The 132,500-nt window shown below is 40.0% G+C and overlaps 12 protein-coding genes, 1 long non-coding RNA gene and 2 other non-coding genes across 26 annotated transcripts in view; 7 read left to right on the top strand and 8 right to left on the bottom strand.

The window, feature by feature from the left end:
* LOC115022901 (potassium/sodium hyperpolarization-activated cyclic nucleotide-gated channel 2-like) overlaps positions 1–12,551 on the bottom strand; it is a 31,384-nt gene extending 18,833 nt beyond the window's left edge. The window contains 4 exon segments of the mRNA XM_029454011.1: positions 3,945–4,106; positions 8,598–9,021; positions 11,358–12,352; positions 12,354–12,551. Coding sequence (XP_029309871.1) covers positions 3,945–4,106; positions 8,598–9,021; positions 11,358–12,352; positions 12,354–12,551 — 1,779 coding nt within the window.
* Positions 12,552–15,973: 3,422 nt separating this feature from the next.
* On the bottom strand, positions 15,974–21,015 carry rnf126 (ring finger protein 126). The gene is made up of 9 exons (XM_029454274.1): positions 20,864–21,015; positions 19,628–19,686; positions 19,465–19,525; positions 19,140–19,378; positions 18,716–18,784; positions 18,549–18,618; positions 18,063–18,156; positions 17,206–17,321; positions 15,974–16,803 (listed from the first exon to the last, which is right to left on the bottom strand). The coding sequence occupies exons 1-9, from the start codon at positions 20,936–20,938 to the stop codon at positions 16,651–16,653; spliced, it is 936 nt and encodes a 311-aa protein (XP_029310134.1). The 5' UTR covers positions 20,939–21,015; the 3' UTR covers positions 15,974–16,650.
* A 1,244-nt stretch (positions 21,016–22,259) lies between these two features.
* sugp1 (SURP and G patch domain containing 1) lies at positions 22,260–29,665 on the top strand. The gene is made up of 14 exons (XM_029454197.1): positions 22,260–22,409; positions 22,882–23,050; positions 23,251–23,348; positions 23,764–24,012; positions 24,141–24,264; positions 24,359–24,459; positions 25,577–25,700; positions 25,808–26,115; positions 26,426–26,532; positions 26,764–26,941; positions 27,072–27,178; positions 28,066–28,211; positions 28,791–28,920; positions 29,121–29,665. Exons 1-14 carry the CDS (start codon positions 22,391–22,393, stop codon positions 29,145–29,147), a joined length of 1,887 nt encoding a protein of 628 aa, XP_029310057.1. The 5' UTR covers positions 22,260–22,390; the 3' UTR covers positions 29,148–29,665.
* A 1,110-nt stretch (positions 29,666–30,775) lies between these two features.
* stk11 (serine/threonine kinase 11) lies at positions 30,776–47,606 on the top strand. The gene is made up of 11 exons (XM_029452987.1): positions 30,776–30,995; positions 31,800–32,757; positions 38,095–38,178; positions 38,380–38,469; positions 38,789–38,921; positions 39,169–39,305; positions 39,658–39,785; positions 41,471–41,528; positions 41,698–41,888; positions 43,704–43,943; positions 45,806–47,606. Exons 2-10 carry the CDS (start codon positions 32,474–32,476, stop codon positions 43,904–43,906), a joined length of 1,308 nt encoding a protein of 435 aa, XP_029308847.1. The 5' UTR covers positions 30,776–30,995; positions 31,800–32,473; the 3' UTR covers positions 43,907–43,943; positions 45,806–47,606.
* Positions 47,607–48,268: 662 nt separating this feature from the next.
* On the bottom strand, positions 48,269–60,923 carry cbarpa (CACN subunit beta associated regulatory protein a). Its single transcript, XM_029452986.1, has 11 exons — positions 60,855–60,923; positions 60,422–60,605; positions 57,887–57,958; positions 54,962–55,107; positions 52,608–52,669; positions 52,335–52,497; positions 52,070–52,250; positions 51,887–51,988; positions 51,156–51,354; positions 50,823–51,027; positions 48,269–50,739 (listed from the first exon to the last, which is right to left on the bottom strand). Exons 3-11 carry the CDS (start codon positions 57,932–57,934, stop codon positions 48,927–48,929), a joined length of 2,919 nt encoding a protein of 972 aa, XP_029308846.1. The 5' UTR covers positions 57,935–57,958; positions 60,422–60,605; positions 60,855–60,923; the 3' UTR covers positions 48,269–48,926.
* Positions 60,924–65,468: 4,545 nt separating this feature from the next.
* Positions 65,469–71,570, top strand: LOC115023059 (midnolin-like). The gene is made up of 7 exons (XM_029454198.1): positions 65,469–65,941; positions 66,034–66,121; positions 66,807–66,869; positions 68,272–68,796; positions 69,317–69,422; positions 69,674–69,922; positions 70,914–71,570. Exons 1-7 carry the CDS (start codon positions 65,715–65,717, stop codon positions 71,075–71,077), a joined length of 1,422 nt encoding a protein of 473 aa, XP_029310058.1. The 5' UTR covers positions 65,469–65,714; the 3' UTR covers positions 71,078–71,570.
* A 960-nt stretch (positions 71,571–72,530) lies between these two features.
* cirbpa (cold inducible RNA binding protein a) lies at positions 72,531–77,360 on the top strand. Of its 5 annotated transcripts, XM_029453083.1 has the most exons (9): positions 72,531–72,662; positions 73,341–73,451; positions 73,565–73,671; positions 73,876–74,011; positions 74,101–74,257; positions 74,369–74,427; positions 74,982–76,420; positions 76,524–76,988; positions 77,075–77,360. In XM_029453083.1, the coding sequence occupies exons 2-7, from the start codon at positions 73,352–73,354 to the stop codon at positions 74,993–74,995; spliced, it is 573 nt and encodes a 190-aa protein (XP_029308943.1). In that variant the 5' UTR covers positions 72,531–72,662; positions 73,341–73,351; the 3' UTR covers positions 74,996–76,420; positions 76,524–76,988; positions 77,075–77,360. The 5 variants fall into 5 exon arrangements, with proteins under 5 accessions (XP_029308943.1, XP_029308946.1, XP_029308945.1 ...); XM_029453086.1 differs by having other exon boundaries at positions 73,876–73,984; positions 74,982–76,988; XM_029453085.1 differs by lacking the exon at positions 74,982–76,420 and having other exon boundaries at positions 76,897–76,988.
* A 605-nt stretch (positions 77,361–77,965) lies between these two features.
* On the bottom strand, positions 77,966–78,076 carry LOC115023181 (U5 spliceosomal RNA). Its single transcript, XR_003833994.1, has one exon. It is a non-coding gene; the product is annotated as a U5 spliceosomal RNA (small nuclear RNA).
* Positions 78,077–78,885: 809 nt separating this feature from the next.
* On the bottom strand, positions 78,886–82,548 carry LOC115022388 (NADH dehydrogenase [ubiquinone] 1 alpha subcomplex subunit 13-like; the record flags this gene model as incomplete). The annotated part of the gene is made up of 5 exons (XM_029453368.1): positions 78,886–79,107; positions 80,061–80,130; positions 80,253–80,324; positions 80,425–80,503; positions 82,500–82,548. Coding segments are annotated over 5 exons (390 nt in total), but the record flags the coding sequence as incomplete, so codon positions are not given.
* A 1-nt stretch (position 82,549) lies between these two features.
* On the top strand, positions 82,550–83,437 carry LOC115022175 (uncharacterized). Its single transcript, XR_003833840.1, has 2 exons — positions 82,550–83,065; positions 83,152–83,437. It is a non-coding gene; the product is annotated as an uncharacterized LOC115022175 (long non-coding RNA).
* Positions 83,438–84,057: 620 nt separating this feature from the next.
* LOC115023182 (U5 spliceosomal RNA) lies at positions 84,058–84,168 on the bottom strand. Its single transcript, XR_003833995.1, has one exon. It is a non-coding gene; the product is annotated as a U5 spliceosomal RNA (small nuclear RNA).
* Positions 84,169–84,980: 812 nt separating this feature from the next.
* Positions 84,981–88,821, bottom strand: ndufa13 (NADH:ubiquinone oxidoreductase subunit A13). Its single transcript, XM_029453552.1, has 5 exons — positions 88,657–88,821; positions 86,538–86,616; positions 86,366–86,437; positions 86,174–86,243; positions 84,981–85,202 (listed from the first exon to the last, which is right to left on the bottom strand). Exons 1-5 carry the CDS (start codon positions 88,748–88,750, stop codon positions 85,083–85,085), a joined length of 435 nt encoding a protein of 144 aa, XP_029309412.1. The 5' UTR covers positions 88,751–88,821; the 3' UTR covers positions 84,981–85,082.
* A 1,277-nt stretch (positions 88,822–90,098) lies between these two features.
* On the bottom strand, positions 90,099–106,099 carry LOC115022964 (transcriptional repressor p66 alpha-like). Of its 5 annotated transcripts, none has more exons than XM_029454088.1 (11): positions 105,936–106,099; positions 98,321–98,856; positions 95,972–96,104; positions 95,338–95,466; positions 95,139–95,216; positions 94,916–95,035; positions 94,453–94,635; positions 93,053–93,314; positions 92,113–92,525; positions 91,761–92,019; positions 90,099–91,295 (listed from the first exon to the last, which is right to left on the bottom strand). In XM_029454088.1, the coding sequence occupies exons 2-11, from the start codon at positions 98,851–98,853 to the stop codon at positions 91,156–91,158; spliced, it is 2,250 nt and encodes a 749-aa protein (XP_029309948.1). In that variant the 5' UTR covers positions 98,854–98,856; positions 105,936–106,099; the 3' UTR covers positions 90,099–91,155. The 5 variants fall into 5 exon arrangements, with proteins under 5 accessions (XP_029309948.1, XP_029309949.1, XP_029309946.1 ...); XM_029454089.1 differs by lacking the exon at positions 105,936–106,099 and adding an exon at positions 105,647–105,793; XM_029454086.1 differs by lacking the exon at positions 105,936–106,099 and adding an exon at positions 105,533–105,657.
* Positions 106,100–116,699: 10,600 nt separating this feature from the next.
* Positions 116,700–119,919, top strand: armc6 (armadillo repeat containing 6). Its single transcript, XM_029453199.1, is given in 8 exon segments — positions 116,700–117,415; positions 117,727–117,812; positions 117,888–118,458; positions 118,559–118,704; positions 118,803–118,934; positions 119,081–119,218; positions 119,320–119,394; positions 119,396–119,919. Coding segments are annotated over 8 exon segments (1,407 nt in total). The 5' UTR covers positions 116,700–117,294; the 3' UTR covers positions 119,534–119,919.
* A 232-nt stretch (positions 119,920–120,151) lies between these two features.
* On the top strand, positions 120,152–129,376 carry slc25a42 (solute carrier family 25 member 42). 4 transcript variants are annotated; one of them, XM_029453203.1, is made up of 9 exons: positions 120,152–120,918; positions 121,588–121,732; positions 123,088–123,253; positions 123,717–123,828; positions 124,043–124,068; positions 124,355–124,521; positions 124,710–124,826; positions 125,577–125,728; positions 125,849–129,376. In XM_029453203.1, the coding sequence occupies exons 3-9, from the start codon at positions 123,173–123,175 to the stop codon at positions 126,172–126,174; spliced, it is 981 nt and encodes a 326-aa protein (XP_029309063.1). In that variant the 5' UTR covers positions 120,152–120,918; positions 121,588–121,732; positions 123,088–123,172; the 3' UTR covers positions 126,175–129,376. The 4 variants fall into 4 exon arrangements, with proteins under 4 accessions (XP_029309063.1, XP_029309060.1, XP_029309062.1 ...); XM_029453200.1 differs by having other exon boundaries at positions 123,088–123,265; XM_029453202.1 differs by lacking the exon at positions 121,588–121,732 and having other exon boundaries at positions 120,152–120,788; positions 123,088–123,265.
* Positions 129,377–132,500: the final 3,124 nt, after the last annotated feature.

Raw genomic sequence — 132,500 nt, 5'->3', positions numbered from 1 at the left:
TGTATGTGTGTGAAGTCTGTGAAGATTTTTGATGAATACAGCTGCATTTGGAAAGGCTATAATAACTATTAAGCCTCCAGTTCTGTTGTTGTGGCACAGTCTGGAAAATGAACCATTGAGTTTGCTTTGAACGTCTTCTTAAGTATCTCATAACTGCAGAGGGCTTGGTTGTCAGACTGTATTCATTTTGAAATGATCTCAATCAGGACGCCAATTTTATGGTGACCATATGTAACACAGTAACTGCCTTTAAAAGAGCAACATTTGCACTTCTGCTTGAGTAGTGTCCAACACAATAAGTAATGGTTAAGTACAGTAACTGTACTTCTTCTTGAGTAGGATATTGTAGCACTGCTTGTCCTCAGCACAATGAGAACATCTGAGTTCCTCTGGGACTGAGATAATCGCATCCTTTTCTCTCCTCGCCCAGAAAACAAACACCACCTATTACAGAGGTTAGACAGCAGCTTTCACTTTTCATGTTTATATTCTGTTACAGGCCTAGTCACTAATCCAATTTGCAATGTCCAGCTGCAGACCTGTAATACCGTTTGGTCAAACTAGATGCGGGGAGTAAATAAAGTGATTTAACACCAGACTCAGTAATTACCGGCTTATCTTCTCCGAGGGAGAAGACCACTGTACTGAAAAAGCCACCTCCTGCTGATGGCAGTGAGGGATAATAAGAAGGAGATGTCTCTGTGATGTGGATACAGTAAGGGATGGATACACACACAGTTGTAATTGCAGAGTTGAAACTATACACCCTGTGTCTGTCAGTTAGCGCTGCTGTCACTATTATTATCCAGTCGCTTCCACTGATGCAGCAATGCTCACAAACCACTCCACTATTAAGATTAACTATGTGGCTGTGTAAAGCTAATACTAATGCTAAATATAAACTAAATGAAATTAATGGATGGTAGTTGGGGTGCACTGCAGAATCAACCTATGCTCCCTGAGGTATTAAAAGTTTGACTGAATCCAATTACTGGTTGGTGGATGTCATCCAGCGTTACAGAGTGTTCTCAACACTCTCCATGGGTCCTGCCTCGGGGCCCACACCATAAGAGCCACTGCAGGGTGCGAGGCGTGATGGATGGCCTGGCTGCAACACAATGGCTAATGTTACAAGTTGTCAGCCACTCAATAGGGGGGTGGTCTCAGGTGGCTGTAGGCAGCCTGTACCATGCCAGAGCGTTCCCTTATTTTGAGAGTAACGGCTCTCTGGAGACCGACTGTCTTTGAGCACACAGAGATAGAGAGCAGTTGCCTGTTGGCAACGAACTTCATCATCCTGGACTTCAAACTCTTTTTTTGATGAATCCGACTGCCATTGGAACACAGCACAAGGTTGTCCTCTTGTGAGTCATGTAAGTTTATAAAAGCAGAAATATTCAAATTGTCTTGAAGTTAAGGTTGTGCTTGCAGTGCTTTATAGGTCAGCACTGTTTATGTAATTGTTACACTCCATACATGAAATAAAAGACCATAATAATAGTTGAAAGTATAGCTGCATATCAGAATATTGATATTTATTATAATTGTATATATGTATTATATTTTCCATTGATTGATTCATTGTTTAAAGTACAAAAAGTCAAAAATAATTGTGAAGAATTGCACAATTTCTCAGAGCCCAAGATGAGGTCTTCAGTTTGCTTATTTTGTCCCAAACTGAAAAGTATATTATAAGCTCAAACAGAAAAAAGCAGCAAATGATCAGGGAGAGCAGGAACTAGGGAATGGCTGAAACAATTAATCGAAAACAATTAATCGATTATCAAAACAGTTGACGATTGACTTTCTGTCGATCAACTAATCGACTAAATGTTTCAGCTCTAATAACATCAACATATCTCTCAGCCTTACCGTTTAGTTTTATTTAGCTTATAATATTACTTTTTCTTTTTAAGAAAATACATTGATAGAAGAATTCAGTATGTCCTTTGCTTTGTTACATTTAGAGTTGTTTGTGTGGGTTTATTTCAGTGGAGGGCAACCATCAATGACTTGGTGTGGATATGGTTGAGAGTCTCAGGGGATGTGGACACACCTACTCTGCCTAAAATCTCTCAATGTCTGCATCCTGGTTCTTGTGACGTGGAGGTACATGAAGTTTAAATGTATTTTTCATTATCGTAGAGATTATACTGCAGAAATGTGAATGGACTCTTTGTGGAACTTTTAACTGAGTAATATAAATAGCAGATGCCTCGACCTGTTCTGTCATCATAGTACATATTTCTTTCTGAGATAATTTCACATGAGAGCAACGCTTCATCAAACCCAAAATATCCCCTCATTATTGATACTGAGATCCTGAGTCAATATAGTAATATATGGTTTTGTCAACACTGTCCAGCCCTACAAAACAGTGCCAGTAAAACTGCAGTATGTCTGTGATTGACATGAAAGAGAGGACATTCATCGTCCTCACCACATTAACTTGTTCTAATAGGAATTTGTTTTGTACAGCAATAAAAAACCAGAGCCACGGCTGCCATCCAGGAAATACTTCAAATCGGAAATTTACAAGTTGTCGTGTCAGGCCGTGAAAGTGTCGGGGAGCGGGACCCAATCTTTTTAAAAACCCATTTGGACCAGTGCCTCATGTCTGGGTTAGTTTGGTCTCCCCTCACTCAGCAAAAGGCTGGGCTCACAGACAGGACCTATAAACAACCATCTTTTATCTCTCTGAGAGAGACATGGCAACAAAGAGCCCAGCTGCCAGGCCTATATCCCCCCATCCCTCTGTTTTCCTCTTTTATCTTTCCTGTCATCACCCCACCATACTGAAGAGGAGGCACAGAGGGATCTAGAGGTGTGCTTAAATCTCTCTGCTTTGCTTTTCACAGCTTCTTTATTAGCATCAGACCGGCGGCTGACGTCATTTTCCTGATTTGTTGAAAATAAATGCTGACTTTTCCTCCTGAATCAGTAATAGCTTAATTGCAAAAAACATTACTTAGGATAATAATAGTTCCCTGAATAATGCAGTTCACTGTTTTCAAAGTGGATCATATTGATCCACTTTACAGTGTAGTTAACTATCGCCGCTAACCAAGAGGAACCTTCATTTTAGTCAGCAGCATGGCTCTAGGAATGAAATGTGGGTCCACCACATTTCACCACTTTGGTTCAGACTGAATAAAATGAAGGAATATCTTAACTACTTTTGCATTGATTGCCATGCAATTGTGTGCAGACATTCATGGCCCCGAGAGGATGAGGCGTACTGACTTTGATGTTCCCATGACCTTTCATGTAGCACCATCGTCAGGTCACAATTTAATGTGTCCAAGGTTTTGGTTTATACCCAAGGACCATAATAACTAATGAGGTTTAGAGCTAAATAGGAAATGTTAGCATGCTAACACCCCAAACTAAGATAGGGAACAGGGTAGACATTATACCTGATAAACATCAGCATGTTAGCATTATCATTGTGAGCATGATGACGTTAGCATTTAGCCCAAAGCACCGCTGTGCCTAAGCCTCACAGAGCTGTTAGTGTGGCTTCAGACTCTTAGTCTTGCTTCAGTCACCACAACCTCTTTTTTACTGCTCATCCTTGTAAAGGAAAACTACGTTTACAGTCAAATATTCAGAAACTAAACTAACAACAGATTTAATTTTGGAGCAAAAAAAGAGTTGACAGGGAAAGAAATCCATCTTTCTGGTGCAAAAGTTCACACGCAAATTTGAGACTTTCCTCCAGAGAGCACTAGGGTTCATGTTTAAGTAAAGACCAGAAACAGTTTATCATGGTCACAAAATATTGATTGACATTCAGCCAATATTTTCTGATGGCGGTCAGAAACTTCCATCAATATTATGTGACCACTGTTAGCTCTTTCCCAATCAACTCAAAATAAAAGATGTAAATCCAATTCCGGCTGATGTGCAACTTGGTATGCGCAGACAGATTCCCTGTCACATACCTCCATCTTGTTGAGGGACACCCAGCAGTCTGAGGGGAAGTCCTGCAGCATGGGAACCAGGAATTGTAGGCAGCCATCCCAGTGACACAGCAGCAGCATCATACCAATCAGGTTAAAGATCCGCATCACCGCACTGGCCAGGTCATAAGTCATATGGAAGATCTGAAACGAGACAAGACAGGGAGCGAGGTTGAACAGGGGGATGGGACATGTGGAGATAGAGAATAGCAAAAAAGAAGAAATGTGCAAGGCACTCTTCAAAAAGTTAAAGAGCCTTTAGTCGGGTGGCTATTTCATGGTGAAATTATAAAAAATAGCCAATTCTTGTAAATGCGAAGCAGCACAAAGAGCTAACTTTTTACCAGAAGAGTGTTTTTGGAGATAGGGAATATGTTAGATTTTGGCATATGAATTTAGGGAATATGGCTTTCATAACTTTGTCAATGGCTTCCCACTAAGCTCCACAGTCTCCTTTGGATTATACCAAGTTTGATTAATGAGTAGGGGAGACAGCTTCCCATCACTCCCACATCAAACACAGCAGGAGCATTTGTTACACAGAGACACATGACATCAATCAGAGGCTCAAACATGCACACAGAGTCCAGTCACACACACAAAACACTCACGCAAGCCCGCAGGCGCACTGATACACTAACAACACAGACAGACATGCCAACACGTACACATACACATATTCAACACACCGAGTGATGGACAGGGACCATCATGATCTTTAACAACTGATTGTCTAGGTCGTCTCACACATCAATCATTCTGAGTCACTGGACAGTCACTTAGGCCAATCACCTGACTGACCTCGAGAAACCACCCTTTGTTAGTTCTCAATGGCTGCATTTAATACCACAATAATCTCTAAAGCTGTAGAAATTACAAAACTTTTCATAGTAAGTATGTCTGTTAAATGGGTCATTTCTCACTCAGTGCAGCTGAGGGAGGAGTGATACTCTGTGATGGGAGTGATGAGGAATGAGACTGGGCATGAATCACATGTGCTGATCTTTCTAAATGTCAATTTAACCTTTATAGGGTTTTCCCTGTCAGTTTTTATCAATCAGTAACTGACAACATAAGAGTAATTTGTCATATAATTTTCACTGAGGATGAATGAGAGTGACTGTACGTCGTGTTGTGCTGGCTAATGGAGATGCTCAGCACCATAGACAGCTCCAAGAAAGTTACAGGAACTAAAAGAAGCTTAGGGCTGAGATTCTTGAATTTTCAAAATAAACTATGAAAGATAATGTTAAATCAAATCAAATCAAATCAAATCAAATTTATTTGTATAGCCCAATATCACAAATTATACATTTGTCTCAGTGTGCTTTACAGACTGTACAGGTTACGACATCCTCTGTCCTTAGACCCTCACATCGCACAAGGAAAAACTTCCTAAAAGAAACTCCAAAATTAAAGGGGAAAAAATGGAAGAAACCTCAGGGAGAGCAACTGAGGAGGGATCCCTCTCCCAGGACGGACAGACGTGCAATAGATGTCGTGTGTACAGGATAAACAACATAGTACAAATACAACATTTGACAGAAATGATGTTGTGTTGGAAAAAAAAGAAATAGAAAGTTTGGATGAATCCAGGAAAATGTCAATAAGGCTTCCCGGTGTCCAGCAGGACCAGGTCAGCAGGCGCTGTCACGATTCATGATCCTGACGTAAACTTTATCAGTGGACAACCTGCCACATGAGAGACAGACACTCCGGGGTATACCCCGGATGGTGAGTTAGTAACATACATTTACATAAATGCATACAGATAGAGAGGGAGAAGAAGAGAGAGGGAGAGAAGGAAGAGAGCAGGGAGGTGTCCCCCGGCAGTCTAAGCCTATAGCAGCATAACTAGGGGCTGATCCAGGGCAAACCTGAGCCAGCCCTAACTATAAGCTTTATCAAAAAGGAAAGTCTTTATCCTACTCTTAAATGTGGAGAGTGTGTCTGCCTTCCGAACACAAACTGGAAGCTGGTTCCACTGGAGAGGAGCTTGATAGCTGAAGGCTCTGGCTCCCATTGTACTCTTAGAGACTCTAGGAACCACAAGTAACCCTGCAGTCTGGGAGCGTAATGCTCTAGTTGGTTTATAAGGTACTATGAGATCTTTAAGATATGCTGGAGCCTGACCATTAATTGATTTGTAAGTCAGGAGAAGGATTTTGAATTGTATTCTGTATTTTACCGGGAGCCAGTGCAGAGCAGCTAATACAGGAGTAATATGATCCCGTTTCCTTGTTCTAGTCAATACACGTGCCGCTGCATTTTGAATCAACTGAAGAGTCTTAAGCGACTTTTTGGGACAACCTGATAACAATGAGTTGCAGTAATCCAGCCTTGAAGTAACAAATGCATGGACTAGTTTTTCTGCATCATTTTGAGACAGGATGTGTCTTATTTTTGCAATGTTACGTAGATGAAAGAAGGCAGTCCTTGAGATTTGTTTTATGTGGGAGTTAAACGACAGATCTTGATCAAAGATGACGCCAAGATTCCTTACAGTGGTGCTGGAGGCCAAGTTAATGCCATCCAGAGCTTCTATGTCATTAGAAAATGCGTTTCGGAGGCGTTTAGGGCCAAGTATAATAACTTCAGTTTTGTCTGTGTTTAACATCAAAAAGTTGCTAGACATCCAAGTTTTTATGTCCTTAAGGCATGCTTGAAGTTTAGCCAATTGATTGGTTTCATCTGGTTTAATTGATAGATATAATTGGGTATCATCCGCATAACAATGAAAGTTTATAGAGTGGTTCCTTATAATATTGCCCAAAGGAAGCATATATAAGGTGAATAGAATCGGTCCAAGTACAGAACCCTGCGGAACTCCAAGACTGACTTTGGCTGTCATGGAGGATTTATCGTTAACAAGTACAAATTGAGATCGCTCAGATAAATAGGACTTGAACCAGCTTAATGTGGTTCCTTTTATGCCAACATAATGTTCCAGTCTCTGTAGTAGAATGTCATGATCAACAGTGTCGAAAGCAGCACTGAGGTCTAACAAGACAAGAACAGAGACAAGTACTTTGTCTGATGCCAATAGAAGGTCATTGGTAACTTTCACCAGTGCCGTCTCTGTGCTATGATGAACTCCAAATCCAGATTGAAAAACCTCAAATAAACTATTATTATGTAAAAAGTCACACAACTGTTTTGCGACTGCTTTCTCAAGGATTTAGCGAGAAAGGGAAGGTTAGATATCGGCCTATAGTTGGCTAAAACCTCTGGATCAAGACCAGGCTTTTTAAGAAGTGGTTTTATTACAGCTACTTTAAAGGATTTTGGTACGTAGCCAGATAATAGAGACAGGTTGATCATATTTAATAACGAAGTGTTAATTAAGGGTAAAACTTCTTTAAACAGTTTAGTTGGAATCGGGTCCAAAAGACAGGTTGATGGTTTAGACGATGAGATTGTTGAAGTTAGTTGGTTAAGGTTGATTGGAGTAAAACAGTCTAGATATATTTCAGGAGTTACAGATGTTTTTAAAATTCCAACAGTTGAAGTTAAGTCATTACCAATTGAGGTCAGGAGGAGATTAATTTTGTCTCTAATAATTATAATTTTATCGTTAAATAGACTGGGCCCTATAAATTGGGCATTTCCTGTTTGTCAATGTATCATTCTCCACCACATCTCTGCTCTCATTCTCCATGCATGCCAAGTATCACTTCCCATCATGCACCACTGTGTGTGTGTGTGTGTGTGTGTGTGTATGTGTGCGTATCACATCATATCTTCAGAAATCCAATTATCCAAAGGTCAAGTTTGCAGCCGAGCCCCGCTGCACTGCTCACCACTGCAAAATGCCAACACAAGGCTGCCAATACTGGCATAAACTTAAAGTCCAGTGATCTTGTGACATTGTCCGACCTTCTGTCTCTCAGGATGCTCTCCTTCATTTAAGTAAAGAGTCCGATGAAGAAGCTGGAACAGGGACCTGACAAAGTGTATCGCTCACAGAGTAAATAAAAGCTGAGTAGCCAGGCAGGGCAGGACTGGGTTGTTGAGTTCAGTCTACTAGAAGTGAGGACTACCTAGCAACAGCACCCATCTTCACATCCAGAATTAGTCAGGCCTCTGAGGAAATGCCAGCTTACCTAACCTCTCCGATCCTTTTAAATGAACAATTACTGACATACATAATCGCATTCAACATCCCCTTAGTGCTGCATATTATCATCACCCTCTACCCCACCTGCTCTTCCTCTGGCACCCTAATTGATTAACTGTGTTTGCCCTGGTAATAGGTTGCTTATTAGACCTCCTGGTGCCGCCTGTGGGAATACCAGGTCAGACAGGGAGACAGAAGGGTAGGGGGGCTTGTGTGACAATAACAGTAATTAGAATGCAAAGTTTGTTAAAGCTCAAACATCCTGCTGACATTATACATTTCTCACTAGGTGGCAGGTGAAAACATTAATATGGAGCCTCCAGGTGGAGGAGAGCAGGCTGCTTGGAGCAGACAGAGAGGCAGATTGTTGCTTTGATCACAAGCCAATATATTGGAGGCAAATCAGCGACCTTTTATCATAGACTACATTGGGTGTTTCTTCCTCTGTGGCTCAGAGTTGTGTGATTAGAGTTAACATAATGTTTACTGAGGGACAGTCATGAAAGGTATGTTCTTACCTCTTCCCATTGGTGAATGTAGCGTATTAATCTGGAGAGCCTCAACAGCCTCAGAAGACTTAGGATCTTGGTAAAGCGGACGATCCGCAGGGCCCGAGCAGTCTTGTACACCTCCGAGTCGATCCCTTTCTCCACTATGAGGAATATGTAATCCACTGGGATGGAGGAGACAAAATCTACAATGAACCACGTTTTTAAGTACTTCTTCTTAATGGTTTCAGGGTCCAAAATGATGTCCGAGTTGTCCTCAATGATGATTCCAGTGCGAAAGTTGAGCACCAGGTCCATGAGGAAGAAGGTGTCGGACACCACGTTGAAGATGATCCAGGGCGTCGTGGTCTCGTCCTTGAAGAAGGTGATGCCCACGGGTATGATGATCAAGTTGCCCACCATAAACAGCAGCATTGTGAAATCCCAGTAGAACCTAGCAGGTGTGTGTAGTTGTGTCGTGTGTGTAGAGTAAAGGAGGGGGGATGGGGGGAGAGAAAAAGACAAAAATAGAATCAGATAAGAAAAGGGAGTTGCTGTGGAAAGCCGATAGGCACAAGAGACTTCCTAACTCAAGATGGAAAAGTGTAAATGAAGTGCAAGAGCTTCACTTTGCCTGCCTGAACATGCTGAGAATAATAAGATGCGGAATTTACTTTTTCCAAGCTTCACATATTATAATAATTTGTTATAAGCTATTTCTCCATGCATTCTATATTTTTATAATCTGATTATGTTACTGTTTATTTCTGTACTGTGGCAGGTTTTCTGTGACTGGCTGCATTTTTGAAGGTTTAAGTGAACTCAACTTTCAACCTCCTTTCTTATCTTTTCTGTTGTGTTGACGTTGGCCTGACTTACACTTGGCCCACTAGTGTATGTGTGAAAACAATTACTGGGAACTATAGCTGCAAAATGTTTTACAATTTAGTGTGTCTTTCTTTGTCATTTCTTCTGACCTTATCAAAACTCAATATGTAGTATTGAAGGATCATTTTTCTCTTTTCCACAGACTGAGCTTGCACACTTGATGAAGGTGACAAAATACACAAATGACAATGAAACATTGAAATATTCCATGTTTTCAATGATGTATGGGCATATTGTCCTCCATCGTTACTTATATGTGGGGTGAATTAGACCTTGTATGAACAAACTATTGTAAAACTCCAATACGATCCAAGAAGCTGCATGAAAGGTACTCTAAATACCAATCATAGATATTATGTTTAACCCTGTTTCACAGCCAGGGTCTCTCTGATCCCAAACAAGTCATTTTCTGACATTTTCGGTAGCAGACTAAATTAGGTCACTCTTAAACTAAGAAAAGACGTATTAAGCTGATGAAAACATATGTTTATTGAGCTGTTAAAGAGGGCTCAGTGTCTAGTATGGATACCAAGACAGCGACTGTCTGAACATTTACTTCCAGTGGTGATGTGGCAGTTTGGCAAATGGGACAGACAAAGTAAGAGTAGTGATGTTTGAGCCCGTCACAGGAAGCTCTGCAGGTGCAGCGCTGAGTCATTACACTGCGACTTACGCAACAAGCTCTGACTCCTCCACTTCACGACAATTACAATAACCGCCCCGATTATAATGTTTGAAGCAACTTTAACTATTCATTCATCAGTAAGAGAATCACGGAGCGGTCAGCTACAGATTCACACCGTGAAGGTAAAGAAGGCATTTAAAGAAATGTCTACCTGTCAAATAACATCTCTGCTGTTAAAGTCATGTCGGAAGTTTATGCTTTAGTAGTCTACTGAGTCGGCGTTATGTGATACAAATAGGCCAAACATGAATGGCGCTGCGAAGAGGGGGGCGGCGCGAGACGTCTCCAAATTAGACGGGAGCTGTCCGCTCCTTGTGGTGCTGAAATCAAGCACCGCAGCCGAGATGAAAACCTACTGATTTTCAGAACTTAATTCAATTTAGCGGGGGGAAAAGCCTATATGCTCATTTATCAAGCCGAGTCACGAAGAGCCTTCTTGGCTCGTAGATTTCTCTAAATATTTGTATGACAATATAGCTGCTGGGTGTCCAGCTGGGTTATCGGTTTTTGAGCCATGATAAACCGAGCGCATCACTCATTAAAATGCAGGATCCGGAATCGTACATGCGGGTATGTCTCCAGTAAGCATGCTTGAGGTTTTCGCACACTTGGCTCAAGGTGACATTCCATTACTGAGTGCATCGCACACACACACACACACACACACACACACACACACACACACACACACACGCAGACACACGCACACACACGCACACATAGCCTACATCCTGTCAGCACGGCTCTTGTCGCAGAGCATTGCTCATTATACTACAACGATTATTAACAACATCTTTGAAAAAAATAATAGCATTTTAAATTAGCCCGAATTAGCGCTGTCCTCTTTGTTAAATGTGAGCGTGCTTTGACGAAAGGTCGAGATGTGTTAGCAGGCCGGGCTTGTTGAGCATCTCAGACATGCTACTGTACATGCAGACTGGAATAGGATTTGTTTACAACCTTGAGAGGACACTCTTTGCTCAAGTCCATTTGCCTGGCAACAGGTTGTTTGGGGATTAATGGAAGCAGGTTGATGCATTGATTCAAATCTTAAGGGATGAAATGGAATTTCAGCAGCCTTGTACAATACCCATGCATGTTTTCTCCCATGGAGGCACAGTGGAGATTCACTATAAAGTAAGTTGTAGGTGACAATGAGTACCCATACGGCCCCTCATGACTTTCAACGTGCAACCAATGGCAGCCCCAGCTCTTACCTGAAATCGCTGTAAGGGTGGATAATCCAATTTCCAGCTGATTTTACCCTCTCCTGTTCTCTCTCCACTGCTTTTTGACTACCATACATGCGTAAGGAGAATTTGTTAACTCCAGGCTGCAGCATACTACTAAACTGCCGCTGCATGAAGTTTGCTTGGCTGCCCTCAGGCTCAGCATCCTCTGCGGGCACAATTGGCGGTCCATCCTCCGGCTTCTGGAAAGTGACAGAGTTCCTGGGCTGCTGGTTCTGAGTCTGAGTCGGGCCGTGCAGCGAGGACGAGGCTTTCCGGCTTGGCGCGTTAGAGAAGGACACCTTTGAGTCCCTTTTCTCGGGGAAACCGCTAGACACGGGGGTAGTGCCAGGGTTTGTGCTCTCTCCTCCGTGCCCCCCGGTCAGGGAACCGCCTGGTGTAATTGAGCCGTCCATGCTGGCGGTGGTCGAGTTACGGGCTCCTCGCTTGGCGCTCCCTCCGTCCTCGGCCCTCCCCGACCCTCCTGTCTGCTTCTCCTGCTTGGAGATGATTGAGCGCAGGCTCCCGGTACCCGAGTCCCTCCTGCATTCTCCGTTTTTGTTGCATTTCATGCTGGAAATTGGAGCGACGCTTCTGCAACCATCACCCGCTGTCGCGTTTAAAAACTCTACCACGACCGTTGAAGCCGACGCCTCCGCCCCAGATGCTCTGCTGGTCTCGCTGCGCTGGGCAGCATCGCCTGGAAAGGGTGTCTGGGTCTCGGTAGCTCTGGAGGCAGCAGTGGGCCGTGGAGCAGCAGGAGCGTCCTCTGTGTGCGTATGGCAGGGCTCCTTGTTTGAATTTCTCCTGGAACCCGAGGACGCGGCTCCCCCTCCTGGCGTAAAGTTCTTCATCCTGATACTGCCGCCTCCTCCTCCTCCACCTCCGCCGCTGCCGCTCCCCCCGGCTCGGCGCAATCGCGGATGCTGAAACTTGGACTCCTCTTCTCCGTCCTCCGTCTCGTCCATCACGACGTTGTTGGCCTGCACCGGGCTGCTTACCGCTCGGTGCACCGGGAGAACCGGAGTCCAGGCAGTTCTGGGTGCTGTTACTTCTCGTGCATTTGGACGCAGCAGCCTTTGGTGCGCTGATGTGGCTACATCCATTGCCACTCACCGCCTTCTTTTTCATGGTGGCAGCAGACGCCGGTGAAACCTCATTCCGGTCCATGACATTGAGCATATCAAAATGTGCCTCCAATTATCTTTGGAGAAAACCAATCAGAGATAGAGGGGAGATGGAGAGAATACGTAGAGAGAGGGAGTGAGAAAGGAGAAAGGGACAGAGGGAGGGGTGGACGTGACTTCTTTGCAAACTACTGCGCTTTTACTTTCACTAGTCATTGTGTCAAAGATGCTCAAGCATCAAACTAACTGAACCCTTTGACTGCGTGTCAAATATCATTAAATGAAATTAGCTTATCCTAATGCTAATTCCGGCCTCTCAGTCATGATGACCTAAAGCTTGATTTAGTAGCTCTTTCCAAATAACCACACAGATATAGATGCTTAATATGTTGTCAAACACAGTAGGCCTACATACTAACATCACCAGTATTTAATTTCCACGTGTTAATGAAAACTCAAATGATGTCATATGTTTTAGAAGGTGCTTTCAATGACAACCTCCCTGAACTGATGTTACTTATAATTGGTGTTTAGCGTGCCCTAGCGGCCACATAAGGGGGGCACAGGGGATGGAGGACACATTTTCGATGCTATGTGACTGACACAACGAAATGAAATGACACATTTTGAAGGAAGAGAAACAGGAACAAGTAGTCTGTAAAGTGTAGGTCTTTTTTATTTTATTCGTTTTTACACAATGGTAAGTTATTGTCCGACATGTCGCCTCAAAGGTGCCTGATCCTTGTGGTGCTTGTGGGTGGGTTTAATGCCCCCGAGGGAACATACTGTACCTTCCACTTCTCACACTTTTTTGATTTCTGCCCCCTGTAGACTGATCCTGTTAGTTCAGAGACACACATGACAAGAATCCAAATCTTTTTTTGTGCATTGAAAGCACACGATTCAAGCAACAACAATGTGTACTGTAGTGGTACTGTCTTTTTGGTCCCTATTTTCTATAAACGTGTGAGTATGCGAAGCATTGAGGAATAATCAATTCGTTATTCATGTCAGCTTCTGCATAATCCGTGCAGATACTACCTGTAACAAAGGTCAACAAGTACAGCACAGGTATTCATGTAGTGCACACACTGACAGAAGGATGCTGCAGCAGTCAGATGAAGGTTTAGTGCTCTGGTTTAAACTGCATGGTGTGAGCATAAAATTGGCTTGTTCCATATGTATAATGCAGTAATTACATTTCTATTTGCATTCTCTGTCGGGAGGAATTACACTAGTATATAAGAATGTATGTTTGTGCTAATGGCCAAAGCTACAGATCTGCTCAGCATTACCCCCAACACATTTGGGATATGGGCCATGATAATCGAGTGCTTTGTCACTTGAGAAGAGATTAAATAGTTAGCCTATTTTCTTTGTTCTAGTTTTGGTTGAGTCTAATTTTGGTCACTTACACCCGATTACTCACATAGGCTTGCTTAACAAAAGAAACATGATTATATAACTGGTGCCTATCACTGAATTTACACATCATCCATGCTACAAATAAAAATTTAAGTTAGTGTAGAATTTTCTTCCTGCATGTTTCTTACCTTTTGACATCATTGCTAGGAACTCATACATGTCATCATTCTCTCCCCCTCCCCTCTTCTTTCTCTCTGTCTCCCTCTCTCTGCCATCCTCCCTCCACTTCATTAGACAATGCTGCAGCAAACGCCAAGGTTCACTTTAATTTCCTGGTGGGGCGACGCAGCGGTGTGACGCTTTTAAACAGATTTCAACAAATGACAGAGACAGAGATGACGCAGAGATTTGCTGAAATGGCAATACAAATAAAAAGTGTTAAACAAACTCCAGACAAGAAGGCAAGTGGTGATGACAGGCCCAGAAACATGTTACAGCACTACACAGGAGCGAGAAGGGTTTCATCCATTCAAAATGAAGAGTGTAAACCCATGTAGGGAAGATTAAGTGATGATCCTATTGATGTGGAACAAAAGACACACAACTGTTCCTGAACTAGTAAAGACAAAAGGAAAGAAAAATGATCTCTTTTCCATTTCTCAACCAGAGCCTCTGTTCTTTCAGGGTCATGTAAATAATCCAACAAACCTTACAGCTATTATTTATTTGAAGTGGATGGCACTTACGTAACTTTGAGACCATCAGGAATACGAGTTTAATTTGTTATTCACATTTATATGTGCATGAACACCTCTGGTCTGGTGACTCAGACACCACCCGTTAGTTATTTATGCTAAAAAACATTCTTGGGCTCGCTGTGAATGTCTGACAAATGCGATTGGCACGCTGCCTAGTTCTATGGAGGTACTTGAAGACTTTTGAGTCATTTTTATCAACATTCATTTTACATGTTTGTCAACGACATAGCTATAAAGGACGGACAGTGTATAAAACGTATTCACCCCCTGTGGAAGTCCATGTTTTGTCATGACTTGGTTATCCGTCTCGACTTTGTGTTTTTAAGAGTTGCTTGCCGTGTTCCTTTGTCATCATGGTGTAGGTTTAGTCTTGATACTGACTCACCAAACTTTAGACTTTCTAGCTACGAGTGTACTGAACTACAATCAATTGAAACCTACCGACTTGAGGACATGTGGTGCTTTAGGTGCGTCCTTTAAAGGGGGTGAATACAATTATCTTGCATGTAATATTTGTAACATAGGTAACTGTGTAGACACTTGCTTTCACTTTGACATTTAAGGGGATTTTTCTGTTGAAAGTGTCGAAAAAAAACTACTTTAAACTTACTTTGTTACAATGTGTTAAGTCAATATAACATGAAAACCTCTGAGGGTTACCCTTGTATAAGACACATACATTTGTGTTATTGGCAATAAAGTCAAATTTGGGACCCGACAGAAAACAATGCTTACAAGAAGCAGCATCATGATGAATTATTAAAAATCACTTTACTATGTAATCAGTAAAAGTAGACAAGCTTCCAATAAACACTTTGAAATATCACAAGGTTAATTTGTAAAAACATAGTTAATGTTTATTAATGTTCTAATGACATTAAAGTAAAGTAGGCAACAAAAATAATTAAATTGTTGACTTCCTAGGCAAGTAAATGATTGAGGTTTGATTGATATTGATATTAAATGTGTAAAATTAAACTTCCTTAAGCAACAGCACCAGTAACATTGTGAAACTATTCAGTATCAGCAGAAACTCCAAATATGTTTGTTTTAGCACTTTATTGTGACTGTACGAAAAATCAGTAAATAAAATAATTAACATTTGTTTTGTGAAACACATTTGGCCAGTTTCATAGAGGTAAGACGTTCCCATGCCTTTTTTATGTCTTTTGTTTTCTTTTTACTTTGCTCAACGTGTTTCTTAGGCAAGGGATCAATAAATAAGTAGGTTTGTGATTTTTTCACTTGAATAATAAAAAGGTTTCCACCGTTAAGCTGCGAGGATCTTTACCTTGTCAAGATGCACTAAAAACACTGAATCAACCTCTAATAAAAAGAGAATCTAAAAAACAAGTCCTCAAAGACTTATTTAATGCAAAGAACTTTTTTTGTTTGTTCAGTAGTTTACCCAAATTCACATTTTTAGCCTCAGACACAATTTTGTGCAGAATAAAAAAACAAAAAGGTGCAAATAAATAAAAATCTGATGCATACACTCTCCACAAGGTTTTAGTTTGATCTACTAGCTGTACAGTGGCTGACCATTCAAAATGAATTCTCTATCTACACATCTATGGACTCTGCACCACCACAGGCTATGTTTAAAAAAAGAAAGAAAAAAAGAGCATTCTGTCGTTAATATAAAATGTGCCAAAGCCTCGTAGCAAAGACATGTCTCCATCAAAAAGCAGTTCACTCCGGCATAAACTCTGCTCCAGTTCTGGTCACAATCCCACTTATTATTATTATTATTATTATTATAATTATTATTCACAGCCTAGCTGGATCCTCTATCGACACTGCCCAGTCCCACCCTTTCAAATACTCGGCTTAGTAGCAGCAGGAGCTGGACCGGGTGTCCGTTCAGCACAGGGGGAGGAATGGTGACTGAAAATCTGCAACAGATTCAGAGTTCGACTCATATCGTCCCCTAGAATTGAGACAGACTACCGCCCTGGTCTCAGCTCGGAGCCGTTGGGTCTCGTTTGACGTATGTTGTGAGGTTTTCAGATGCGAGGCGACGGTGAAAATCTAAGAGTTTCTGGCAGCATTCTCATTGCTAGGTGAGCTGGGGGAGGAAGAGGACGAGGACGAGGGAGAGAAGTTCATTCCTGATAACCCCGGTGGGTCCGTGGCTGTGTTCTGTCCGCTTAGACTCTTCCTGCACACAGGACACGTATCGTGCTGCAGGAAACAAAATTAAACGAGACTCCTGTAAAAACTCTCAGTATTTTCAATGCATAACAAATTGTATCCAATTTAGCTACAGATGTAAAAACAAAAGAGGAAAATACATCGTGCATCCAAGCTTTCCTTTACTGTTCTCCTAAAATATTATTATAGTGTCATAGAGTAAAACAGTCAAACATTTAGAAGCCTTTAAAATGTACTTTGTCAACCTACAACAGCCCCAGAGGTATATTTAAAACAAAAAGCAGGCTGCTGTTTATTTGTGTTGTTAATGGGTTATAATAAACACATTATCAGAGACAAATCTGGCTTTATATAGCTATACATCTTGGTGTAGCCGATACCAAACAAATTATATCATATGGTGTCCGATATCAATGTTGCAGATCTACGTACCTGTTCCAGCCACGGTATTATACAGTCATTGTGAAACAAATGATTGCATGGAAGTTGTCTAACATTCTCTTCAACGCTGTAGTCTTCTTTGCACACAGGGCACTCTAAACCAGCACCTGAAACATAACAGAAAAGGACATGTCATCCGTGTGTCCGTGTGTGAGAGACCCACGGTCACATGTTTCAGCTGCATGAAGAACAGTAATCACACCAATTCTGTTTATTTGAGTTTAGGCAGTGTTGCACAGTGTACGATTAAACTCAAGCGCTTCACTTCACCACCAGTAACAAGAAGAAATGCATTTATGCATTTACAGGAATCTTTCCGCATTAGTGCGTCTGTGATGATATTAAACTAAAAACAGGAAACTGTTAAAGACAACATTTACAGAGGGGGATATAGATCAAATACTGTTATTGAATTGTCTTAAAGACCTACACAAACATTTTAATGTGGCATTCTCGTGACATGTTTGTCTGTATGAAACCAGCACAAAGAACAACACTGATCAAAAGGAGAACTGTTGGTGTGAGACAATTGCTGTGTCTTAATTCGGATACCTGCGTGTGTGCACTTCATGTAGTACACTGATTACACTTAATTGCGTACTGCGTGAATTTTGACCGGGTGGCGTCGTCTTAAATCGAACCCGGCTGTCGTGTACGTACCGGAAATGATGATCACAACTTTTGACCGCTTCTTTTCTTTTTAAATAGCAAATATCTGCCGGCTTGTTTGCTCACTTGACAAATCGACAAACTTGGGAAAGTAGTTATGCACGTTTAAGTACGGAAAAAAGAGAATTGAGACACAGCAAACGAGTGTTTAAGTATAAGTGTGAGAGACGTGGACTTACCCACATGTTCCTCTGTGATGTTAACGGTGGGTAAACTCTTTATCCTTTCTCTGTCTGCAGGAGGTGGACCAGTGTTTTCAAACTGGTTCAATAACTACAAGTGAAAAAGAGCAGAATCCCCAAAAAATGACCGTGATATCATCTGCATGTCAACAAAGCTGTTCTGTAAATGACTTTTAGACATTCACTGTCCATATCTAGCTAAAATACTGTACCAGTCTGATTTGAAAGACAAATTCTTCACAAAGTTTAAAGTGCTCTTTGTTTATTGCCAGCAGAGTACCACCCGTATATACTCCATTCTAAAATGTAGAAATCACTTTCAGGACTTTGGATTCTATTGATATAAAATAATACTATACAAATATACTATGAATCATGATTATTGACTATGACATTATAAATAGCACTATTTCTATTGGAAAGGTTCTTGGGACACGGTGGTCGCCTAATTGATATGCAGTTTTATCTCCACTGTCTTTATACCTGTGTAATAATAGCATCAAGACCGTTGGCACCCCACGCGTAGTCCATTGGATTGGAATGTAGCATACCCCTGCAAGACAAGAAGGCAGTCAACACTTTGTATTGTTTATTTTACTCAATGATATAAAACAAGTAATCAAACATGCGTCACAGTTTCTTACACTCACCATGGTCCCACCCCGATATTTGGCATGGCTGTAGGTGCTATTATGCCATTTACTAGCTGCTGGATAATTCTGTAACCGGAAGAAAAACACAACACTTAAAGAAATTCAACTTGTCTTCTCATCTTAATTGTACACATGGAAAATATATTAATAGTTTACGGTCATAAAAATATATTTAGACTCATTGCAAATGGTATTACTAGATATCTGCTGTTTGGTATGTATAGGAATATTAACTCTTGGTTATTAAAATTGGAATCGTGGATATTTTGTGTTTTATACCTTTAGAAGGAGGTAATATGATTATACAGTACTAAGAGGCATAACAGATCCCTTCAGTTAAGTTAAGTTCTTCATGTTTAGACGTGTCTAAAACACATCATGTCACCATGTCCAACTCACTCTACTGCTGAAAATGTCTCACCCCTCTAGTGTGGGCACTCCTTCATGGCGTGTACCCTGTCTTCGAGGAACATGTCGACCCCGAGGTTGCCGTGCACTGTATCGTTGCCGCGATGCCATTTCCCTTTCTCTCCTGTTTTCTGTCTCTCGGTTGTCCTCTGAGGGTAGCCGCGTTCGAAGGTCAAAGTTCTCGTCAAAAATCCCGAGGGCGAACGGACCGTACCCAGAGGGAAATGTGAACAAGTGTTGGTGATCCATGCTCTAGTAGAAAAGACAGAGGTAATGTCAAGTTATTGTACAGGGTGCTAATATATCCTGGACGGGCTGATTTAACAAGTCACACTGACCTCAAAGGCTGGGCGGTTCTGATCACTGGTGGAGGACGTGGATGCGGACCCATTTTCAGTACTGCACAAACACAAGAGAGAGGAAAGTGAAAAGCTAAGACTCAGAAACAAACTTAAACACCAAATATATCAAATGAATGACATGTAAAATAATCCTCCATACCTTCTTTCCTCAGACAGTTCCTCAATGAAACCAGATTCACAGCGTGGACAGGTGTAGTCCTACAGGGAAAATATACATTTGAATATCCAGTATATATACATTATAACTAACGTATACACAGTTATGTTTATTATGTACACCAAGCTAAAACTAATGCACTCTAATTCAGCAGCTCAGCAAAAAATGCTACCCTCATGAAGGTACTGAAAGGTGTTATTTAGTTCACCATCACTGATATAAATGGGGTTTACAAAATAGTAGAAATGCCTCTCAGTAATGAAGTAGTAATGCAATAAAATTCAACAACACCACAAACTGTTGCCACCAAAATGGCCAAACATGTTCAACAAAAAACTGAATATTATAAGATCAAGTAGGATTTGTTGAAGGGCTCTTGTATTAGACTGCATTAGTTTTAGCTACACATACCCGGAAACTGATTATATGATGTATAATAACAGAAAATATATACTTTCCTATAAACATGTGCCTCCGAAGTGCAGACTATACCAATGTTCATGTAGATCACAATCAATCCCAGATGTCTTACTGACAATACATTAAGTTACATGCTGTAAATAACACATTGTGAGCACTTCCAATCAGTACATATAATCTCCTGACAGTATGCTGACACACAGGTAAGCAGCTGGCTGAATGTCAATAAAGTAACTGTTACTGTAACATTCAAGAAGCTTCCCATGAATGGCTGTTACTACAACAGCAACATTTACTGACTGACAAGTTGTACTTATTTGTGTGGTTCAACCACAATAAGCTAACAGCAAGCCTTATGGAAAATACATTTACATGAAGAATTTTTCTATTACCAGAGAACTGGGAATCTTTAAATTGAAACCAAAACGTGCTGTAAAATCTGATTTAGTAAGTGATTTCTTCTGATAACGTTAGCTAGCTTGCTGACGTTAAACGTCACCTATATGAGACCTGTCAAGCTGTTAAGATGGGCGCTATCTAGCTGCTATTCATTTTACCACGATATAGCTGAAATTATATGTCTAAAAACACAAGATCGTGACGCGAGTGTACTCGCCAACTTAATTACTACCACTTCACTGTCACTCCGGACCGTTGTTGTCTATAGGGCTAGCTAACTAGCGTAACTAAACAGCAGCAATGGGACTACGTGACTGGGTGTGCGCCACATACACATACAACCACACAAACACAATTTATCATTCTTTAAGTAGGTAAAATTGTATCTTGGGTCCTTACCGGTAAACGCGGACTAATCTCTGCTGAACACCGGTGACAAAAAAACCGGCAGGGTCGTGGGGGAGCTTCAGCCATTTCTAAGCAGGAGGCCAGTGCGATACGGACGGGTAGCAACAAGGGACAACAAAACCTGACTTTGCATCGGAAAAGACGTAATGTTGCCATGGCCGCTAGAAAGATTTACCAAGAGGAAGACTTCCTCTTTGATATTTACCTTCAAAAATAAAAACGATTAAGTGAAAATACTCTTCAAGCCTTCTATACAATAAATACAGTAGGGGGTCCCTGCTCCATGCTACACCAGTTTGGGGGTCCTTGGCCTGAAAAACGTTGATGACCCCTGGTCTAAAGGTTACAATCGTATACATTCATTTATCCACAGAGGTAGAATGTAATTAAGTTAATTTACTCAAGTACAGTACAGTTTTACTTTACTTTAACTTCAAATGTGTATTTCCATTTTATGTAACTCTTTACTTTTACTCCACTACTTTTCAGAAGCAAATATTGTACTTTTTACTTCACTTATGTAACAGCTTTATTTACTTGTTACTTTGCAGAATAAGATTTTACGTACAAAACACATGATGTACTTATAAAACTTGATAGCAATGCACCATGTTTTATAAGTTCATCATGTGTTCATAAGATATATTATAAAATACTTTTATATCAGCTCCACCTTGACAAAAAAAAAAGCAGGATTTTCACTTGCAATTGAGTATTTTTTTTACTGTGTATTAGTATATTTACTTAATACTTCCTCTAACACTGCTGAGCACAAGTAATATAGAATATAACATACATCGGACGCTTTACAGTCTTTCTGTCATTGCTCTTCCGTAGGATGTCAGCACTTTCCATAAGACTTGCACTTATTAAAACACTAAAATATAATCCCCAGGCTTTGTCCAAGAATCATGGCAGGCCCTTATTTTCAGATATTCATACTATAGATCTTGAGAATACAATACATGCACATAGAGTTTCTGAAGAATGTGCTTATTGTGGTGCGAAAGTACATTTGTCGAGAGTGTTTTGATATTATTAGGTAGACCTGTAAATTCCCAAGCAATAAATTATACACTTGTGAAATGTGTCATTCTATATGTTTTGTCTGTACTGTGTGCTTAAGTACAATTTTGAGGTTCTTGTACTCTACTTTCTATTTCCTGCTATTTTATACTTCGACCTAACCCAGTATAGTTTGGGGAAAGTATTGAGGGGGACACTGTACACTGTACAGTATACAGTATGCATGGTTTCTAAAACTGTTCCTTTGGGACTTTCATTATAGAAAAGACTGAGGTCTGATGGTGCAACTGTATCAAAGTAGTCAGTAGTTTGTAGAGATCTCTATTGGAAGAGATAAGGCTTTTATTCTGGAAAGAAATACGACCGGAAGTCGCGTTCTTGTATTTGTCAGTAGACTGAACTTTACAAACCAGCTATTACTGTAGCAGCAAAGGCCCTTTTTTTAGTCCGTGAGTGTCGTTTTCGAAATATATTTTCCCTCCTGCTACGAGCATGGAACCTAATGATGCAGGTAAATGTGTGAATTTGACTGTGATGCTAATGCTAACTATGTAGCAGCTGCCCATAGTAAACACTTACGTTAGCCAGGTTAGCTGTTAGCTGCAGCCGTAAGAGAGCTCGCTTTCTGGCGTAATAATGTCGCTTTCCCCCAGGTCATAGCAGTTTTTAAAGTTGTTTGTTTTGTTGTTAGATGTAGAGAAGTAATACAATAAAGTAAAATATAATCCACCATAAAAAAATGTCCTTTTTTGTTATTTTCTTGTGTATCATAAAGGGACAACTTGCATTTGTTTGTGAAACCCTGTGTTGATAAATTATAATAAACGCACAATGACCCTTGATCCTTAATTGGGGCAAATTTCATTGGATGCAGATCAGAAAATGTCACTGATACAATTGCTACCTCAAATGCCAGATCCACAGTTGTATAACATGCTTATAGTTGTGTGATATATTGTATTTTCCATTTTTATCTTTTTTAGGCCGAGGAGGATGGAGGTCCAAGCCTATCCAGCCACAGAAAAACAAGATGAACATGAATATTCTCCGTCAAGAGAAGCTGATCGCTCAAAAGAAGAAGGAGATTGAGGCCAGAATGGCAGAGCAGGCAAAAATGACTGTACAAACCCCAAGCAAACCCCTTCCTCCGAGGTAACAATATACTTAGGGACGTGCTAAAATGGCACAGATATGTTAACGTGTGGAGATATTTTCATTTTTTAAGTAGAGTGTGTATGTCTGGTGTTGCAAGTCAGTATTATTATGTGTAACGTTTTCTTCAACTCCCAACTTTTGCCTAAAATGATAACAAAGTATATTTAAACATGTTTTATCCCTTCTAATCCCAATAGTTTCCCCAGTCTTCAAGGACCTTCTTCAAACAAGTTTTTAAATGATGGAAGCTTCTTACAGCAGTTCATTAGGATGCAGAAGGACAAACCCAACAATGGTCAGTCACATGTTTTCATCACGTCCTTATTACAAGTAATGTATTACTGTGATGTTGCATAGTGAAATTTAACACAGAAACAGGAATGCTGTGACACAGAATAATAGCCATAACCTTGTCATTTTGGCTAATGCAAAACACAGATAAAGAGGCTTCAGACTGTCTACTATAAGTCCTTGACAGCTGTACTGTACAGTTTGTGGGAGGTTTTTAAAGAGGGCATTCTGACCCAATGAAAGTAGTTTAGAATAGGGACCAGGAACATTACCTTACGTTACTTACTTGTGTTGGTAATCTGCCAAATGTTCTGGTTGATGAACAACTCTTACCATCTAAAGCAGAAAGAATAATACTCTTTACATGAAGGCTTGTACTAGATTCTTTTAAAATGTGTCCTGTTTCATACTCTTTCTAGGTTCCACCAGTGAAACCAAAACTCCCACAACCTCAGCTTCATCACCAGGAGGAAACGCACTGCAGAAAAAGAGCATTCTGGTTGGCAAGCGGCCTGGCCTTGGAGTCAGTAGCATGCTTAGTCAGTTCAAAAACTACTCCCACTCCAAGAAGAATCCTGTTCTCAGCCAGAGGCCGAGTGTATTTTGTTCTCCAGATGAGGAAGATGAGGAAGAAGAGGATGATTACTCCAGATTCTTAGAAATGAAAGGTAATTCAAGGCCTCTGTTTTTCAGTGTATCTCTGGACATCTCCGTTGTTTCAATGTATCTTCTGCATACTCCAGTGCCTTGTGGTATAGGTGCCCTTAGAGTAAATGTACTCATAGCCTGCTTAAAGTCTCTCCCCCAGAGGATTCAGACACCAGACTCATTATCGACAAGATGGCCTCTTTTGTGGCGGAGGGAGGAGCTGAGCTGGAGAGAAAGGCCAAGGAGGACTACAAGGACAATCCTGTTTTCTCGTACGTTTGAAGGACAGTGTAGCTCATCCAGATGCATTTTCTTATACAGTATTTTCAAACTAATCTGATTGGAAATGTTATCCTTGCCTTTCAGATTTTTATATGATAAGAGCAGCATGGAGTATCTCTACTTCAAAAACAGAGTTGCCGAATTGAGAAAGAATTTGCCAAGATCTGAGAACACATCAGATAATGGTAAGATTACACTCTGTCTTCTGTTTTCTTAGTCTCATCTTTCCTCTCAGAAATACTCTAATTTAATTGCAAAAGGGATGGTCAATATAGCATCGTCAGTCAGTTTCCATTATAGTTACCAGTTATCACAAAAGGACTTTATGACACATTGTGATGCATTATACTAGCCTTACATGTAAGTGTATGAATTCACATCCATGTCAATGCACATAACTTCACACCCCTCCCTCACAGATACAGTAGATTGTGTCCTGCATGGTTACTGTAATATCTTCCCTTACGTACCGATCAGTTGAGGTGAACTTGAATATCAGAACCAATTCAGACTTTCACCTGATTGCATGGGGAGAAGAATCCCTTATTGTCTTGACCTAAATGTTATCACATATTCTTCTTCTCTAACTTGAGTGATCAATAACTGTTATTGTAGCAACTATTTAGTTGCATACAAATAAGAAATAAACATCTGCATGCTGACTTTCAAGACCACACCATACAAAAATAACTTCTAGTCAAGGTACTAATCTGGTTCACCATGAAGCTGCTTCTTGCTTTAGGCTGTGCATATGCAGGCAGGGTGCAACATTATTATTGTGTTGTCTACCAGCCAAATGGTTAGTGAATGTTCAGATTACCATTGTTTTTTTGGCTGGTGAGGGATAAAAATCTACTAGCTACGTTTTTTGATTGGACTTTGAAAGCAGCAAATGGGTCGCTACACTTTGGCCAGTAAATGGTTATAAACATTGTTTTGGCCATGTTGCTTACCCCTATGTTGAACCTAAGGATTTAAAGATGGACTACATGTTCTAGTCTAAAACTGTGTACAACATTATAAGTGCAGATACAAGTTTCACAATGTAGGCATGGTGTATTTAGTGGAGTCTTTAGTGGGCTTCACATGGTCTTCATTTGTTACAGTAAAACCTCACAACTATACAGTAAAACCTCACAACTATACAGTTCCCCATTCACCACCCCTGTCCCCCTTGCTCCTCCTCCCTCCTTCCTCTTCTTATCCCCTATTGACTCTAGACTGCTGGTGTGTGAGGGCCAGTTGAGTACGGTACAGTAGTAGAGTGTGAATTGAGTCCCAGTACTGATAGGCTGCTTAAAGTCTCCCCCCCAGTGGACGCGGAAACCCAGCAGTTGGCTGAGAAGCTGGCCAGGTTTGTGGCGGAGGGTGGCCCCGAGGTGGAAGCCATCGCTGCTGAGCGTAACCGAGAAAACCCTGCTTTCAGGTCAGTCAATGTATACGTGTCACTGTGGGGGTTTTTTTTACACTTTGCGTTTAGTTTAGTTTTTTAAGCCTGATTTTTACACAAAATATCTACTGTCCCTCCCTCAGTTTTTTATATGACCACCAAAGTCCAGCCCACCGCCTCTACAAAGAGAAACTACAGGAGTATCGCGCTGCAGCATCCCAGAGCTCTTCACTTCCAGCAGCAGAGTCGGGGACAGATCCTCAGCGATCAGCTGCTCCACCAATATCAGGAATCCCACAACCCCACAATCGGGAGGCAGAAACGCCACCTGTGAAACGGAAGAGAAAGAGTAGATGGGGGTCTGAGGATGACAAAGTCGAGTTGCCCATTCTTCCCATCATTATTCCTCAGGAGCTTAATGTTCCGGACCCTCACACACCCTCTCTCTCTGGTACATGAACTTGTTTTTTACACACTGTAAATACTGTATGTGTGTACACACATTTTGTTTTTGTGGAGAATGAAAGTAATTAACATAAAACTGAAACTTTGTGCAACCTTTTAGAAGGCAGTGTTTTATATGTTTTCATATATGTAATGTAATGTAATTATTGTCAACTGCTGCTATCATTATACGTATTGATAAAACGGCACCAAGCATTGTTTTTGAAATCACATTTTAATTTGCTATTTTGGCCACACCAGGCCAATCCAGGAATTAATTTTCTGAATATATAAGTCTGTGGTAACGTCTGTTTCAGCCCAGGAGCTGAGAGGTCTCGGTTATAAGAAGGGGAAGCCTCTTGGTCTGGTAGGAGTGACAGAACTATCTGAGGACCAGAAGAAACAGCTCAAAGAACAACAAGAGGTAATGTATTAAGTGAAAATTACACCGCTGCATTTTTAACTATACCTCCACACATGCAAACAATATTTTATACAATCTTTGTTTTATTGTTTTTAATCTAAACTGTCTTTTAGAATAGTCAAAAGGCACGTTGATGGTTGATCTGGTTGATCACACCAATAATGCAGGACTATTAGGCCCTGTAATATATTCACTGTGGCTGTGTGTGTGATGTTTTCTCACACATTGTAGATGCAAGAGCTGTATGAAATGATCATGAAGCACAAGCGTGCGATGGCAGAGATGCAGATAATGTGGGAGAAGGCCATCAGAGACCACCAACATGAATACGACAGTGATGAAGAAGTGGACCAGCAGTCGGGCACCTGGGAGCATAATCTCCGACACATGGAAATGGAGAAGACCCGCGGTAAGGCTCACCATCAGTCATGGTCTTGTCTCTGCATCACAAGTAGCTGTCAGTGTTTGATAATCAGTTCTTGTTAAGGTGAAAAGATCAACTGTTGCTGTAAAAAACACTTTTCTTTGTACTTTTCCAGAGTGGGCAGAATCTCTGACAGAAATGGGTAAAGGGAAACATTTTATTGGTGACTTCCTGCCTCCTGAGGAGCTGGATAAGTTCATGGAGACTTTCAAGGCACTGAAGGTTAGTTTGCCTCTGATTTCACGTGTTCTCTAGCCTTATAGGGAAGGATTTCGCTGTTGTACTACTGACTACTTGCCCTTATCCAATCATTTCGGTTTTAGAGGTAAATAGAGATAAATCGTTCTTTGCACCACACTAATGTAAATAATTGTTTTTCAGGCATCACACAGGTCATTACATGTTTTAAATATCTACTTTTAAGAGGGGTTTTGTGTACAGAGAAAATAAACAATTTCTCATATTGTCTTTAGGATCTCTTCAGAGTACTGTAAAACATATGTCATACATATTTTAACTCGTCGGAGCTATTAGCCATTTAATCAGAAAGGCCATACACAGTTAGTAGGGCCAGAGTCAGTTGGAAATGTCTGTAAACAGGATTGTAATCATTCATCCATGCCTCTGTTTTCAAGCTGCTTATCCAGGTCATGGGCACTGTGGTAACACCCAGACGTGCCTTTTCCCTGCACTTTTTAAGTGCAAAACAGTGTGTCAATAGAGATTTTCATGGAAAGTTATTAGAAAGTCAGCAGTCCCTTAAGACCCAGAATGTAATTGTTAAATGCCACACGGCACAGCATTTGAGTGTAACGACAACTGAAAACAAAGAGAAAAGCCTTTCTGGGAAAGATATCATTAGTACTCAAGTCTTAGTTAGTGAAGACCACCAGTGGGGAGCAACCCTGCTGTACTGAACAGACTCGGATGACAGGCAGTGTTCATTCTTTTCCAGTTAAATCAACTAAATAATAGAGGATTTTGCCATACAAACGCTAAATTAGTAATCACTCCTCCCTCCCTTTTTTTATTTTTAGAAAGAGACAAAATGGTGTAACACTTCAGTGTGTATGGCGTGAATGAACAACTTTATTCTTCTTGACTTGCAGGATGGCCGAGACCCAGACTACTCAGAATACAAAGAGTTCAAGTTGACGGTGGAGAATCTCGGTTTCCGGATGCTTATGAAGATGGGCTGGAAGGAAGGCGACGGCCTGGGCAGTGACGGACAGGGCATTAGGGCTCCTGTTAACAAGTGAGTATTCATCTTCAGTACATTTGCCTTTCATCGCATTTCTTTATCAATCCGGTATGAATAATACTTTTTCTAGTTCCCTAAAATAATGACACTCAACAAGACAAAGTGCACAGTAGAGTACACAACATAAACGGTACGAGTGTTTATTTCCTCTAACAGTTTTTTTTATTTTTTCTATTCTAGCTGTGCAACTGTGTGTGTCATTGTGCATCTTTTGTTGCCATTTACACTTGAACAGAGATTTTTCACAGCAAACATTTTTGGGCGCCGGTGTTATTAATGACATTAACAACGGCTCCGATCTATTCAAGTGTCCCAGTAAGCCATGACATTGGGGCAGTGAGTCAGCATGTACATTACCAGGACCCTAGAACTAAATTGGATTCAGCCTTTCATTTAGTTTATTATTTACACCTATGCTTTTTCCACTGTGACATGGTAAAATGTCTTGTGAAAAGGCCTATATTTGAATTGTTTTGCTTTATCCAGATAGACGTATGGATACAAATATTGTGTTGGGTCTCAAACTACCAGACATGAAAAGAGAAATTAATGTCTCTCTTTGTCCCACACTAGGGGAATTACCGCTATGAACGGAGCCGGGTTTGGAGTTGACCGTCCCGCTGAACTCTCAAAAAATGACGATGAGTATGATGCTTTTAGAAAGCGGATGATGCTTGCTTACCGCTTCAGGCCAAACCCACTGGTAACTTTTTTATTATTTTCTGTTTGTTGTAACAATATTCTGTGAATTTGCATTGAATTTAATGTGAAATCCTTCCTTGTTTTTTTAATAGTATAATTAGCTTTAGAAACATTACACTTTCTTAGTTCTTCATTTACTGGTCAAGTGTCCTTTGCTATAATATTTGAAATTAATCTGATGTTTCTTTTTTGTTTCCACAGAATAATCCACGGAGACCATATTACTGATGTAGAGGACTGTTTTTGTTTATACTTGTTCTTGTTTATCATAACTTAAAAGCTGTTTTCTGCAGCTGCCACAGCTCTGCTTGCTTGTGAAATGGAAATTTTTAAATTTGAAGTGTGTGACAAGTAGAAATATTGGTAGATTCTCTATGTTTGAGGTTTGAGGATTTCGGTTATAAAAAAACAAAATCTAAAATGTTTTCTTTAAATAATTGCTCATTTTTGTTACATTTCAATTTAATATCGCAACAACTTAAAATATGTAGACTTACATCGCCTCACTTCTGGAATTAATTTCACTCTTCAGTTTGTGTTACCATTTTGTTCACTTTAAGAGCTTGACTTGACTTTGCATTCCCAACTATATAACACGGTTCTGTATTAGTACACAATATTTTGTATTAATTTTACATTGAGTTATTTCTCGCACTGTGCTATAACTAATTTCTGATTCCTGTCATGCATCAGTGTTCACAATAAAGAAAAATGGTCACTTACTGAAACGTGGAGTTGTCACAGATATGTCTAACTGTACTTATCTTTTTATTCACTGTTTTTTTAGGAAATAAGTCAGAGCTCAGATATACTCCCTTCAGTTTATGGTACATTTGTGGGTGCTAAGTGCAGGTATCTATCCAATTATGTTGATAACTGCTGTCAGTATTCATTGATGTTTGGCCCTGGACAACAGTGAGCCTTTGAGTAGAGTTGACCAGGCTCAAGCAGCCAGTAGTGAGGAGGGTGACGGATCTGTGAAATCAGACCTTCAGTTTGCCATTCCCCAAGGGGGTTTACACGAGATAAATATAACTCCGAAATCCCAGCTAAGCAAGAGCCACTCTGGTGTTGGCCACAGCATCAATCAGAGGCAACTTAAGCCATATTAAAAGGTAACCCAAGGCTTTGGTTGGTTTGTGTCATGGAGAAGTTTTACTTGAATATAAGGGTGTAGCTAACTATTATTTTCATTGCCCATTAATAGTATTGTTTATAACATGTCCAGAAAATTGGGGGAAATGTTTCCTAAGCCCAAGGTGATATAATGAAACTGCTTTTTACGTCTGCAACTTCATCTGAAATCTATTATATCATTATTTTACTACCTTATAAGATGACAAATGGCAGCAAATCCTCACATTTGAGAAGCTGGAACCCAGAGAGCATTGGGCATTTTTACTGGTAAAATAATGATTATCTAAATGATTAAAATAAAATATTTATTTTTCGGCTCCGGATCATATACAACATAAAGATATGTGTACAGCTTATAGGCTACATTATATGCTATTGTTTGTACACTTTATATAGAGTCTATGATCCTGAGCTACTCACAGTACAGTTGAAAGTGGAGTAGGTGGTCATAAAGGGAATGAAAGTATGAAACAAGCACAAACAAATGTATGTTCATCTCATTTTAGTACCGGTTCATAAAAATAAACACCTTGTTGAAGAACTAACGTTACTGCCAGTTGTCAAGTGTTATGGTCTGTACCCTCATGGGGATATCCATCGTAAATTCCCAGAAATACCAATGTGATCAGAATATTTAATTAAATGTTAAAGGCTGGTTAAATTACTATGTTAAATATTCATTGTCAATACTGATTGACATTCTTCTGGTTCCTCCTCAATGTGTGGGAGGAAGAAACTTTGATTTGACGCATTAACGTACAGGCTGTCAGTGCGAGTCGGGGGGAGGTAAACAAGATGGCGACAACCTGAGTAGCAAGAGTAACACGAAGAGTCAGAAAATTTAACTGATATACCCAAGTGAAACATTTGCTTCACCCAGAACGGACAAACAGAGGCAAAATAAAACCTGCGACGCCAACAAGATTCATATGGAACTAGGTAAGACCCGGTACCAGGAGTTAACTAGTTGGTTTGTTAACTAGCTAGCTAGCTAGCTAGCTAGCAAGCAATTTACATTACATCTGAACGTTTTGCTAGGCAACGCAGCCCCGGTTAGCTTGCGTTAGCTAGATGTATTTTGATTGTTTCTCCGATGTAACGTTAGGAGCTGGTCGGGATGTTAGAGCTGATGTTAATTTAGCTATTCGACGAGCATAATGCAGTACAGTTAGAACAATTTCCTATATTGCCGTTGCTCCACCGGCAAATGAGGTGAAGTTGGCTAGCGCTAATCTTAACGTCGGCAGACCACCGTTAGCTACAGTTGTGTGACGACGTTTCGGTTATCCTCCCCAGTTGTCCATCGTTAGTCTTCATCCACATTCAATTAATTGCCGCTGTTTTTAAGCAGTATTCTTAGTTAAACATTGCAATGGTCGCTAAAGGTGTATATATCGACGAAACCCAAAGCGAGACTATGCTGGTAAGCTAGTTCATTCAAGTAGCCGTGCTATGTTAGCTTACCGGCTAGCTAATAGTTAACACTTAATTATTTTATTTGTTCAACTGATTGACTTAAGTGTCAACTGTTATTCACGTACTACTCTTTAATTAAAGTGTGGTGCTAAATATGTACTTGCATAAATTATAATCCCTTCGTGTCTGATGTGAAACCCAGTAAGATTAACCGGTCAAGTGTTGCTGTCTGGACCGATTGTTTACCAAAGAGGGCTAACTTAGTTCATAAGCGAGCGAAAGCCATGTGTGCGTTTTCAATAATGCTTAAATGACACTTGTTTTCAGGCACCAGGCAGTAGGAACCGTGGAGGCATGGAGGACACCTGAGGACGGTTGGATTCATTGGATGGCTCAGTCGACCTCCAGGAGCCGGACTGATACCAGAGATTGGGTTGATACTGCTGCATGAGTTTGGCTGCAGATCTGTTCTTGGATCCAGTCCAGCTGTGCACACTTATGTACCCTGAGGAAACCTATGCCATGAAGCATGGACCTTTGACAGAAATGCTGTGCTGCATGGCCTTGAAGCAGGACTGTTTTCCCTTACCTAAGGCTATATGGTAATAAATTAATATAGAGGTGACTTAGAGTTAAACAGATTTTTCCTCATTTCTGTTCAACTGCACATGTCACATATGTAGTACAAAATGCACAGTACAAAGCACTAACTTAGTACTGGACCCAACAGGTTCTTCACCTCTGTTCGCACCTCTTGAGAGAATAGAGCCCTCATGTTTACAAATTGGGATTGATCCCCCCACCTCCTCCCTCACCTCTCAGGCCTATTCTCTCTCCCATATTCAGTATTTTGTAGTTTATCTGTATTCCATTTTTTGGGATTAAAACATTCAGCTCAGTGCTGAAAGGTTACCAGTGGATTTAGTCTCTCACAGCAATCATAGCTATTTGCAAACGTTTTTGCACAGGAGGCTTAAGTAGTCACTGCCGAACTGTCAGTCATGAGTACCGGCGAGCTGCATCATCTTGACTATCTAAATGACAATGAACTGATGGAGATGGATACTTTCATTCACCGCATTGACTCTACTGAGGTGATCTACCAGCCACGAAGGAAGAGGGCAAAGCTGATAGGAAAGTACTTGATGGGGGATCTGCTAGGGGAGGGATCTTATGGCAAAGTGAAAGAGATGCTGGACTCAGAGACACTTTGTCGCAGGGCTGTCAAAATACTGAAGAAGAAGAAGCTGAGGAGGATTCCCAACGGAGAAGCCAATGTGAAAAAGTGAGTGTTTGTCAACCTGTTTCGTTTGACCCTTTATCTCCCTCTTTTCTCTGCCCTCTGACAGTTAAGTCGTAGCACCAGTGTTACTGACTCCTCACAGTACAGAGTGATTTATGTATGTGGAGGTACAGGGCCTTTTTTTTAGTTAGGAATAGTCCTGAGGTACAGCATTGGCTTGACTGTAATACTTTATCTTAATATGAGTTAATTCATTTGAATCACACTACTGAAAATTTAATGACAGTCAACTGGGTTTCTTATGACTGAGCCGCAATAAGTAAGGCCCTTCATACCTGTCAACCATCACTCCCTGTGTGCAGTTCTTAACTTGCAATTAAAATAGTAAAATAATCCTTGAAACCCCCACTACCATAGTTTCAATAATACTTTTTTGATGATTTACTTAGCTTTTTTTTTTTTTACAAAAACCCTTTTCTCTTTTAATTAAATAAGCCAAACTTGTCAAATGCATCAATATTTTAAAGAATAATCTTTACAGCATTTATTTTCTGACCTCTTCTAGTTGAAGGTTTCATGTGTTTCACACCTTGGACAAGCATCACTGTTGAGTGTGGTAAGAAGCGTGCTCTATTTAACCTGTAACTACACCCAACCGTGATGTGAAGTTGCACTCTGCACACCCTAAATAGACTTCTGCATCAGCGTGAGAACTTCAGTCACTGAATGCCAACAAAAAGCTCCTTTTTAACTTGTGCTTCTCAAACTTTGTCTAAATAATAATAAAAAAAAAAATCATCTTTCAACACTCTTTGAAGCAGATGCCATTCAGTAAGTACTCAAAAGCATCGCGGTTCAGTACTTTTTCATACAAAGAAGATCATTTGTATGGCTAAATACTTAATATGACAACATGCAGAGTCTTAGCTTTTAAACGCACAAACGTAGAGCTGTATTAGCATTTTAACGTAGAACAGTCATCATCTGACACAGAGCAGGACTGCAAAAATCAGAACAGTTCCAGAGTATACATTTATATAGTAAAGGAGAGAATACAGTATATACCTCTGCTTCATACAGTGATGCACTTAAGTAAATGGGTCAACTTTGCATAACCCAGTTTTGTAAACATCGCATAGACAAGAAATATGGTTGCTGTAATCGAGGTGAAGGAGTAAGAGAAACTTGGTTAACACAGCGAGACCTTTTCTAGAGAAAGGGTCATGTCTGTATGTTGACAGCATGTTGCTGTAACCAGATTTCTCAAGTTGGTTTATTGTTGTTATTATTTTTCAGTGCAACCAAAAATCTTCTTTTAAATTTATGCAACTCAAAAATGTATTTTACTACATTTAAAAGCATAGTTTATACATTTAATAAAGACTTAGGTTTTTGGTGCCAGTGCATCTTGAAACTTCAAAGAAATATATCACTTAATTGCCTATTTGTTCTACCTAGAAGATGACATCATATTGACTACAACATAGAAACAGTTTCTTAGTTTTTTCTTAGTTGCATGGCTAGTAATACATATACAAAATCCAGCTGTTGTCTAATAAAATATCTTAAATTGAATATATATATATATATGCCTCTGAGAGTTGGTTGTCATCTCTGCATATTTAAACTTTTTTTTTGCTTCCCCCTGTTTCCTGATGAGTATCAGAGGTTTTAATCACACAGTAGTTTATTAAATATTACTCCAGCCTTTCGCTGCGGGCCTCTGCTAATTATAGAGGGAGCTTTAGAAAACTGTCAAAATGAGTTCACAGAGAGAGAATTTGAAGAGCTGCAAGATGGCGTATTTTAAGGCCGCAGTCAAAACGGCAGCAGAGAAATGATGAAAAGCCTGTGACAGCTCAGCAGGAATCATTTTTGTTGGGATTATTGTAGCTTGTATTTACCTGGTATCCAGTCTAACTTTACGGAAGTATATCCCAGAATATTGTGTTAAGAATTCTAAGATGGACAACTTTAAAGCTAAGAAATACAATTTTTCCCCTTCTCGGTCTCCAGTTAGTTGAGACTGAAAGCTGCCTGTCAGCAGCTGCAGTTCTCCATCAGTGTCTGCACGGGATCCTTTCAGCCATAGTATTGCCTTCCACTCAGAAGTGTCACACATTAGCTGTTTGACATGCAAGCTATTATGCCAGTATATGCCAAGTATTGCATTGAATAAAACTGAAGTGTATCTTTCTTGAGATGGACGACTCAATGATGTAGCTGTAACAAGAAGTTGACCAGAGATGCATTGATTCAAAGTGTCACTAGTGATTCTTGGTTAAATACACTTGCATATGCAAAGTCCAAATCGCTGGTGTCGATATCCTTGTAAAAACCACACCATGGTTTTTATTATGTAAAGAAGAATTCATATTTCCAGCACATCTGTTTTGTTACGTGAAAGTACCAATAAGGAGAAGCATACAAGGACATTATCAAGACAGTCAGTAAGGTCAGACATTATAAAGTCCTCGTGAGAAGGTTGACACTGCATGCTACGGTTGTCTGAGTTGAGAAAATTCTCACATGACATTGAATGAATGGTAAAAAAAACTTTCATGTTGTGTGAGATGAGTGATTTCAAATGTAAAAAATATAAATACAAAATTAACTATTTTAAGAGGGTGGATACTAGGCATTGTACTGCAGATGGAAAGCTACTTAAATTAAAACAATGGGTCCCTCTCCCACCTTCTATTACTTTTGCCTTTTTTTAATGTTACACAATGTCTTTTGTTGTGTCATCATGAAGTTGTCCCAAATATTTTTCATACCATAAATAATTGTTATCTTCCCCTTAGTGACCCTCTCAGTCTCTGTTCTCGCTTTTCTAGTTTTCAAAGGTGTGTTGTTTTTTATCCTGGCTATATATATATATTTTATTATTTATTTATTTATTTTAGGACAAAGCTGCAGTGGTAGAATACATGGTGGTGTCACTCTGTTAATAGGACCACAGCAGTGTTCCTTGATGTGTGAAATGAATTTGTCTGTGCGTTTTCTTTTTCTATATCTTCCTCACTTGGTGGAGGGCTTATGCTTCCCAGTACGAGGAAGCTGGATCCTCGAGCCTGTAAAGGCCCGTCTGTGTAGTTGCACCTAGCCTCCCCATTCAGCCTCTGTTTAGCATTCCTGTCTGCCAAACATTTCCTGCTTTTACGGGGTTGCTATAGGAATGAGCATGCTCATACCAGCATTGATTGAGCAATGCCACTCCTGTTTCTACGACAACACCCCAAGAAAGCCATGCCCTTGTTTGGAGTGACAGGAGTGCACATGGATACACACCCATGCCCTGAACTAGACAGACTCTGGACCAGCACAGTGTAGATGCAGATTTTGATCAGTTGTTAATGTTGCCGCTGTGTGCCAGAGGAGCTGCCATATCGCTGAGTGCTGAAATCCTTTCAGCTCTGCAGCCCGCAAGCCTTGAACACACAAGGTCCATTGGCACACATTTGAACTCGGAGACTGCAGATGGACTGCAGCAGTCACTGTGCCTTAGTGGCAGCGCCGCCTCCGTTTTATGATTTCTTTTATGGAAACAAGCAGTGATGCAGCTTGGTTTGCCACATTTCAGATATGTCATCTGCGCTTACTATTCAGCTGAATAGCAGAGACGATATCTTAAAATCATGCTGTTCATTACGTCTTGACACATTTTATTCATAGTTCTGTTTTAAGTGTGCATGACTCAGCTCTGTCTTTTTTTTTTTATGATGCAGCAGTAACTGCTTGTTACTCTCTTTGTGCAAGGAGAAACGGGCCCAGAATTTCCATTTGTCAGTAGTACGATTTTGTACGGCAGAGGACTGACACAGCTCATAAACTGAAGGGGAATGAGGGACAGAAAAGCTACAAAGTGTTTGTTGTGAGATTGTGACAAAGTATAAAAAAAATTAAAAGACAGACGAAGCCTCAGCACTGTAGGAGCTTTATTTATTTTTGGCACAGATGCTCTCCCTTTATAGCAGGGGTATTCAACTAAAATTCTAAGAGGTCCAGTTAGAGAAAATATATTGAAGTAGCCTAGTAGCTGTATCAACGTCTGCATGTCATCAAAAACATTTTGACAATATAATACAATAATACTGTAGATATGTCAGTATTTCCCCTACCATTGTCTTGGCAGGGCGCAGCGCCAGAGCCCAGCTCCCTGCCTGAAATTCAAGGTGTTTTTTTTCTTTCCCGAATTAAAAATAAAAAAAATATTTTTTTATTCACAACTCCCTTTTCACATTGACAGATGCTGTTTTATTAAATAAACTAAACGCTTATGCTATTAATCTAATTTATGTGCACGTTTCAGTTTGTACAGTCTACTTTGCGCATTCACATGCTCTCCTTCGCTCCATCTTGCGATGGACGGGGCTTCACAGCTGACACACTCCACTTGGCTTAAACAAGAGTAGATGTAGAAAACAACTTGTTAAATGCTACGCCACATGCAAGCTTTGATGCTCACAGTAACATGTGAAAATGGTCAATGTCAGGTTTAAGTGCAATCCATTTGTTTACATCTTACATTGTTGTAAGAGTAGCGTAGCTCCTTTGGGGAACTTGTGTGTGTGAATGTACATTATTCATAGCATATCATAACACTTTGGCCTGGCCTGCATAAAAGAGCAGTTTGTATGTTTACTGCATCCAATGTTGTGTTAGTCATACTATATAATGATTCATTGCTTATGTAGGACTGTAGTGAATAAAAAAAGAAGATAAGGAACTTTCTTTTTTGTTTTGTTTTTACATTATTTCCTCATATTTTTGAGCCCTACTGCTAATTAAGACTAACTCACAAGATTCTCTTCCCAGATGGTTAAGCAAAACCTTAGTATTTCCACTGTGTTGATGTGGGTAGTATGTCTGGTTTGTACTATGCTCTTCCTATCCAGAACCAAATTCATTAGTGTCCCCGCTCACAGCTCTCTGATGAATGTTGAGTGTCCTTGGTGTGTTGCCATGCTGGTGATTTAAACCTCTTTCCTTGGTTGGCGAAGTGATCTGTCTGGTTATCTGTCTTTATGAGACGAGCGTAATGAACTGCTGCTGCACTCAGACAATATCAAGTCTCACAATATCATTCCTACAATTCTGTGAAGAGTCTCATGGGTTTTTACTCCTTATTTAATCGATATACAAATTTAGTTACTTGTTATTAAATCACAAAATGTATTTGAATTTAATTTAAAGAGACACAAAGAGGCAACTACAGTATCGTGAAATGATTTGAGTTCTCGCCCCTGCTCAACAGCTTATTAGAAATGCCTGTCATTAAACCAATGAAAAAGTATTTGGCCGGTATTTGATTATATAACCCTGTACATTTGCTTTACTAATCTTTTGCATGATTTTCGTTCTTGTGTCCATTTATAGGGAGATTCAGCTGCTAAGAAGACTCCAACACAAGAATGTGATTCAATTGGTGGATGTGCTCTACAATGAAGAGAAGCAGAAAATATATCCTTACATTGTAAATTAGTGACTACATGATTTGAGATATTTAATGATTTTTCGATGTTATATTTTAATGTTGCTGGTCGTGATGGTTATTTCTATGCCTAAAAATGTCTCATTGCTACTTATCTGCTTGATAACGGGCTCACTTTATTAAAGGATCTATTTGTTTGGTTTGGTTAATCCCCTTGACTCCTGACTTACGTATATGGTGATGGAGTATTGCGTTTGTGGGATGCAAGAAATGCTGGACAGTGTCCCAGAAAAAAGATTTCCAGTATTTCAAGCTCACGGGTAAGTGTCTTGTTTTCCTCTCTGCTCTCTCTTTCTCTCAGTCGCTCTGCTATATATAGATTAAGCCTCTCTGCAGCCATTGCTCCAGGCCTAAGTTTAGATCCAAGACTGCAGGGCCTCTGCTGTTAAAATAACTGACCATAGATTGTGTGAATGTGTGGTCGCTGCTGGAAAACACTGACGCTAAAGTGATGACGGTTCATGTGACTACAGTGATACATTGTTTAATCTGCCAATTGTTTTTGGAACAATTTACAGTATGGAACACTTCCACTCCTCCTTTTAATTGTGTCTTTCAACCCCTCTGTTTATTTTTCAGGTACTTTTGCCAACTCTTAGATGGCCTTGAATATTTGCACAGCCAGGGAATAGTTCACAAAGACATTAAACCAGGGAATCTGCTACTGACCACAGACGGTGCACTTAAAATCTCCGACCTGGGCGTAGCAGAGGTGAGATTGGGCTCCAGCATTGTGTTTACCATCCAGGGGGGATGATTTTGTTTTTTTCCACCATAACTACTAGATTTCAGCAAATCAAACATCTACTAATTCTTAATTTTTCTAATTTCTACGCATTCCATCTTATTGATAGTTAACATAAAAATGATCATTTAACTTGGATATAAACAAAAACACAGCCAGTGGATATAGAGAAGCACTAACTCAAATGATTACTAATCTTCACTATATTTTTCAGGCCCTTCACCCATTTGCAGAGGATGACACATGTCGCACCAGTCAGGGCTCTCCGGCCTTCCAGCCTCCAGAGATTGCCAACGGACTGGACACCTTTTCAGGGTTTAAAGTGGACATTTGGTCTGCTGGAGTAACACTGTGAGTAGTCAGAGCCTCAGGTTGCTCAAGTTCTCAGTGAATGCTTTAAATTTCATGGCATTTTAAAGGCTCAATTTACAGACTGCTAAAATGTCTTATCAGACAGAATTAGATATTGGTTTCTTTTTGTACTTAATTTATTGTCATAGAAAAATGCTCTTGCTTGTCCTTCTTTCTTAGAGAGCTCAAAGGGCAGAGCCGCAGCCGTGCTATTAGATTATAAAGAACAGTCAAAGAATAACACCAGAAATGTCTATCTGAATTTATATATAAAACATGATATGTGCAAGCTATTAACAGTATCAGTTTATGATGCACTTACAGTATTTATTGACTCCTTCCACCCATTCAGATACAACATTACAACGAGTCTGTATCCGTTTGAGGGGGACAACATCTATAAGCTATTTGAGAATATTGGAAAAGGAGACTACACTGTTCCCGAGGAGTGTGGACCTCTCCTGTCGGACCTGCTGCAAGGTGAGTGTAAAGTAGAGATGTACGGATTGCTACATTCTGAGCCCGACCGGTCGGGGTTTTTTTTTTTTTTTTAAGTCTGACCTGCCGTTTAAGATTTTCTTTCTGAGAACTATAATTGACAGCGTACTCAAACATTTTTGTAACTTATAATTAATGGAAAATTAAATTGTATGTCTGACAAGAATAAAAAAAAATATATATATATATATATATTCTATACCTTGTATATTATAGAGAGTCAACTATTCATTATCCAAATACAAAACTGAGTATCAGTATCTATTTACATGAATTTAAATGTGTGTATTAAAGCATATGTATCTCTTGTATAGAGCAAATGTTCTTGCCATAAGGCCAAGTTCTACTTTCTCATCTAGGTGTTGCCATGGTTACATACCTATTGGATGATTCATAGCTCAGTGTAGGATTAATCTTTTGAATGTATTTTTAACAGGTGATGACTGTCTTGCATCATCAGGCGAAGTCACGCATTCATTTTAACGATGGTAGCAAAAATGTTTGCTCTTATGTTGTCAATAAATACAAAATGCAGGTTTATTTAGCATTATAGAAACAGAGTTGATTGGAAGTAAAAACCTCTTAAATGGAATTTGTCAGGTATGTATTGAGAGCAGCAATCACAAAGTCCTGCCAGTCGCACTATGATCTGTTCTGTATGCGTCCAGTAGGTGGTACTGTGACTCTGAAAGTAATTGTGACTTTTCGGCATTGGAGGCTCCCTCCAGCTGTTGACGTAGTTTCCATTGATCTGGAGCTAGCAGCAGAATACTAAACACTTCATAGTCAGGCGTTGCTTTTCCCGACTGGAATGCTGCAATGCTCCTGCCCCTTGTAAGAAGAAGAAGAAGAAAAAGAGTCAAGAGTCTTTCATAGTGAAACATAATCGGCTGAATGGATGTATAATCCAAAAAGAATGTTGGGAAGATTACGTTTGCACCAACTAATGAAACAATGAACCTGAATGCCTCGTATTCCAGCTTGTTACCCATTTTATCTTGTTATTTTACTTCACTTGGTGTCACATGGAGGGATTTTGAGCAATGTCTGAACCGTGAATAGGGGGAAAGAACTGCCACAATCTGGTGCTGTTATAACTCGGGAGTCACCATCCCCCATTTTGTGTGAGTGTGACGTCTGTGTGTGATGACGCAGCACCTGGGAGATAGTCAGTCCATAATTACATGGTCTAAAATAAGCCCAGTGCCACAAAAGGTGTCCTTCAGCAGGCGAAGCACTACTATCAGCACTCTGCACGCTGCCCCTCTCTGCCTGATGGGAGACAATTGCATTATTAGGTCTGGATTGGCACTGCATCACTGCTGCCTTCTCACACTGACACTTTGCTTTTCCCACAAATTCAGCCCACATTGTGATAATTTAGGGACAAAATCTTCATTACATGGGAACAGCTGTTATGCTACTCATATTGGTGTTTCCTTACTGTACCTTATTGGCTCCTTAAGCGTTGCAGGATGCCTTGACACACACAGCGAATAATGAGATTGTGTGCATTAATTAATTAATGAGTTGATCATCTGTCTGTCGTTAGCTCACCTCTCACTGCTGCAGCCTCCTACCAGTTCATGTTGAACACTAAACAGAAAGACGATGTGAGTTCACGATTGTTGTGATTCAATTGACCTTTTGTAATGTTTGTTTTTCAGGAATGCTTGAGTACGACCCTGCAAAGAGGTTTTCCATACAGAACATAAGGCAACACAAGTGAGTGATTTAGTATATTGCATTTATCAACCCATGTGAAATAAATCATGTGGAGATTAAAAACATGTCTTTATAAACATGACTCCTGACCTACAGTTATTGCTTAGATGACAAAGTTAGTCGAATTCTTCCTTTACATGTGCGTTTTCTCCCTGCCACTCCTTTCTAGCTGGGTGCGTAAGAAACATCCTCCGTCTGAGCCCCCTGTGCCCATCCCTGCCAACGCAGAGAGCAGGGATCCTTGGCGGAGTATGACTGTCGTGCCCTACCTGGAGGATCTGCACGGCTACACAGAGGAGGACGATGACGAGCTCTACGATGAAGATGAGATCATATACACTCAGGACTTCACAGTGCCAGGTAAGTGTGAGCTCAGAAAGTTCTTAGTTGTACAGTAAATATTTTGTTTTACCTTTTCCCAACATTGGGATGAGAGCAATCGGGTATAAATAAATATATTTCTTGTTGTTTTTAGTAGTTTGGTTATGGTTTCTGTTTTGACCCTGAGAAGACGAGGAACTGTATGTTATCTCATTGTTGGCTACTTCCTCCTCTTGTACGCTGAGCCGTCCTTATTAGAAATGCCTTACAGAAAGAGTAGCTGTCCAGTTTGTGCCCTACACCAAACCTCTTCCTTGGAGAGACTTGCATCATCTTCAAAGTAACCCACATTAAACCGTGGCATGTGACTAAAAGCCATAAAAAAAACATTCTTAGTGCTCCTCACTGGAAAGTGAAATGCAGCAATAGGCATTTTTCAATGTATTGTAATGTACCGCTTGTACTCTTTAATTTCAGTAGTCTTTATCTCAGTGATGCTCCTGCTCTGTTTTACTGGTTGTAAAAAGACTTTAACCACCATAATTGGAGTTCCAGGCACGACGGGCATAAATTGACGACTAAATATGTCCTTCAAAATGTCCAACATAATTCAACATTATCAAGACAGTTTTTTTTTTTGCATATTGCATCATATTCAGTTCCACATCACACAAAGTGACACTTCATTTCCATAACTTACTAAAAGTAATGATGAGCTTACCAGAAATGTCTCTTTTGATTCCACTTCATTCATTCAGCCTGACATTGTGTTCACATTAGCCATTTTCTTTGTTGGAAGGATGGGGTTATTTTGTTTTGTGACATATCCATCCCGTAAATATCTTTTTCAGTTGTCAAGGAAGCTGCGGGAGCATTTGCCAGGATCAGTTCATATTTTCCACAATGATTCATGAATTATGTCGATTTAAGTATTATTTATGTCCACAGACCTTTAACAACTTGTGCAGCTGCGTTGTAACCATAATAAGATGCTGGTCCCGTTGATGTGAGCATAGATCAAGAGGTCTGCAACAGGCGAGACTTTTATGTGAAATCCGGATTAATTTAGTTTAATGATGTTGTGAACTGTGTGTACAAACCTTATTAGAGTGTTTACTGACTTTGGGGTGAATAGATAATGATATCATCTTTATTTTTGGTTTAATTTCTTCCCAAACTCTTTTATCTTTTTCCACCAAGAATTCAGAGCCTTTCGCTGTTGCTAGGCAACAGCTGGTAATAATAAATGCGGTGTTGCCCCACATAAAAGCCAAACGAAGCTGCAGTGCTGTGAATGAAGTGATTTAAAAATAGTCCTGTTGAAATGGTTTTGGTGTGGGAGTATGAATGGGTTTCCAGGGTTCACTCCCACACATGCTGAGCCCTGGATGCTTCACATGAATGAAATAAAGTGTATGGTAAATTAAACAACAGTATGACATGATGTTTCTCTTGAGCAGTAACTACATCTCACCACTTTTAATTTTCTCTTTGGTGTTAGTTTTTGCAGTGGGAAGTAATTTAAAGTTTCTCCCCAGCTGCATGTGCACACACACATGCACACACACACACACACACACACACACACACACCTATCAGTTGATTTCCTGATGTTGCAGATTACTATTTCTCTTGTTTCTCATGGTTGTCTGGCCTGACATTTTGCTGGTGCTGCTGACAAATGAGCTTTTAAAGGGTCCTCTCTTAAAGAACATGTTTACAGTTGTTATTTCTGTCCATGTAATCACTCGCCGTGTGCACACTCGTGCAGTTACCTCACGCTTGCTTAATGAAGCAGCGGCCAGGTCAGCAATTGTGTAAAACTTGTTTTGAGCCTATTGTGCGTGTGTTTAGGACAAGTGGGCGAAGAAGATTTGGACGAGGGGCACGCAGACCACAGCTCAGCCAAGCCAGTTTGTGTGAACGGGACAGAGGGGGGGTCTCTGAACAGCAAGGCCAAAGCCGAACGCCGATCCTCCTCTTCATCCAACCCCTCACGTAAAGGAGTCTCCACAGCCAGCAAGATCCGCAAGCTCTCCACCTGCAAACAGCAATGAAAACCCGCCTCTTTCTCCCTCGGCAACAACCCACCTGGTGAGTGTGTAGACTGTTAAGCTGTCAATGTATATGCTAAATTCAAATATATATTTAAATTGTAACAAACCGAGCAGATATTCAAATCTGAAAATTAATAATTGATTGTAAAAAGAAAAGAAAAAAAGCTTCTGTCTTCCTCGTGCGTTCTCGCTTGTGCCGCTGCACGACGGGAGCCACACAACGTCACTTTAATTGAAAATGTAGCGTTTGGTCAAGCTGAACAACGAATCATTAAACGACAACAACTACAATGATGGCAGGAACTCTGCTGCAGAGACGGTGACACCAGATGCAAACCAACCACCTATGCGTCCTACGTTTGTACTTTTTAAACATCAAACCGATTTTTTTTTTTTTAAGGATTATTCAATATTCAATTTTGCCAACTCTAATGGACTATAAAAAAAAAAAACTGAACCGTGCTTCAGAAGTGATTAGAAGTAACCCTCTATACAGTAGACGGGGAAAAGATTAAGATAAACACAGAAGGAGAGCCGATGAAAAGATAGTCTGGATGCGTTGAGAATGTGTTAGAACAGACAGAGATGTAGAGATGAGTATCGGTGAAGGAGGAAGAGTGGCAGAGGATATCAGAGCAGAGAGAGAGAGAGGGGGAGAGAGAGAGAGAGAGAGAGAGAGAGAGAGAGAGAGAGAGAGAGTGCGTTGATATTCAGAAAGCAGTGCTCTGACTCACCACCGCTCCCCAGGCAAACACAGGCGGTTTCCTATACAGTCACAAAAACTAGATCTGGACTGGTCCGGTCTTGGAACATCAGTTTTCTACTCTGTGTTCTGATTTATCGACACAAAAGCCTTCCAGGGGTTCGTCAGCGTCCCTCATTTAGGCAAAGATTTATGCTGCAAGCGTGCGCACCAATATAACAGGTTGTCCTCTTTCCAGTTACCACCCACAGTTTGCTCTTTCCATTTGTGGCATATACATACCAGTCACGGTGTGAGGCTGTTTGTCATGAGTGCAGTGCAGAGGAGATGCTGTGTATTAATTTGTTCAGGCGATGACTCATCCTGGATGAGATACAGTGGGCTGTAGGATGTTTGTCTCTCTTTTTTCACCCCGTGTTTGAGTCTTTCCATGTTAACAGCCCCGATTAGTACTTTGTTGTTGTAATTCTGTTATATCCTTTTGTCCACCATAATAAGCGCATATATGCTGGGGGTTTTCACGTGGGTATACTCACTAATAATCACTGATCTTTCTCATTGCCAGTATTATCTACATAAGTATGCCTTTTTCTGATGTGTCACGTTCAACGTCACAAATGCACCGGAAGCAGGGTTACGTCTCTTTTTCAAACTTTCAAATCATAGTTTGAAATTGAAGTTTGGAAAGACTAACAAAGGCGGTTTTGATAAGTTTTATTTAGTTTCTGTCCAGTTTGAAGGAAGTGTCTTTTGCGATGATCAGCAAGGTAAATGACTGTTTCTGTCAATGGAGTCTGGTGGCTTTGAGGAGAGCATATTAATTGTATGTTTTCTATGTTAATAAATAATAATAATTGTCCAAATCCCTGTTGATTTGTTTCTTATATATTCACTTAAACGTATGTCATAGCATCGCAATTGGCATGTCCACCCGGGTGTCATGTTTCCGTCACTGCCGACCGGAGCTGGAGCGATAAATTCCTGTGACTACTGCAGAGTTATTTGTCCCGTGAATGAATGCCGAATGTAACCTTCCCATTAAAGACAAAAGCCAGATGTTAGTGAGGTTTTTCTGTCCAGTTAATAATGGGCTTTAAGGAAACTGCATTTCGGTCATGATATGCGAGTTTACAACAAACAAAAAAGACTCCACCAGACGTCTTTTATAATCTGTCCTCGGTCTCTGTCCCCCTCAGGTTGATCTGTCCCCGTCCTTCTGTGTCCGGAGTCCTCACAGGTGTGAGAGAAACCTGCTGACGTTAATGCCCCCATACCTCCTTGGACCACTGGCCTGCAGAGCCTTTTGAAGATGCGGTATGAGTGACGGGGAGGAGGAGGACAGCATGAAATGTTCTTTTTGCTCTGAGACTGAGGCACTGGCTGTGAAGATGATGGTTTTTTTTCTCCCATATTTTGGCTCCTTTCAACTATTGTCATCTGGTAATTTCCCCTCTCCACCCTGACATCCTCTGAGGAGGGCCCAGTGTTGCACCGGACGTTACAAACACCATCACCCCTGTACCCCGCCCATCCACCCCCTCTACCCCACCTTCTGTTTCTTTGACTACGTTTGTTTTTACAGAACCCTAATGGCAGTTTTTAAGACACATTGTGATGTGTAAAGAAAAAATTAAAGCGGAAAAAAAAAAGATAACAAAAGTTATGAATAATTCTATATTTAAATCTATAATGAGAATAATTATGATAGTACTCTCCTACTACCAACATAAAAAAAACTGCATGCTGTACAGAGCTGGAAGAAAGGGAAAGTGCTTGGTTTGTTGACAGACTGATGCGTTGAGATCCACTGCTGACCTGTTGGGGATTTTTGATTTCCATTTAGGTTTCTTTTCCTTTTTCCAATGAATATTTTTTAATTATTATTTATATAAAATATGTCCCAAACAGGCTATTTTGTTGGATGATCCTTTCTGTTTAATTTTGAGATGAGTATATTTTTAATGCAATACACCTCAGTGGTTTATGTCCTTTTTTTGTGGTTAGTATTACATTAACTGTCGTTTAAAAGGTTTCACTTTGATAGAAATACTACAGACTAAAACTCTGAGTTTGTCGTCGGATCCTAAAATATCAAGAGCCGATGCCGCTCGGCTGCAGGTGGTGTGTGCCATCACCCAGCCGCCTGTTTTCTAGCGATGCTCTTTGTTGCACCGATCACATCGGCGGAAGCCCTGCCCCCCTCTTCCGCAGCCTATCGTCAGCCCCTCGCTGGGAATAGATCAGAGAGCAGGTGAGTCACAACTTTGAGGGAGGGAGGGAGAGAGCAGCGCTTCCCACGTCAGCAAGGTCGACAGAGAGATTATCGGTTTAACAAGACGCACCAGGAAGGATGAAGAGATGTCTCACGTTACTGGATTTTTCAGTGGTATTATTAGTACATCAGGAGACTTTCTGTTTTCATGGTGATGATTCTGCCGTCATGACAGTTTCACTCAACTTACATGAATCACATTACAACAGCATACAATCACAGGTTGGAGTCACTTTTTTCCACTTTTTTGTTTTATTCAGAAAAATGTTCAGTCCAAAATGAATATGTGCCTCAGTTGGTCCCACAAAGTCGAGCCTATTCAATGCTGCGAGACATTTGAATTTTCTGCACTACTTGTTTTACAATAAAGCAGATGGTTGACCGCAAATGAGGACAAAGACATGAGTTTCATAACATACATGTCCTTAAGCTCAAACCCATGTCTGTGTGAAAGGAAAAGAGGGACAAGCTGTACTTAGCATCGCAGTTTCCTAAGTGACACATTTTACCATGCAGCAAGTCCTAATGTTGAAGAGATGCAATGTGACATGAATGCAGAAAGAATCATTACATTTTACATCCATACTGGCAGAGGGAGAGGGAAAAGAAAGCTGTACAGCCTGTGATTAAGATGTCAAGAGAATATCTGCAGAGTATTACTGAAAGGATAGGGCTGCCAGTATTCTATATTTTTCTTAATGTCAATAAATAAACATAACCAAGAAGGTTTACATTTTTTTTTCTCTCGGACTTCCCCATCCTGTCCTTTGTGATCAGTCCATTGTTTTCCTACTGAAGACAATGTTTTAGAAATAGATGACATGTATGCTTTTATTTTTTTAATGGTTAAGAATTTCCTAAAACATTGCGTTTTGGTTCTTCATCAATGGAGAGGAGTAAGCTATGTCAGGCTTTGGCTGCACCGGTAATTCTTAATAGCAAGATTAATTGTTAGTTTTAATCTTTTCCTCACCTTTTTTTGACACTAAGACAAATATAGAATATCAGCAGACTTATCTTTTATTTAGTAATACAGAGTGAGTATATCCCATGTCACTGCTATTCAGTTTCAACCTCCACTTTCTCAGCCTCAACTCTGTGTCACTGGACCATCTGTCTAAAAGCCTGAGAGGCTCCTGTGTCAGTCACTTTCAGTGTCATCTGTCATTCTCCCCCTCAGCCGAGTCCCAGTAGTGAAGCAACACTTTGCTTGAGCCCACGGAAGCTCCTGGATACTGCCTCCTTAATTATGATGAATAACAGGACAAATTACTAACAAGAATCCTATAAAAATAGATGAAATATGGGTATAAAAAATTCTTGATGCACGTATTTTCGCTGTGTTGGCTGTATAGTCTGGGTATCCCATCTGTTTTTACTTACGATATAGTGCGTGTATTCTCCAGAACTGCTGATATGGTGTTAATGAGAGGGCTGTGAGCACTGGAGAATTGTAATGTTTTTTTAGTTGTTTTTTTTACATGGTTAGTGTTCTTCTTATCGCTAAATACATAAACAAACAAGAAGGACACTTGAGGATATGGTTTTTAAATGAGAGAAATGGGTGACAGAAACTCCCATCATTATCTTTCTTCCCATCAAAGTGCTTTTTGTTTTAAAGTTAAAACTGTACAGTATTCACATACACATTGTTTGGACATACAGTAGCATGCTGAAATTCACAGTTAAAAATATTAAATTTTTCTAAAGATGGGTCTATATTTTCAAAGCCATGTAATGAATGCATTTGATTTTAAGAATGGATACCAATAAAAATCACGTGTCACATGGCGTCACAGTGGAAATTAAGTTCTGAATGTAAATGCTGGAAGAGACTGCCCATCAAGAAAGAAGTATACTTCTGTCCTTTGGGATACATCTGTGTTTTGATGAGTTTATTTTGAAGATTTGTCCAAATTTAAGGGACAGAATGACCAAGTATCTAACACATGACAATGTCTAAAGTGCTATAGACCATTTGATCAAGTCTGTCATCTATAGATGATAATGTTGATGAAGTTGATGAAGATAGGATTATTTACAGGTTATATGGCACTGAAGCCAGGTGAGGCTGCATGGGACATGGTGAGCACACGCTCCGTTCCTCCCTGGCCCAGCTTCTCTGCACTGCGCAGGCCGCCGTAGAGCCTCTCTTCCACCGACACGACCAGCTTGTCTGTCAGGCTGCTCTCTGATAAAATAGCTTGACTGCTGTTGTTGTTTCTGTTGCTGACTCTTGGATCCATGTGCCTCGTCTGTGTAGTCACAGTGCTCAAACACTGGCTAGTTGTACTGTCCGTGTCGTTATTTGTAGAGGCCTGGCAGCCCTCACCAGTCAGCTCTGCACAACTCTTTGTCTCGTCATTGCCTTCAGAGGTTTTGTCGCCTGTACTTTCTGCGGCGTCCCCCACAGCTCCTTCACTTGACAGATCTTTGTTCTCTGTGCTCTCTTTGGCTGCTTCCTCACAAGCTGCAACCTCGCTGGCTTCTTCATCAGCAGCGCTCGCAATGCGTGAGAGTGTGCTGTGATACCTGGTGTCCAGAGGGTAACTTGCACTGTCGCCTCTCCGCAGCGGAATGAACCTCTGCCTCTCCAAAGATGGGGAGTACCTACCCCCAGCGCCTGACCCTGGGTCGCTGTATTGCTTGTGTCTCTGCCACTGTTTCCGGAGATGAACTCTGGATCGGTGCCTGGAGCGCAGAGGAGAATCCTGCTGGTCAAACCGCGGATCATGGCGGAGGAACTCGTTGAAAAGAGCGTCTGTCTTCTCGTCGATGCTGTAGTCGCGGCGGCGGAGACGGGATTTGTGAGGACTAGAGGGCCGTGGGACTGGCTTCGTCAGCTGGGGTTGTGATTCTGGAGGTTTCTGAGGATGAAGGGATTTCAGAAACTGATATGGTTCTTGAATGATAAGAGACTGTTGTCCAATTTGAGAGCTAGCCTTTAGGTTCCCCTCTGTGCTGTCTGCCATCTCATCCTCCAGCTCCTCCTGAAACAACCTGTCCTCTATGCTCTCACACACTGAACCTTTCCTACCAGAGTTGGTGAAGAACAACCTTCGCTCAGACGCGGTCTTTCCTCTTGGAGCTCCAGGAGTCCCAAAAAGTCGCATTTCCTCAGGGGCCCTGGAAGGTGCTTCAATCGAGGCGTAGCCGCTGTCCATCTGGAGGAGCTTACGGTTCCCTGCCTCACCCTCTCCTCCAGCTCCACTTACCACCTCACTGTCCCCACCTGACGCCCCTCTGATCCCTCCGTCTATCATCTCTCCCTCCCCTTCTACCTCAGGTTCATCGTCCAGTTCTTGGGACAAGCAGCTGTCCAAGCCAGAGCGAGCTCCTGCACCACCGAAGGATGAGACACTGTCGGCATCGCTGCGGATGGACTCCCGATCTGTGCTGCTCTGGTCTGAGGAGGCGTATTGTTCCAGAGAGGCTCGCAAGCTCCAAATGTCTCTGTACAGGGAGGGAGGCGCCTCCGAGCTCTCCTGGCGAATCATGAAGGAAAAGGATGAGCCTGAGTCGGCCCTTTGTCTGGCCTCAGCTCCGAACATCACCTCATCTCCGTCCTCTGCCTCGCTCTCGTTCCTCACATCTGATGTCTTTGTGTCTTTAGTTGTCCTTAAAGTGTCTTCAAACCTTTTCTGTACGGCAGCTCCTGCCCCAAAAAAGTAATTCTCTATGGATTCTAGCTCGACTCCCGCTGCTTCTGTTCTTATAAATGTACCAAACGTTGTTTCTTTTTCTACTCCTATCCCATTGGCTGTGGCCTCCTCTTGCCTCTGTGCGCTACAATCATTTGTTTGTGAACAGAGACCCTCTCTTTTGGCACCGATGCTACCACCTACCTCCAGTTTTGACCTGCATAGATGGAGAACAGTCAGTCAATCGGTCATTTTGGGAATGTCATGGTACAAGTCATGCGATTATGGGAAGGGATGTACCTGCTGAGGATGACTGTGGATGTGGGTGCAGCGTCAGGGTGAGACAGAGACTCTGCAGAGAGGGACTGGAGGCAACCGGTCTGGATGGGGGACTGTGGGAAAGAGTCTATGACCTCATCTCGGAGAGACAAAGAGTCATCTTCGGTGTGATCAGTGGTTTCACTTGCGGCTCTCTGTCTCTGGAAGGGCCTTCTCTTGGGGGATCCTGGTAGAAATTCACATTAAAAGATGATGTTTTTTGCCTTTTTTATTGTAATGCTGTTTTTTTTTTTGCATCGTTAGATATCATCCACAAATTGAAGCTTATTCAACCATTTAGAAATGTATCCAAACCTTTGGCATCCAGGCTGGCAGCCCGGTGACTGCTGTCAAACTTCCACCTCCTGAAGTAAGGCCCTGCCCCCTCCAGACTGGCATGGCGCCGCAGTTTAGAGAAGAAATGTAGAACTGAAGTCTGGCCCGGAGCTTGAGTCAACTCTCCTCTCATCCCCATTTCGCTCTCAGCCTCTCCCCTGTCCCCGATAGCCTCCATCTGACAGAAGGGATGAAGGGAGAGGAGGATGGAGGGAGGTGATGAGACATTAAGGAGGGGTCGAAGCAGACAAGCTGAGATGAATCGTGACGGGCAGAAGCAAAGCCCTCAGGGGATAGCAGTTTGTCATATTGTCACTCAGCTGCAAGTGATGACTGATGTCACAGGGCATGAGTAGGTTTGAGCCTGTGGCAGATGCTTTTCACAGCTCTGTCTATGAGGAATACAAGCCGATCAATGCTCACTGAGGAATTTATCAGAACGCATTTCTAGCCAATGAACAATTTTACTGTTAAAAATAACAAAGAAATGAAAGGAAGTTTTGGCATACTTTGAAATGGTCTGGATCAAATTGGTCGACCAACCACCTGACAGACCAACATTGCCCTCCAATAAGTCATGCCACTAGTGTGGATGAAAATGTATTCTCTGTATTATATAATGATCATTTTATAATGTCAATTCAAAGGGAAAACAAGGTGAAACTCACTGTCTGAGACCGTGTGTGCTGTGCGTTCATAGCTGATGATACCTGTCTGGGGCTCTGGTCCAGAATGGTGGAGTGGTGCAAGTCTCCTGGCAGACCTCTGCTGAGGCTCTGTCCCACCCAGTCCGGGACTCTTCTCTCAGTGGGCTGGAGAGAGAAAACAACGCAGGTTAGAGATGAGTGATTTGGTGACATTTGTAAGATGCATCACAGCCAGTTTAAAGTTACCTGGTAGATGGTGAGTGGCAGTTTGGGAGCTGCGGTCTCATTGATGTTGACGGTGCTGCTCTCTGTTGAATCACACTCCATGATGGTGAGGATCTTCAGGTCACATGGGGACGGAGGCAGGTGAAGGTGGGTCAGCCGGGCTTTCTTCAGGTGGTGGAAATCTCCCTCAGTCAGAGTGTATCTGAGAAAGAGGACGAATCATCTAATCTAATTCCACCAACGGCTCATCCAAATAACAATGTAAAAATCGGCTGTTGAACTGTACCTGCGTCCTTTGTCCTGAGTCGTCTTCTCCTGTTCGTAAAGTGCAGATTCATTAAAGGAGACTCTGCGGCCAGTAGACCCAGTGGAGACAAATCGTTCAGACTCTCCATCGTGACAGCTCGCAGCTGAGAGAGCGTCTGATTCATCCAAATGAATGGTGATCTCTAAATGACAAAGAGAACAAGGACGAACCAAGGGAAAAAAAATAACGTTAGTGACGACAGTGGACCAGAAGAGATGTATGTATGAACTTAAGAAAATACACATCTCTGACCTTGGGTGGGCTGAGAATCCTCAGCATAAGTGGTGTTTGTCTTCTCAGGGTCATCGCTGGCTCTGAAAGGGGAAAATATTTTTTACTCTGTCAGTTGTGGAAGAAGTATATTATATATCCTTTACTAAAGTAAAAGTACTCATACCACACTGAAAATAATCTGTTACAACTGCAAGTCACGCACTGACTTAAGTAAAAGTATGCAAGTATGATTTGGAGAATGTCCTTTAACTACTAAAAGTAAAAGTATTTAATTCAGAATAATTATCACATTTGAGAAGCTTGAGAACATGGTTTTATTCTTTACATGAAAAATGACAAAATATGTTCAAAATAGTTAGGTAATTAATTGTTGTTAATCATTTCAGATGCACATATACTGTATATACAGTAAATATATTTTAATTTTTTGGGTAGTTTAATTTGTAACATGTTTTATTTACTCAAAAATGTTAATTTGTAGTAACTAACTAAAGCTCTCAGATAAACGAAGTTCAGTGAAAAGTACAATATTTCCCTTTTTTTTTTTTTAAATGTAGTGGAATTGAAGTCGTGGCCTGAAAAGAAATTCTCAAATATTTGTACTTACAGTGCTTATAGAAAATCATCATACCCCTTTGAAATAGTTTTATTATATTATTATTTTATTTGTCGTACAGCCTGAAATCAAAACCCATTTATAAAAATACATTTTAAAAAAAGCCTTACAACATCAAACTAATGAAAAAAACTAGAATAACAGGGTTGGAAAAGTCATCAGTCCCCTGATGTAATACTTCGTTTTACTGCTGCAATTACAGCCATCAATCTATTTGGATATGTCTCTACTAGCTTTGCACACCTAGATTGGGGAATATTTGCCCATACTTCCTTGCTCGATTGTTCGAATTCAGTCAAATTCCGTGGTGAGCGGCGATGGACTGCCCTCTTCAAGTCCATTCCACAGATCTTCTATCAGATTTAAGTCGGGGCTCTGACTTGGCGACTCAAGGACATTCACCTTCCTGTCCTTAAGCCACTGCGTTATTCTTCTGGCGATATGTTTAGGATCGTTGTCGTGCTGGAAGGTGAATGACCTGTCCATCTTCAGCTGTCTAGCAGAAGGATGCAGGTTTTCCTCAAGAATTTGCAGCATCCATTTTCCCTTCAATCCTGACCAAGTGCAGAGAAGAGAAACATCCCCACAACATGATGTTGCCACCACCATGCTCCACAGTAGGTATGGTGTGTTTTGGGTGGTGTGCTGCATTTGGTTTTCGCCAAACATAGAGCTTGGAGTTCAGTCCAAAAAGTTCAATCTTAGTCTCATCTGACCATAAAACCTTTTTCCACATGGCAACAGAATCTTCCAGGTGTGTTTTTGCACAAACGAGACTAAGTGTGGCACCTTTTCAGAAAAGGCTTCTTTCTTGCCACCCTGCCATACAGGCCAGCTTTGTGTAAAGCTTGTGAGATTGTTGTCACATGCACAGACCGACCAGTCCCAGCCATAAAGACTTCAAAGTTGCCTTCGGCCTCTTGGTAGCTTCTCTGATCAATGTCCTACTGGCTCGGTCATCCAGTTTGGACGGACAGCCTGATTTAGGCACGGTGTTGGTGGTGCCATACGCTTTCCACTTCTTAATAATGCTCTGAACAGTACAGAGGGATAGCTAAAGCCTTCAAAATCTTTTTGCAGCCTTCACCTAACTTGTGCCTTCCTACAACTTTATCCCGGAGGCCTTTTGAAAGCACTTTTTCAACCATGGTGAATTCTTTGCAGAATCATGCACTACTAATATTGGAAGCCTCAAGAAACAGCTGTTTTGATTCTGAAGTAATCAAAATCACTTCAATGGATGTCCGGTAGGGGGCAATTAGCCCGGTGTTTGATCTTGAAGTTGATTGGTTGCACCTGAGCAAGTGTATAATGGTATACTCTAAGGGGCTGACCACTTAACCAAACCAGGTATTTCACTAATTGATTTTTTATAATTGTCCAGAAAAATGTTGATGTTATTTTTTGCTTTGATGATGAGGGTTATATTGTGTACATTCAGCTCAAAAAAGTTAGATTTCATTCATTTTGATTTCCAGGGTGTAATGTGACAAAAGGTAAAGATTTTCACAGGGTGTGATGACTTTCTATAGGCACTGTACACTACAGTACTTGAGTAAATGTACTCATTTACATTCCACCACTGCTCTTCGTCCTCTTTCACAGGAAACACAAATGTCACATCACAGCTTCACTTTCATATTCAGCACAGCTTTAATCCACTGCCGTCACAAGCCGCGTCGGCTGCTGTAATCTCCCTGTGTTTGCAGTAGAACCAGGCCTGCCTGTCCCACACAGTGTGTCCCTCAGCACCCACCTGGAGTAGCGTCGTCCACCCATGCAGCAGCAGTGGCAGAAGAGGAGCAGCAGGGAGAGCAGCACCAGTGTCCCCCCGGCAAAAACACTCAGCAGCACCAACAGCAGCACATAGTTCTCCACCTGGCCCGCCGACACAGGCACATTCTGATGAAGAGCAGCCAAGAAAAGATTGTACTTTTCAGTCCAATACACTTTTACATACAAAATATATAATCACTTCATAAAATATGATGGTAATATCAATGAGAATTAGTTCCACATAATAAAACATATATTATAATGTAATGTCAGGATGTAATAATGAAATAATTATCTCTGAGTTTGTCACTGAGTGACTCCTTTTGACTATTAATATTAAAAGATATTTGCATTAAACAACATTTTCAATGCAGGACTTTTCTTTGTAAATGGACTTTTTTTCTTTTGCGTTTTTTCAGTGTATTGTTACTTCTTTTTTTTATTTGATTGCTTCTTCCACCAGTGGATCCCGGAGTTTAGTTTATCTCTCTTGTATACTGGACAATGCATTTTTTTTTTTTTTTTTTTTTTATCATGCGTTGCATTGTGATGAAGTGTCTCTGCTCGGCACATTTGCAGTGTATAAAGATAAAAACTCACACCCCAACCAGTTTTAAATCCTACCCTACTTCCCCTTGGATAAAGGAACACAATAAAAAATGATGTCCTGCAATATCCAAAAAGAATTTACCTTTGTAAAATTTAAAAATAGAAATGAACATTTCCTTGCTAATGAGACGAAAAATCAAATACTGACAGAAAAGATCACGAGTCATTAAAATGATGAGCCTTCAAAACCCTTATCACTCAAACCCTGGTGCTCTGTACTCTGTCACTGTTTCGGCTGCACAACATCAATTTAATTCCCATTGCTTGTATTCACATGGCATTGCTGGAGCTCGTAACTCATTCTTTCAATAGCACAATAAAGCAGAGTCCTGCCCATCTCTGTTGTCATGTTTAGTTGTTGCGAGCTCGCTGGCTGTGTTAGTCCTGCTGGGAGAGAAATTGATTCTTCTCCCTTTAAGCATCGCAGCAATGAGGAATCTCTTTGTCGCATTACACTGGCAGCTAAGCGCCATAATATTTAATAAGGAGTGGAATTAACACTGGAAGACTTTCTTAAGTCCCTGCCTCCTCAAAGTGATTCTTATCCACACACGCACGCACACACACAGAGACAACTGTGAGTGAGCGTTGGGATGCTAATCAAAACGTCAGCGAGACCCTTAATTCAATCTCCCAGCTCTTCTCAATGAGGGGGAAATGAGGCCTCCGCAGGCTAAAAATGGAAATTGGAGGAGGATTGCGGACACACATGAACAATCCCCACAGACTTTCCTGCCTCTTCTTCCGATGTCAGTTTAAAAAAAGAGTGAAAATAATTGGGCTCTTGTCACTGTCACAAATGGAATATTCATCTATTGCAACATTCAGCGTTACATAAGATATGAAAATGTGAAAGGTTGTCATCGTGCACAGATTTAAAGGAAACCGAATAGTGGAGAAACTCCTCACTGAGCACAGACCAGCCTTTAGATGATGATGGCTTTAACAGGAGCAAAATAAAACAAAGTCTGCTAGATGTACAGACACTTGGGCTACAACTTGTGATTATTTTTATGTTGTTTAATCTGCCCATTACTTTCTTAAGCAATCATTTTATCTATAAAATGTCAGAAAATAGTGAAGATTATATATTTTTAGGTTTTTCAATTGTTTGCTTTCTCCAAATTCATTGTTTTGTCTGAATCAGTCCAAAACCCCGAAATATTCCGTTTAAAGCAGCCGATCCTTACAACTGGAGAAGCAGCAAACAGAATGTTTGACATTTTAAATGAAAAATGACTGAATCGATTATTTTCAGTCAATCGAGTAAAGGAGGTGTATTAGAACGCTAAAGAGCGAAAGAGCAAAACAGCTGCTTTCACTGTAAATGGTAAAGGCACTTCTGTAAAACAAAGCATCAATCAATCTTTGTCAAACTAAACCATAAGCTCAATCCAACAGTGAGGCAAGTCCCTACGTGGAGGAGAGAGTGCTGCTGAATACAAGAAGTCTTATAAAACCAGAAAAGCGTGACGATTTTGTGCATCGATGCAAAAGAAAACATCTTTTTTTCCACGGCTTTTCATTCAACCTCCAACCTGCTTCAGGCCTGAACTTGTTAAACTAAGCCCCATGTCACATACACACACACACACACACACACACACACACACACACTTAGAGTATATTTTTACATTCATCTGATGCTGTAGTGGCCTACATTTAGCTGAAGCCTATAGGGAGATACAGTATAATGTGTTTGAAACTGTATGTATGTATGTGTGTCTGTGTAGGAATAACATCTCCATCACTGCACACCTTGATAAGCCCACAGCACGCAAACACACGCACACATACAGTTTGTCAGAGAATCTGTAGCTTAATGAAATCTGCTCTTTTTACAAGCTCAGCAAAACAAGAAGAACAACACAATCAATCAGCTGGAGCAGCAAAGCCTCTCTAGTCTTTAGGCCATGTTTCTAACACACTGTTGAGGCAAACAACAGTCAATCCCCCCCCCCCCCCGCAGACAGCTTTAACTGTTCGGTAATCACCGCCGCTGGCTCGGATATCCCCACCGGCCTCCAGAGGCTACATGGCACACAAGGCCAGCAGCACACTCAGTCCGGTTTTTTAATCAAATCCTCTTTGGATGCAGATCAGGCTGTCCTCCACTACTGCTCCACCTGGATATAATACCTGTTACTGGGTGTTAACTCACTGTGTCTACCTATCAATGGCTGCTTTTGGCTGAGGTCCAGTTTGATCCGTAAAGTGTTGTGGAAGCATGGTCGTTCAGACACAAGCTGGTGTGGAGTGTGTGCGTGTTGATGGTGTCGGACGTAGCGGTACTCACAGTGGAGTTCTCGGTCAGACTTGTCAGAACAGGAAAATCATTGCTCATGGTCCAGGTCAGCGTGAGTGAACCCTGCAGAGGATGGAGAAAGAGAAGTCAGACAGAGCTTCTTTCTAGACAAAAATACATTTTATATTTATTTCTTGCAGGAGATTTCAAATTAAATCATTTTCTTATTGTTGGAGTTTTATAGTCACTCAGTCCTGACTGGGGGTTGGGTTAGGGTTAGGGTTATGTTTGCTGAAAGTATCGCAAAAAGCTGGAGGATTTGCAAGATACAGATGTATAAAATAAAAATAAAAGGTTGGTCAAAATATCCTGACTTAGTTTAATTAGACGACGTCTTTCATTAGACCGTACCTTCCATACCTGGTAATCACCCACGTCTTTCAAACTCCACAATGTTTGCAATGAAGGCTTTCTGTCATCTATCCCAAGCAAAGATAACCCTGAAGACATCACTCGAGCAACAGAAAACATAACACCACTGCTCCTCTTGTGTAAAATTGGTGTAATGCCCCTTTAATATACCAGAGTCATGGACGGATTACTGAATAGGCCCACTGGGCCTGAGCCTCCATTTGAAGTCACTGTTAACATTTGCTGTTGGGAAGTTAATCAACAGCCACAGAGAGACACACAATGACCACAAAGACACACATAACAACCAAAAGATGTAAAACAATCAAAAAGAGGCACAAAATTACCAAAACTAGACACAAAATGATATCTTTTTGTATCTGTGTCTCTTGATCTTATGTAGAAGGTGTGGGAGCACTTTGCCCAGGGGCCCATTGTCTCAATCTGTCCATGACCAAAGTGACATAAACCTTACTCTTGTCTGGATTGAGTGCTTAACATTAGACCCTAATGTGTAACCCTAACCCTAAAGATGTATCATTACAAACACACACATATACACACATGAAATATCTAAGAATCTCGTCTGAGTCTTAAGACAACCAGTGTGCTGTCTGTAAAATGAGACCGAGACAGACAGAGGCGTTTGGTAAGAGAAAAGCATACGGCACATAATCATTTACACAAAGCGCAGCTTGTGTAACATCAGCCCATGATTGCATTCCTTACACTTACTGGTAACACTGCCACACATTCCCTCTCCATGTGAGAGTCATATTTTATGTAATATCTCATACAAACCAACAGCTCAAGGTAACAATGACGAGGACGAAGCTCTGAATAGCAAGAGCACACCAACAATAGAGAACCACACATACAGATACTGTTGGATTTTGGTAACACTTTACTTTAACCTTTATTTAGCATTTCTAAACTGTACATGAACATGTAATAAATTATTGTAGTCGTAAGAATATGAAGGGACTTTATCAAGTGTTTATTTTACGTACAGTATTTGTCAACAATTAGACATTCTCCTATGAAGACATATTTTATATTATTAGAGCTGTTATAAACTATTTATTAGGCTACATATGTACTCATTATAAAGTACAGTGTTAGCTTCTTTTTGTATTGATCACAGTCTCCTCGTGTGTCCTCGCTTTTCTGACTGAATAACAAGCAGTTAAAATGTTTTAAAGCTACCTTTCAGAAGAATTACATGGTCTTATGCATTATATTGACCTTTACTTTCTTATTACAGCCTAATAAAATCCCAGGATCCAATTTAAATAATGACACTGCATTAACTGACCTGTTACAGTAATTAACCTGCAATTAGATACTGCCAGTACAAACTCAGATGTTTCCTTCTGACATTAAATATGTAGTATAATATAAATATAAATAAACTATGTTGATCCATGCTGTGTCAGTCATAACAAACTCATGCTGTGAAGCCAAACAGTGTTCACACCCACATTTAACTTATTGTTTTATTATTGTCCCTAAGATTGTGAAGCCATGAAAAGTCTTGAATATTTTGCATAGAATATGTGTAGATATAGAGGAAATAAATGGAAGATAGTGTGCATTAGTGGGTTTTTAATCTTATTAGGATCATTATATAAATAGATTATGATTTAATTATAATTTTTTTCATTAATTCCTAGTAACTTTTTTCTTATAAGTCTAATTTTGAGCACACTAAAAGTTGTGGAATACATTATTATTATTATTATTATTATTATTATTATTATTATTATTATTATTATAAATGGCCTTATACCGGCCCTATATTCAAAATTGCAATAGTATAAATTAGGCTAATGACGTTCACCAGCTTGACTTCTTAGCATCACCATCATTTGGTGTGTGTGTGTGTGTGTGTGTGTGTGTGTGTGTGTGTGTGTGTGTGTGTGTGTGTGTGTGTGTGTGTGTGTGTGTGTGTGTGTGTGTGTTAGTTCCGGGGTCTCATGACATGTTTTATCCTAACATCATCTCTCGCTTTAACACCAGGCAGACAGATGGACGAGGCGGCTCAGACAGACAGGCATCCACATACTTTCATACAGTGATGATGCTCGTGGTGTTTACATATGAGCACCATCAGTAGTACATGGAGGGAGGAGGAGGAGGAGGGTAGTGTGACTGGCTGATGTGCTGTTATCTTACGGTCTATACAGGCGGTGTTGAAGCAGCGTCCCTCCGCTCTGTGCAGACTGACTACAGCGACCCGCTGCAGCCGGCGGCGCTCAGCAGCAGCAGCCTCAGCATCGGCAGCAGCAGCATCTTCCTCTCTCCTCCGAAAACCCGCCGATCAGAGCTGTCCCACATCTCTGCGTCGTGTGCTCTCAGCCTGCGGGGCATAAATCACGAGAAGTCACACAGGAGCCCTCGTGTGCCAGCCGGACAAGTTGGAGGGGGGGGGGGAGCTCCGCTGTGCTCCGCGCGCGTCAAACAACTCTCACTAAATCACTGCGATTATCTAGAGCTGCTGTCACCTATCCCACCTCTTCCATAATGAAATAGTACACATTACACCGTGAGCACGCCTGTTGGTCCATTAACTGGTGCTGATGTGAGCGGGACAAAGATCAGGACTCACCCGGCTGTAGACTCCGTTTGAAGCAGCGATCCACATGCAGCCTGCCCCGTCTGCATACTTTAATTTGAGCTTCAAATAAAGACTGTAGTTATGAATGAAACCACACGCGATTAGACACACCCACCGCCCGCTCCCTACGCACCACGTGACCCGCACTGATGATGATGGTGGTGGTGATGTGAGATGGAGGAGAAAAACTCATTCACAGCAGATGCTCATGAATGGCAGCAGCTGACGGAGCGATTTATTGGCTGTCTATCTGTTTGTTTTTTGTATAGATCCAGGCAATTTAAATTAATATTTAAATATTTTCCATTCGCTGTGTTTGAGTCTGCCATGTTGCTTTGTTACGCGACAAAATGCAGGGGGACCGATGGGTGTTGTGGACGTTATTTGTAATCTCACGTTTCACCACCAGGTTGCAGCGTTACACTGTTCTTCACTGTATTTCGGGATATTAAATATAGGTATATTTAAAATGGAAGTTCCTCATGGAGCGAGTCCACATTCCCAGCTATATGAAGAATTGTTTAAATTAATTATAATTTAATAGAATAATCAAAATGAGAGAATTTAACAAAAAAAGAAGGTTTCTCCAATGAAAGGTGGAAGATATGTTATTCAGGGGAGGAAATAGGAAATATATATATATATAGGCCCATATATGAGTTCTTCTGTAACATTTTTACCGTAATGCATTTATTTATTATTTTGAAACTGAATATGGTTCTTGAGTCCTAATACACTTAACAGATTGTACACTTTTTTTCAAGTGTACAATCGTGGAAAGTAACATAAATTCAAATGTTTCCTTATTTAATGTAATTTAATAATGTTTCATTGAATATCATTCAAAAAAATGTTCTTTTGTTGAACATCTTGTTATCCATGCATACCCAGTGGCTTGACTTGACTAAATTAATTTGACCATTTTATAAAAAACGAATCACATCTAAACTGGTTTTAATGTTGAAAATGAAAAGTCAACTTCTCCAGTTAATTAAATTTAAGGAATTTTCCTTAAATTGAACAATTTGTCAACTTTGGGATCCCTCAGTGTCACATGGAAAAAGGGAGTGCAAACAGAATTTCCTGCTCATATTAGGTGATTAATTATTTTTCATATCAAAGTAAAAGACCTCCTTTTCCACAACTAAACAGTAAAACATGGATTTTATATTACTGCTTTTTAGTTAATTTGAGATAGAGTAATTGTTGCCTTATGGCAAAACCATTCAATACAAGTAAAATACCCATAAAACTGCTGCAAATTTGTATCAAATGTATTTTGTCTGATATGTTAAACCCATTTGTAAATGTTTATCAAACCCTAGATCCAACTAGTTTATCTATGTATGACATAATGTTATTATATGTCTTGATATATTGAATCATTTAACAGATTGACTTGGGTGCAGGTTTAGGCCTCTTTGATCATTTGTGCTTAGTTTTTGACGCTCAACATGTTTCTGCACAAAGACATTTTCCCAAAAACTTTATCAAACTGGCCCAAAACTGGATCAGCCAATTTGAGTGACAGAAATAGTCGCACACATGAGCCCTGATTTCTTTGATTCGACTGAGAGAATCAGTTCAGAGCCAACAAATTGACCTACATTTACTCACTGGAGTTAACCAAGTCTGAAGTCTGTTGGAGGAGTGAGGTGTCACATTTTTGGATCGACGCAGACGAGATGCTGTTGATTCAGGAATGTGACCACGTGTCATTGTATGCCACGATTGTGTAAACTTGAGTGGCCTCTCATGTCTTCTCAGGCTATGCATCTCACATTCCAGAACATTTTTGGGACATTTTAACCTCGGCCTTCTTCTCTTTAGTTTAAACACAAATGATTTAGCAGTATAATTTCATGCAGCAGGTTTTTAGATGCATGTGAGTGAAACCTTAATATATGTTTCCAGTGGACATATTTCATTAGTTTCTACCCAGCTGTTCCAGCACTTAAAAGCTTAGCATTAGCCATCTTAAGCTACTGGTCATACCAGACAAAGTAAAGCTGTAGCAGCAAAACCCCTGAGTTATAAGGCAAACAAGGCTGCATTTTATAATTATTAAATTCAACTTTTAATTAGTAAGATGATGTGTTATTTATTCTTTGAAAAGTTATATAGTTTTGCTTTAAGTTATTGTGTAACTTCTTAGTCACAAGCAATACAACAATTAAGCCTCTTAAATTTGATATATAATCATACAATTACAATTTGGGATGAAACATTTCTATATTCTTAGGAAAGTAAATAGTTAAGGTTGATAATTTCATTACATTTGCTAATATTAAACTCATCCATAAATGCCTAAATAATCAGACTCCTACGGTGATCAGTGTTGTGGTGTTTCTGGCTCACTGTATGGGCAACAATGATGTATGTTATATACTTGTCCTAATAGAAATAAGCATTAGAAAAAATAAATAGCGTTTGGTGGTCTGCTGTGCAGCTGTGCTTGACAGTGAATGAGTAAACAGATGGCTGAGCCAAAGACAATGACTAGAAATCCATGTGAAGCAATACATTGAGATTTTCCATCCCAATTAAGGATACAAAGTAATACATTGAAGATCAGTGAATAGCCATAAGTGCTCTCCTCAAACTGTCTTTCTGTATTTCCAGACAACAGGGCAGCCATTTCATGGTTTTCTCAGTCAATCACTGAGATTGTTGTTGAAATATTCCAGACTGATTCCTCACATAAATGTTTTTATCTCTGAAAATCCAGTGACTCTAAGGTGTAACATACCAGAGGATTGAAACATCTGGGAAATGATGCCAGGAGAGGCTGTTTAGGGGGTGGAGGAATGTGGAGGAGAAGCTGAACGCAATGTGTGCGTGCCTGCGTGCGTGCGTGTTGTTGGAAGGTTGACGTCAGAGCTGCGTCTGTGCTCTGGAGAGCAGGACATCCTGTGGAATTGTTCTCAGCGATCCCGAAGAATGTAAAGCAGCAACCTCTCCCTTCTCGCTCGTCTCGGCGAAACGTTGGAGTGGCATGCAGACATAAAAATGTTAGATAAGAATGAGGGTGGGTGAGTCTTGGGAGGAAGAAAAACATTATCTGAATCAAAAATCTCACTGGAACATCGAGTACCTCAGGTCCCTTAAAAGGAGAAAATACTTTTAGAAGTGATTGTTTGAAATGTTATTTACTATGTGCATTGCTCTCATATTTCTAGAGCATATATTTGAAGCATTAAAAAAAAGCAACAAATAGAGATGAAAATATTCAGCTATGCAAAGCAAAACAGAACAGAAAAAGAGAAGCTGGGTAGTTGCTGTTTTTCTCACTGTGCAGGTTTTCAGACAGAAAAGACGCCGTAATGCAAACTGCATTTCGGAGAGGAGTGTGGTGGTGAGGTGGGGAAGGGAGGGAGGTAGGTAGGTGGTATGGGAGTGGAGTGACGCAGGCTGGATAAAGCGGGGGTGTTGTGGGTATTGCTATTTTTAGCCACTGTGAGGAGACACATATTAGCTGCATTTCTCTGCCCTATCCCGGCTTCCTGCGTCACTTTACTCCTAGCTGGTCCTCTCTCCACTGTGAGTCATGTGACAGGTGCAGCCCGAGATCCTGCCGTGTGGACCAGAGGTGGGACACGAATACTAAGCAACCGAGGATGAAAAAGACTGCAGAGAACAAAGGGTGGATGCTGTCTGTGCGTGTCTCCTCCCACTGATTGAACAGTGAGATTATACCGCATCCATAGATGTGCATGTGATGAACTGGTCAGGGTGTTTCCCTGTCTGCAGCCCAGTGCGTGCTGCGACAGGCTTCAGCACCCATGTGACCTTGAAAAGGAAAAAGGATGAATGATTGAGAATATTTTTTAAATATAGTCCACTAAATGTTATCTTAAAATATATTTATAATTAGTGTAAGCTATTTGAATAAAACGTACATGATTGACTTGACTTTCGCTGTAGATAAATCTCTGTAAAAAAAACTACAAGCTCTTCTTTATTGTTGAGCTGTTAAAATGTCCCAAAAATGTGCAGGAATTAATTTTATTATTGTACTTTATATAGTGAGTTGTAGTTACATGAATGTGCCTTGGAGTTGTCAAGTGCGTATTTAAGAATCAATACATGACTCACCTAAAGAGCAATTGTCCAGTATCCTGGATGATAAGCAGCCCCAGGTGTGCATATAGTTTCATGATCATTAAGTTCGGGTTTCACACTTAAAGTAGAAAATGTTTGTTGGCCGCACAAAATACAGATGAGAAGTTAGCCAGAACATTAAAGGATTATTATTATTATTAGGGCAATTATGATAAATAAAGATTGGTCATTTTAGGACTAGCAGAGAAATATTGTGACTTATCTCTGGAAAGCTCTCAATTATGTGAATAATCATTTAAAATATTAAATTAGAGTCAGTCTCTTTTGATTGGAAAAAGGAGGTAAACATTTTGACATAATGACATTCTGTACAAAATGCTGTATTGCTCTGCAGATTGCATCATTTATGAATGGTGAGTGAGGCACAAAACAAGGTGGAACCGTGTGAGAAACGGGCGCTTTTGATTGGACGATCCAGGCAGACTGGACTCGGGGCTCTCGCTAATTGGCTGTGTGTCCTAGTGGGCGGAGCTTGCACTGACAGGGTTGTGGTGCTTTACACTCGGTGGAGAAGTATTGCTGCGTCTGTCAAAGCCAGAAAGAGGAACTGTTTCAGTCTGCTGTGATTTAACCGTTCTGTAAACGTATTGTTTAATGATTAAAGCTGCTTCACGCTGTCAACTAAGGAATGAGGAGCAAGACTTGAGAAATACTGTCGCATCTCGCCTCAATTCAATCCAGCGATCAGATTCTGTTTTAAATTTGGACCTTTCACAGTAAATTAGCTGAATGGAGCAACAGCGGGCCATGTGTAGCTTCACCCCGGGTGGGTCTGCAGGCTGCGGGGCTGGGGTCTCCAACGGTCAGCCCAACATGCGTTTGTTCATCACCTCGACCACCGGCAGCCCGGTGGAGCTCACTGTCCCCCGGGGGGAGACTGTGGAGGGACTGAGGACACATATCTCCCACAAAATCAGACTGCAAACTAACAGAATCGTGCTCCTGTATAGAGACAGGTGAGTTGTGCTTCATGTAGACTCAAACACATGTTTATTCTTCACCACTCTTTGGTATCGTTTATGCTGAATATATAATGTGTATGTGGCAGGCAGCTGACTGCAGGCAAACTGTTGGATCTGGGTGTAACAGATGGAAGCAAACTGACCCTGGTCCCTGCCATTGAAGCTGGTTCAGCGGTAAGTAAGCCAGTGTACATCTCACCAGTGGTGGGAAAAGTACATGTAATTAAGTACTGTACTGAAGTACAATTTTAAGATACTTGTAATTTACTTGAGTAGCAATATCCATTTTCTGCTACTTTGCACTTCTACTCCACTACAACTCAAGTCAAATATTGTACTTTTGACAATACAATACATTTATTTTATAACTTAAGTTTGCAGATTCTGAATTAATAATATCAAATATAATCAACAAATAAGTTATGATGTATTATTATGCATAAAGATAAAACTTTATTGATCCCTTGGTGAAAGTATAGGCCATACAATTAAAAAAAAGGTCCCATCTTTACCAACTGCAACATTAATGCATCAATAATAATAATGATTCAATAATATAATATACACTACTCTGAAATGGGCCGTTCTGCATTATGAAGACTTTCACTTGTGGTACTTTCAGTATATTTTAATCCCTATACTTTTGTACTCTACTCTTAATTAAACTATTAATCCAGGACTTATAAAGTTGTAACAGAGAATGTTTCCACTGTGGTATCAATACTTTTCTTTGAGTAAAATATATGAGCACTTCTTCCATCACTGCATCTTACACTGGGCAGAGACATATCACTTCCTTGCTCACATTTAGTTACACTTCATGTAGAGATTTCATGTTGTTCTATTTTTACTGCCACAGTGCTCCACTGCCAGAACTGAGAGAACTATGATGGACGTCTTGGAAAGTTTAACAGAAGTCCAGGTAAGATTAATGTATTTTTAATGCTATGCTGTAAATAAATGGACACTAGTTGAATGCATGAATGAGGTGAATGAAAAACAAATCTTGTCGTTGAAGAATTCATACCATGCTCTGGTTTGTGTTTTCTACTTATTTTGTGAAGTAGGAGTAGTAACTTTTTTATTTCAGTTTGTGACATGCATTATTTTTTAATAATCTTTGGGATTTAAAATGGTTAACTTGCTCAAGAAGTATGATCATTTTTTAAACTTATAAAAGAGCACTTGATCTTTCAAACTCCTCACTGAGCACAGACCAGCCTTTAGATGATGATGGCTTTAACAGGAGCAAAATAAAACAAAGTCTGCTAGATGTACAGACACTTGGGCTACAACTTGTGATTATTTTTATGTTGTTTAATCTGCCCATTACTTTCTTAAGCAATCATTTTATCTATAAAATGTCAGAAAATAGTGAAGATTATATATTTTTAGGTTTTTCAATTGTTTGCTTTCTCCAAATTCATTGTTTTGTCTGAATCAGTCCAAAACCCCGAAATATTCCGTTTAAAGCAGCCGATCCTTACAACTGGAGAAGCAGCAAACAGAATGTTTGACATTTTAAATGAAAAATGACTGAATCGATTATTTTCAGTCAATCGAGTAAAGGAGGTGTATTAGAACGCTAAAGAGCGAAAGAGCAAAACAGCTGCTTTCACTGTAAATGGTAACGGCACTTCTGTAAAACAAAGCATCAATCAATCTTTGTCAAACTAAACCATAAGCTCAATCCAACAGTGAGGCAAGTCCCTACGTGGAGGAGAGAGTGCTGCTGAATACAAGAAGTCTTATAAAACCAGAAAAGCTTGACGATTTTGTGCATCGATGCAAAAGAAAACATCTTTTTTTCCACGGCTTTTCATTCAACCTCCAACCTGCTTCAGGCCTGAACTTGTTAAACTAAGCCCCATGTCACATACACACACACACACACACACACACACACACACACACACACACACACACACACACACACACACACACACACACACACACACACACACACACACACACACACACACACACACACACACACACACACACACACACACACACACACTGTAAAGCGTTGCTCTTCTGTTGTATTTCTGACAAAGTAGCTGCTTGTTTGCTAAATGTAACTCAGAAGTGTGGTGGTGGCCCAGCGGTCTAGTGGTACGGCTTCCAAATGTAACACCAGGTTGTGGTGTTAGGTTGTGAGTTCAATACCAGGGCTGCCACCATTGTACCCCTGAGCAAGGTACTTAACCCTGAGTTGCTCTCGGGGGACTGTCCCTGTAGTTAGTTCACTGTAAGTCGCTCTGGATAAGAGTGTCTGCCAAATGACCTGTAATGTAAATGTGTCTTTTCTTACTATCCTGCAGATCAGTGACTTCCTGTCTGGGCGCTCACCTCTAACCATAAACCTGGGAATTGGTGCCCACACAATGTATGTGCAGCTCCAACTGTCTGCACAGAACGTGGCGGAGCTGCAGCAGCACCGGGACTTGAGAGCTGGGAGCAGCAGCGAGCTTCAAATCGGCCTAACTCCTGTCGCCAGGATGAGCCCCCCTGACTCCTCCAACAATACTACAACATCCACCTCACCTGCTTCCCAAACCTCAGACTCTTCAGACTCTACATCCTCGATTCAACTGAGTGCTCAAAGAGCCAGAACTTCCTTTTACTCAGCAGCTCCACCCCAGCACTCACTCACCACGGCCCCTCCACATCAGTCCTGTCCTCCCCGCTCTACAAACACATCTCCTGTTCTTTCAAACCCTTCTTTGCCTTCTGTTTGCCCACATCCCAGCTGTCCACTACCAGCAGCCTCACCGGTCTCTTCACCTGCTCCCACCGGCTCCATCTCTGGACCCCCGAGCCAAGCGGCAGCCTCGACCTTCAAAGAGGTTAGCCTTACATATTCCACTGAGTAAATCCAAATCACAATAAGGGCTGGGCAATATGGCGAAAATCTTCTATCACAATATAATTTCATTATATATCGATATATATCCCGATAAAGCACGTTTTCTGGTAATTCAATAAATAAATAGTCTATGAAATAGCCACATGGTAAAGCCTATCTTTGTATACTCCTGTGTGAATTAGATACATGACAATGACAGTATTTTCTCATTTTATTAAGATGAGAAATATAAAGAACAATAAATATTTCCAAATATACACAGAAAATGTTTACAAATACAGAGTAATTAGAATAAGACAAAAGTTTGATTCAACTGGAGTCCAGTTTGTTAATCACATGGAACTGAGTGGTAATTTAAAGTGTGATGTAAAAAACAAAACCACACTCTCCAAATGATCAGATTTTCTGCATTATGTGAAAATATGTGCTTGTTATTATTTTTAACCGTTTTACTCCTCTTAATGGATGGTAAAAGTCATATTTTCTTCCTTGTTTTACAGAGTAGTGTTCATGCTTCATCCACTGCAGAGGTGTGCAAGCAGCCAGGAGCTGTCATCGAAAGTTTTGTCAGCCACTCTCCAGGCGTCTTCTCTGGGACTTTTTCTGGTAAGTGTGTCAGCAGCACGCTATAATCTGAATTGGCCCAAGACGTGTTCTTGATTTATTCGACCATCGATCCAAAAACCAAGAACCAAGATATTCAGTGTATAACAAAGAAAAGCAGCAAATCATTACGTTTGAGCAGCTGGAACAACTGAACCGATGGGGTTTTTGCTTGTAAAAATTGTAAAATTAAAATTATTAATTGATTATTAAAGTAGTTGCTTTTATCCCCCGCTCTCTTTTATTCCCATCAGGCACTCTGGCCCCATGCAGTCAAACGGGCATCAGACATCCTCGACGTGGCTTCGGCATCATTCTCCAGATCCTCAACGACCTACTCAGAGCTGCCTTCCACCACCAGGGGGCTCAACCTGCCCCTCATCATCTCCGCAGTCCTGATTCAAACCCTTCATCTGGCCCGCTCCTCACAGCGAAGGAGCCAAGCAAAGACGAAAGCAAAACACAAGCGACCCAGAGAGCGGAGCACCTCAATAAAACTCCAGGTGAACACATAATATTATACACTTTAACACTGAAGGAGTTACTCAAGGTTGCATTAATAAATGCATTCCTTATACAAATATAATACCACTGGGCGAGGTGTGAAGACTATTACTATGCATGAGTCTCAGTGCTTTGCATGTGTGGTAGTTCATGCCTCTATGTCCTTCCCTTTGTTACCTCTGGCACATTGGCATCTTGTTTTTCTGGAGCTTTCTGTGTATATAGAAACTGCATTTCCCATGTATGCTTGCATGACAAATCATTGTGTGTGCTCAATTTGACGTCATTATACATTTGTGAAATATTTGAATATAGTGAAGGACAAGTAAGCATGGATGGATTACTAAACAGGCCTAACGGGCACAGGCCCAGGGGCCCAAATTGTTAGGCCTTCACCTACAAAAAGGTCACCAGAAGAGACAGCGACCAGGAAAGAGATGTAAAATGACCTCAAAGATACATACAATGACTAAAAAGAGACGCAAAGCAACTGCAGAGAGACATTAAATAACTACAAAACGTGGCAAAACAACCACAAAGAGAAAACAACTACAAAGAAACACAAAATAACTACAGAAAAGGGCAAAACAACCACAAAGACACAATAAACGACCAAATAAGAAACAACAAGACTACTAAGGGGCAAAACAACAACAAAGAGACACAAAATGACCAACAAGAGACATAAAACCACAACAAAAGGAGTCCCAACAACTATAAAGTCTGTGTGTCTTGCTCCTGTAGGAAAGATGGTGGGGCTTAGGGTCCGATTGTTACATAAACTGCCCAATGCTAGTGAGTCCTGGCTTTATCATTAATTCTTGCAATAGGACTCAGTGTATAGAGTCATCTTCTCTTTACCCTTCTGCAAGCCCAACAAAATGCAAAATTCATGAATGAATGTAATCATTAACAAAAGAACATACCCAACAATAACTTTTTAATTGTGCAGCATGTCTAACAAGTTGTTCTTCCTCCTCTCTCTTGTAGGTGAGGAGAGTCCCCCCACATGCTCCCCCACACAGGAAAACCAAACATTGCACTGTAAGCTCGAGCGGCTGCAGTTCTTGATGCATCAGAGGCGTCTTCGCAGGCGGACACGCAGGAACTCACAAACGTCTCACCCGTACCAGCATCGTCATCATCGTTTTTAGTGTCCTGGACGGAAAAGATCCACTCACTGTGATCCCAGTGGCAGCTTTCTGGAGTCTGAAGGAACCATTGTGTTGACCAGAGCTGACCTCTGAACTTTCTGAAGAATGTAAGCCCAAAATGTCCGAAGAGTCTGATCCTGTGGCTGTCACCGTGCTGAGCTTTCATCTGAGTCTGTCCTTCAGTGACAATGGATCTCATTGTTATGCCACGAAAGGTTACACTGTGCATTTTCATGTTATACATTATGGTGTTTGTACAAAGACCTTGTACTGTATGTATGTACCGGTATGTATGTTTGTTTATTCCAATGCCTTAAATGTACATGTCTTGAATGTAAACTGTATGTTTTGTTCTGTGCTGAGGATGTTCCTCTAAAATGTTTTGCTTTTTCAAAATTAAAAAAACACAAGGAGAAGAAAAGAAGAATAAAGGAAAACATTTAAAAACCTGATTTCTGTGACAATATAGCTGCCTTTATCTGTCTCCTAAAGTGATTCCTTTTTGTCATTCAGACACTGTTATGCTCAATTATTCTTACATTTAGGCAAGACAGGACCTTTATGGAATGAGCTGTGGTATGTGATATGTGCTCACGTGATATTTGACAGTGAGGAGATGGACCAACAAGACAAAGCTTGGCAAACACAATGTTATTGAGGCTGCAGCTACAGACTTACTTACACTGTGACATCGTATACCAGCTGTTGTGAGGACGTGTGTGCTGACTAAAACTGTCTGCACAAACAACCATGAGCTTCGTCATGCCAAGAAGGAAGCCTACAGAAGTGGGTGATCCTGCACAACCAGGCCAGTAACACACTGACAAAAGGAAATCAGAACAACAATAAGAAGCTACTGAAGAGCCTCTCAACCAAAGACCCTGCAGAACATCATCAGCTACAGGAAACCCACCCCCCCACACTGAGGAGAACCATCAACTGGCTGACGACATGAATGTAAATTACTGAAAGTTTGATAGGCCCACACCCACTCCGAGATATCACACAACCGACCACACCCCCTGCCAGCCCCCTCCCCACTGACCCCTCACCTGCACTCAGGATCTGTAAACTGATCTTCTCCTTTTACACAGACCGCACTGCAGCAGATCAGTTTCTTATCTTCACTTGAACTGTTTTGTTTAAGTTAACTTGAAACCTGAGTCAATAACGCTGATCTATCTATCTATCTATCTATCTATCTATCTATCTATCTATCTATCTATCTATCTATCTATCTATCTATTAGTTGTATTTCTCTACTTGTACTTATACTTGTAATTGAATGTTGTTATAAAAAACTAATATAAAATATATAAATAAATAAAAACTAATAAATATATATAGTTCTTTGTTGAAAAGCCAGAGTATTTCTTTAAAGTCATAAAACATGCCTCGAGAGGCCAGGATGTTTGACCATCCGCTCCAGTAGGTGGCGGTATGGACTGCAGGTCACATGGTGCAGCAGAAGAAGACGTCAGCACGCAGAGCGTCTCAGAGAGATTAAAAGCGGAGCTCTGCGTCCTCCTCCCTCATTCAACCTGCAGTCCCGATCAGCAGTCACTGGTCTTCTGCTACTGAAAGGGTAATTGCTATTTCACGATTGTTATTTACCGGTTTTCACGGTGGATTTTGTTTGTAATACACTTGCATATGTTTGCATTTACAGCGCATTTTTAACATGTTCGCTATCTGTCATTAGATTTTAAATGTTGCATTAAAACAATTAATACAATGTAAGCAATATCTTATCAAACCGTTTAAAATGGGTTGCATTGTGTTTCTGTTCAAGGGAAACTGTTAAAACAAGTTATAAACGTATTCTATTCCGCTTAATAGAATTACGTAACGAAGATATCACGGCATATAGCCGCATATGAAGCTGCTCGCGATGTCTGTCAGCGGAACTGGAGCTCGGTGCTACAAAATGGCGCCGAAAGGGAGAATGCTCGCTACCTAATCCTCTAATTTAACGCACCACCATGTTTGTGCGCCTGAGGCCTAAATCTATTTGCGTCCATCATTGACACCATTGATTAATAAAGTAAATGCACAATAAAACATTTTTTAATTGACTCTATTATTTGGTCAATTTGCATCCATTGCATTGTTTACACGAAGGGGAGAAGTAAAAAATAAATTAAAATACTGTTCGCATTTAATGACTACCGGTGACCTACTTTAGTTCTGCGTGAGCGGACGATATATGCCGATGTTTATTGGATGATGACTTGATGTGTAAATATTTACGTTTTCTTTCTAGCAACACTAAAGATGTCGGACGAAGGTAAATTGTTCATCGGCGGGCTGAGCTTCGATACCACCGACGAGTCTCTGTCCGCGGCCTTCTGCAAATACGGAGTCATCGAAAGCGGTAACGTTAAAGCGCTCGAGGCATAACACGTTACGTTGTTATACATTTATGTAATGACATGAAGCAGTTTGAAGGTGTGTATGACATAATAATTGGCCTCTCCCTTCCATTAGTGGCTGTGATCAGAGACAAAGAGACGGGGAAATCTCGCGGTTTTGGCTTTGTGAAATACGAGAATGCAGAAGATGCTAAAGATGCACTGGATGGCATGAACTGCAAGGTAACAATTTCCCCCTATTTAAACCTGTCACTATCAAAAAAAGTGTGCTTTATACTGAAATCTTAATCTCAACCCATTTGCGTATGTATGCATACTAATTTATCACTGGAGTCGGTCTGTATTTGAATACATTTTAAGCACCATGTTTGTAGAAACATTTGTTAACTGTTTTTTAACGAAAGTCATTTTCCTTTTGTGTGACAGTCTCTAGATGGTCGATCTATTCGCGTGGATGAAGCCGGAAAGGGTTCACGTGTCAGGGGATCTTCAAATCCCGGCCAAAGAGCACCACGTAGTGGATATGGCGGACGTGGTAGAGTTGGACGAAGTTACTCCAGAGGTGGACACTAGTTGTCTACTTGTCTTTAGCATGTTCTGTTAACTGTTCATGCTTCTGCCCTGTTGGTTAATCATACCCTTGTGTTTAAGGAGGTGGATACAACTGCGACAGGAGCTACAGCGACAGGAGCTACAATGACAGAAGCTTTGGTACTGAGGGACGGTTTAGTGGCGGTGGAGGTAACCAGTACAGGAGTGCCGGTGGTGGTGGCGGCGGTGGTGGATACTCGAGCTACAGAGACAATAGGTAAGAACATTTAATTGTTGATTAAGTAATAATTAAAGGATCCCCTATTGCTTGCGCAATAGTTTATTTGTAATGCAATTTTATATTGACTCCTGTTTGCCTAATTTCCAGGGGTCATGGTCCATACAGTGACCGCACTTCATCCTATCGAGATACATACGACAGCTATGGTAAGGCTTTATGATGTGTGGTTTTTCCTTTTTATATGGACTTATGTTGGGGCTGTCCTTTTTTTCAAGTTTTTAAATGACAATTTAACATTAAGTGCATTTACTTTAAAATCAGTTTAGTGGATCTATACCATGTTAGTTGCATTACACTAGTGTACATATTAACATGTGTCTTATAGACTGAATTATAAACATCACACTAAACCCCATCAAACATTTCATTTAAACAACTTCACAGCCCCAACATATGTATACTTGTATGATGTATGTCCCTCAGTTTTGTACCGAGCCCAACTTGATTCCTCTTTAAGCAGTTGCGAAATTCTGCTAGCCCCGCTCTCACACTCTCACTCTGATAAAAAGGCCGGCAAACGATTTGAACAACGGAAAATTTTATACATTCTGATATTGCTCGTATCTCAGCGGCTGGAGCCCCTATGCAAAAAAACTGAGGGAGGGTTTATGGACTGTCTGGTGGGTTGAGGGGGGTGTTGTGAAACTCCAGTGTTGGAACTTTCAGTGTCTTTACCTGTGTGCCCACTTCTTATCCTCAGCTACACACGAGTAAACATCTCCCTGATTCAAGATCATCACTTGGCTGGCTGTATTGCGCTCCTCAAGAAAAATGTCCATGTGTTATTGCTGACCTTAGTTTTGTAGTTCTGTTGTAGTAGCTCAAGCATCTTAAAAAAAAAAATGTAGCCATGAGTTTTGGTCATTCCTTAACAAACCATGTTACAAATTACAGTTCAGGACTCTTACCTTGCTTCATTGGACATCTTTATTCCTCAGAGGTCTATTAGTAGGCCTACTGTAAAGTCCCACTTTGAGGACTGAACAATTGCTCGTCACATGGCTTTTTGTTGGACAGCCACGCTGTGGACTTTTTTTTTTTTTTTCGCACGCAAAGTGTTTCCTCATTTTGATTCCTTAGTTTTTTTTATATTGAAATATCCGGTGGGGCTTTCTTTTTGTTTTTTCCTTTACTTATTGCCCCTCTCTGTGGCCGACTACCGCTTGCCAGATTTTAAACTGAATGAGGAAAGTGATCCAATTACTCTTAAACAAACGTTTGGGGGATTTTTAAGCTAAATTCTTTTTCACTATTTAAAAACGAGTCTAGCTGAGGCTCCTGTATGTTCAATTTCCCAAAAGAGTGAATTCCTTTCAGACTGGTGAACTACACATCCAGAAGTGGCCGGCTGTTCATGAAGTTGCAAATTGCAGCATGCTACAGTCTGTCCAAGGTATCTTCTGTGCTCTGCTCAACATCTGCATTTTAAATGTGCTGTAAAATGGACTAATCTTGTTTAAGTGATCGAAAAATGTAACTTCGTTTCCCCAAAGTAATATCTCAACCGGGAACAGTTTTGTACTTTATGTTCTTTGTATGATCAACATTTTTTTTTCTTTGTCAGTTTGGCTTCATGGAGCCTATTAAACAGACTGTGGAAAATAATCTTGATTCTTTTGCCTTTAGAAACTACCGCATGGGGGAGTTTAGCGAAAAGCTATAGACTCATGTAACTGTAAATGCTGCGTGAGGAAGAGTAAATCGCACCTGGATTAATTTGGCGAGAAATTAATTGGCAGTTTATTCTAAATTATCGTTATAAAATGTGATTGGCTGTATTTTTAAAAGTCCACTTCCAATCCACAGGCTGCCTGTCGAGATTTCAAAATTTATAGATGGTTTTTGACCCAGTGCGTCCTAACATGTCTTGAAACCATCATTTAGGCGACTTAATAGTTAAGAGATCAAACTCCTTGTACGGTTTGAACAAACTCCCAAAAGTGGCACATGGTAACGCAGGGAAAATATCAGCGTGGGTCTGGTCATGTTAATGCTTTATTACGTTCAAGAGATCAGCCACTTCAAAAACCTACAAGTCCTTGGAGAGTGAAGTGTTGCGCCTTCCAACAAGTGCTCATCAGAGATGAAAGCTGCTCTTGCCTAGGTCATATGTGGAGAAAGTAGGCCAATGCACGTGAGGTAAAACATCTCCTTTTGCTTTGCTCACATCCTTCAAACTCAGTTCTCATTGTTTCCATGAATACCTTTCAAGTTAGTCGTTGATTTTAGTCCTCTGCTTCAGATGTCGCCACAACATGCCATGGCCTCTTCCCCGATTGGAAATGTTGATTGAGAAAATGTTTCTATGAAGCTCCTCTGGATTGTAGTGCTCCACCTCCTGAGTCCACCAAAAGAAAAGCATTGGCCTTTAAGTCATGGGTAGTATTGTGCTCAGTCCACTTCTGTTCACTGCACTAGTCCTCAAATTTGCTCCTGTAATGTCCCACCGCAGTCCTAATTGACGTCTAAGGTGTCTAGACTGTATTCAGTTTTTCTTTGTACCCTTACACATAAGTGGTGAGTTACAGACTCAAATAGGGTTGCATGCATTTTACTGTGGTTTTTGTCAAATGTTAGTTGCTGGGCTTAATCCACCTCTTAATCTTTTTCTTTAGACTGAACTGACTGTCGGAAGCTTCAGTGGATCTCCTCACAGCTGAAATATCCGGCTATAGATGGCACTGCCTGATGCAGATCCAGTTATCTGGTAAATAATTGTAAAACAATGTATCCCTTGTGTTTAGTTATTGGTGCAGTCTGGCTGATTTACATTGTCTTACTGTCTTGTTTCAGGTCCAACGTGCAGCAGCGACGGTTAAGCTGCAAGCGGTGGCTGCATGGGTGGAGCCTGCCAGGATCCTGCCAACTGAATGTTTGGGGCCATTAAGGCTAGCTTGCCTAAACATTTTTTTAAATGTAATGGCCTCTGTTCAAAGGTCATTGAGATGAGAACGGGGCTTGTCTTAATGTAGAAAAGAGTCCTAAGCAAAGTGGTACAATTTCTTTTGATTTGTTTAAATAATCTCTATCCTGCTTATTTTTGTATTGCAAATTCAAAAATAAAGTCACGGCAATCAAACTATTGTGTTTCATTTTCAAACTGTTTTTTAAAATTACCCAACAAATGACGTGATGGATCAAAATCTTACTTGATGTACATTTAAATGTTAGTTTTAAGAACTTAAGTTAGATGTAAGGTGGGAGCAACTTGAGGCGACGCACTCAAACATCCATCTGGGGTCGGCATCCTTTACTCTCTAAAGAGCCGTTTGGTCCCTCTTCCACCAAATAACATTTTTCTGGAGCTGCAAAACATGTTTGATAATAGATCTGTGGTGTGTTTCCCTTTGCTTTCCAAAAACTTTAATTTCATTCACACATTTAGATACTTCCTCAAATGTCTTTTCCCGTGGTTGTGCCATGCATTGATTTAATTACCAAAACCGGCGGGCCAGTTATGACAGACATGATTTTCTCGCGGGCTGGATATAATTGCCTTGAATTTGACACCCGTGCAGTAAACACTGAAACGTGGACAGATGTAACGTAAACTAAATAACGTAAGGGTTTAGTTTATTTGATAAAAGAGCACCTGTTCAATGAAACACTGATACTGCTATTAGACGTGTTAGTCTTAAAAAATGCATGCAAATGCTTTTTTAACTTTCACAAATGCAGAAGGCTCAGCCAAATGACAAAGCCTGCCAAAAATAGGTTCAACTCATTGGTGTTCCTCTCCACGGAAGTCTTTAGTAAAAGGCGAAAGGCTTGTGCGGGGGTAGGACACCAGAGCATGGGTCTCGGTGAATGCAAACTTGGATGAGAACCATGACACCAGTGCAGTGGGAAGCTCAGGCTTATTCCTCCGTACTGCCAAGGGCCTGTGAAGTAAAGAAGTTGTCACAGGTGATCGTTTTACCCTGGAGACCTGTCATGTCAAAGACAACTCGCATGCCCTCATTTATTTCTGACTGCGCACAAACAGGTTTGCTTGCATGTTCTATGAGTAGCTGTCATGTTCAGCACCGCCTCTTCAATAGGGTTGGGCAGAAACAGGTCAAAAGTGATCAACCGCACCACCTCGCTTCGTCCTCAGTTGCCAGCAGCCCCGGGAAACGTTGGTTTTGTTAGCGCGAGTTCAGTGTAAACCCCCTGTCGCTGCCGTGGCAGGTCCAGCTGACTGTTGCAAATGTCTGCCAACTTCTCCTGGCTGCGGGTCGTTTTCTAGTTTCTGCCACTTTGAATTTAGTGCAATTTACAAACTAACATTACATGTACCAGTGCCTCAGTTAACATTAGTGCCCCAGTAAACAGATGGATCAGCCCCACGTGAAAAGACCGCTGTTTTTTCACTGGCTCTCAGGGTTTCAGCAGTTTGGTCAGATTGTTATTCTTGCCCACTTGACAGGCATTACACAATATAAAGAATACAACTAAAATATAAACAGTTTGTATGGACCCAGTTTTGAAGTGGAATACTGCACCCTAGATCTTTGGAGCAGGTGGCTTTGAATCACACATTGAACAATATTTTTGCTTGATATTAAGTGTAAGTTCCTCCACTGGGGAGGTAAATACTGTGAAAGTCAACAGGGAAACCAGGATGAAGTACAGAAAAAAGATACTTTAATATTGAACATTTACAAGCTGAATTGAGCGAGGGTTCAGGTGGTGGCGCTCAGGACGCTGTACGTCTTCGTTGGTGCTTACACATACCACAAGAAGCCGAAGCGCTTGTGCAAAAGGTCTTCGCGGGGCCGGAGGTTGAACAGCTCCTCTGACAGAGGGGATACCCAGCGCTCTGTGTGGTAGACGCTCTCACCAACCTGCACAAGTGTTAACAGAACAGTTATTTATCAATACAACAATGTTAACACAACTCTAATGATCAACTTTATTATTACTCCCAATAAATAAAATATAAGCTCCATGTGCTGCCACTAGGATGTTTTACTAGTAGATTAAAGATTTCTAACTGCCAGGCAGCTTTAGTATGTAAGCATTGTTTTTATAGTTATATCCATTCAGGGATAGAGCAACAGATTATCGTGATGGTCAAACAAGGACTTCCAAAAATTAATATTGATGCCAAAGAGGTTATAACATAACAAATGTTCATGCTATCTTTTAAGTGTCCTTGTTATTTTTAACATCACCCAAATCCTGTTTTTCAATACTCGTGCAAATATTTACTAGTAAAACTTAAATGAATTTCTGCCATGTATTAAACGTGCTATACCAATAAGGCGTACTGTTAACAGGTCATTAGAACCTAAACTCTTCCATAAGTGGGTCACAAATTAACTGTACTAAATGTACTTTTTAGTTATACATGCAATATGTATGCTAGCTTTTAATTTCTTTACATCAGTTTGTTTATCACACATATAAAAAAGGAACTAAATTGTGTGCGTGCCCCTCGCTACATGCAACCACCTTAGCTGCTACTTAGTAAGGAAACAATACACCCACAACTACAGTAATGTTAGCAGACTATAAAGTAAGATAAAAAAATAATAATTAAACGCATGAGATGTTTAATTGTAGATGAGTTGATGCAGAGTTGTCCACAGTGCATACTGTAATGCTAACAGGGTAATCGCCTCCTATAAAATGGAAATGCATGTGCGTTATTTTTAACCCACTTATGAGCAATTTATCAGCAAGATGTTTGAGGAACACCTCAACACCTCACCTTCACAGTAGAACTAGGCTGAAATTAGCACTTCATAATAAGTATGCGATGTTAGTGTTAAATTGCAGTCCCAGCTTTTTTTACCTTCCAACCAGGAACATCCTTCATGAGAATCGCCTCCTCTTCTAGATTCTCCCTCAGCATCCGCAAGGACCTGGCCGGAGTGGAAATTCAACCGTTAACTGTTGTAGGCTAGCATGAGAGATGCTAGCATGAGAGATACCACCAAATAAACTAAAACGTATTTGTGTGCGTGTCAGGTTTCTTTTGCCTCACCTTCGGTCTTGCTCTGCCTGCATGAGGGGCATCAGAGCTATCCTGGCTTCCATCTCCTCAATCTGCAAGCGCCTGCAATGCACACAAATCACCACTAGTTCCAGCCTGATTGTGAAATATTACACGGTGATCAACATTTAAACCCAAAGCATAATTGCAAGAATCATCCTACCTCCTCTCTCTGTTCCAGCCAAAAAGCCTCCAGTAGCCAAACACCATGATGCCAATGCCAATGCCAAACAGGCTGTATCCTGTTGAATAAAGAAGTGGTTAGTGACAGGTTATTGCAACATCGTAGTTAACCACAGATGATTAATGTTGGGATTTAAACAACATCCCAAATCACATTATCAAGTTTCAAATTGTGCTTAAGTTTATTCTGGGATGTTTAAAAAGATGGAATAAATGAATCTCTAGTAACCCGTCTATAGGCCTGTCAATAGCTTGCAAAGCTGTCATTAACATATGTGGCATACACACTCTTAATGCTTCCTCATACCAGCAACTGGTCAAACTGGTTTGACACCTAATGTTTGTCACAAGATGATTTATATTTCCAGAACTTGCTGCTCCAGTTGAAGTGCAGCTCAAGTGTTAGAATAATCCTCACACATGAATAGCTGTAGCCAGAGTTTGCATTATGGTTTACTTTTATTTGTTTCAGGCCTTATGTTTCTACAAATGTAACTCACACATTTACAGGCATGAGATCTATACTCTCCAGTGCATTCAGCAGAAAAACGCAGCAGTTAACAAAACTGGTTTATAAAAATATAAAACATAACTGTCAAAAAGTATTGAGGTGCTGCAGAGAAGTTCCGGCCTACAAATCGTATTCTACAGACATACGATAATAACTTTGTTTAGTACAAAAAATCTGTTTGTTTTTATATATTTGTTAAAGAAAATGAGAATTATGCGAAAATTAGAATGTCCTCCAATATTTTGACAAAATAATTCAATTAGATAGATTTTCCCAAATCGTCAGTGGTGCCACAGACTGAGTAGAATTTATTTGTGCTCGCTCAAATCTTTTGTCATCAATATAACGTTCCTCCCATACGGGCGGCAGTACGTACCAATATTCGTTTATTTTTGGAGCAGAATCTGAGGGAGCAAATTTAAGTGCAACACCGGTCCCAGGCCAATCAATCTGTGCATTCCAATACTCATACTATTCAGTTTGGTGAAAAAGATTCAGTATTTTCCAATACATTGCATGTGAAATGTAGTTTGTAAAAAAATACCAGGATGTACTACTGCATCTGGATTTGCATTGTGAAGTATGAAAGCCAGCATGCTTTTCTGACCCACAATCACCCTTCATCACCATTTATTTCAGGTCAAAGCATTTGTCATATTCACAGATAAAAACATGTTTCCATGTGCAACTAAATTCCTAAATTGCCATCAACTCTGAACACCATATAGAAGTCAACACTTGGTATAAAGAAATAAGTGTGTGTGTGTGTGAGAGAGGTGGGGTAGGATATATATATATATATATATACACAATGTTTTTATGATTAAATTGTTTATTGTGCACCAAGTTGATGCATTTAACTTTAAAATGTATAAAATGTTGTTTTTTTTTTGGGGGGGAACACACACACACACACACACACACACACACACACACGACCCCTCCCTACCAGTCTCTCAAAATCCTGTGGAAAACACTGGGCTGTAGGAGTTAGAGGAGTCAACGTACAAGTTGCAATGTTATGACAAAGTAGTATGTTCCAATTGTATGCATACTACATATCAACAGAAAGAGTATGCGATTTGAGAAGAAGCGAATGAGTATGATAATCAACAGTTTCACACAGCAGCTAGCGTAAACTGTGTGTTTTACATATAAAGCTAATTTCACTTTTAGACCACTGTACTAAAATGTGACCCGCAATGAACCTGGTGCCGGTGTTAGATAGTTAGCAAGTAGCCATCATCGCTTTCAATAGTAACTCACACAATAGTGGTATTCAGCCAGACTTTCATATTGTACACTTTTGTCAAACGACATATGTATCGTTTCCCTATATAATAGACATCAACTAACGAGCATCCAACAACTTTAACGTTTACATTTGAGAAGGTTAACGTTAGTTTCTGTGTCTAACTGACAATGACCCGTTATCATTAGCATTAGCTGATGTTCAGTCTCAAATGTCATATGGCCTGTGCATATTTAACAGCTCGTTCGTGTGGATCTGGACATTTTACTAACTACGTATGTGATGCAAGTACCAGAGAGTCCTCGTTTCGGCAGATTTCTCTTGTAATCAAAGTTTTCATTGTTTCCATGAATACCTTTCAAGTTAGTCGTTGATTTTAGTCCTCTGCTTCAGATGTCGCCACAACATGCCATGGCCTCTTCCCCGATTGGAAATGTTGATTGAGAAAATGTTTCTATGAAGCTCCTCTGGATTGTAGTGCTCCACCTCCTGAGTCCACCAAAAGAAAAGCATTGGCCTTTAAGTCATGGGTAGTATTGTGCTCAGTCCACTTCTGTTCACTGCACTAGTCCTCAAATTTGCTCCTGTAATGTCCCACCGCAGTCCTAATTGACGTCTAAGGTGTCTAGACTGTATTCAGTTTTTCTTTGTACCCTTACACATAAGTGGTGAGTTACAGACTCAAATAGGGTTGCATGCATTTTACTGTGGTTTTTGTCAAATGTTAGTTGCTGGGCTTAATCCACCTCTTAATCTTTTTCTTTAGACTGAACTGACCGTCGGAAGCTTCAGTGGATCTCCTCACAGCTGAAATATCCGGCTATAGATGGCACTGCCTGATGCAGATCCAGTTATCTGGTAAATAATTGTAAAACAATGTATCCCTTGTGTTTAGTTATTGGTGCAGTCTGGCTGATTTACATTGTCTTACTGTCTTGTTTCAGGTCCAACGTGCAGCAGCGACGGTTAAGCTGCAAGCGGTGGCTGCATGGGTGGAGCCTGCCAGGATCCTGCCAACTGAATGTTTGGGGCCATTAAGGCTAGCTTGCCTAAACATTTTTTTAAATGTAATGGCCTCTGTTCAAAGGTCATTGAGATGAGAACAGGGCTTGTCTTAATGTAGAAAAGAGTCCTAAGCAAAGTGGTACAATTTCTTTTGATTTGTTTAAATAATCTCCATCCTGCTTATTTTTGTATTGCAAATTCAAAAATAAAGTCACGGCAATCAAACTATTGTGTTTCATTTTCAAACTGTTTTTTAAAATTACCCAACAAATGACGTGATGGATCAAAATCTTACTTGATGTACATTTAAATGTTAGTTTTAAGAACTTAAGTTAGATGTAAGGTGGGAGCAACTTGAGGCGACGCACTCAAACATCCATCTGGGGTCGGCATCCTTTACTCTCTAAAGAGCCGTTTGGTCCCTCTTCCACCAAATAACATTTTTCTGGAGCTGCAAAACATGTTTGATAATAGATCTGTGGTGTGTTTCCCTTTGCTTTCCAAAAACTTTAATTTCATTCACACATTTAGATACTTCCTCAAATGTCTTTTCCCGTGGTTGTGCCATGCATTGATTTAATTACCAAAACCGGCGGGCCAGTTATGACAGACATGATTTTCTCGCGGGCTGGATATAATTGCCTTGAATTTGACACCCGTGCAGTAAACACTGAAACGTGGACATAAATTAGATGTAACTTACTAACGTAAACTAAATAACGTAAGGGTTTAGTTTATTTGATAAAAGAGCACCTGTTCAATGAAACACTGATACTGCTATTAGACGTGTTAGTCTTAAAAAATGCATGCAAATGCTTTTTTAACTTTCACAAATGCAGAAGGCTCAGCCAAATGACAAAGCCTGCCAAAAATAGGTTCAACTCATTGGTGTTCCTCTCCACGGAAGTCTTTAGTAAAAGGCGAAAGGCTTGTGCGGGGGCAGGACACCAGAGCATGGGTCTCGGTGAATGCAAACTTGGATGAGAACCATGACACCAGTGCAGTGGGAAGCTCAGGCTTATTCCTCCGTACTGCCAAGGGCCTGTGAAGTAAAGAAGTTGTCACAGGTGATCGTTTTACCCTGGAGACCTGTCATGTCAAAGACAACTCGCATGCCCTCATTTATTTCTGACTGCGCACAAACAGGTTTGCTTGCATGTTCTATGAGTAGCTGTCATGTTCAGCACCGCCTCTTCAATAGGGTTGGGCAGAAACAGGTCAAAAGTGATCAACCGCACCACCTCGCTTCGTCCTCAGTTGCCAGCAGCCCCGGGAAACGTTGTAGGTTTTGTTAGCGCGAGTTCAGTGTAAACCCCCTGTCGCTGCCGTGGCAGGTCCAGCTGACTGTTGCAAATGTCTGCCAACTTCTCCTGGCTGCGGGTCGTTTTCTAGTTTCTGCCACTTTGAATTTAGTGCAATTTACAAACTAACATTACATGTACCAGTGCCTCAGTTAACATTAGTGCCCCAGTAAACAGATGGATCAGCCCCACGTGAAAAGACCGCTGTTTTTTCACTGGCTCTCAGGGTTTCAGCAGTTTGGTCAGATTGTTATTCTTGCCCACTTGACAGGCATTACACAATATAAAGAATACAACTAAAATATAAACAGTTTGTATGGACCCAGTTTTGAAGTGGAATACTGCACCCTAGATCTTTGGAGCAGGTGGCTTTGAATCACACATTGAACAATATTTTTGCTTGATATTAAGTGTAAGTTCCTCCACTGGGGAGGTAAATACTGTGAAAGTCAACAGGGAAACCAGGATGAAGTACAGAAAAAAGATACTTTAATATTGAACATTTACAAGCTGAATTGAGCGAGGGTTCAGGTGGTGGCGCTCAGGACGCTGTACGTCTTCGTTGGTGCTTACACATACCACAAGAAGCCGAAGCGCTTGTGCAAAAGGTCTTCGCGGGGCCGGAGGTTGAACAGCTCCTCTGACAGAGGGGATACCCAGCGCTCTGTGTGGTAGACGCTCTCACCAACCTGCACAAGTGTTAACAGAACAGTTATTTATCAATACAACAATGTTAACATAACTCTAATGATCAACTTTATTATTACTCCCAATAAATAAAATATAAGCTCCATGTGCTGCCACTAGGATGTTTTACTAGTAGATTAAAGATTTCTAACTGCCAGGCAGCTTTAGTATGTAAGCATTGTTTTTATAGTTATATCCATTCAGGGATAGAGCAACAGATTATCGTGATGGTCAAACAAGGACTTCCAAAAATTTATATTGATGCCAAAGAGGTTATAACATAACAAATGTTCATGCTATCTTTTAAGTGTCCTTGTTATTTTTAACATCACCCAAATCCTGTTTTTCAATACTCGTGCAAATATTTACTAGTAAAACTTAAATGAATTTCTGCCATGTATTAAACGTGCTATACCAATAAGGCGTACTGTTAACAGGTCATTAGAACCTAAACTCTTCCATAAGTGGGTCACAAATTAACTGTACTAAATGTACTTTTTAGTTATACATCCAATATGTATGCTAGCTTTTAATTTCTTTACATCAGTTTGTTTATCACACATTTTATAAAAAAGGAACTAAATTGTGTGCGTGCCCCTCGCTACATGCAACCACCTTAGCTGCTACTTAGTAAGGAAACAATACACCCACAACTACAGTAATGTTAGCAGACTATAAAGTAAGATAAAAAAATAATAATTAAACGCATGAGATGTTTAATTGTAGATGAGTTGATGCAGAGTTGTCCACAGTGCATACTGTAATGCTAACAGGGTAATCGCCTCCTATAAAATGGAAATGCATGTGCGTTATTTTTAACCCACTTATGAGCAATTTATCAGCAAGATGTTTGAGGAACACCTCAACACCTCACCTTCACAGTAGAACTAGGCTGAAATTAGCACTTCATAATATTCATAACACTTCAAAGTATGCGATGTTAGTGTTAAATTGCAGTCCCAGCTTTTTTTACCTTCCAACCAGGAACATCCTTCATGAGAATCGCCTCCTCTTCTAGATTCTCCCTCAGCATCCGCAAGGACCTGGCCGGAGTGGAAATTCAACCGTTAACTGTTGTAGGCTAGCATGAGAGATGCTAGCATGAGAGATACCACCAAATAAACTAAAACGTATTTGTGTGCGTGTCAGGTTTCTTTTGCCTCACCTTCGGTCTTGCTCTGCCTGCATGAGGGGCATCAGAGCTATCCTGGCTTCCATCTCCTCAATCTGCAAGCGCCTGCAATGCACACAAATCACCACTAGTTCCAGCCTGATTGTGAAATATTACACGGTGATCAACATTTAAACCCAAAGCATAATTGCAAGAATCATCCTACCTCCTCTCTCTGTTCCAGCCAAAAAGCCTCCAGTAGCCAAACACCATGATGCCAATGCCAATGCCAAACAGGCTGTATCCTGTTGAATAAAGAAGTGGTTAGTGACAGGTTATTGCAACATCGTAGTTAACCACAGATGATTAATGTTGGGATTTAAACAACATCCCAAATCACATTATCAAGTTTCAAATTGTGCTTAAGTTTATTCTGGGATGTTTAAAAAGATGGAATAAATGAATCTCTAGTAACCCGTCTATAGGCCTGTCAATAGCTTGCAAAGCTGTCATTAACATATGTGGCATACACACTCTTAATGCTTCCTCATACCAGCAACTGGTCAAACTGGTTTGACACCTAATGTTTGTCACAAGATGATTTATATTTCCAGAACTTGCTGCTCCAGTTGAAGTGCAGCTCAAGTGTTAGAATAATCCTCACACATGAATAGCTGTAGCCAGAGTTTGCATTATGGTTTACTTTTATTTGTTTCAGGCCTTATGTTTCTACAAATGTAACTCACACATTTACAGGCATGAGATCTATACTCTCCAGTGCATTCAGCAGAAAAACGCAGCAGTTAACAAAACTGGTTTATAAAAATATAAAACATAACTGTCAAAAAGTATTGAGGTGCTGCAGAGAAGTTCCGGCCTACAAATCGTATTCTACAGACATACGATAATAACTTTGTTTAGTACAAAAAATCTGTTTGTTTTTATATATTTGTTAAAGAAAATGAGAATTATGCGAAAATTAGAATGTCCTCCAATATTTTGACAAAATAATTCAATTAGATAGATTTTCCCAAATCGTCAGTGGTGCCACAGACTGAGTAGAATTTATTTGTGCTCGCTCAAATCTTTTGTCATCAATATAACGTTCCTCCCATACGGGCGGCAGTACGTACCAATATTCGTTTATTTTTGGAGCAGAATCTGAGGGAGCAAATTTAAGTGCAACACCGGTCCCAGGCCAATCAATCTGTGCATTCCAATACTCATACTATTCAGTTTGGTGAAAAAGATTCAGTATTTTCCAATACATTGCATGTGAAATGTAGTTTGTAAAAAAATACCAGGATGTACTACTGCATCTGGATTTGCATTGTGAAGTATGAAAGCCAGCATGCTTTTCTGACCCACAATCACCCTTCATCACCATTTATTTCAGGTCAAAGCATTTGTCATATTCACAGATAAAAACATGTTTCCATGTGCAACTAAATTCCTAAATTGCCATCAACTCTGAACACCATATAGAAGTCAACACTTGGTATAAAGAAATAAGTGTGTGTGTGAGAGAGGTGGGGTAGGATATATATATATATATATATATATATATATATATATATATATATATATATATATACACATATACATACACAATGTTTTTATGATTAAATTGTTTATTGTGCACCAAGTTGATGCATTTAACTTTAAAATGTATAAAATGTTTTTTTTTTTTTGGGGGGGAACACACACACACACACACACACACACACACACACACACGACCCCTCCCTACCAGTCTCTCAAAATCCTGTGGAAAACACTGGGCTGTAGGAGTTAGAGGAGTCAACGTACAAGTTGCAATGTTATGACAAAGTAGTATGTTCCAATTGTATGCATACTACATATCAACAGAAAGAGTATGCGATTTGAGAAGAAGCGAATGAGTTTGATAATCAACAGTTTCACACAGCAGCTAGCGTAAACTGTGTGTTTTACATATAAAGCTAATTTCACTTTTAGACCACTGTACTAAAATGTGACCCGCAATGAACCTGGTGCCGGTGTTAGATAGTTAGCAAGTAGCCATCATCGCTTTCAATAGTAACTCACACAATAGTGGTATTCAGCCAGACTTTCATATTGTACACTTTTGTCAAACGACATATGTATCGTTTCCCTATATAATAGACATCAACTAACGAGCATCCAACAACTTTAACGTTTACATTTGAGAAGGTTAACGTTAGTTTCTGTGTCTAACTGACAATGACCCGTTATCATTAGCATTAGCTGATGTTCAGTCTCAAATGTCATATGGCCTGTGCATATTTAACAGCTCGTTCGTGTGGATCTGGACATTTTACTAACTACGTATGTGATGCAAGTACCAGAGAGTCCTCGTTTCGGCAGATTTCTCTTGTAATCAAACGAAGCATAGCCTCCCGGAGGAGGCATGTCCTGCTTCACCTTGGACGCCGCCATCTTGCTCCAGCCTTCTCCAAAACACGTCAGTGACGTCACTGCAGGAACTCTTCCTCTCTTGTCCGGAAAAGCTTCCGTGACCCTCTACCGCCCCCACCTTCTCTTATCTGTGTAGCTTATTTAATCTTTTATAAATGTTGTAGAAGCATGTTTCTAAGACATACTGTAGATAGCCTTCTTGTATTTAGTTTACATCCATAATAAATGGGTTATTAAAATGATGCTGTAGAGACTTGAAACTGAGATGACCGTCCCCAACTGTCTGGATGACACCTAATTATCTTTACAGTATATTATGGCGTTTGGCAGCTTGTTTTAAAGGACCATACCACATTTCGAGCATATTTTAATAACAAAAACACAAAAAACTATAAAAACACAATATTATGAATACTACAGCTTGGGTTTTTATTTTGTATTCCTTATAAATATTTTTATATTTCATAGTTTAAATACTCACTGTTCTTTAACATGTTAATATTGTCACTATTCATATAAAAAAGGAAAAAAAGGAATCAAAATCCTTGTATGTACACACTTACGAGGACATTTATGCTGATTATAATTGGAAACATGTAGCTAAGTATCATAATCAATTCTGTATTAAAATAATCTGAAACTTGCTTGAGGCAGGCACTCTGTCATAGTGAGCAACATTTCATTTTGCTTCACTTCCTCAAATGAATATTATTGTTGTGTCAATGTACTGTAGACTTTTAAAATGGTAAACACCTGCATTAACAAGCATGCAAAGCAGACATGTTGTCTTCATCATGTTGACAGATTACCTAAATGGTTCACATCTAAGCAGTGATGGTGGAAGTATTAAGATCCTAATTTAATACATAATCCTATTTAAAATAAAGTAAAAGAGTTCATTTTAAGTACTTCATATACTGTTGGGCAGTTAAATCTACAAAAAAACCCATAACATTTCAATAGTTGATAAGTTTCAAGTGTATATGGAGTAAAAAGCCTGATATATAGATATATAGCAGAAGATATAAATATCCCAGAATTGTACTGGCAGTGATATGTAGTCTGGTATGTTAATTCTTAATCTTCATTCCTAATCTGTGATGTCAATTCATTTAACTATCTCATCCACCTTTGTTACATTATTCCCAATTAAACATCTATTTTCCTCATTGCTTACTTTTGAACTTCATTTTCTTCAGTGTCTCTTCGAATTTGGAGCGACACACTGGAGGAGTCCTGTGCTTTGTACATACACCGATATGATTTGTCAGGATGCAAAAGTGAATGAGTAATGAAATAAGCGTTTGTTTGTAGATGAAATGTCAAACTGGTGTTAAAACATCCATACATAATAAATAAAAAACAAGTGTTTAAAATGTATATATTTTTTATTTCTTTAGGAGCTAGGAAAAAAAGTAAACCAAATAAGTTTTAACATATGTTTGTACAATGTACAGGTCAAATCAGGAAGCTATGCAACATGGTGATTAGGGTTACAAGATAAAAATATCTTGTGTATTCCAGGCCTTTGGTAGCTGGGAGAGTCTGATTCAGGGCCACCTGTATGCCGCGTATTGTGTGGGTTATAGTTGAATAAATCTGAGGCGAGATCTCTGGCTCCAGTGTGGCAAAGTCCGCTCCTTTAGAGTTTGCATTTTCTCAGCAATGACAAAACACTTAACAAAATATTACAATGTTGACATCAATATAAAATAAGCAAATTACAGATGGTAATTACAGATGAATTAAGCAATGACACCATGCTTCTTCAGCTAAGGTGCAAAATGAACGGAGAGGTTAAGGGAAGGCATGCTTTTAAACAGGAGAAAAAAAAGAAACTAGAATAAACTCTTGTGGAAACCACAATATACTGAAATATAATCGAAAAAACAAAATAACTTACTGTAAATACAAAATCAATTCAAACCTTTAAATACAGGGGTGATGTACTGAATAGTGATGTAACTCAGTTATTTTGTTTTTGCTAAAAATAAATGTGTAATTTGCCTTGGCTATGACTATAACCATTCAAGTGTCAAAAGGTCATGGGAGAAAGGGCTTATAAACCCAGAACAGTGTACTTATTTTTTATCAAAGCACTCAATGCACATATGTTTAAATAAGTCTTATTTAAACACCCAGGCTGGAGGACAGAAATACCCCGTACTCCTTCAAGTATAAGCTTTTTCTTTGCCCCAATCCAATCAAAATGTTTTTTGCACAATTACCAAAAAAATGCGAATCTCAAAGTAAACAACAGAAAATAAGAAAACTAAAAGAACAATCATACAAAAGGTAAGGAAGGAACGTTTCTTCACTTTGAGAGATTGTATTTGCTTAACAGTCCTCCGGGGGTTGCTGTTGACCATATTATTGGAGCTGAGGAACTTTCTCAAAATTTAAGTAGTACTAGAGTACGGTTTAACCTATTTCCATGTGTTTGCAGTCTGCGAGAGCGACGATCGAGAGGGGATCATGTCCAGCAGGTACTCCCTCTGACGAGCGTCGACGGTGCCTGACGTCTTGTGGCCTGTCAGGCTCGGGTTCACGTAGGCCATAGTGACTCCTGTGAACATGCAACAGAGCAGCAGGTCATGGTGTGGAGCGAGCTGCATGCTGGCAGTTTAATGCCTTTTGAGTTGAATAAGAAACTTCATAGCACCTGAATATATAGCAACCCGTGTCCCCACAACACACAGATAGACACCAAGGAGAAATTAGAGAATTTCTACTCTAAGGTTTAGTAGTGACACCCAGGGAAAACTAATAAACCACCAAACTGAGGGACTAAAGTAGGAAGATTGAGGTCACTGGCAGGGAGAGCACTTGGAAGTGGAATTGCCTTGTCCGAAAACATTTCCTCCTCAACTTTTATCTTGTGTATGAGATTATACTAGAAGGCAACTTTTGGAAGAGATTACTTAACACTAGAAAAATTTGGACGAAGGATGTTCAAGGATGCTTTTGGACCAGACAGGAATTTGAAAGAGAGCCGACGTCAGCCGGCAGGCTGGTATTAATGTGAGTCTACCTGTATTGCTGTTGCTCTGCTTCTTCCATGCAGTGGATGAGGCACTACCTCCGCCGATATTCCTGATGCCGGCGATTCCACTGCTGCTCACTTTTGAACTCTGGACAGAGCGGTGGGAAACGTGGGCATGCTTACCTGGCCGGCTGACCAAAGCTGCAGCCGCCACTGCACTCTGCAACTGGGAGGAAGAGGAGAAGGAGTGGGGGACGCCCCTCAGCCCCAATGATGAGACACCATGGGACAGCTGGCCCTTGGAGCTCTGAGGGGAGTTAAGAAACACAGAGAGGGGTCTTGAGTTACAGTTGCCTCGACTGTGCAAATGCTTCTCTTTAAAATGAGAACTGATTCTAACCTGCTTGATGGAGTGATGGTGAATCATGTTGGCTCCTCGACTGGCCTGTTGGAGGAGTTGGAGGGAAGACGCTCTGGCGTGAGCCTGCTTCAGCTGCTGAGACACCAGCTTCTCTGCTTTCATCGACAAAGAGGATGAGGAGCTACTGTGGGACAGTGGTGAGGACGTCTGCTGAAAAATGCGCTGCTCTATTTCCTGTTCTTGTTGCAGTGCTTTGACAAACGCCGCTTTCAGCCTATTGGTATGCTCGGCCTTTAAAATCTTTTTCTGATTGGATGACATGCAGTGTTCACAGAGGAGTGCCCCGCCTTTTGCCTTGTCATGCCTCCAGCGGCAGGTGAAGTCGGTTTTGCACTGGGTGCAGTTGAAGGGCTCTCTGGTAATGGTCTTGGACAGTGCTACACCTGTCTTTCCTGGATGGAGAGAGAAACCCAGAGGCACTGATTGAAAACAGACAGAGGTGCTTGTATGTTGTCAAATAAGTAATTAGAAAGAGACAGAGACAGAGACAGGGAGACAGATAATTAAATCCTGGGGGAAAGTGGGGATGTCCTGACAACATATGGACAATGTTTCAATTCCATAAAAATGGGAAGGAATATTTCTGATGCTTGTTTGAAACAGATCCATCATCTCAGCCAAACGTCTAGGGATGAAACTATTTTTCATTATCGATAAATTTGACAATCATCTTTCTCAATGGATACTTTTATTAGTTGTTTAAATAACCATCACAATTTACTACATCCCGAGCAGATATCACAAAATTGCCTGTTTTGTCCAACCAGCAGTCCAAAACAAAAGATATTCAGTTGACCTATTATAACATATAACAAAGAAACGCAGAAAATGATACTATACTATTATACTAATTATAGTTCTGTTGATTGACGAATCCTTTTACCTCTACAAAAGCCATCAAAAGAGAAAAGTAACACACCTCTGTGAATGGTATCCAGCAGATTCTGTACCACTTCTTCTAGTCCCACCAGGTAGATGAACTCATTATTGGCTGCAGAGGGAAGGAAGTTAAACTCTGGGGCAGGGGGCTTGGGCGGGGGAATCTCCAGTAGGGTCTTCTCCAGTTGTTTCCGCAGGGCGAGTTTAGCTGCAGCTTGGCGGCTGGCTGGAGAGTCATTCATGCTCACCATAGACACGCCGCCGCTTCCTAAGGAAGAACCTTTCAAACTGGATACAGAGGCCTTTGAAAGAGCAGAGACAGGAAGAAACAAGACAGGTGTAAACATTACGTCCGGATCAGAATATCTTTGACTTGTCTGAGCACTACAGAAGTTACCAAAGGGCTGTTGGTGTTTATTATTTGCAAGGTGTTTAATGATCAAATAACACTGATCAAACAGTCGGAGCCTTATTGAAAGCTCCTGTTCCCATATACAAAATGTGCAAACATTAAAGAAATACACTTCTAGACTAAAATTATTCACAAGTGTAAAGTTCAGTGGTTACTACATGATTGATATAGCTCATAATACATGTATATCTATTGACCAGTTTTGCTTTGTTACAGGGGTTTGTAACAGATTCTAGTTGTGTATAACGACTAACATTCACGGTTAAGTCTAGCCTTCAGTGATTTTTAGAAACTGCTCATTCACTTTGTCAGTCAACGGATGATAATGCAGACAGTCATGTGTTAAGATAGCAAGGTCAAATCTTTATTCACGTTAGCGAGCTACTTTATATCATACGATGACCAAAAGTTAAGGTCATTAGTAGCTCTAGCTGTAAGCTATATTATAATATGTTATATTACTAAAATAATGGTTATCGTTACGATCAGGCCACTGAAAATCTTCATTTCTGATTGGCTGGACGTTATAAACTAATTAGAGTGTTAATTATATGACGTGACCCAACATTTCTTCTGTGATTAAATAATATAATTAAGTTTACTATGCTCGTTTAATTGAGCTGTAACTAAAAGTTAGCTAGTTGAATGCAAACAAAACAATGTTTTCGAGTAAAATGATGTGGTGTCTGATTTTCTTTTCGCACCTGAACAGTTGTACAAACCCTCGAGCGTCTCGACGCCCACCAATGTATATTATATTATAATTAATGATTTAAATTGTAAAATGGTGATCAAGAATGGGTTATATTAACTACTTGTTAATATCATTTAGTAACTCTAGGTTTCTATATTTGTACTTCGAGATTTGTGACTGATATGTAGTCAATTGACTGAATAAACATTTCTCAACCTGAACACAAGTATGTTTATTAACATGTGTAACTGTACTGAAATACTATTCAGGCAAATACTATTTGTGCATATTCTCCCTTTTCTTTTGTACTTGAAAGCACCCGTGAAATACTGACCAGTGTGTTAGCACTACTGCCAATTCGGATGAAGCCCGAGTTGACCATGCCTCTCTGGCCGTGGCTTGCCGGGGCTAAAGTCCTGGAGCCCAACAGCAGAGGAGGAGGTCCTGAGCCTCCAGAGGCAGCCAACTGCTGCTGCTGCCGGAGAGCATGGATCTGCTGTAGAGATACAGAGATGGGCTAACCAGCACAATGAGAGGGAAGACATGGAGTGACATCACAGACAGAGGTAGGGGAGGACAAGGGAGGCGCATCAAAAGCACCAACCAAAGGGCACACACAAAGAGAGAACATAAGTCCTAAGTTAAGTGTAATTATCTCCCTGAAGATTATCCCAGAGTGAAAAACAGCGGTTTAACAACTCTGGCTATCATTGCCCTGACACCATTTTAATATTAACAAATGTCCTTTAAATATCTTAGCATGGTAATAATATTGTTAACATTTAGCCATGACTCACCTGTGCCCCTCTGACCAGAGGCGGCATTATGATCTGGGAGCCATGTTTGGACGACATCTGCTGTCCTCCTCTCACCAGCGGCGGAGGGATGACCGTGCCTGAACTCTTGCCTGTCAAAATCTGGTGAGAGAAGACCACCATCAGAAACAGTATCAACTACCGTATGAAGGTGCTGTCACACAGATATGCTGCCTGAGTGCATGAGTCGTAGTAGAGCATTAACCTGCTGAGAGCCTTTATTGCTTGTAATTGTTCCTCGGATGAGAGGAGGAGGCGCAGAGGAGCCGGACAGACCTGAGGGCTGAAAGGGAAATGGAGACAGATATTAAACAATAAACAGGAAGCTTTAAGTGGAAGCCTGTGTTGTGGGGATGTGTGGCTCTATGTGTGACCCTGTGTTGACGTGGGTGATAACCGTTTACCTTCTGGAGAGCGTCCTTCTGTATCTGGCTCTGTCGGAGTTTCTTCAGCAGCACCAGCTTGGCCTCCTCCAGTCTCAGCTCCTCCTTCAGCTGCTTAATGATGCGCTCCCTCTCCGCTGGGCTGCTCTTCTACACTCGACAGATAACAACATCACTTGCACGATTCTCTTTGCAAAACACAAAAATCTCTTTCCAGTGACTTAAACGTTCGATGATGGAGCCTAAGCTGTCCACTAACATCCGCTAACTTATTCTCAGTTGCTTTGAGCATCAATGAAATGCCTGGAGTGTAATTTAGATCTTTGAGGTTAGAAAATAACTTCTTAACGCCAAGGCCCAACTAAACCAACGCTGTCAGCCTCTCAGATATGGAGATTTACAGCTTTCTTTCTGTTTTATATCAAATTAAACTCAATATCTTTGGACTGACAACATTTTTAAAGACATCACCTTGGACTTTGAGAAACTGTGACGGACATTTTAAAGGGTTTTCTGACATTTTATAGACCAAACAATTAATCGACGAAATAATCAATAATGAAAATAATTGTTATTTGCAGCCCTAATTTAAACGTGTTTCAGGATCCATCGCAGAAGTATAGGCGCATGAAATGCATAACTTCTATCTTCTCACCATGAGCAGGTCTGTGTCCAGCTCCTTAAAGTGTCTCAAGCCATTCATCGGTGGACTGGGGGAGTCGTTATCTGACAGGATGATGACATCGTCATCTTCAGGGGACGGAGGGCGCTTCTCCCTTTTTATAATGCTGGACAAAAGTAGGACAATGACATTTAAATTAAAGCTTCAGATCTCTTTAAGCAAACAGAGACAATGAATACAACAACTAATGTTCATTTAACTTCAGCAATTTTATGTGTAATTTGTTGTTGTTCTTAAATGTTTGTATTTTATCAGATACAAAAAACAACAACAACAACAATATATCGTCCATCAGTCGCCCTGCGCTCTATTGGCATTGGTTATTGAAAGACATATGTCGGTCGAACACTACTTAAATCTACTTATCTGACCATTTCACAAATGTCTCTTTCAGCTTTTTCCAGCTCTTTACTGAAGCATTATGATGTGAAATATTCAAATCCAAGAGTTCAGCTTTTTTTTTTATGATTGCAGCAAGATATTCTAAAAACATTAAGCCAAATTCAGACATATTTAGCATTTTCAAAATCTTCACTAGAATTTCTAAAAAGGTTATTTGGTTTTAAACAATGTGGAGCTGCACATTATGAGTTTGTACTGACTGACCCAGTGTGTTTGAGCCTAAGAACATTTTATGGCTGTTTGGGGACAAGATAGAGAAGTACACCTTAACTGGCTCAAATATTTGCAACTATTAATTATGTCTGTATTCCTGGAGATCTGCTCCTCAATCACGATTATAGTTTATGACTGGGGGTTCATCTGCTCCACTATAATCTCTCCACACAGCTTCTCTTCATGCTGATGCTCCTCCTCCGACAACAGAAGAGTCCTAAATGCAGAGGAGGAGCGAGGTGGGACTCAAAGCTGCAGTAAAAGGTCTTTCAGTCACAATGCAATGGCTGTTTGAGAGCACATATTTCCTGTTGAAACAGGATATTGTGGCAGCGCATTACAGGCGTCTGAGTCATTTGGAGGGTGACCTGTATGGAGCTACATACGTCATCCAAAGCATGCTAAGGAAATTAAAGCATGAGGGAATCTTGAAGGCAGTTTGGATCAACCCTCACATATTACACATACCCCCTCCCAACACATAAAGCTTCTCCTGCAAAGTGACTAGTTCAACTGCAGGCCATATGCGAGAGCGGATGACCTAAAAATCTTTATCTAAAAATCTGAAGAACAGGAGTTGTGTTCCTCTAAAAACAAGGTGTTGTGATTACAAAGATTTTATATTAATATGAAGTCGTTAAAGTCGACACATGACGACGTGAGGCCTGTCTCTCCTCACCGACCGCCTTATATGCGTGTGTGTTTTTTAGTCTCTCCTCAGGGCTTAGCGGCTTCATCACTTCCTGTGGATTAATCACTACTCTTCCAAAGAAGTCACATGACCTCAAAGTCATCATCACGTGACACACTCCCTTTTCCTCCTCCCCCCTGCCCTCGCCGTTTCTCCACTCTGAAAACCATGGCAACAACCGGCTGGAACCGGTTTGTGACACAAGGCTTCATTTTGTGTGAGGGGAGTATTTAGGGTTCAGGTGGTGAGTGGGGAAAAATGGAGGTAGACTAAAAGTAAAAGATAAAGTTAAACATCACCTCTGCAGACAACTCCCCATCCCCTACCATCCCCCAACTCCCCATCCCCTACCATCCCCCCCTTCCTCTACCCGACATGGTATTTTTGAAGAACATCATAAAAGTCACCTTAAACATTTTCAGCCTTTTTAGATTCAAATTAAGTGTTTTTTTTATCCTTTTTTACACTTTCATAATTGAGTTTTGTCCCCAACAAAAAAAATCTAAAGAAGAAGCCGGCAGTCTTTCTGCTGTCTGGATGAAGTTTCCTGCACATTCACATCATCACCAAAGGCGACCAAGCTCTTTATGTTGGTCCCGGGCTCTGGAATAGCCTCCCGTCCCACATTAAGTCTTGTTCAACTGAAATCCAATTTAAAGTCCCACTTTTTTTTCACTTGCTTTTAGTTCAGTCTGAGGCTGAGAACATCCTCTTACTGCTTTTTAATCTGTGGTTGGTTTAATTCTATTTCTCCAAACTTCTTATTTATTTGTACCTTTCTTTTATTGTATTACTACTACTATTACTATTATTATGTATTGATGTACTTTCATGTCTTCAATCATGTTTACCTGTATTGATGCAGGTGCTTACCCATCTACCTTGACTGGAAAGCACTTTGGTTCAACTCCAGTTGTTTTTAAATGTGCTATATAAAGAAATTGACTGGACTACTTCTTTGACAGATTCATGTGGTTGTCACAGCTGAAGAGAGTTTACTATAAACTGTTTCTCACCCTCTGGAGGTGCTCATGTCCACGGGCTGCTCTCCCGTCTGAACTTCCACTTTAATGGTGGCCTTCACCTCGCCTGCTGCCAGCAAGCCACTGGGCGCTTTTGGCTCCATCAGTCGGACCTTGCTCCTTGTAGCCAAAGCTGCCTCCGTCCTCACCTTGATGTCTGTGTCGTTGCAGTCAGTCCGATTGTCTGAGCTGGGTTCAACCGTCGTCTGTTGTTTTTGGGTCTGCTCCTGATCATCCTTCACCGGCTGAGAGACCAAAGGTAACGGTAAAGATAACGGCGACAGGCTCTGCTCTTGCTCCTGCTCCTTCTCGAGCTCTGATCCGACCATCGTCTGGCTTTGGTGTTCCTGTGCCTGTACAGAGTCGGCTTCAGGTTCAGTTTGTTCCTGTAATGTGGGTTCAGTAGGGTCCAATTTAGGCTTTTTGCTTTCATTGTCATCATCAGAGGGTTCTATAGACTCGGTAGCAGGATCCTTCTCCAGCGCCCTCTTCTGGCTGCGCGTCTGGCGGACAGCCTCCTCAGACATCCCCTGCAGATAGGAAAAATATGTATAATTATATAATGAAAATGTGTTACTGAAAATGGTAACGGATTAAACAGAACAAGAACGGGTTAACTTTTCTGGAGCAAAATGTAAAGCGTGCTCGCTTATGCTGAAAATAGCAGGTGTGAACACTTTAGTTGTTGAAAGTAGTGGGTGCAGATGCAAACCCTTTAAAAAGGTCATAGTAATAAACAAAGTGAATCTTTGCTTATTTAAATATTGTATGTCATTTGCAGTTAAGTTCAAACACTTGAAGCTGGGGTATCCAACTGCCTTCCTCACATGTCAGGAAACACCTAACATCATTGGAATAAACGTAAACAACAAATAGTTAGTACTCAAAGCTGTCAAGCTAGATTGTTAGTATTGGGAAATGTTGTCTGCCGAGCCTTGTGGAACACTCCGGTTACACACACATTTTATTCCTGTGATGTTGACATTATCTGACAAACATACAGTACATAGATATGATAATAATAAAACAATTAATTATACTGAAAGTGTGGTTGTGATTGCATGATTCAGAACTTAGACAACGCTGACTCTAAATCAGCTGTAAGGGACACAGGGTAACTGAATTAGCCCCAAGGCAAGACATGTGGGATTTGGAAGGTCACGTGACCAAGATGTTGACTCAAGTATAATTTCAAAACAACCAATTATGCAAATGTCAGTCGAAACCAAAAAACAAAAGAAGGGAAAACGGAAAAAAGATGGGAGTAAAAAAAGATGAGATTACTCAGTAAGTACTCCATGTTCAGTGCAAAACATACAATAGAAATCTGACGAACACTTGACTGCAACAACAAAGTCTTTTGAAAGAGGGGTAGCAAAAACAATGCTGCAGTTAGACATCAAGCAGCTGGAAAACATGACAACATAGTAATCAAATCAGAGTTAAAAGGGACTTGGGGCGATATCCAAAATTAACTGGAGCATGAATTCTGTTAAAATATTCATAACGAGCCATGAATACAAGTATTTTAGTAATTTATGTGTGCAAGTGAAATCCTTTTTTTATATTCATTTCAAATAGCTTGTTTATAAATTATTTCCTTGAGTCAGGCTCCAAGGAGCACCAGATCCATTACTGTCTGATAGCCACCTGTACAACAAATTCAATCCCACCAGATGTTGACGGGCCCGCAGAATAGGAGACAGAGAAATACAGCAGCTTGTTCTGACAGTTAAGTACAGGTTAAAGAGTGCACTCTCACAGATGTACTCCAGTACATGCTACATACAGAAACACATAAAGCTCCTACGGTAGCTGCTCTGAATCCTTCAGTAATCAGAGAGGAGACACAGAAGACCACGTATGGGTCAATACATGTTTACCTTTATGGTCTGGATAATGGCCTATCTATCTGTGTGTATGAAACAACATACCTTTATTTTCACAATAATAAAAGAATGGTGTACTATTTATAATTCAATGGACTTGGACATCAAATCCCCCTGGACACTTCTGTCAAGTGAGAACCACACATTTTTATACACACACAGACGATAAGGTATGTTTCTTACTAGGGCTGCAACTGTTGATTCTTTTCGTTATCGATTATTCTGACGATTATATTTAAGATTAGTTGATTATCGTTTGGTCTATAAAATGTCAGAAAATAGTGAAACATTTCTGACAGTCCAAAACTCAAAAGGTATTCAGTTAAATATGATATAAAACAGAGAAAATTGAAATTCTCTCTCAAACTCTCTTTTGTTTTCATTCTTTACACAACTATTTCTGTCACTTTTTTTGTGTGCCGTCGATTGAAACACTATGAACGCCTTCCAGGAGAGTGTGCACAGTTCCGCCCGCGTTTATCGTCCCTGGCATTTCACCCTGCCTTCGAGTGTGGCCGTAGATCAGGTACAAACACTTCTCCCTTCTGATGTAGACCTTTAAAAATGTACAGAAAGGAAAAAAGACTGGCCCGTCCAACATTGAGTGCGTTTACATGCACACTATCTCACTCATCATCAGGTTTTTAGGAGTTCCATGTAAACTTCATACTTAGAATAAGATCAAAACAAAGATAAGACTCAAAACCGAGATACTATTGTGCATGTACACGCACTCATTAAAATGACTTTGGCCATTATCAAATGTGTAAGAGGTGAACACGCGCTGGCCATAAGCCATGCTGCAGGAGACGACCAGTTCTCAAAGTTCACAATCGCAAACAGAAAGCGGACCGTTGCTTTTTACTGGACGACCGTGAAGTAGAAACACAGTGGCGTTATGTTGTGAATAATATTAATGCATGTATGTCACAGAATCGAGGCCCAGTCCTGCCAAGTCTGCGGAGGCCCTCCATCTGCCCAGTGACGCACTACAGGAAGCTATGCTTGTTTTTAGGGGAAAAAAGGATTACAATTAACCCTTACAACCTACTACTTCTCACTGTACACACTCCTACCCCCTCTTCCCTTCCCGTCTCCAGAAGGGTTATGGCGGCGAGCGTAAAGCACACTCAGTGTATCCATGATGTACCCATACACACAATATACATACAGAGTCACAATGCAGCATGCAGAGTTATCATCTGATAACACAGAGCTGACTAAGTTTGTTTTATTTAAATACTCTGACCTCACTGAGACACATATGACATGACCCTTCCCAGGATTCAGTGGGACACAAAGCACTTTTCCTGAGAACCGGTTTAAACCGGTTGGCTGGTGTGTGTGTGTGTGTGTGTGTGTGTGTGTGTGTGTGTGTGTGTGTGTGTGTGTGTGTGTGTGTGTGTGTGTGTAACGGAGAGAGAAGCTGAAGCTGGTTTTAACCCTAAAGGTGCTGGAGCAGACGCCCGGCTTCCATAGTGACGGCCATTACGCAGTATGTGAGTGCATGTGTGTGTGCTGCCGAGAGTTGTGATGGCATTACTAATTCTGATGCATAAAGCTGTGAAATGATGCCCCCCGCCCCCTCCACAACCGCCACAACCTTCCACCCTATCTTTGTAACAGAGGATCTGAATGGCTGACAGGTTTCACATTTCATGTCCATGGCAGTTCCCCCCCCCCCACACACACACACACGCACATGGTGGATCAAACCCTTACCCAACCAAGAACTTGACATCACATGTAACCAATGCAAAGGCAACTAAAACTGGAAGGAACACTCTACTTTACACTTTAAATACACAAAGTTAACATACTGAGCTACACTGTCTATTTCAATATTATACTATTTTTATCAGACGGCACATGTGGTTATGAATGTTTCATGTTATAGTTATCACACTTTTCGCTTCACAATATTATCCTCATATTCAAATTAGATGGAAATCTTCAAACAGCATTTAACGACACTGTAAAGACTTCATTGTACGGTATGTGGGGGGGGGGGGGGGGTCATGGTGATGTGTCCTTAAGTTTGTTGGGCTGTTTCTCTTTCAATACTTTTTTTATCATAGCAATAGCTTTCCATCAGCAGTTCTTTCTAGCAAAACACATTATTTATCTGCCTCTTCCCAGCATGCTGTTGGCTCTTCCATTGTAGAAGAGGGCAACATTTCTGTAAAACCGGTATAAACGGCACACTAGTGGACATAGGTGCCATGATATGAACTTGAACATGGGTCATGTCATATGTGTCTCAGTGATGTCAGAGTATTGAAATATGAACAATTATAACTAAGTGCATAGACAAATAACACTACATAGAAATAAATATAATTGCTTATATGCATTACATATCTTTTTCAAATATCTTGCAGCTCTTGTGTCTTATATATACACAGACTGTGTTGTGTGCCACATTAACCAAATGATCACAAGGCTGGTCCTGTAACAAACACTATTTCTGTCATCCTATCATTAAGATATGACAATTAAGTTAATAATATGGCTCTTATGTAAGATTCCTTAATTAATACCCTGTTACTAATACGCAGGTTTTTTATGTTAAAAAAAAGTTATTACTTTCTCATTATTGCTCTATTTTGTTAACTGCTTCACAGGAAGGCTGAAGACAGTCTGTGTTCAAAGACTTTTGAAAAGTTTTATCTAATCAAACTCAATCCTCTCATTACAATTTGCAGTGTAATTAGATCACAATAATCCCTACTATTGCACTGTGCGAGTGTGGCAGAATACTTTACTACAGTACATTAATCCGGTATCAGGTTGCCGCTCATCCAAATTCAGTTTATTTACACCTGCAGTGTTTTCTGCTGAGTGTCTTTTCTTCCTGCACCGAGGTGGTTATTTATCTAGTCACTCATGGACCATGTCTACCATCAGTCACTCAATAACCCTTCACACAGGTTGGCAGACTCACTCTCAACCATCATCGATGTTTGGCTGCCCTTACGGTACGTGTTCCGCATTTTATTTACCCACTGACAGACCTTTAACCTGGGAAAACATATGTCCTACCTTGTAGAACTGCTGCACTGGCAAAATATTATTATCAATAACCTGGTTGCATCTGTCAGAATAAGAAATGATAGCAATGATTGTCTCCAAGCATCATGTAGTAACAAAACTTTCATAATATTTTTTTTATAATCTGAGCTGGTTTAATTGAAGGCAGTGCTTTATAGAGCAACTGACACCACTGTCGACACAACATAGGCAGAAAAAGGCAATTAGACAGCAAATTGCTGCCTATATATTTGATGAAGTCATGAAGGCTTGACTAAACAGCTGCCCTGTGACCCCTGCAGTCATGTGCAGCAGCTTAAAATGTGGCCAGCAGACGACCCTTTCCAGAACAGAGGCTGATTACACAACTGCTCTGGGTCAGTCTTGTGCGTGATCACTGGAACAGTGCTTTCTGGAAAACAACAAACCTGAAACTTCTTAACACTTTCTGAGTCACTCGGTCTTGTCATTTTAATATCATGAATACAGTATGGGGTGGATAAGACTACCAGTGGATGTGCAACTTCAACCCTGTCATAACAGGTAGCTCAGTAGTGCCGGTGTCAAAGCAAAGCATTCTCCTCTCTTCTGACCGGCGTTAGTCAACCCCTTCTCTAAAGGCTAACCTGAATTTTGTTCACAGTGACAGGTCATAAACAATGCAACCATGCAACGGATTGTTAACATGCAAATAACACTTTACAGGGCCTTTGTTCACATGAACAACTGACTGTTCATTCCAGATCTCCACAAAGTCTCCTAACAGCAGATCACTTTACCATCCTTAGTCTACATGGCATGCACAGTACTTGACTCTAGGTGGCTTTGATGTGCACAGATCCTAATTAACCAATGATTACTGACATGGATGATAAATATATTTGACAAAAAGAAGAGCTGCTACACTCAACAGAAAATGAATCAGCAAAAACCGATCGTTATGTTCTGATTAAACAAGACATTTGAAGATGTTACCTTTTACTCTGGTAATCTGGGATGGATCACAATTTGCTATCATTTTATAAACAATTAATCGAGAAGATAATCAGCAGATTAAGCGATAATGAGATTCATGGCACAAACAAAAACAATAATCTCTGAAATCTGTAACATTATACAATACAATAAATAATTAATGTAATAATTTAAATCTATTAATTTATTCCTGTATTTGTATTAGTCTTGGGATGAGCATATTTTAGTTCAAAGTTGTAAACCAGATTATTAATATCATTATTATTATCATCATTATTATTATTATTATTATTATTATTATTATTATTATTATTATTATTATTATGCGTCACTGTTGATATAAACAGTTGCAGAGAGCAGTTGATATAAGTATCCAATAAGAGTCCAGATGTTATGTAATAAGACTTTAGTAAATCTCCATCAGAACCAGCATTTCGTCTTGAACTAGCACGAGTAAAGTTAACAGCAGGAGCCAGTGCGTTCACAACACGATGTGAAATGTTCCATGTGGTATAGTCAACACACCGGCTTCCGTCATATTCAACCATTAAACATTAAAAGCTCTTAAATGCTTCCGAGTGCGACAATAGAAACATTATTATAAACTAGTATGATGGCAGTAATCCGGAGACACAGCTTTGTCCCAAAGCGCTGCAACCTGGTGGCTGGAAATGTGTGCGTACGAGCGTGTGAGTGTGTGTGCTTGTCTGGGTGAGACAGAGAGGGAGTGTGTGCGGTGTGTGTCAGAGTGTGTGTTTGTGTGTGTGTTCAGCTTTAAGAGGAGGAAGACTACGGTTGTCACAGAGAGAAGTAGGAAGATTAGCTACCAGATAGCAGAACCAACACTGGTGCCAGGGGGCTTAAAGCGAGCAGCAGCGTCCACCATTAACGTTACACCCCCACAGTACAGCATCCAAACCACACTCAGCCCTTTAAAAACTAAACCCAGCCCACACTACATGTGCAACGAGCCGGCGTTTTTTATTATTGACACCGCCTCAGAGGAGGTGAGAGTGTTATTAGTTAGCGAGCTAACATTAGCTAACATCGACACAAACAAAAACACAAAGCCACTTTAGCTCGGATATTAACGTCTGAACATCAACGGCTGTCAGAGACTTCAGGTCAAAGTCGTAAAACTCCTCCAGCCGGGCTCTCCAACATGACCCTCACAACCAGAACCGAGCCCGGATCGTTTCCCTGGCTGGCTGCAGCCTCTATGCGGGACAACCATCAGCTCAAAAAGCGGACACAAACTTTTATCCCACTGCCCTAAAAGTGAGGCTGTATGAGGCTCACAGGGACTGTTTACCTGGATGTCCCCTCCCGAAGAAAAACCCAGTCGGAACTCATACATTTCATCGGCCGGGCAGGGACAGAGCGTGCCGCCGAGGAGCCGCTGGCGATGTAACGTTATAATCCTTACCTCATTTAACCACTTCTACCGCACAAAATCAAGTCCATGGATCATAGTTACAAGCTGGCACGCGTAAGAAAACGTAAAATAAAATAATATTTGTCTGAGTGAGCCCCCCCTCTCCTCCCCAGTGCTCAACCTTTGGCTCTGCGGAGAAGTGTTACTTTTCAACAGCCCATCAGCTTCTTTATCGTCACAGATAGGTGGAGGAAAACCTGGCTCCTCTCGACGACTCCGAATAAAAGGCTCCTCTCGATCCACTTACTACAAAACTTCAGCTTCCCCTCAGTCAACTTACTCTGTCGCTTTGTCGCCCGTTCTTCGCCGATGGTCGACCAAGGAATGTTTAATCTGCAGTTAACCTCGATAAATCGTTGCTTTTTTAAAATCCAGGGGATATCCTCTTTTTTCGGCCCTCCCCACTGCCGCGTCTGTTGCCAAATAATGCGCCTCAACACACATGGAGCCGCTGCGTCCTCTTAGTGGGCATGCGCACCTCGGCATACCAGGGCGACCGGATAACATCATGTAAGCCACTGACCACCAAGGGCCAAAGCAGGACGACCATGTCAGGGGCCCCGGACTGCTCGGGTTGACCCATGACTGTACCAGCAAGTACAGAGATCCCCTCCAACACACACTCTTACACACACACACACACTCACACACACACACACACACACACACACACACACACACACACACACACACACACACACACACACACATACACACACACCGTGAAACAACGAGAACCTATAAAATTGACATACACTAAAGACCTCACCAGCAACCTCATGTGAGGACTGAACATCACTTTATTGCCATTATAATGAGCACACTGGATCTGATTATAGGCCTACAAAAACATTAAACATATGACATCCTGCAACATATTGAACACAATCGATTCACATAGGCTAGTTAACAGCAGTTTAAAGTGTACTAACGGTGCATAACTGATCTTGGGAAGACAGTCAGGAGGCAATCCAATTGCTTGAAAAGTCCCGGGTTAACTGCTTGTTGATTATTTTAGTTTTTTGGGTAATCTCATTATCTGCAAATTTGGGTAACAATTTATTAGTCCGCCTACAAATAGTTTATAAAGTAGGCCCTATTTGCATATTATTTCATATTCAACAATTCATATGTTTTCCTTTTAATTTATTTTAATTTTAGATTAAATATAGAGTAGTTTATATGAGAAAATGTATGAACAAATCTACATACACTTAAAATATTTTAGTTGAACTAACTTGAACTACTCACTCAACCTATGCTATACACATTAGCATAGGTTGAGTGAGTAGCTATGTTCATGAATTGTCACAAATACTCTTTAGAAAATCTGTTGCAGACAAAGCAAAACAGTTAAATTGTTGATCAATAAACTGTTGAAATGTTACAAATACTCTATAAACTATTTGTAGGCGGACTATCCAATTAAGTGTTCCCCAAATGGATTATCGAACTTGCACCACCAAAGCACAATATAAGATTACGTGGGTCCTTTATGATTCTATAATCTTGTAGAGGGCCCTTGTGTTTTAATCTATATTTAAGATCTAATTATTTCCATTTATATTGTCCTAACATGTTCCTGAATAAAGTTGTGTTCATCAATAACTTACACACAGTAAACCTGAGACCATGTAGACTACTGTGTGCATTACACTGGATGGACACTTTGAGGCGACACAGAGAGTATACACTGAAGGTAGGAGGTGGGGAGCTAATAAATGTTTTCCCCGGAGCCCCTAAATAGGTCAATCAGGCCATGCCAGGAAGTCTGCACAACATGCATTCACATCGGCTACTGTATTATATAAATATGAAGTAGAGTGCATGTTTCTCTCTACATATAAAGTTGGACAACTCCAGCATCATATTATCCCTCAAACTCAAACTTTAGGTCACACCAGCAACCTCAGCACTGTGTTCACAGGCTCTCAACAGGGACCTGCATCAGCATCCCATTCAGATCCTTCTCCCAACCTCAGCATCACATAATTACCTCATGCCCCTTAAGGACCTATGCTGACATCACATATGACTCCCTGAATTCACATTACAAAAATAAAGAAATCCAAACCATCAACCCCAACACAGTATTTGCGTCTCACTTTCTCTGATTAAAAGGAAGGTTGCATCAATAACCAGTAAACCATGCCGTTACAGTAAGATCCATACATGCAAGTCCAGAGCACACACACAGCAGGGTTACCTCGTCAGAAGTTGCAGAATCCAATTGCTGCCTCTTTCATGGCATCCTCTCAAAGCATCCCTGTGAACTGAGCTAATCCTCTGTCATCCATAAACACCCATAGAAATTCACATACACACACTCATGTGTTTGAACTACTGTGATATAAGTATTAGAGGTAGACTGAAGTGGGTATAGCGGGCTGCTGTTCTATAACAGGTGGGGGGTTTGAGTGCTTTGTCAGCGTTCTTTGGTGCTGTTCTTTAAAGGACAAACAAAGCTCTCTCTAGATGATGCTGTGTCATCAGGTCTGATTGTTTCCGTCCTCTCATCCTAAAGCAGCATCTCCTGAGGCTACAGATTGTCTTGCATAAATGGAATTACATCTGTACCAAGGGGCCATCTTCTCATAATCACCATGCTCAAAGCAGAAATTAAACAACACTCTGGAGTATATAAATTATGATGAATCTTTCTGTAAATATTGTGACTGCTCCTGTGGACCTAGGGACAAGTACATGTTCCCTCAGCCAGAAATAACTATAGTAACAATCACAGCCTGCATCACTTGAGGACACTGAAGTCATGTCCTCAGTATATTTTCTGGGATTTTGGTCATTTTCAGCAACCTGGTCGCCGTTTACTTTAGAGTAGAGTGGAGGGTTTCTGGCACGACTTCAAAGTATTGTATGATGACCCTCATGAAGTCGAAATGCGTTGAATGAAAAGATAAAAGTCAGTCACTTAAGTTTAGTGTAAATGCTTTTTTTTAAAGGTTAAATTTCATCGTAATAGATATGGTATAACGTTTTTTTTGTAGTAAAGTTATATCAGTACTCCTGATTTTATGGTTAAGATTGGAGTTTTATTCCATATATTACTGTACAAATACACGTTTTTACCACAGAAAGAAACACTGTTTTGTCATATAATAAAAATAATAATACAGTCTATCCAACATTTGTGCAGACATTTCACTCTGAAACAAAACTGTCACTCAAGGAAAAGTCAGGGGATCACCAAAGTCATCAGGATTCCTCCTCCGGGGAACAGAAATGTCGGTTACAAAATGTGTTGTGTAGTGATGTTTTATTGAATAAGTGAAAAGTACAACCAGCTGATGGCGCTAGATAAAAAGGCATTAGGATCTTTCCTTTGGGGAACATGAATGTCTGTGCAAGTGTTATGGCTATCCATCCGGTGGCTGTCAATACATTTTATCCAAAAACATAAAATATCTTGTGCTGGCATTAGAGGAAAAGTCCAAATGTCCAGTAATTATTTCCCCACCAAAATATGATTTCTGGCTTTCTAGAGAAGGCTCTTAAACAGCATTTTAAATGTAATTTTGATAAATATTTACAAACATAATAAGACCGTTAAGCATAAGTAAAATATTAAAAAAACTAATAAATAAAGCTATTTTTAAAACACTCCCTTTTGTTGTCTGGTTAGTTTTTTTCAGGGGGTGTGGGGATAGAATGAGGGGGGACTTGAACTCACAACCTCAGTATTTCTAAAATACTGGCTACGGCCCTGCAAACATTAGTAGATTAAAGGTTAATTTGTCTTTTAATAAATGTACAAATGTGACAAACAATACAGAAACACCTGGAAATATAATACAATGAAACATCCAGACAACAATTTTCATCCTATTTTGAGTTCATAATTAAGAACAGGTTATAGTCTTAGTAGTATTTTCTTAAACCTTTGTGATGTAATGGATTACATAGCCGAAGATATATATATATATATATATATATATATATATATATATATATATATATATATGTTTGTAATAATGGAGTTTGAAAGCTACTATATATATATATATATATATATATATATATATATATATATATATATATATATATACAATTTGACAGGCCTGTGTCAGTCAGCAGGCCCTGCCAGGTGAAGGATCAGCTCTAAAATGAAACAGGGGGAAGATCAGCCTCTCTCCTCTCCCCTTGTGGAGGAAGCCTAATGGCCGCCCGTTACAACATGACAGCCTCAACTTAATCCTCATTAAATACTGTAACAATGCAGGAAGTAGCTGCTGCAGTCACGATTAGACGGGCGCACTATTTGGCAGGAAACGGCTCCTTTCAGCTGCGTCCAAAAAGACACCTAGAGCGTCCCAAAACTTTTCAATTCTCACTAACCCTCTTTCTCTGGTGAAGATAGTTTCACAGCTGCAGCGGTCAGTAATGAATAAGAGGGGAGAGATGAAATATTATAACTTGATGTACTTGTGTTTTAAAATATGTATTTGTTTGGAAGAAATAGCTAAACTCTCGGAGGAAATCCCTATTGAACACCGACGGGCATCAGAACCTCATGTTTATACTTATACAGTATTATACAATACTGACAATCATGTCTTGAATTTCACAATAATATTTTTATTCATGAGTAAAGACAACCAGCACTTTAAATGACTATTCCACCGTGAGTTTACTTTTATACCGTGAGTTTACTTTTATACTACAGCAATTATATTGTCAAAATCGGGTCTCATACGTGGGTCTTTTCAGTTGTAGGCTATAAATAAAACAAAAGACACCTGTAATACCTGTTTTAAACAATGTAATGACAGACTACTCAGATTTAGCAAACTAGCTTAAGCGATATTTAACTTTTAAAACACTTTACCTCCACGAATAATATACAATTAAGACTTTTATTTTGTTTATTAATTGTGTGGACATTATTAGTACTGCAAACTTTTTTTTGTGTTTTATATATTTATATGTAATAGACAGGCAAATATATCACCCTGAATGATCTGTACCATTGTACTTTGGCCCAATGGGTTATCTCTTGTGTTTGAATAGCACACGTCTTGCTTGAGGATATTGATGTTTGAATATATTGTGAAAAACATCACACAATGTCCTCTTTTTAACCAAATTTGCGCTACGTTTTTCTGTATTTCTTTCACTCACATGACATTAATTATAAAAATGTTAAAGCTTGGAAAAAGAGGTCGTTGTTTATGATCTGAAACAGGCCTTTTGAGTAGGTGACCACACTGTCTTTGTGGCCTTCACAGTTTACTCAGTTGTTCCTCTGAAGTCAACAATGTCCTCAGCAATCTGAGAGCATTGGCAGTGACACATTTTTTGTTGTAATATTGTTTGTATACTCCAGCACATTGCATATGGAATGAAACAATGGCGCACAAGAAACACCACTCTGCTGGTTTTATTGAATAGCAAAACCTAATTAACAATTGTTGTAAAGTTTTGTGGTTATCGTTTGAACCTGTTATTGACAACTGTCAACTAAAACGTTTAAAGATGACAGGCTATGATTAAAATCTAAGATCTTGTGGTTGAAAACTGCACTTCGTTAAATTAGGATTTCAATATAACTCTTAAGTTTAGCCTTAAGGGATTTGCAAGTTTTAGTTTTTCATTTTTTAGATGTATTTCTTCTACTGTTCCAAGCATTCATGAACTTCTGTATAGCATACCAATGACTATGAAGACACTTGAAACTTGACTGAGTTGTGCGATCCATCGCTGTGTATAAGTGCAGATGGATCTGAAAAGTCTGCACTGCATTGTCCGAAGATAATACATCAACTTTGACTTAAATTAATGCCGACTTCACAGTGGCAAACTTAAAAAATAATCAAAAGTCTGCTTACAGGTTTTCATAATGTACAGATATAAATGGAATTTTTTTTTTATTCGTTAAATAATTAAGACATTCTACTTTTGATTTTTTGATTTATAGAAAGTCTGAGTTGAAGTTAAGCACAGTTCAAATGAAAATAGAGAAAACACAAATAAAACATTCTGCATTATAACTGCGCCATACTGTAAACGCCAATACAATAAATGGCATCTATAATGGAGTTTATATTACAGTAATTACTTTGCAAATGACCAAACTCACTAGGTCATTTTGAAACTACCAGTGCAAAGATCTGACTATCAAATGTCTTTACCAGTTATTTAATAATATATGAAACGGTAATCAGCAAACAACAACTGTATCTAGTATAATGAAAAGCAACATTAAAGAAATAAGGATTTCTACCGCCATCATCTGGAAGACATGAGTAAAACAGGAAATGAGAAAAAACAATTAATCCAAAATGCTTACATGGAAACTATAATGAAACATACAGCATGTGCAAACAAGTAACAGTCAATCTTATTATTGCTGGTTTCTTAACTCCACCCAAAATGTGCACAGCATCTTAACATGCACCACAGTGAGAGGGGAAAGGGTTAACGATGTAAAGGTCAGGCAGAAAGTCAACTAAATTGCAGTGTCCAAAAATCAGTCTGAAAACGGGTACACTTTAACTCTACCTTCAAAACATTAATAAAGGCTGTTGGATGTAAAGCAAGCCAATATTTGCCTTTGTATAAAATGATCAGCTGGTTCCAGGGTCTAGTTCTAATATCTAATATAATGTTCAATTGTCTTTAATCTAATGAATGTTCACCTTTGTTTCTCTTCAGTGAATAAACTACATATGCAACTGTCAACCCAACCACCAAGTACATATCAAACCACTACACTACATTAAGATCATTACAGATATATAGTATACTGTATATCCAAATGTATCCCAACTGGGTTTGGACATTAATGGACAACAATAGACTGAGGCCCATTTGACTGTCAGTTTCAACAAAGGATGGTTTAAATTCAACACTAATTTAAGCTTCTTTAATCTTTAATGTTCTCGCAACATTTCTATATTACTTGATCCTAAAATAAAAAATACCTCCATGATGGTCGTGCAAGAAAGAGTGTGATGTGATACAAACTCCTACCAAGGTTGTCATTTGCATGGAAAAATAAGACCGCAAGCTAGTACACTACAATCACCGCCTCCGCCAACCTGTCAAGTTCCAAAATTTCATCCCTTCATTATTTTATCCTATTAGACATTTGTGTGAAATTCAGTCATAATTACCTATGAACTCCTGAGTTTGGGCCAAAGACGTGTGTTGTGAGGTCACAGTGACCTCTGACCACCAAATAAATTCTCTCCTTGCTTTCCTGAGCTATTGCGTTCATGAGAATGTGACGGACGGCCAACATTGTGCCTCCAGCCACGGCGCGGAGACACAAAAAGCTTTTTTACGAGGAAGGATATGTACTCCACCACATGTTTGTTAGACGACAAGGATACACACAACGCATTTTGGTGAATAACACTGAATGTAAACATTACTTTTGTTTGTTACAAGAAAACTCCACAGGGCACGGAAAACTTTGACATTTGCTTTTTGCCAAGAGTGAGAAGATAGATATGAAGCTATTGCCAGCAGCGGACTAACTTAGCTTTGAACAAAAGGCTGGAAACAGGGAGAAACAGCTAGCCTGGCTCTGTCCAAAGGGAACACAATCCCTCTACCAGCACCTCTAAAGCTCATTAGGTTCAAACTAGCTGTTTCCAGTTGTTGTGCATATTTACAATAGAGATATGAAAGTGGTATCAGTCTTCTAATACAACTTTTCCTACAATTTGTTTTTGGTCTAGTATAAAAAAAACTATTACAACCACCAAAGTGTGTCACTAACAAAAAATGGGCCCTTGACACCTTATGCTTTCCAAAAAACTTTTCTTAAAATCCAGTTATGATGACCCAGTGCCCCAAGTAGGTGAAGGAATGCACAGGTTATAAGCTTTCCAAATTACGCAATTTCATTATCCTACCTCCTCTTCCTCTTACCCTATTATAGGCTGTTTCTCCTTTTTTTCAGTTCATTGTTTTATGTTATTTTCCATTTAATTGCTCTTTGTGAACATAACACATCACAGTTTCTTTCAAAATCCAGGCACGGTGGATTGGACGTTGTGTTCAGGGAGGCTGCAGAGAAAAAGTTCTGGTGCATTTGAGCTGCCTCGTGGGTAACCATGGTGTTTCCACAAACCTTGTTCTGATCTGTTGGGAAAAGATCATTGTGATTAGTGACGACCACAGCTGCAGTTTCATGTTTAATGATTCTGGATCCTAACATCAGATCTACCTTTGAATATGCTTAGACTTATCAAGTTATTGCAGAGTGATTAAGTGTTTGTTCAGTCACTTTATTGTTTTCCCTGAGCCATGTCTACTTCTAATTCAGTTGTGGCTTCATTACTCTGTGGTTTGTTGATGCTATTGCTGAAAGAGAAGTAGGTATCTTTGCCTCCTCTGCAAGGGACCTATCCCTGTATGGCTGCTGAACATTGGTGCAATGAAACTCTTTCTGTTGGATTTTAGAAACATAAACATGTACAACCCCTCACCTTCCAGCCAATCACATGCCCTCTACCTCCTCAGCTAGCAAGCTCAACAACTGCTACGTCTCTTTGAAACTGCATACCGACGTATTATTTATATTGAGATTGACGTAAAATTAAGTATGTAGAGCATTCCAACTGAATAGTATTTGGATTTTGTATTAAAGCAAACATATTTTTGCTTTACTGTATATTTCATTGAAATCTAGCCAAAAGGTTATTGTTGACGTTGTTGATGACCCAGACTATTCTTGACCCATTTTTCTTATCATACGCATGTCTGTGTTTCCTTTACCGAAAAAATATGTGTTTTATTTGTGTGTAGACCTGCTCGTAGTGTGTGAAGCAGGGCAGCATCATTTTTTAGCAGCCTGGGAGACTGCTGGCAAAGCTAACAAACCTGAGAAATCTAAACACAGAGATCCATCATCACAACCTTAAACTACGATAAAAACAGATCAGTGTTGAGTTGTCATCATGGGGAGATAAGCAGTGAGCGTATTCCAAATTTATACTTCAGCTTCTCCACCTGCATTTAAGCTTTGTCTGTGTACTTCTGTGCCTTCTCCATGTGCCCCGCCTGCATGGTCGTCACATTTTGTACAAAAAAACAAACCAAAACAAGTATCATATTTTTAAGGATAACAAAATCTCACCAGGTACACAAGCACACACATGTGCTCTTTGGGCAGCCAGTGGAAGATAGCTGCAGGATTAGTGGGAAGGATCTCATCATTGTGGAGAACGGAGATTGTCTGATACACTGCTGAAGCTGCTTCGAATGGCTTCACACTCTTTACCTAAACCTAACATATAGATAAAGACTCTGGTTTTGTTGCTTTGAGCATCATATCATAACTAGAATAATAGAAATGGTATACCATAAACATGAAACTGACTATAAAACAAATATATTAAACATTAGTTACTATAACTCTCCTAACATTACTACAACAACAACAACTACAATAACTATATGCACTTAAGGGAACAGCAGGTACCAATTTACATTATAATTTATTGATTTACTCAACAGCACAAGCTTTACCTACTAGTTAGGCTCATGGTGCAAAAGTCCTTCACTGGATAAGTCTTTCTTTAAAACTTTGAAATGTTTATATGAAAAGTGGAACAAAAAAAATCTAATCAATGTGGACATAGCTCTACCTGTCCAGCATCCATGTAGTGTGCAACCTGAAGCACCAGGAATAAACCCAGAGGGACCCCTTCTGAATGGGGTCACCCTTACAGTTTTCTTCAATGGTCCCACACAGTGTCAGCAGAGGGTGCACCTCGCTCAGCTTTGGCTTCATCAGCAGCAGCTGCAGTCACAAATGTATGTGCAGTTTGAAAGAAAGTAACATATAAAGTGCTTTAATTAACAGAGAATGATTTACACTTACCATTCCTTTACTTAATAAAAACAGAGTTCTGCAGGAAAATAATAAACAACATACTTAAGGAGAAATAATGAGAATTAAAACAAAGACTAATAGATAAATAACATGCTTCATATCAACTTATCAAATAAGAATAAGTTTGCAATACATGATAGTCCACCAAGTTCTTGAAAATAGAAGCCAATAGGTGAATTACTAAAACAGAGCAAAACAACAGATCAACATCTGAAACATAGAGCACATTTATTTACTCATTTAAGTTATAACCTAGTATGTTTTTTAACAGGATGAAACATTATAGTTACGTTTCCAAACCACTTCTTTTCACATTATATTATTATTACAGGATAACTGGATGCATGCACCTACCTGTTGACAGTAGTAGCTACTGATAGGTTATTTGAAGATACTTCACATCTTCAAATTGGGAGATCTGATATAAATGATAAAGGAAAATAAATGTTGTTGTCCCATTATTAGATAAGTTAGTGTCAAAATGATGTCTTTATAAAACGTGGGCAGGCATACAGGATTTTGAGGAGCTTCTTTGATGCTGAGGTAACACACCTTGTATCAGTGTGTATGCAATATTCATGTTATACACGAAAAAGGATAGGCTACGTATTTAAAATAAGAAAGGACAATATAAGTGTCAGCATCACACTGAGCATTGACTTTGACAGTGAGCTCGTGCAAATAATGGAAAAGCATCATACATTGGTGGACATGTTTCGAGAACGGTTTCGGTTCATTGCAACACAGCCTGGTATCAGACACTCTGGCTGCTGCTGAGGAAATGTTCTGCAAAGCCCAGCAGGGCTAGATACCCTGGTACCAGGTCTCCATTGGCCTAGCTATAGTTGGCCTTTTATGTTTTCGACCTCAACATTTAGTTAAATTAGAAATTAGTTAACGTTACTAGCGCCATCTAGCAAGAAGAATAAAAACTTCCTGTGTTTTCTTTTCAAAATAAAAACACACGAGTAAGACAAACATAATTCAGGATGTTGTAGTGACATACCAGTAGCAACAATAACGTCTTTACCTCGAAAAAGGAATTTCACAAAACATAACCACTAGACATGGGGGTTTACCACGGGGATGTTATACATTAATAAAATGTTTCCTTTATTTTGGAGGAAACACCGTCAAAGTAAGACTTTCACTTAAAAGGGTCCGTTGGTGTCCCATTTAACGGATAACGTAGCGCTTCCATGTTCTTGATATGAAACATGCTAGCTGACGGTACTCTATTTGTATTTTTTTCCTTGTCGTTACCCCGGGGATACAATTAAATCGACAAATAATGTCTTCAGGAGAAACGGTCAAGTGGAACTAATGTTTTGCAGTCTATGTGCCAACCGAGAATATGTTTGTGGGACCTTTTGCGGAATTTACTATTCACTAAAATTATTCCGCAAATTCACGCCCAACATTGCTGAGAGCTAGAAGTAGTGAGCACTACGACTACGTAAAATGCGCAAATCGACAGCGGTGGTCTGTTCGTTCATTGATAATAGTTTAGCAGCGTGTCTGTCACTGGGCGGTGGTAACAGTTAAGCCATTTGACTAATGTGCTTTATGAAGATATTTTTTTTACATTAAAGCAGCTTTATGTAACGCTAGATTTCTGAATTTCAACAGCCATTGTCGGTAACAAGAGCAGAGACACACCATCTTCAAGCTAACAATAGCTATTACTAGCTAAAACTGAATCAACGCGATTGATGTGTGTCATCTTTTGACATCACCGTTATTACTCTTCATTTCTGGGGGAGATTAACTGGCGAAAATGGCGACACGGAGGATCACACAGGAAACCTTTGATGCTGTTGTCAGGGAAAACATGGAGGAGTTTGAGATGGCTCCTGATGAGGCTTTGAAGGAGGCTGTGGAGCAGTTTGAGTCTCAAGGTAACCGAGCTAGAAAACACAATGACTGGTAGTTAATTAATGTACAGATTTGTACAATTTCCCAATCTCAGTATTAACATGATGATTTCGAGGACCACATAGTCTTTGGAGCAAGTGCAGTGTGAATTTGAATGTGCACCTTTATTTTAAGACAAGGAGTTTAAATCAATAATTATTAAATAGTAACTTCCCTTCATCTCTTAATTAACTGGATGCCTATTGAATAATGTTTACTTTTAATCTTTTCTGTTTTGTACTTGGTATTATGTTGTGTGCTAAAGCATTAATCCTAACCTTGTGTGTGCATGCAGGTGTGAACCTCAGTTGTATAATAAAAGCTGTACCAGCGGTATCATGTGATGGCAAACAAGAAGGTCTTACACATGAGGTCTTACAGGTAAGTCCTGCTTTGTGAAAAGGGATTACTGACTGCAAAAAATGCCAAAATCTCACGTCTTTTATCCACTTACAGGCTTTGAATTCCCTCCACATTGGAAAAGACTCTGCCAGTGTTAAGGAAGTGACCGCAGACTTAAAATGCTTCACAGAGCATTGCTCACTTGGATTTCCCCAGAGGTACCTGGCTGCTCAAAAAGACGCCTACCCCGTCATCCTCTCTTACTGCAAAAAGAGTGTGGAGGACCAGGAATCTGTGTTGACCGCCCTGTCCGCTCTGGCTGCACTTACAGATGGACAGCCAGACTTGTTGGATGCAGAGGGCCAGCACTTCCTTTTGAATGTCCTTACGAAGTACAAGGCAGAGTCGTCTGTGACACGTTTAGCCATCTGCACTGTGCGTCAATGCTGTTTGAAACATGAACAGAACAGGCAGGATTTGGTAAAAGGTGGCCTCCTGTCTCTGCTGACCGGTGCCGCTAAACAACACAGTGGAAATGCTCAGATTGTAAAGGAAGCCTCTGCAGCTCTCAGGATCATGACCTTTGACGATGATGTCCGGGTTGCATTTGGGCATGCTCATGACCACGCCAAGATGATTGTTCTTGAGCACAATGGACTGAAGGTTTTGATTGAGGCTGCGAAAGGTAAGGCCAGCTGATGGGTAGGTGGGTGTTAGCATAAAAGCATAATAGCTTTTTCAAAATCTGATTTCATTTAATTATCGCTGGTGTTTCTCCCTCACAGCTCACCTTGATAATACTTCTGTTCTGAGTGAGGTGTGTGCAGCTTTGTCCCATCTGGCTGTAAGGAATGAGTTCTGTCAGGACATCTGTGATCTGGGAGGATTAAAACTCATCATGTCGCTGCTTGCGGACAGCTATGAGACACCGGTAGCCAACTAAAAACAAATCAGTTGTGATACAAACTGATTCAAGATTCAATGTTTAACGTGTTTGTTATGCTCACTGAACTGCTTTTCTCCTTGCAGGAGTTAGTTCGGCAGGTCCTTAGTGCAATACGAGCCGTAGCAGGAAATGACGATGTGAAAGATGCAGTTGTTAATGCTGGTGGAGTCGAGCTCATTGTCATTGCCATGAACAGACACATGAACAACTCTTCTGTGAGTTAGATGTCATGCCTCTAGCATTATCACAGAGTTTTGTATAAAAAGATTATTAAACATTGTTTTTAGCTGGATGAAAATGAACTTGAGTTATACAATTATTTTTGCAAAAGTCCTAAGATTATGTTCACGTTCTGTCGTAGGTGTGTGAGCAGGGCTGTGCATGCCTCTCTGTCCTTGCATTGCGTAAACCTGAAAACTGCCAAGTCATCATGGACTATGGGGGTGCCTTGGCTGCTGTGCAGGCTATGAAGACACACACTAAATCGATCAATGTGCAGGTAATATTATGAGATGATTGATAATCTTACTTTAAAAAAAAAAATCAGGCCCTGTGACAGTCTGCCAAATCTATGTCCTTGTTTTCTTTCTCTCTAAACAGAAACAAGCGTGTATGGTGATGAGAAACCTGGTTGCACGTATGAGTAACTTATGCCAACCAATCCTGGAGATGGGCTGCAGAGGCCCTGATAACCCAGGCACTACAGACCCATCGAGACTGTGGGGATGTTGGTAAAGCAGCCCTCAGAGATCTGGGATGCCAAGTGGAACTCCGAGAGCTATGGACCGGCAAACATGGCAGCCTCACCCAGTAAAACTAGAAGAGAGCAACACTGTACACCATTACCATGAGCCTAAATTGCATTTCAGACAAGATAAAATGTTATGTTGGTATACATGGCCAATATTTAAACAGATGCACCTACCCAGCTAGACATATTTGTTAAAAGTAGTTGATGTAGAAAAGACTTGTGAGCATGCCACCAGTCCCACCAAACGCCTTTTGAGAGGTTGAATATGTTTTCCAGTCTTTTTTTCTGTTTAGGACATGTACAAACAGGTCATTGTAGTCCCGTTCCAAATGTTCTGATGCCCAATTTTATATATGTACCACATTTATGTTAATAAGATGTAAATGTTTTTTTATTTGTTCCATGGGTAAATATAAATAAATGTATTTGCTGCTATGCAAACAGTTTAACTGCACTGTTTTGTGCAGATTCCTTTGCCATGGCTGCAGAGCCAAATTTGAATGTATTGAATACCATATAATTTCACTAGATCTAAACATTTCCTTTTTTTTAGTTTGTTTATGCATTATTACAGTGTAAAACTAAAATCTCTGATACTAAGACCTACCACAACATGACTGATGTATGTGGGTTTTACTATTATTTTGACTCACTAGTATTTATTATTGTGACTATTATTCTGGATACCATATATAGATAAGTACATAGAAAGCTGTTACAACTGTTAATACAACTGTGCCTGATACTGAGCATCAATAAAGTACCCTTCACGGACAAGAAAAAAAGCTCAGGAGAAACTATAGTAAGCCAGCTCGTTACCAAGTGTGTCTCCTGCTCACGCCCCTCAAACCGACCTATCCAAACATGCCCCTCCTCGTTCAGACTTCATTTCCCAGCATGCCCCTGCGCTCGTCCTTATCAAACCTCTCTGTGGTGAAGCTAACGTTAACTGCCTCGGGTCGGGTCGCTGTCAGGAGTTGTAAGGGCAGAATGGACAGCATGGACGATGCCATTCACTTTAAGTCCCTGCATAGCTGATTAATATAAGCAACGTGTGAAAGACAGTGCCTTCAACACGAGGAGACATTTTATAAAGACACAAGCGTACTATTAATATTTTTACAACGCTGTCGACGAGAGTAACATTAACGTTTATGTAGCAGTAGGCTAACAGCTAGCTAACGTCACTTAACCTGCCAACGTATTTGGCTAACTTGGAAAAATCTTCCGAAGAACTTGCCAGCGACTCGAAACAACGCACCAAGTGAGGGGTAATAAAAAGCATCAGAAATATTCGTGCTGGTGTCTAATGTGTAAGGTAAGAAATGTAACGTTAGTGTTTGTAACTACTGACAGCTAGCTGACTGCAAAGGGTGGCTGTGTTTTAGTGGACAAGTTTCGACAAGACTGGTGAGCGCACCGGCCAGAGAGACGGAAACAGAAGAATGGTGATTATTTTATGAATTATTATCTAGTTCTTGACCAATAACCTTTGTAACCATACCTTGTTTGTAGTGTGCAGTGATGGTGTTATCTCAAATATATTAAAAATAGGTATAATAATATTACATGCAATGGAAATGGTGGCATATGGGATACAATGTTGGTACAAAACAGTTGCCATGCGTAACTAAAAGGTCAAAATACCAGCAGGCAGACACAGTAACTCCTCTTAATCACATGCAGTCCTCTACAGCAACACCACAGACTTAACATTGACATATTTAATTTAGAGCTGAATCTATTAGTTTATTAATCAAATAGACACTTGACAGAGAAGTAATAGCAAACAATTGTGATTGTTGATTAATCATTCATTTGTTAGGCATAAATGCTAAATTTGAGGATTTGCTACCTTTTTGTCAGCTTTATGTCAATAGAATATCTTTGGGTTATGAGCTGTTACAAAACAAACTATTTGAAGATTGTTTTCTGACCCTGGGGTCAGTATTGTGAGCACTATTTGTTTTACATTTTGTAGACCTTAAGCAATTATACATTTACATTTTACTGATAATCTAACTCGGTGGGAAAAGAAGGTTGCTAAATTTCTCAGAAAAACATTTCACGCACCGGGAGGCATTGCTGTGTGTTTTATTAACACTATTAATTCACAGGGACAGCTCTTCCTCTCCATTGCTGTGTACATAGCATCATCAACCACCAAGCCTGAGGCACAGGGACAAGGAACTGTAAAATGATATGCATGGGGAAGATGTCTGCTGGGAGGGATGAGGGACGGCCCATGAGCAAGGACAGTGGGTGAGGTGAAAGGGGACGCATTAGGGGTCTAAGTGCTCATTTGATGATCTGGCTTGGAGCCCTGCTGTAGTGATGCCAATATTAGTTGCCCATGACTACCCAGCTTTTCAGCAGACCCTCTGTTTGCTCGCTTGTCTCGTGGCTTTCTCTCTTCGTCTTGTTTGGCTTGATTCTCCTCGCTGTTGCTAGTTTTTAGTGTAAAAAGTAGTTTTAAAGTATTTTAATTAGAAGTGCCAATGGAATAATCTAGTACTAAAAAAGAAAATGTCAAAATTATAATAATTTGTTTATATATTAGATATAACAAAATATTGTTTTGGAACAGAAACGGCAAATGTACTATATAAACCCTGTGGAAACAAATCTAAACCCTAAATAGCATTAAATAATAATCTTGACACCAAAATACTGAGTGAAGATTAATAAAATATGTAGAACATAAAAATCAGTCACTATTTTTGCTGTGGTTTAGAATATATTTATGTTACAAACTGATTATCCTAATTAAAGAAGTAAACATTATGTTAAGTCACATGCCAACTTTTAACACATTGTCCTGCAGTTGAGGTTTACATATTTGACAACTTTTGAATTGTGACTGAAGTTGGTACGAGCAATGCTCAGCTGTGAAACGTGTGCAGTATGTAATACTGTACCAGGGAGTGTGGGGGTGACTGTTGCAAAGAATAGGTGATTTGTCCAGTAAAATCATTCACTCATTGTAGAAAATGCAGCTGTCTTTGTTTGTAAAGGCAATGAGATTGCCCCAGATAATGTTCTTGCTCTTAATCTCATGTAAATCTCCTTTGACTATATATACAAGAATGTCCTGACTGTACAAAGATATGGAAAGACTGTAATCTGGTACGTTAGCGAGGAAGGGGCTTTAATGTTAATCCTTTTTATAATTTTTTTTGTTTTGCTCAGACAGACACCTTTCACCTACAAGTCCTCAAGAGATATTTGTGGGTGTTACTTACTGTAGTTGTGCTTTGCTCATTGGCTTTTTAAAGGTGTGGCAGTTGGTCAAAGGTAACTAGATTATTCTTCAGGAAAATCACTTGAGTTTGTATTTACAGTTGCTTGTCATCAAATGCTGACTTATTTACCTTGCAGGGGGAGTGCAAAGAAAGTACTAAACTAGAATATTTGCCCACAGGTTTACACAAGCTAGACTTGAATACTGAATACTATTGAATACTCCTGATTGCACAATCTTAATATGTAGGCAGTGTTTGCATGACATGCTTGTCACTTGATCCTGGCACAGAAGCTTAGCCACCAAAATATCTTGTCAATTGTTTTATATTTAGGCTAACCTAAAACTGACCTCTGTTTCTCGCTCTCCTCTGTAGCTCTAAGCGCCTGCTGTTGCTGTCCCTGTCTGCAGTAGTTGAATTCATGAGCACGCTCAGTGACGGCAGCACGTAGTCCTCGGGGATGGGGAGTGGAGTCCAGGAACAACGGGCATCACTCACGCAGGGAGAAGTGCTGCCACTGGCTTCCTCCAGTCAGTCAGAAGTGAGCTATGAGGTGACATTTTATAGACATGATCCTTCTTCAACACTTAGAGAAAAACATCCAGCCAAAGGTTTTGTTTTTTTTCAGTTTTAATCTGTGAATTTGACTGTTGTGTAGAATAAAGAAAAATGTCATTATCTGGTATCTCAAATGACAGTATTGTGGTGGTTTACAAATGCAATTTTAGTGGCCATGCTTTATCTGTGTTACTGTCTTTATCTGCTGAGCTTAGTAGCTTCATGGCCTCTTCTCCTTCTTTGGTTAATTTAAGGACATCTGCTCCCCTTTTGTAATGATTTGTGAACTGGTTAGTCAGATGTAATCATCTATCATCCTTGCATAACTCCGGTTTAATGATCAACAGCATCTCAAACACAACTTTGTTCACATAAGGAGGCAGTTTTTACAGGATTCACTCTGTTGGAGTTGATGCCCCTAATTTGATTCCTCCATCGCTGTGCAGGGCCTGAAGCAGACTCGGTCTATCCTCAACTCGCTCTTCTCTGGGGCTTTAGCAGGGGCTGTGGCCAAGACAGCTGTTGCCCCATTGGACAGGACTAAAATCATCTTCCAAGGCAAGTTGGATTCTCTGCTGACTTAAACGTGGAAACTGTTATTAATTTAGAAATGACCCACATGGCTGCTGTGGAATTATATCTAGAACGAATGTTGTGTTTTAACTGCGTTGCTCTTGCATGAAGATCAATGCAAATATTTAAAACATGTGTGTTGACTTACAGAAACACTGACATGTTATTTAACTTGCACATGTTTTTTTATGTTTTTCAGTGTCTTCAGATAGATTCTCTGCTAAGGTAAGTTTGATCACATATTTAAACGTCCGTTTCTTGATCAAACAATCTGATTCTCATTCATCACAAGAGATTAATTCACACCCACTGCATAATATAAGCCTCACGTTAAGAGTTTATAATGAACATACACTTTTCACGCAACGCTCCTTTAGTAATGCATTAGCTTTCCGTCTGACCTTCAAAGAATATGTCACAGGAAGTTTAAAGACAAACGTTTTCTCAACAATAGATTCTCATCAATCAATCATTAGCATGTATGTGTTTGTATGTGCACACTATATTACAGGAGGCCTACAGGTTGATCTACCGCACCTACCTGAAGAATGGCTTCTTCAGTCTGTGGAGGGGAAACTCTGCCACCATGGTGCGAGTCATCCCGTACGCTGCCATCCAGTTCTGTGCACACGAGCAGTACAAAGGGATGTTGGGAGGCTACTATGGCTTTCAAGGGAAGTAAGTCATTTTTGCTGGTAGGCCTACTACTCGGGTCCACGGGCTCGTCTCTTGACTTTTTTTCTTCACTGTTATGTTCGTTTTGAGATTTAATTTAATTAGCTCACTTCAGATTTTCTTTATGTCTCGTGGAGCAATACAAATTCTAAAAGTCTGATCTACATAACACGTTCTTCTCTGTGTTTCAGAGTCCTGCCTCCAGTTCCGAGGTTACTGGCTGGGTCTATGGCTGGTACCACGGCAGCCATGCTGACCTATCCTCTGGACATGGTGCGAGCGAGGATGGCTGTAACGCCAAAGGAAATGTAAATTCATCTCTAACTGCTAATACACAGTCATCATATGTACACACTGACAACATCCCTGCAGCAAGGTGTGTTGCAACAAGGTTCAGGTTTAGGATGAGATATGGAACATTTGGAAGGCTTATAAAAGGTTTTGACACAGCGTAGCAATTCATGCAGTGGTAAACGTGTTATAGTACAACTTTGGAAAATAATCAGGGCAGTAAATATTTCTCGATCAGGTCTCAGATCTGTCGGGGATGATGCTCTTGTTGCTGTCACCAATATTCATTACTACGGACTTGATCAGTCGTCCTAAAATTTGACAGTCAGAAAAAAACATTAAGTTGGTGACGCAACCAAAATAGATGTTACTCAGACTGTATAGCAGTCTCCACCTTCCGAGACATCTGAGGTTGTTTGTGTTCCCGTTTAGCCTTAAATGGACTTTACACAGTGCTTTTCACTGTGGCAGGACTGTACAGCTTTTTTCCTGAAGGAAAATAGGTTTGAAAATGCTGCCATATTCCACTGTACAGTATTTAGTAATTCACATTCTGTTTGATCTTCTTCTGTTTTATATGTATATATTTTACTTGTACTATTATGTCTCTCTTGCACTATTTTATTTATTTATGTCTTAAGTAAACTGTTGTTGGAGAAGCCTGGGACGTAAGATATTTATTGCCAACAACTACACTGTAGCTGCTGTGTATATGACAATGAAGCCTTTGAATTTTGATTATTATTTTTGCTGCCTCCACTCTTTAGGTACAGTAACATCCTGCACGTGTTTGTGCGGATATCCCGAGAAGAGGGCCTGAAGACATTGTATCGAGGCTTTGCTCCCACCATGCTGGGTGTTATTCCCTATGCTGGTCTCAGCTTCTTTACCTACGAGACACTGAAGAAATATCATGCAGGTAATGCACTACCATATCTAGATGTACTAGGATAGTTATCTACAACCCCTTTCTTTCACGCCTAACGTTAATGTTGCATATGTTAAACGGTACTTCCTCACATCCTCCTTTTCCTTGTAGAGAGCAGTGGGCGCTCACAGCCCTACTCGTATGAACGTCTGGCATTTGGAGCCTGTGCAGGACTTCTCGGCCAGTCGGCGTCTTACCCTCTGGATGTGGTACGACGGCGGATGCAGACTGCGGGAGTCACGGGTCACACGTACAGCACCATCCTGGGCACCATGAAGGAGATTGTGTTAGAGGAAGGGGTCATCCGTGGACTCTACAAAGGTCTCAGTATGAACTGGGTGAAAGGGCCTATTGCGGTGGGGATCAGCTTCACCACCTTTGACGTTACTCAGATTCTCCTGAGGAAGCTGCATCAGATGGGCTACACGGGTCGGTAATGGCAATACAGAGGGAGAGGAAAGTGGGATAGTTACCCAAACACCCTCTGAAGAGGAAGGAAGTGAGAGTGACCAGTGCATATCGCTGGATAGAGGCACACTGGCTCAGGATGCGTGATGTATATATGTATTCTCTCGCTTTATCTGTGTGCAGCGGGGGATGAACATCCCCTGTAGGCGTGAGGTTTGTTGGATGATACACACTGTTGTCATGTACAGCTAAGTGCAATATGCTCACTGATATTCTGTGTGTTTGTGTGTACACATAAATTATAACGCTCCTTCCCTTGTCGACCAGGCCTGTGAGTGTCGTTCTGAAAGTTTAGAGATCGGCACACACTGAGGTCTCCCAGCTGCCTTGTGCGTCTGCTTAAAACTGACACCTTCCAATGAAATGCAGGTTGCCACTCAATTATTATTATTAACTTTTTAAGATGCGTTTGATTTAATAACATCAAAAATAAGCCCCCTCGAGATTAGTTTTTTTGTGTGTGTTTGTTTTAAGGAATTATACCAAAGGTTAGGATGTGAGCTAGTTATTGCAGATTATGTGATGTTAGTGGTGTTTGTATATTTAAGCACAAAAGTTCTCAGAGTACGACTTTAGAGCAAAAACCTTGCCTAGCACAGATGTAATGGAATTGCTGCTGCTGTCATATGGTCAGTGCTGCTGAAGGCAAACAGATGAGTTGCAATGTAGGCCAGTGCCAACACACGAAGTATAAAGAGTGCCCATGTGATTGTTTTTGTTTTCACTGTGATCATATAATGGGTTTTTTAAAATATTGTGATTGACAGTTTTGTTGTTTGAAGCATTAATACTGATGACTAGACCGTTTGAAGTACTAGCTGAAAATAACCTCCTACAGTCCCATGTAACGCACATCAAGCAATTTAATAGGTCATTTTCTAAATGTGGGATCATATACACTGATTTAACAGTTTAGTGGGAACACGCGTACAGTCTAATGTAACCTCATACAACGTGTACAATATTCTGTTGTTGACGCCGTGTGAGAGGTGTCGCTTTAACTCCGTGAATCTTTTAGCAGTATTGATTTGAATTACAATATATTGAGTTATTTCTAATATCATTAGTAATGGTAATGGACGCACACAGTCATCAATAATTTTATAATTGTCTTCCATTTGCTGTAGGTTTAGCAGCCGCAGGGGTTTTGTTTAAACTCTGCACAAGTTGTACAGCTGTAGCTGTATTTGCTAATGGACTAGCTTGACTGGAAATATGCACAGACACTTAGTGAAGAGATCATTTGAGTTCTTTGTTACAGGCATGATTTGGTACATTTTAGTGTTCTCTGTATTGTACTTTACCTCAGCACATAATCAAATGTTCATATTTCACACATATCGATACACACGTATGTGGATTAGTGTAAAAAGATTGAACTAGCTGCTCAGTATTTTGACTGTATGTGAGACAGTTTGAACAGTATTGACGCAGGCTCAAAGTCGTTGAGGAGTGTCAATAGTTTCTATACTTAGACCACACATACCGAGTGCAGAGCCAGGTGGAGCAGAGGGCAGGACAGTGTCATCTTCTCCAGAATAAAGCAGAACGTTTCCTGAGTGGGAGGATCTCCACTGACTATGAATGACTAAGAAACTCAAACAATATTGTATTTAACTCTAGGGCTTCACTAATCATTTTTCAGTAGCCAATGTTTTTTCTTCTTCACTATTTAAAACATTTACTGATTTTCCTTTAACTAATCAATTTATTCACTGATTATTTCTGTTCTAGGATTTATTTTTACATTTCTTGATGCTGATTGTTTTTGACAACATTACTTTTTTTGATATGTTACTTTAATGAATACAAACATCTCAACAAACTTTTAATTTCTTTCATTTAACAAGAAAGCAAACTACTTAAATGTAAGTTTGTCTAAACACAAACAATGTACAGAAAAACATTGCCTGGTCATCTGATTGTCAATCAGAAAGTATCTGATCAGAAATGTCGAACATTTAGCTCCTACGCTTCTCTCCCCTCCTGTCCTGCACGTCTGACCATCATCAGCGTATCTGTCTGTTCAGGGAAGTTGCGACTGTTTTCCTCCTTGTTCAGTGAATCGGGATAATTGTCGCAGCGCTCTGGTGACAGACACCTAAACGTGGTTAACAGCAGAAGCAAGTGTAGTCTTTTTAATATCAGATTATTTTCTTTACCCCTTGCCTTCATTATTTCGTGAGAAATATGTGTAGCGGAGTTTTGATCAATGACAGCTTGAAAGCGTGCAAAAATGCTGCATATTGTAAAGTATACAGCAACTGAAATCTGACTGAAGGGTAGTTACTCGCTCTTAAGTGCCTAGCAAGGGATAGTAATGTTTTTACTATGACTGAGCTACTTCTGCTAACCTTTTTTGAAGGTTGTTTCCATTATATAGCCTTTGCTTCGGTCTAGAAGTTACAAATATTTAAGGGGCAGCAGATGGTTTGAAGTTTGGGGATAGACATCTGTAACTGAATGTATTACTTCAGGTCAGTTTTGTATGTGAATTTTGTAAAACGTATAAACTGCCTTGCAGTGTTTTAAGAGGGAGATGCGTGATCCTCGGCTCCATAGCAGACCCGACCTATCATTCCAAACAGTCAGGACTAATTCAAAAGTACATTTGAATGGGTACTTGTACCCTGATTTCAATTAAGAGCATTGACATGTTAACATCTCCCTACTGATCAAAGGAGGTTGGTACATGCATGATATAAAACTATATGATAGGCAGAGTTGACGACAAGCTTGGAAAAAAACCCCAGACAATCATGAAATGCCAAAATTAATTTTTAAAAGAAAGGTAATTTGTTTATTGAGAACCTGACAGTGGCTTAATGATGAGGAATATTGAAACACTACATCAACAGAAACCGGTAGAAGATGTGAATTTTATTTGCTCTTATAAAAGCAAATTTAATTGTTTTAACCCTATTTGTGGGTCATCCTAGACGTGCAGACATACGATGCTACTGTGTTTGCATGTTTCAACAGATCACCCTGTATTGTTTTTGTTTCAGTGCAGCAGTGATATGACAGCTGTTTTGTAAATCCTAGTGATTTGTGCCAACTGAATGTAAACTACCTACTAATACCACACCCTGTGTCCAGTCTCTCGTGATGGTGGTCTATCTGTAGGAACATTTTTGAAATTCTCAAATAAAACTGGATGTTAAAATTGGATTGATGCTTGTTTATTATCTCATTGTTTTTATCCCGTCTCTGAAGGATCTAAAGTTTAGATGCAATATGTTCAGTGTGGTCTTCAAGGCCACTTAACATCCAGGATCACACATCCTTTTTACTCTAAAAATATATAAACGCAAGTTTCTGTATTATAAATTAGGCCTTAACTGTCAATTAAGATAAAATTCAAAAAGTAAAAATATAATAAATTAAAACATTACGTAAACAAAGTGACTATAACTCAGTTTGTTAAAATAACACCTGGATAATATCTATATGTACACATTTCCTATTTATAATAAGCTAATTTAGTGGCCTTTTAACAGTAATGGCCCAAAGTGACACACAATATAAATAAATTGGAGATTAATATACAAATGAATAAGTATAGAAATGCGTATGAAAAGTAAATGTGTAAATAAATACAGGAATATGAAAATATAAATAAAACAAATTTATAGGGAAATAAATAAATGACTACAAATAAAGGCAAAAAATAATTCAATACAAGAATCAATAAATACAGAAAGATATTTGTTAATCATTTATTTATTTAAGGCAATGTGTATTTATGTTTAATTTATCATGGTCATGTTTTTTTAAAATGTATTTATCTGATAAAGAATAATAAAACATATTAGCATTGTTAATATGATTATTATTATAATTTTATTTTTTTACATTATTATTATTATTATTATTATTATTGTTATTATTTCCCAATGTCACTTTGGGCCCCCATACCTAACAAGGTGTGAAGACACATTGTATGTAATGACATCTGGTGTCCACTGGAGGACGCTCCCTCGCTATGAATGAGTGAACTCCTCTGGCTGTAGTTCCACAGATGGCCGATGGGTGGCGGTGCAGCACAGCGCTGTGAGCCGAGGGAAGGTGAGCTGGGTCAGACGGAGCTGCTGCTCTGCCTGAGGCCGTGCTGGCGCTTTGAACTTGACCATGAACGCAACACGGCATGATGAACCCGAAGAATAAACTGAGCAAATTGAAAACAGTCCTAATTAATACAAATGGCAGGTATTATAATTTAATATATATATAGGATATTTGAGATTAGATTTAGAGATAACAATATTTTGTAGAAATGAAAGAAATACATATCCTATTTATTAAAGGGTATTTTAAGTATGTTTGTGTTCATTGCTGTTTAAATTAGGTGAAATATTTTATTTGGTCCAGGTTTTCTTCTTGCATCGGAGCAGACTCTTTATGCACAGATTTCTGGGAATGTGGAGAAAAAAGCACGAGAAGAAAAGAGCTATAGGGAAGATAGAGGACTAATTAGAGAGTGAAGGAGGGAGGGATGGACGGAGGCTGTCAGAGGATGTGGTTGCTATAGATACTTGGCCTGATGCCAGGTGGAGGCAGAGTCAATTTGCATTTATTCAGATGACGATTGCTCTCTCTCTCTCTTTCTATCTGAAATAAAAGCAGCACAACACCCATTTCTTCCATTTCAAATGTATTATACATAACTACATTTCCTTTGAATTGTAATGCAAAACACAGTGAAAAGTGATTCCAAATGATATTAAACTGTATTTTAACCTAGGCTTAGATATTAACCTACTTCAAGCTTTATGAAAAACAACATGTACTGTTCTGATTGTGCCACAAAGCAAAATATTGTTCTTAAAAAAAAGAGGCTTTTTTGCCATGTTAGGTTTTATTTGATTTTGATGTTGAATGCTGTGAAACCAGATTGTAGCTTCTTTTAAAATACATTTCTCTTTATTCTTTTATTGAAAATACAAAAAATACAATTCTGCACTGTACTTGAGGCCTGTAGTTTCATGTAGGCCTCAATTTGTTCCTTAAATTAAGCTTCAAAAAAGAAAATGCTGATTTGTTTTAGATTAAAAGCTCATGACCAAACCTAAAGAAAAATAGAGCAGTTTTTATTGCAATTTTGCCTGTTATATAATAGTCTATTTAATATTTAAACTACGTATAGGGTTAGCAGGCATTTCATGTTAATTAGCCTTCTCTGAGAGGCTGGCCTGTACAGATTAGCTAGTTAGCTTCTGTTGGGCCTCTGGGCTAATAGATAATCTTTTCTTTATTACTATTTAAAAAAAATCTTCAATCCCTTAAAGTTCTGTGACAGCAGCAGATTATATTGAAAAAACATCAAAAGATGTCTTTTATGTTATATGAGTCTTAGTGGTGCTTATTATTTTATGTAATTAAAATATCCTCCTTTTACCATTTCTACTACAAAATGACACTGCCAGACCTAAATTAATTTAAATGAAGCAACTCATGTAAATGTCTAAAATAGGAAACAGTGACAAACATTTGTCCTGCTTTATTTATATTTTGAGAACATTGTGTCGGAGAAAATATATTTATTATGAAAAGATTTTAAATATTATGAAAAAATAAATTCACTGGAGAAAAATGTCAAAGTCAACATTGTCTTTATTTATCACATATGTATATATACATATATACATATATATATATTTACACAATATACACACAGCCACTCAAATGATTCAAATGACACAATGCACAACAGGATCAATTACAGCAGTTTAACCTGGGCGGATGTATTTAATCAGTCACAAATCAATTTACATCAATTAGCATCATCATTAATGTATTTAGGAATTTAAAATCACTTTAATTATTATAAAATGTAATATATTAATCATTAACCCACAAAACTCATGTGCTGTTAAATGGTAAAAACAAACCCTAAAGGTACAGCTTGTCTCTTTAGATTTAGTGGTTTAACTTTACATGTGTGTGTGCGTGTGTGTGTGTGTGTGTGTGTGTGTGTGTGTGTGAGTGAGTGTGTGTTTGTGGTTGTGTGTTTGTGGTTGTGTGTGTTTTTTGTCAAAAACTTTAATTATACAGCAGAAAAATAAACACAAATGGTTGAATTGATCCAGTCCAATCTGGGCCTGAAATCCTTCTCTTTGAGTCAAATGTTGTTCAGCCAATCAGTGTTTTTCCACCGTCACCAATCTACAGAGAGAGAAGAAGAAAGAGGAAATTAGTGACACAATAAAAAATAAAGAAATAGAAAAAAAATCATTTTTTTACAGCCAGGATCATAGAGGGCCAGTGCCTAAGACATACACGTGAGCTTTCATAG

Source organism: Cottoperca gobio, chromosome 17 (assembly GCF_900634415.1).
Source record: "Cottoperca gobio chromosome 17, fCotGob3.1, whole genome shotgun sequence".
Lineage (NCBI taxonomy): Eukaryota > Metazoa > Chordata > Actinopteri > Perciformes > Bovichtidae > Cottoperca > Cottoperca gobio.
This window is presented reverse-complemented; position numbering and strand designations above follow the sequence as displayed.

Coding starts and splice junctions, on each gene's coding strand:
- sugp1 (XM_029454197.1), top strand. Junction 23,051..23,250: donor AGCAAACCCCTTCCTCCGAG/GTAACAATATAC, acceptor TAATCCCAATAG/TTTCCCCAGTCTTCAAGGAC. Junction 27,179..28,065: donor AGACTTTCAAGGCACTGAAG/GTTAGTTTGCCT, acceptor CTTGACTTGCAG/GATGGCCGAGACCCAGACTA.
- cbarpa (XM_029452986.1), bottom strand. CDS start 57,934: ATGAGCAATGATTTTCCTGTTCTGACAAGTCTGACCGAGAACTCCACT. Junction 52,498..52,607: donor GGATTCTCAGCCCACCCAAG/GTCAGAGATGTG, acceptor TTTGTCATTTAG/AGATCACCATTCATTTGGAT. Junction 50,740..50,822: donor TCCACAGTCATCCTCAGCAG/GTACATCCCTTC, acceptor CCATCTATGCAG/GTCAAAACTGGAGGTAGGTG.
- cirbpa (XM_029453083.1), top strand. CDS start 73,352: ATGTCGGACGAAGGTAAATTGTTCATCGGCGGGCTGAGCTTCGATACC. Junction 73,452..73,564: donor ATACGGAGTCATCGAAAGCG/GTAACGTTAAAG, acceptor CCCTTCCATTAG/TGGCTGTGATCAGAGACAAA. Junction 74,258..74,368: donor TCGAGCTACAGAGACAATAG/GTAAGAACATTT, acceptor CCTAATTTCCAG/GGGTCATGGTCCATACAGTG.
- rnf126 (XM_029454274.1), bottom strand. CDS start 20,938: ATGGCTGAAGCTCCCCCACGACCCTGCCGGTTTTTTTGTCACCGGTGT. Junction 18,785..19,139: donor GGAGTGCCCACACTAGAGGG/GTGAGACATTTT, acceptor TTCCGGTTACAG/AATTATCCAGCAGCTAGTAA. Junction 18,619..18,715: donor AATATCGGGGTGGGACCATG/GTGAGTGTAAGA, acceptor CTTGTCTTGCAG/GGGTATGCTACATTCCAATC.
- stk11 (XM_029452987.1), top strand. CDS start 32,474: ATGAGTACCGGCGAGCTGCATCATCTTGACTATCTAAATGACAATGAA. Junction 39,306..39,657: donor TGGTCTGCTGGAGTAACACT/GTGAGTAGTCAG, acceptor CCACCCATTCAG/ATACAACATTACAACGAGTC. Junction 41,529..41,697: donor CAGAACATAAGGCAACACAA/GTGAGTGATTTA, acceptor ACTCCTTTCTAG/CTGGGTGCGTAAGAAACATC.
- ndufa13 (XM_029453552.1), bottom strand. CDS start 88,750: ATGGCGGCGTCCAAGGTGAAGCAGGACATGCCTCCTCCGGGAGGCTAT. Junction 86,617..88,656: donor GCCGAAACGAGGACTCTCTG/GTACTTGCATCA, acceptor TTTATTCAACAG/GATACAGCCTGTTTGGCATT. Junction 86,244..86,365: donor CAGGCAGAGCAAGACCGAAG/GTGAGGCAAAAG, acceptor CACTCCGGCCAG/GTCCTTGCGGATGCTGAGGG.
- LOC115022964 (XM_029454086.1), bottom strand. CDS start 105,577: ATGTATGAGTTCCGACTGGGTTTTTCTTCGGGAGGGGACATCCAG. Junction 92,526..93,052: donor GCTGGATACCATTCACAGAG/GTGTGTTACTTT, acceptor CTCTCCATCCAG/GAAAGACAGGTGTAGCACTG. Junction 92,020..92,112: donor ACCATCACTCCATCAAGCAG/GTTAGAATCAGT, acceptor AACTCCCCTCAG/AGCTCCAAGGGCCAGCTGTC.
- LOC115023059 (XM_029454198.1), top strand. CDS start 65,715: ATGGAGCAACAGCGGGCCATGTGTAGCTTCACCCCGGGTGGGTCTGCA. Junction 66,870..68,271: donor AAAGTTTAACAGAAGTCCAG/GTAAGATTAATG, acceptor ACTATCCTGCAG/ATCAGTGACTTCCTGTCTGG. Junction 69,423..69,673: donor CTTCTCTGGGACTTTTTCTG/GTAAGTGTGTCA, acceptor TATTCCCATCAG/GCACTCTGGCCCCATGCAGT.
- slc25a42 (XM_029453202.1), top strand. CDS start 123,173: ATGGGGAGTGGAGTCCAGGAACAACGGGCATCACTCACGCAGGGAGAA. Junction 123,266..123,716: donor AGTCAGAAGTGAGCTATGAG/GTGACATTTTAT, acceptor ATCGCTGTGCAG/GGCCTGAAGCAGACTCGGTC. Junction 125,729..125,848: donor ACTGAAGAAATATCATGCAG/GTAATGCACTAC, acceptor TTTTCCTTGTAG/AGAGCAGTGGGCGCTCACAG.